The sequence below is a fragment of the Sebastes fasciatus genome, chromosome 2 (assembly GCF_043250625.1).
Source record: "Sebastes fasciatus isolate fSebFas1 chromosome 2, fSebFas1.pri, whole genome shotgun sequence".
Lineage (NCBI taxonomy): Eukaryota > Metazoa > Chordata > Actinopteri > Perciformes > Sebastidae > Sebastes > Sebastes fasciatus.
The window spans coordinates 9,502,145-9,604,328 of record NC_133796.1 but is presented as its reverse complement, the minus strand read 5'-3'; the positions used below and the strand labels follow the sequence as shown (position 1 = coordinate 9,604,328).

General features: G+C 41.2%; 2 protein-coding genes across 7 annotated transcripts; both read right to left on the bottom strand.

The window, feature by feature from the left end:
* Positions 1 to 6,807: 6,807 nt before the first annotated feature.
* On the bottom strand, positions 6,808 to 78,209 carry LOC141783470 (ATP-binding cassette sub-family C member 12-like). 6 transcript variants are annotated; one of them, XM_074660801.1, is made up of 31 exons: positions 78,080 to 78,209; positions 75,535 to 75,628; positions 75,127 to 75,278; positions 74,851 to 74,997; positions 74,558 to 74,705; positions 72,576 to 72,812; positions 70,784 to 70,957; positions 70,336 to 70,483; positions 68,126 to 68,274; positions 40,007 to 40,114; positions 39,021 to 39,254; positions 38,864 to 38,935; positions 38,486 to 38,610; positions 37,986 to 38,058; positions 36,943 to 37,146; positions 36,401 to 36,535; positions 36,026 to 36,122; positions 35,486 to 35,536; positions 35,044 to 35,136; positions 34,833 to 34,936; positions 34,318 to 34,500; positions 33,894 to 34,120; positions 33,642 to 33,779; positions 32,138 to 32,327; positions 31,942 to 32,031; positions 31,558 to 31,747; positions 31,133 to 31,292; positions 30,932 to 31,010; positions 30,341 to 30,454; positions 29,160 to 29,324; positions 28,800 to 29,082 (listed from the first exon to the last, which is right to left on the bottom strand). In XM_074660801.1, the coding sequence occupies exons 2-31, from the start codon at positions 75,583 to 75,585 to the stop codon at positions 28,990 to 28,992; spliced, it is 4,131 nt and encodes a 1,376-aa protein (XP_074516902.1). In that variant the 5' UTR covers positions 75,586 to 75,628; positions 78,080 to 78,209; the 3' UTR covers positions 28,800 to 28,989. The 6 variants fall into 6 exon arrangements, with proteins under 6 accessions (XP_074516933.1, XP_074516902.1, XP_074516917.1 ...); XM_074660816.1 differs by lacking the exons at positions 31,942 to 32,031; positions 32,138 to 32,327; positions 33,642 to 33,779; ... (20 more) ...; positions 75,535 to 75,628; positions 78,080 to 78,209 and adding exons at positions 56,522 to 56,611; positions 56,705 to 56,894; positions 58,616 to 58,753; ... (2 more) ...; positions 63,174 to 63,277; positions 63,399 to 63,654; XM_074660807.1 differs by lacking the exons at positions 28,800 to 29,082; positions 29,160 to 29,324; positions 30,341 to 30,454; ... (26 more) ...; positions 75,535 to 75,628; positions 78,080 to 78,209 and adding exons at positions 52,181 to 53,231; positions 53,309 to 53,473; positions 53,803 to 53,916; ... (8 more) ...; positions 63,174 to 63,277; positions 63,399 to 63,664.
* LOC141761549 (ATP-binding cassette sub-family C member 12-like) lies at positions 14,799 to 24,481 on the bottom strand. Its single transcript, XM_074624950.1, has 16 exons — positions 24,461 to 24,481; positions 24,295 to 24,351; positions 23,668 to 23,819; positions 23,380 to 23,526; positions 23,011 to 23,158; positions 21,649 to 21,885; positions 20,830 to 21,003; positions 20,273 to 20,420; positions 19,490 to 19,638; positions 19,130 to 19,237; positions 18,350 to 18,583; positions 18,193 to 18,264; positions 17,812 to 17,936; positions 16,597 to 16,669; positions 15,459 to 15,662; positions 14,799 to 15,068 (listed from the first exon to the last, which is right to left on the bottom strand). Exons 1-16 carry the CDS (start codon positions 24,479 to 24,481, stop codon positions 14,799 to 14,801), a joined length of 2,319 nt encoding a protein of 772 aa, XP_074481051.1.
* Positions 78,210 to 102,184: the final 23,975 nt, after the last annotated feature.

Genomic DNA, 102,184 nt, shown 5'->3' with positions numbered 1-102,184 from the left:
CGTGGTGCGGAGAAGATCGTAAAAAAAAAAAAAAAAAAACGGCTCTCGGACGGGAGCTTAAAAGAGCCTGCTCTTTGAACCGGCTCGTTCGCGACCTACACATCACTACTGAACGCGCGTGTGTTTGGATGATCCCAGGACAGTTTATATATATATATATATATATATATATATATATATATATATATAGTGGGTATGAGCTGTTGTTTTTACATGCTATACCAGGAAATGTCCTTATACTTCTATAAACCCTAGTACTATTGATCAACCTTTCAATTCAGAAGATTGTGTGGGAAATATTTATATTGGAGGTACTAATATAGTGTAAGAGAAGTACTCTGACAAACATATTAGGAACAATGTTTCTGTGCCTTCATCTAGGGTGGAGTCAGGTAAAATGGGCCACATTTTTGTAAATGATTTATAAGACCCTTTTCAACCTCAATTTCTGTGTAAAATACAATTTGACAATATAATCATACAATTTGTCAAGCTATATATACAGTTGCAGTTTGATTTTGTTTGATTGTAGTTTTTCTTTATTTTCGGCAGTTTTTGTTTGTTTGTTTGTTTGTTTTTCTTCTTTTCTTTTCTTTTCTCTTCTTTTGAGTTTTTATTTTATTTGTTTTATTTTTTAAAATGTGTTATATGTATCGTTATATGTTATGTTTTTGTTGTGTGTGGACCCCAGGAAGAGTAGTAGTAATAAAATAAGAATAAGAATATACAATGTATATATATATATACATATATATATATATACATTGTATATACAGTATATACATAGCTTGACAAATTCTATGATGCAGTTCTGACCTGGGACCACTGGAGGGTATTAAAACTCGTGGGATTTCATGTGATTTCAAATACACAGAAGATGTTAGCAACAGGACATTTTTATTTACCAGTTGTTTAACCTGGGAAAAAAATAAAATAATAAAAAAATTAAATAATAATAAAATAAATAAATAATAATAATAATAATAATAAAAAGAAATATATATATATATATTTTTTTATTTTAAGCATTAACAGTTCCTGAGTCTACCTATATGTTCATGCCAGGAGATGTTGATCTGTGTATTTATAATCACGTGCTTCCCTCTAGTGGTGACAGCGAGGAACTGCTAAATTAGTAAAAGCAGCGTTAATGCAGACATTATAGCATAACCACACTTCCGGTAAATCATTTCAAAATAAAACTTTAAACGTAAACAGTAGTTGCTCGTCATCACCGCGGAAGGGCAGAATATAGTCATCATGGCAATGATTGTCCATAAGCAATGATAACAAAACAAATACACGATATTTACTGTAATAATTTAACATTATACAAAGTATTTTTAGTGATTATTTTGCACACATAAAGGAAGAGAAGCAACAACATCCCAAAAGACCAAAGAGTATTCACTGCCCTCTAGTGGCCACTGTGAAGATCTGCAATATTACATTTGTGACACTTCTGTTCACTTTCTTAGCCTATTACATGATGCAAGGCTTTATATTGTTTTATAACAAAATATACATTAGAAATACTGATACTATTGTCAACATATAAATGTCTTATTGATACCTCTAAAGACTATAATCACTATTGATAACTCCATCCATCCATCTTCAACCGCTTATCCGGGATCGGGTCGCGGGGGCAACAGCTCCAGCAGGGGACCCCAAACTTCCCTTTCCCGGGCCACATTAACCAGCTCTGACTGGGGGATCCCGAGGCGTTCCCAGGCCAGAGTAGAGATATAATCTCTCCACCTAGTCCTGGGTCTTCCCCGTGGTCTCCTCCCAGCTGGTCGTGCCTGGAACACCTCCCAAGGGAGGCGCCCAGGAGGCATCCGTGCTAGATGCCCGAACCACCTCAACTGGCTCCTTTCGACGCAAAGGAGCAAGGACTCTACTCCGAGTCCCTCACGGATGACTGAGCTTCTTACCCTATCTCTAAGGGAGACGCCAGCCACCCTCCTGAGGAAACCCATTTCGGCCGCTTGCACCCGCGACCTCGTTCTTTCGGTCATGACCCAACCCTCATGACCATAGGTGAGAGTAGGAACGAAGATTGAACGGTAGATCGAGAGCTTTGCCTTCCGGCTCAGCTCTCTTTTCGTCACAACGGTGCGGTAAAGCGAATGCAATACCGCCCCTGCTGCTCCGATTCTCCGACCAATCTCACGTTCCATCGTCCCCTCACTCGCGAACAAGACCCCGAGATACTTAAACTCCTTCACTTGGGGTAAGGACTCATTCCCTACCCGGAGTAGGCAAACCACCGGTTTCCTGCTGAGAACCATGGCCTCAGATTTAGAGGTGCTGATTCTCATCCCGACTGCGTCACACTCGGCTGCGAACCGATCCAGTGAGTGCTGGAGGTCGCAGACCGATGATGCCAACAGGACCACATCATCTGCAAAAAGCAGCGATGAGATCCTCAGCACACCGATCTGCAAACCCTCCTCCACCCGACTACGCCTCGATATCCTGTCCATGAATATCACGAACAGGATTGGTGACAAAGCGCAGCCCTGGCGGAGGCCAACCCCCACCGGAAACGAGTCCGACTTATTGCCGAGGATCCGAACACAGCTCTCGCTTTGGGCGTACAGGGATTGGATGGCCCTGAGAAGTGCCCCCCTCACCCCATACTCCCGCAGCACCCCCCACAGTATCTCCCGGGGGACCCGGTCATATGCCTTCTCCAAGTCCACAAAACACATGTAGACTGGATGGGCATACTCCCAGGCCCCCTCCAGGATCCTTGCGAGAGTGAAAAGCTGGTCCGTTGTTCCACGGCCAGGACGGAATCCGCATTGTTCCTCTTCGATCTGAGGTTCGACTATCGGCCGAACCCTCCTTTCCAGCACCTTGGAGTAGACTTTACCAGGGAGGCTGAGCAGTGTGATACCCCTGTAATTGGCACACACTCTCTGGTCCCCCTTTTTGAAAAGGGGAACCACCACCCCGGTCTGCCACTCCTTAGGCACTGTCACCGACTTCCACGCGGTGTTGAAGAGACGTGTCATCCAAGACAGCCCCTCCCCACCCAGAGCCTTCAGCATTTCTGGGCGGATCTCATCAACCCCCGGGGCTTTGCCACTGTGGAGTTGTTTGACTACCTCAGTGACTTCCACCAGGGTAATTGATGATGGTCCCCCATCAGCTTCCAGCTCTGCCTCTACCATAGAGGGCGTATTGGTCGGATTCAGAAGTTCCTCAAAGTGCTCCTTCCACCGCCCGATTACCTCCTCAGTTGAGGTCAACAGTGTCCCATCCTTACTGTACACAGCTTGGATGGTTCCCCGTTTCCCCCTCCTAAGGTGCCGGATGGTTTTCCAGAAGCACTTTGGTGCCGACCGAAAGTCCTTCTCCATGGCTGCTCCGAACTCCTCCCACACCCGCTGCTTTGCCTCCGTCACGGCAGTGGCTGCTGCTCTTCGGGCCCGTCGGTACCCTGCAACTGCCTCCGGAGACCTCCGAGATAACATATCCCGGAAGGCCTCCTTCTTCAGTCGGACGGCTTCCCTGACCACCGGTGTCCACCACGGTGTTCGAGGGTTGCCGCCCCTTGAGGCACCTAAGACCTTAAACCACAGCTCACCGCCGCAGCTTCAGCAATGGAAGCTTTGAACATCGTCCACTCGGGTTCAATGCCCCCAACCTCCACAGGGATGCCAGAAAAGCTCCGCCGGAGGTGTGAGTTGAAGATCTCTCGGACAGGGGCCTCCTCCAGACGTTCCCAGTTCACCCTCACTACGCGTTTGGGCTTACCAGGTCTGTCCAGAGTCTTCCCCCACCCTCTGACCCAACTCACCACCAGATGGTGATCAGTTGACAGCTCCGCCCCTCTCTTCACCCGAGTGTCCAAAACATGCGGCCTCAGATCAGATGATACGATTACAAAATCGATCATCGACCTTCGGCCTAGGGTGCTCTGGTACCACGTACACTTATGAGCATCCTTATGTTCGAACATGGTGTTCGTTATGGACAATCCATGACTAGCACAGAAGTCCAACAACAAACGACCACTCGGGTTTAGATCAGGGAGGCCGTTCCTCCCAATCACGCCACTCCAGGTGTCTCCATCGTTGCCCACGTGCGCGTTGAAGTCTCCCAGGAGAACTATGGAGTCCCCTACTGGAGCCCCATACAGGACTCCATTCAGGGTCTCCAAGAAGGCCGAATACTCCGAACTGCTGTTTGGTGCATACGCACAAACAACAGTCAGAGTTTTCCCCCCCATAACCCGAAGGCGTAGGGAGGCGACCCTCTCGTCCACCGGGGTAAACTCCAACGTAGCGGCACTCAGCCGGGGATTTGTGAGTATCCCCACACCCGCCCGGCGCCTCACACCATGGGCAACTCCAGAGAAGAATAGAGTCCAACCCCTATCCAAGAGTACGGTTCCAGAACCGAGGCTGTGCGTAGAGGTAAGCCCTACCAGATCCAACTGGTAGCGCTCCACCTCCCGCACAAGCTCCGGCTCCTTCCCCCACAGAGAGGTGACGTTCCACGTCCCCAGAGCCAGCCTCTGCCGCCCGGGTCCAGTCCGTCGAGGTCCCTGGCCTTCACTGCCACCCGTGTGGCAGCGCACCCGACCCAAGCGGTTCTTCCCGCAGGTGGTGAGCCCACAGGATGGAGAGGAGGGGGGTGCCACGTTCCTTTTTCGGGGTATCCCCGGCCGGGCTCCGTGGCAAGCCCGGCCACCAGACGCTCGTTGACGGGCCCTCCGTCTGGGCCTGGCTCCAGACGTGGGCCCCGGGCTTCCTCCGGGCCGGGTAACTCCTCCTCTGCCTCGTGTCGTCATTGGGTTTTTTGTGAACCATTCTTAGTCCGGCCCCTCACCTAAGACCAATTTGCCATGGGAGACCCTACCAGGAGCACGAGGCTCCAGACAACACAGCCCTCAGGGTCATAGGGACACACAAACCTCTCCACCACGTTAAGGTGATGGTTCCCGGAGAGGCTATTGATAACTGTATTATTCCAATTAAGGATGGCGCTAGCTTGACAAATGCTATGATGCAGTTCCTATCTGTGACCACTGGAGGGCATTAAAGCTCGTGATTTTAAATACACAGGTAAAGTTAGGCAACATGATGTCTTTATTTATCAGGTGTTTTTTAAGCATTAACAGTTCCTTAGTCTACCTCTATGTTAATACAAGGATATCTGTGTTTTGAAAAGGGGGACCCCAAAATACCCCCACAGCACCTAAAACCCTCTAAAAACCCAGGTGGGAAACCTGAAGGTTAGCGTACATGTACCGTCGTACCGTAGACCTACAACAATGATAAATAAAAATGTAAATGTCAACAAAAAACAGTTATTCATTTCCATTTTTAAAAATCCACAGGGAGTTACTGGAGAGGAGCTAAAGAGACAAATGTGGCTCCGGAGCCGCAGGTTGCTGACCCCTGGCTTAAGTTTACAATAATTCGGCCTGTGTGACTCCCTTGTTGTCACTTACTCTGGACCAATTTGTGACTCTTTCCTAACTAAACAGCTGGGATAAATATTTAAATCCACACTGTTTCATTCCTGTTGAATAATTGGTGATAAACATCGCCCCGTCAGGTTCCCTGTGTTGTAGCTAAGTTCTTGTGTGTTCACATCAACTTCATGCATGCTTTAAATCAACAAACTAAGCAATGAACTACAATATAAAATTATTTTTCACTTTCTTGCTGACTTGGATTTCTATACAACAAGAAACAGGCTTGAGTGTGAAGTGGTCATTAGATTATCTCTTAACATGCTTTTTTTTTTTTTTTTTTTAAAGTGAGGCATCCCTTTATATATCTTCATGTGTAAAGATTATATATCTTAATATGTATATTGTGCATCCCCGTCCTTTTTATCATGAGTGGGAGGTGAGAGGATGGAGAGTGGAGAGATAAAGGAGGGATTGAAAGAGCAGGCTGGGGACGAGACCTCACCACTAAGACACAATAACAACAGATGAAAGGCACGTCATGCCTTAACGGGATTTCACAGCAGAAAAACCCTCTTCCTCATAAGACACTGCTTGGATTTGACGCCCATACGTGTGAAATTCTCTTTTAAAAGAAAATTGTAGTAGCAAAGTTTCTCTATGAACTGATCGTCAAGCAGATTCACCGACTTCCCAAAACTATAGAGCATTAGCCACCGTCACCCCTTCAATCCGCATTTCCTAATGGCTTCACTGAAGAGGACAGTGGGTGGTGCGTCAATTGGTGAAAAAAAAAGACCAATGCAAAATAGGCAGCCATATAGCCCGTAGAAATAAGCATTACTAAGCTCTAATTATTACATACAAAGTTAATAATGTGTTTGAACTAGAGCTGTCGAAGTTAATGCGGTAATAACGCCTTAACACAAATTTGTTTTAACCGAATGCAATTTTTAGGTCGTAGCGGGCTCAGTTTTAAAAGGTAGAGGGAAGATACTGGTATCATATGAAACTAACAACCATTTCATACTAGCTTGTCACGAAGGAGGTTAAATGACACTCCAATTTAACGCTAAATATTGGAGAGGCAAAACAGGCATGGCTATTTTCAAAGGGGTCCCTTGACTTCTGACCTCAAGATATGTGAATGAAAATGGGTTCTATGGGTACCCACGAGTCTCCCCTTTACAGACATGCCCACTTTATGATAATCACATGCAGTTTGGGGGCAAGACATAGTCAAGTCAGCACACTGACACACTAAATATTTTAATTGATTGACAGCCCTAGTTTGAAAGCAAATTATGGGAGATGAGAAGGAAGAAAAATGTGTCATTGATTGCAGCAAACAGCACAGTGTGTAACAGTGTAACTGAAGCTTACACATTTCTATGATTTATTACCATTATGTACCAGCAGCAACATTGTCTATTTGTCTGCAATCAGTTTGTTACATGAGTTACAGCATATATTGTATTTGACAGTGATAATAGCTATTTCAAAATATATTAGTATTGCATACTCACAGAGCAAATCGAAACTTCACATGCAGAAGTTTTGCACAGTTGGCAGTGAATAAAGCCACAGAAAATATGTTTTATACATATTCATATCCACTCCTATAAAAGTCCTATGTCAATTTATTTGCATTTATTCTATGAAATAATATTGTCAATGTATTTGTTTCAGCACACACGGGAGATCAATACATCACTACAGTTATTAGTGTGTAGTGGTGCTGTGGTGCCGCAGGGCCTCTGTGGTTCAGGTGTTCACAGTGTTCACAGTGTTCGCAGCAGCGAGGAGTGAGGCGAACAGAGAGTCTGGTCTTTGCTTCAGCACATCTGGATAATCTAACTCTGCCACCTGTTGGACAGAACACTTACTGTAAGTCTAGATTCAGGATCACACAAACTTTATCTTTGTGTGTTTGTGTTTGTTACCTCTCCGTTCTCCATGACCAGAATACGATCTGCGTTCATCACAGTGTTGATACGATGGGCGATGGTGAGCATGGTGCAGTCCTGGAAAGCTTCTTTGATGGTGTTCTGGATCAAGGCGTCCGTCTCTGCATCGATGGATGCTGTTGCCTCATCCAAAAGAATGATCTGGTGGACAACAAGAAGGAGAGTTAGTCTAGACGAAGAGATTAGCTGTAAAGCAGGGGAGTTGGGACGGCATAGGGTAAAGAGGATTTGGGAAACAATTAGGTGCAACTGCACAGACTGACATATAGAGCAGAACAAGACCATTGAGAATAGTGATGATATGATAAATAAGTAAAAGACTGGCCAAAGATACCGGTCGTGGTGGGTTAATTGATGCAAATGTGAATAATATAAATATCACAAGCAGTTACTTAGTTTGACTGGTGTTACAACACATCGGTATGTGGCATTAGTAAACCAGCGGCTGTTCAGCAGCAGTAAAATTTGAAAGTCTGTTAATAAAAAGAAATCAGAAGTGGCAGATACATGAACAAACCTTGGAGTTGCGGAGTAGTGCTCTAGCCATACATATCAGTTGTCTTTCTCCTACAGAGAAGTTCTCTCCATTCTCCATCACCGGCGCCTGTAGTTTCCCCTCCAGTCTGGAGATCTGAGGAAACAAAACAATACTCATAGCACTACTTTTACAAGGGAAGGGAGCAGGACTTTTACTTGTGACGGAGTATTTTTACAGTATAGTATTGCTACTTTTATTTAAAGTGAATGTTTGTAACTTCTTACACGTATAAATCAATCCGGGTCGGTGTCCCATGCGCGCTCGCGTGTTGCTACGCTGTTCAGACTCAGACTCCAACACAAACTACACAGAAGCACCAAATCCACAAAGTTATATCTAGTGAAGCCCGTCTGTTAAACAGTGTTGGCCGCGGTCGGAGGACGCGGGGGAGACCGTAGCGTTGGTCTCCAGGGCCGGAGTCTCTGCTGTACTCTGCTCCTCTGCCTGCTTGCCTTCACTCACACGCCGCGCTCGTTCTCACTTGCCCTTTCGCTCCACTCTCACGTGCATGCACGCACACTACAAACTGCAGAAGAGTTAGTTTAGCTCTGAGAATATCTAGTGAATGTACAGTAGACGTTTTTGCAGACATAAATGCTGCAGCTCCTCCAGACCAACAGAGGTTTTCCGTGTCTTGTGAAGTGTCGGGGCTCCGCAGCGAGTAACGTTATCGTCTCCGACCAAAACTCCGGTGTCTCCCCTGTTCCCTCCGGCCGCGGTCGGGAGTCTGAGGCAGGAAAAGCCAACACTAGGATCAGCAGTGATTCATGGAGAGAACTCTGTCTGGTCAGCTAACATTACTGCCAAGCAGCTGAAATATAGAGTGATATTGTGGTTTTGGCTGACGTGTGTCGCCTCACTGTTTTGAGCGATGCTCGTTCATGTCTATATAGAGCGAGCACAAGCGCTGGCTTTCGTTGATTTAACGGCCACAAATGTCGCAATTTTTGATTCCTACATAGAGTCCCTTTAAGTAGAGGCTGGGAATAGTGCTATAGTTAATATCATATTTGCAAATAAGGGTTCCATAACACCACTACACCACTAAGACAACTAGTATCTGGTCAGATAACAAAACAATTCAAGACATGCATCACAAACATTTGGCACTGTGTCTCTGAGCATTGTGTTTAAGTGATTGCAAAGTCAGGTGACAAAAGTCTTGGGAAAAGGATGAAGTAGTATGTATGAAAACTAGTAGACCAAGAACAAAGGCTGAGTTGACTGACTTGGTCTGGATAAATGACCACACACTGTAATGAAACTGTTAATGTTATGCAAACATACTGAGTCCTTCATGTAGGTCTTCTCCAGCGCCGCCCAGATCTCCTCATCGTTGTAGTTATTGAAGGGGTCCAGGTTGTACCTGTAGGCAAACACATTCATTATCACAGTTGGCGAGCCAGTGACTAACCCAACACAGTGAGAACAGAGGGTGCCTGCGTGTAAACATTAAGTTCTGTGGAGTTAGGTGTTAGCTTTGGTTACCTGACTGTGCCAATAAATAGCACAGGATCCTGGGGGATGATAGACAATTTGCTGCGCAGATCCTGCAGACCAATGTCCATAATGTTCACACCATCTATCAGGATGGTTCCTGCTGCTGGCTCCACCAGCCTGAACAAAGCCACGCCGAGAGAGGACTTCCCTACAGACATAGAGCAGAGAGTACCTAAGAATAGTAACCCTAATGGTTGACAGTGGTAGTGTTTTGTTTCCCCTCGGCACCCTGCAGTCATGGTTTAACAAAATAACACTCTTATCCCAGTAAATTCTTTCATTTACACATTTAAATCCAAAAATGCTGCTGCAACACAGTGCTATCAACATTTGCATTGTATAAGATACATTACGATCAATATAGACAATAGGTTTGGTGATTACTGCATGTGTTTATGTATGCACTGTATATATATACTGTATATACACAACAAAATCCACCTGTATGAATAACTAAAAAGCTATTGGAGTCAGGGTCTTACCAGAGCCTGTCCTTCCCACAATGCCCAGCTTCTCTCCAGCTCGGATGAAGAAATCGAGTCCGTTTAGGACAATGGGTGTATTCTCTCTGTACCTCATCTTATAGTGCTGGAAGGTGATGGTTCCACTCTTTGGCCAGTCCTCTGGGAGTTGAGCCTCCTTGATGTGTCTTGGGGCCTCAGACGTACAAGTCTGTACACAATGAATAACAACTACTTTTAGGGAGGAGAAAGGAGGTGTGTCAGATGATAATTAACTGCATAGCAGAAGCACAAATAGCTTTAGCAAGTGCTCCTCTTGAATAGTTTAATGTACAGTTTCAAAAAGACCAGGACAGGTGGATGGATTGGTGGTGGTAGCCAGGCAACCTGTGTATAAACAGTCATTATTTTTCTGAGGCAGAGAAGTCTAGAGTCTGACCGTGATGTATTCCTGCAGCCGCTCCACCGAGGTGAAGTTCGCGTCCACCTCCGTCGACTGTTTCACTACATGCTGAAGCATGCCTGTTAGCTGGACAACACATAAACAGAGTCTATAAACACACATGTTGCAGTTGTTTGCAGTGTGTCTTTACAACAATAAAGCAAATGTTCACTAATTTGCTGTCCAAATTTACCTGTATGGTGTAGGACAAAGCCAAGCCTTTCAAAGCCGGACTGACGAGGTCATTACTGCTGAGCACTACCAACAGAGACACCAACAAGGTCATGATCGTAGCCATGAAGTCCGTCCAGAAGGAGAGCCAACGTGTCCCAGAGTGAAACAGTAAATATTGGTTGGAGTTGATGTCAGTCAGTTCCTTGAACCTACAACATGATAAAGGACATGCCAGGGTTTGTGAATATATATAGTGTACCCCCTCTCACCCCAGCGATCAGTATTAAACATTACCTGCTGTTTTTGCATTGCATGCATGTAAAGCAGAGAAGAGTTAAAACAGAGCATACATTCTCAGCGAGCCTGAAAGGTCAGCAAACAAAAAGCAAGAATATAAAGTATTTCAGGGCTGCACGGTGGTGCAGTGGTTAGCACTGTCGTCTCACAGCAGGAGAGTCGCAGGTTCAAACCCGGCATGGGGCCCTTCTGTGTGGAGTTTGCATGTTGTCCCTGTGTTAGCGTGGCTTTTTCTCCAGTTTCCTCCCAAAATCCAAAGACATGCAGATTAATTGTTGTCTCTAAATTGCCCATAGGTGTGAATGTGAGCATGAATGGTTGTCTGTCTCTATGTGTCAGCACTGTGATAGTCTGGCGACCTGTCCAAGAGGTACCCCGCCATCGCCCAATTTCAGCTGGGATCCGCCAATCGGCCCCCGCGACCCTGAATCGGATAAGCGGTTACGGATAATGACTGAATGAAGTATTTCATGTGGAGGAACTCTGGTATCTTACAGTTTTATGTGGCTGTCTCTGATGTTGTAGGCATGGATGGTGCTGAGGCCCTGCACGGTAGAGGTGGTGAGAGAGATGCAGGGAGAGCGACTGACGTTCTCCATCCTCTTCATCTGACGGATACTCCTCAGGACCATACTGCAGAAGAATCACAGCTGATATTCAGTATACCTTAAATTAGTCTTTACTGGTCATTCATGCGGCTGCTTTTAAGACGAGCAACAATTTCAATGAAAATCTTTCAAATACATGAATGTTACTAAATTCACTAAACGTGTAATCAGCAGATACCAGATTATGAATTGCTACGATCCTACTTTCCAGCAGTCCTCGAAGAAATCCATGTCATCATGTCTAGACTCAACTGGTATCAACTCACAAGAGAATGAGGGTGTACAAAGCTCCCATAACAACCACAGCTACCAGCAGGGGAGGGAAGACAGCCAAGATGGTGATAAGGGTGAAGGTGACCAGCAGACTGTACTGCAAGAAAGGGTCGATGTGGAGGGGAAGCAAAGTGTCCACCTCCTCTTGATCTTTGGAGAAGCGGTTGAGAATGCGGCCTGTTGGCGTTGTGTCAAAGAAACTCATGGGACTGTAGAAAATCTGAGAAAGGAAGACAAAAAAATCTTCCTCATCAGCGGCTCGTTGGTAGAGCTTCAGATTTTTGAATTTACTTATTATAAGTAATTTAATTTACTTATGATGAGTAAACATGGTTATCTATGTTTGATGGTATATAGATGGCTCGGGCTCAGTCATTCAACAGTACCTTCTTGAACATGGTATCGTGGAGTTTGCAGGAGGCATTCAAGGTAACCCAGGTGTAGAGGAAGCATTTGATGACGGCAAATAACACCATGAGACCCATCGCCACGCCATAAATCATTTGGTAGAAGTGCAGGCGTGGGTTTTGTGAGACGTCACCATTGTTTGAAGTTGTCTTATTGGATGACTGGGGGAGGGGGAGGGGGACAGAGAAAATATATGTTAGCTGAGAACGGAACCAGAGGAATAATTTCTGAACACAACATATTTTTTATCTGCAAGATTTATTTTGATGCTATTGTGAACATTGTCAATCAATTTGGAACTTGGATTAATAATTAAATTAATAACTAAAACCAAAATCAACATATCAATAGCTAGTAAGTTGAAGGATTTAGGAGTTCTTGTCATAGCAGAGGTTGGCAGTATTCACTCTTGTACAATGAATCGCCACCTTAACGTGGTGGAGGGGTTTGTGGTCCCAGGGGAGGGGACCAAGAGCGATACACACACCCCTATGAATCGGCACCAAAAGAGTTGTGTAATGCGCCCGGAATAGGGAAACCGAGGTCCCCTCCTGGAGCCAGACCTGGGAGGGGGAGGGGAGCTCGCCAGTGAGCGACTGGTGGCCAGGCCTTGGCCCATGGGGCACAGCCCGAAAGAACTACATGAGCCGCCACCCTGTGGGCCCACCACCTGCAGGGATAGGCATTGGGGTCGGGCGCAGTGCGAGCCAGGCGGCAGGCGAAGGCGGGGATATAGTTGTGCTGATCCCCGGCATCGCAGACTGTGTGTGTGTGTGTGTGTGTGTGTGTGTGTGTGTGTGTGTGAGGGAGAGCTATGGTTCTTACCCCATCACCCTCCCCTAGCCAGTGGCTGAGCCACCAGCTGCTGAAGGCTGTGCATCCAATCATCAGGAGGATGTTCAGGATGGTTAGGAAGGTGAGGATGTATCCTGCAGCAGCACAGTCACATCAAACATCATCAACCAGGTTGTCCATGTGTGAATTGTGTATTATTGCATAGAATCATGCATGCATCACCAATGCATGCGTGTGTGTGTGTGTGTGTGTGTGTGTGTGTGTGTGTGTGTGTGTGTGTGTGTGTGTGTGTGCACTGTATCAGACCTCCAGCTGCCTTGCAGTATTGCTGGTAGACTCTCCAGGAAACGGCACCTTCTGTGGTGGACTCCTGACTGACCAGCTGATCACTGAAGGCAGCTTAAGAGGAAGAAAATTATTTTATAGAATCATAGCACGATCAAAGTGACTTCCATTTGCATCAGCCTGTGTCCTGACTGATTGGACACAAAGAATATTTTTTTAAGTGTAAATGTAGACTAGCTTCACTGGATGTCAAATCATCATCATTTGCTACGTTCACTATATTGTAAATGAAATGTGTCTCGAATTCACACAACTACAGAAGTATCTGAATTATTTATATTTATACAGACACTAAGGTGATACAACAAGCCATCCGTCTGTGGATGATTTAAAGCTGTTGAAGTATTTCTTTTCTAAATTCATATACCAAGGATTTAGGATATTAACTTAGAGCTTAGTTATGCTCAAAAAAAGAAATAGTCTGAATGACACGTCAGAAGGAAAAAGTGTTTACAGTAGCTCCTCCGAATGGCCACACTCGAAGGCAGAGTGAAAACCATCGTAGAAAGGGGCGAGATGTGACAATTGTTGAAAAACAGGAATAACGGTGCACATATCCTCTCCTGGAAGGCATTCATAGTGTTGTACTCGCTTGTTGTTAACACGAACGAAGAGAAGTAGTTGTGTAAAAAATTGAAAAAAGAGATCTTGAGAGAGAAGTTGAAACCTTGCTCACCTCCTCACCTCTGCACACCTGGCCAAGGATGTCATATAAGTCTGACATCCTTGCAGAGACTGGATATATTACATCTGAACTGGCTGACCTTACGTCAGAATTATGATTTAATGTGTGTTGTAGACTCACATTTTTGGTCAGCTGTCGTTTCATCATCATATTCGTCCGACATGTCAAATGCTGAAAGGAAGCACAGATGTGGGTGGAAATATAAATATAATGACAGAAGAAATCCCAGTCATCTTTATACTGTAATAAAGACATAAACATGCCCAAATAATGCAATAACAGTATATTACAGTCAGGATTGTAGCTTTGTTGCCCTGTCTGCCATTGTTTTGCAACATTTTACAAAGCTCATTGTCCTTCCTTTTGTCATCCAAGGTCCCTTTGTAACCTTGATGGACTGCTGGCGCTACCTTTTACCTCCTCCTGGTTATATATTGGCTATTTTACAAGCCCACACTTTTAAAATGTCACTTTGCTCCACAGAGAATTGTGCCAAAAGTGGAGCAACCTATCCTCCAAAATAACTATGACTATGTAGAATGTGCTACACTTCTGGTGTGTCTTTGTTCTAAACTATAAAATAGTTCTCTACTGATGAATTGAGCCATCACAAATTAGCCCACATAATTTATTTTAGATCACTACACTAAAACATTTTATTCCTGGTCATACCTGGGTTCACTATTCCGCTGTCTGTGCCATCACTTAGCTCAACGTCCTTCAGCTGGGCAGCGTCTTGGGGTGACACTTCCTCCTCCTCATTCTCACTTTCACCCTAAAGTAGATGATGAACCGTTAACTTGTGCCCTCGTAGACGACATGTTTCTGCCTCCTACAAACCTCTGACATCTTTCAATATTTGTCTTACAGATTACATGTAGCAGTTTATTGTTTCTGAGCTAGTAAAACAATGAAGAACTGGTGAACGGGTTTCACAGCCAGTAAAACAATAAGGAAAGACATAATAGCTACAGTACATCTGAGTTTTGAACTGCAGGTTATTTACTTCAGACTCTTCCATCTGATAGTCGGTGATGAGCTGAGCGTAGCGTCCGTTGGCTTCCATCAGGGCCTGGTGGTTTCCGGCCTCCCGCACCTCGCCATCATCCAGAACCAAAATGTCATCACAGAACTCCAGATACTGAAAGACACAAACGAGGACAACCATGTCAACAAAACCATCCCAGCACTGTGGCAGAGGTCTATCCAACACAGTCTAAACAGCACGTTTACATTTATGGCATTTGGCAGACGCTCTTATCTAGAGTGGTTTATAATACTGCTCGTAATTCATGATAAAGGAAATACTAATTGCAGCTATCACACACCACTTCCTGGGGTGTGATTTACTTTTACTTTGGGGTTTACCACAATATGGTAGATCGTCTAATCTAAAATAATTTCTTTAAATACATTGATGTTAAAACTTATATAGAATGTATAAACAAGTATTATGCAAATTTGATTTAGAAATACTTAATAATAAGCTCTTTAGGATTCACTATCTGCTAAAGAATAAAACTGTGTCTACCTGGAGCTGGTGTGTAATCAGGATGACGGATTTTCCCTGGAGCTCCTTCTTAATGCATTCTTCAAAGATGTGTTTCCCGACATGGGCATCGACGGCAGATAGTGGATCGTCAAGGAGGAAGATGTCTCTATTGGAGTAGACAGCTCTGGCAAGGCTGATCCTCTGCTTCTGCCCCCCCGACAGATTCAGCCCTCGCTCTCCAATCTGCCAACAAAACAGCAGAAAGCTACTAAGAACACTGGCAACAGGATCTGGTACATCACAAAATCCACATTTCACTTTTACTAATTTACAGCAGTGTAGAATACATAGAGAGAGGGCAAATGCAGAAACTGAGAGCAAAATTAGGTGGCTAGATCTATGAAGAACTTGGTGCTCTAGTAAACAATTTAATCATAAAAGTTGTGTGGTTATGAATGCTGATGGCAAAAAGTCACACAGCATAAGCATGGTAAACGAGACGGGATGCCGGCACTGCGATTGTAAAACTTAGGGTCGAGCCTTTCCAAGCAGTCCCAGTGGCCTGAATGATACTGTAAATCTGTATGTCGGTATGTTTTTGCAAACATACATAACCCCAAAAGAAGGGTTGAACATGGGTCAGATAACCCTGGTCTGACTCAGGTCATTGGCGGGAAAGAGGTATTAGTGAACTATTGATTGTTCTAAGTAAAGTTTAAATAGTGAGTATGCACTGCCTTTAGTAGAACAGTAATAGTTGAATGGTTGTAGGCTAATGACCAGCTTGAGGAAAAAAAAGGTCATGCTAAGTGCTGATAACATTTGCTGCGGCTCTCTTGTAGCTCAAATTCAAACAGCACACCATATTTGTTGGGTTAGGGTTCAATTGCCTTGGAGTGCAAAACCACAAAGTGTTTCTACAAGACTACTGCTGTGTGAGTAACTCTGATAGTAATACTGATGTGGTTAGCTTGAACGGTGACTCATTCGGTTAGAGATCTGAGGACCGAATACAACGCCAATGCTTGAAGCTTTAATGGATGTTCTAGACTTGTGACTCAACTTCCGCCATGTAACTTACGACTTCACTATAAAAGTTCCATTACGCCTGTAAGACATCAATGAAAAGCATAAAAATTCAGTTTGGAAAGTTGACAGTACAGCAGAGAGCTCCTACCTCAGTTTGATCACCATATGGGAGTATTTTCAGGTCAGCTCTGAGACTGCAGACATCTATGACTCTCTCGTATCTGTGGAGTAAGACAATTAATTGCCTGAAAGTCAAGAGACAGCCATTTATAGCGTATTCAATAGAGACGTTTTGAAGACATGATTTGATCATTTAATTCAGTTTGTTAATAGTAAAAACAACCTAAATGGGATGTATAATTTTGGAAAAATGTCTAAAATACATCAAGAGATATTTGAAAAACATGATTCTCAGATTCAGCCTTAAGGTGGCGATTAACTGGAGGGGAACCATAGACAATGCACATGAAAGAGAGTAAACAAGAAAATACAAGGCTCAGAAATTCTGTATTTCTTTATGTAGTTTCAGAAACACTGTCAGGGTCTATGTTGACTTTGTGATTACAGTAATGAGGAACGGTGGTAAAACATTAACATCACAAATGGTATCCCCTTAGTTAAAGGGACTGTTTGTAACTTTTTAAGCGTATATTCTACCGGGTCGGGATCCCATGTGCGCGCTCGCATATGCGCGCACTCGCGTGTGGCTGGAGTCCCCGCTCCGCTGCTTGCCTGCCTTCACTAACACACTGCGCTCGTTCTCGCTGTCTCGCTCCACCTCTAGACGTGCATGTGCGCTCACTACACACTGCAGAAGAGTTAGTTTAGCTCTGAGAATATCTAGTGAATGAACAGTGGACGTTTGTGCAGAAATAAATGCTGCTGCTCCTCCAGACCAACAGAGGTTTCCCGTGTCCAGTGAAGTGACGGGGCTCAACAGCGAGAAACGTTATCTTCTCCGACCGGTTGCCAGTGTCTCCCTGCGGGCGCAGTCGGGGGGGGGATAACGTTTCTCTTCCTGCTTCAGGCAGGAAAAGCCAACACTAGGATCAGCATTGATTCATGGAGAGACCTTCGTATGTTTAGCTAACATTACTGCCAAGCAGGTGAAATATAGAGTGATATTGTGGTTTTAGCTGACGTGTGTCGCCTCAATGTTTTGAGCGATGCTCGTTCATGTCTATTTAGAGCGAGCACAAGCAAGAGCCCGACGCTGACTTTCGTTGACTTAACGGCCACAGGTGTCGCTGTTAAAAAGCATTTCTGAAAGTTACAAATAGTCCCTTTAATAATACTTCCTATTGTTTCCATATTCAACAGTCTGCAGTTACTTGAAATGTATGTGTGTTAAGTGGTTATATACTTGGACTGGTCAAAATGTTCCCCCATCAGGATGTTTTCTTTAACTGTTCCATGGAAAATCCAGGCCTGCTGGGAAACGTAGGCAAATGTCCCATCAGCTGTGAGGGAGCCCTGCAGAAGGTGCATCTAAAATGTAAAAATGAGCAGACAACCATGAGAAAAGCTGTTACATAGAATCAGTTAAATCTGGTTTAGAGGTAACACAATGTAAATAAGGAGCATCATTTTTCATAACAGTTGTGTAACAGAGTGGCGGACAATAAAAGTGAAAATTAACAGCTAATAAAAATGTCAAACATAAGTCTACAAGTCTCTTGCTGTCAGAGACTTGTAGAGATTGTAAAAGAAAATAAAGGACAAAAAAGACAAAGGAGGAGCCAACCTGTTCCAAAATGCTGGAAATCAGTGACGTCTTTCCGCTCCCCACGTTCCCACAGACACCAAGCAGGTTGCCCTGCAGGAGATAACACAGAGAATAAAGGTTTACCTTTAACCCAATCTAGTTCACCTCATGTATCCTTATCAGTGGTAAAGAACACCTTAGGCAGTGTGAAGGAGATGTTTCTCAGAGTTGGCAAGGTTTCAGTCTTCCCATTCTGGGACATCTCCTCCACTTTGTGTCCCTTCGTGTCCCCGTTGGCTGAGCTGGGTGGGGGTTCTGGCAGTATGTCTGGTTTGATCCAGGAAAGTGAAGCATTTTTCATCACTATGGCGAAGTCACTGTCTTTTGTCTGGATCAGGTAGGTCTCTGGATTCTGGATCAGCAATATTTTCTGAAACAGCCACACATCACATTTATAAGCTTTTTCATGTTTTTAAACTTGAGATTTTAAATTGCAAATGAGATCTACAATAGCGATAAATATAATGAATGCCCCCCAACACACACACACACACACACACACACACACAGACACACACACACTGAAAGAAGTTATCAGTCGCTTTTGAAGGCAAGTGTAAAACTAAGACGATGACCACAGAAGCATTAAAACAAAGTTTGCACTGCAGGTTGGCATTACATGTTAAAACTCTATGGAAGCTGTTAATCATGTTTAAACTGAATACAGATAAAATAAAAAATTCTATACAACTCCATCATGTTATTTTGTAGATTATCAGCTTTGGTGAGGGAAAGCCATATGCACATATCATTATCTATCACCAGAAGGTAAGATATTACAACCTTGCAGTTTGTATCGCTGGATGACATCACAGCAAAATAACATTATGTAAGATCAGAGTATTAATAAATATTACAACCAGTACTAATAACCATTGCCATAACTGCTGAGCAGGACACAAAGAGAGGAGTTTACCTTCAGTCGTGTCAGTGATACAGCAGCCTCAGCCATGGCCTTCACACACAGGGGCACCATACCCAGGCAGAATCTCATGGAGTTGAAGATGGCGATGGTGGTAAAGGCCTGTTAATAACAAAGAATGATGCCCAATCACAACCTTACATTATACAACACTGACATGGTCATATATACATTTTAAATGGACCACAATGCTCTAGTGGCCAGCACTTGTCTGTAAACTGCTCTGGTTTAGTGCGAGCACAAACAAACAAAAGAAAAAGGTGCGCTCAATACACCAACATGTCACACAGTGGCCATGTTGGCAAAGGGGCAAAGGTTGTTGTACTGTATGTGCTGCACTGCTGTGGTACTCACATCAGGCTTGTTGAGCTTAAAGCTCAATGAAGTGTGTACAAGGAAGGTGAAATTGGTGGCAAGGGTGGGGAGGATGCCCATGATGCTGGTATTGACGTTCTGGACGTAAAGGACCTTCTTCAGTTCTTTCTTCTCACTTTCCCTTAAGCCTATAAGAGAGACACCATCACACACTGGTGATAAGTTACTTGCTCAAAAGTACCTTACTTACACTAGATATTTAGAATACTATTATATGTAATATCACTTAAAAGACAGCTGTGCGGAGTCCATTCCAAGGTAAGAGTGAAGCTAAATTTCAAGAAGCACATTGCTGCACACCCACAGAGCATGGACTTGTGGAGGCAAGGGCACATCAGAATTCACCCCTAGATACCTTTTTGTATCTATATGGGTAAAGTGGCATGAAGGGGGAGAGTATGTGGCAGTTGCAGCCTCATCTCCAGCATCTGGAGCTTCTGGCAGCATGGCTATGTGATTTTCCATCAAAAACAAATACAAATCTAATTACAAAGTAGTGTTTCATTTAAACTACTTTGTTGGCAAATTTCCACCATCGCCAGATTCCTGGAAAGGTGCACATAATTTCCCTTCAACTTTGCTTTTAGACATCCCAACTTTTAGACAATGAAACATGGAAAGTAGCACACACATCTTTCAAGACTGGTTTTGTGTTTACATAAAAAGGGATAGATGATGACCCTAATATTTGGTATACAAAAAAGATACAAAATATGTCTGACCAGAAGACAAAGTTAACATGCAGCATGCCTAACTTCATACCCGCGATCTTCTCTTCAAAGGAATCTTCCCAGGCGTACATCTTGATAAGTTTGATGCTGTTGAGAATCTCATTCATAGTGCGAACACGGCCGTCTGTTAGCAATATGGATGTCCATCTGAATATGTTAATGAGCTTGGCCAAGCCATACTGAAAGCAGAAAAAAACAATGTTAATATTAGTGACAACGGAAAACAAGCCACAAATGTGCAAATATAGTTAATTTAGGGTTAGCCTTGTGGCTGATTTAGTTGAGGAGAATACCTCATTTGCAACATGGAAAGCTTTAAATGATAGTCAACTAGTGACTGATTAAACTGCAGAAAAAGGTGAGATACAGAGGATTGATAACCACAGACTGTGCTATAATGTCCTTATTACTATTATGTCTGAAATTAGACAGTCATTGCCTTTAAATACCACGTACTTTTAATTCAGTATTGGGCAAGACGACAGTGAACAAAGACTAGTTGGAAATTTATTGGGACCTTAATTGTATAACATGTTTTACACTGCTTATGACAATGTGTCTACTTATGAACTAATGTGCAGTACAGACCTGTATGGGGATGAAGATGAGGTAGGTGAAGACTCCAGTCAGTGCGGTTAAGCCCAGAATGTAGCAGGCATAGACAACACACACAATAAAGAGCACTGGGATGCACAGCACAAAGCTCCCATACAATACTCCCTCAAATAATTTGTGGCCATCACTGCTCAAAACAGAAATGATCTGGATGGGAGAGAGCGAGAGAAAGACGGTAACCCACATTTGTCAAGGTTACATTACCAGGGCAAGTTACTTGAACTAATAGCCAGGGTAGGTGAATTCTACAAGATATTTACGCATGACCAAGAAGTTTGGCCTTACAAAAAAGGGTTTAAAGCGAGGTTGAGCAGAAAAACGCAATAATATCAAATAAAATGTTCACCAATTACACTTGTACGTAGGATGCTTTGGTAGCATGATTTCATGACTAATCCACAAATGTAAAGATTTGTAGTCATTTTAATAATAACATTATTTGGTGAAATTATAGCCAATCACATATTAATGTGGTAGGCAATTTTTTTTTCTTTATTTAACGAGACAAGTCATTAAGAACAAATTATCATTTAAGATGGCGGCCTGCTGAGGAAAACAAAGGTTACGATATTGTATCCCTACTTATATAAGCACAGGTAGAGCCCTCTACTGGACTCTATGGGTGATACTCTTCTCCAATAACACAAACACATTTGCCCACTGAATTTTGCTGTGCAAGGCAATGGTAGGGAATTAGGTGTAGATTCTGGTGTATAAGATAATAAGTAAGTATAAGAGAGGTACCATGCATTAAATAAGCATTAACCCTTATGTATGTAACCCAGTCTTTACCTCTCCCGTTGAAATGCCGCTGTGCACCCGCAGAGAGATGACTTTCTGAAAGGCCACTGAAGAGAAGGCACCCTTCAGTCTGACTGCAGTGCGCAGTCCCAACGCCCACAGCAAGGAGAATAGGAAGGCTTTGCATAACTCTGAGGTGAACAAAGCGAAGGCCATGCCAACACCATAGGATACTGTAGACTTCTCTGGGGTCTCAACATAGATTAGGATCGCATGGACCAGAACAGCCTGAGAGGACAGAGAGGTTTGTAAAACACAAAAGAGCATTAAACATTAAACAACCATTAATTTTATCAGTTTTATCAAAACCTTTATAATGTCACATGTCCGTACGGTAATTAGTAGATCTAGCTTGTTTAGGTTTTGACAGTCAACAGGATATAAAGTATATATATATATATATATATTATGAGAAACATAAGCAGTGCTTTTCACACATAGACTTGGGCGGGCCGTCCAGTTATATTAACGGCCTTGGGCTACGCTGCCTCAGCGGGTCTGGGATGGACCCACGGCGGAGCCACAAGACTACGATGCGGCGCCCCCAATGTGCTGCTGCACTCTGCTCACCCGGGACTGGATCCCGGTATGGGGGACAAACTGCTGCACAGGCTGCAAGGCATGGCTCTGCCGCGGCCCTTTCCATGTCGGCCCATCCTTGGACCAGTCTTGCATTTATGGGGAGTCTGGTGGCAGAGAGGGCCGAGATTGGATATCACAGCTTTCTAATCGCTGCATCACAGATGGTGGCTCGCCCTCTCACGCAGTTTTACAAAGAGTGGCGAAATACCTGTGTGTTAACAGAGTGGATGGACAGGACGCTGCGACTGGGATATTTTCTCCAGTTTTGCAGCCGTCCTCCGTTCATGGGGGTCAAGGATATGGATTTATCTTCACAGGAAAAAATAAATTTCCTCTCAGCAGAGATCAATACCTTGTTACAGAAACAGGCTGTGTCTGTTGTCCCCATGCACGACAGATAGAAGGGGTTTTAGTTCAACGTACTTACTGGTTACTTCCACATTAATGCATCAAAATTACAATCTAATATAAAATGTCATATATAATAATACATCAGTCACAGGGACAATTTTTCTGCATAATGAGTTTTTATACTTTACTATAAGTATATTTAGCTGATTGTAATTTTACTAGTAAGATTTTGAATGCACGACTTTTAATTGTAGTGGAGCATTTTTTACAGTGTTATACTGGTACTTTTAAGAAAAAGATCTGAATACTTCTTTCACTACATTTACTATGAATGGGAAATTATGACAAACCACTGGCCACTGGATCCTGCCAATAGAGGAAGCACTGGTACTGCTGATATTCAAATTCAAATAAAATTACCGGGCCCAGAAACACTGCCACCATGGCAAGGACACCAACAACGGCAGACAGTATCAGCCTGGTTCTTTGAAAGCGAAGGATCACTCGAACCACAGAGGCCTTCTCCAGGCCCACCTTTGCCACTTCTTCCTTCCAGAGCTTGTTGAGCCTGAGCACAACGCACACAATCAGCCTTGTTAATTTATTACTTAAGTCAAACAATAACACTCATGAAATTACCTGTTACCTGTTTTTAATCATTCCCTAGTATTCCCATGATTCCTTTGACATTTATGAATTTCAGCAACTAGGCTTGTCATGTTTATAAATATACTGTACTGAAATTGCATCAAATGACCGTAGAGAAATGTGGAGAGAAGAGTGTCAGACCTTTCTCCGCTGGTGTCTGCAACATCAAAAGGAGACAGGTTGAGAGAGCTCATGTCCAGCTTATTCCTGAACAGGGCCCACATCCTGAGGGTCATCCAGGAAAAGGTTGCAAAGGACAGGAAACCTGCATTGTCCACAGGGTGGGACCTAGACATGGAAACATCACCCAGTATACAATGTGGTTAGTACAGTATTTGTCTGTAAACATGTTACCTTCAAATTATTTATCAAATGATATATACAGTAAATGCATCAAAACAGACAAATTATGTCATCAATGGCACTGACTGGGATGAGGACCAGCGGAAGGGTTTGAGGGTCTGAAGGCTCTGGCTGTATTTTCCAAATAGGGTAGGGTAGGATTTTTCTCTGTTGTCCAAATCATTATGTTCTGGACTGGAGACCACAGATCCATTTCTCCGTCGGAAACCACCCTCTGTCTTAAGAGTCACAGAGACAAAGAGACAGAGTGAAATATCAGACAGAAAGACAGAGTTGGACAGAGATGGTAGACAGAGAGAGAGACTTTTGTAAATATTCCAGCTAAAGAGTCTCAAAAAGTGGATCAAACAAATCCGCAACAAAAACACAGGAGAGGAAAAGATCTGTACTACGAAGCGAGTTCAACATACCCAGGGTATCTTCTCATTATCTGGCTTAAATAACCCTAACAAACAGTAGGCGGTGCTTTTATACGAGTTGATCTCTTATCTGGAACACAAACTGCTCCGGAGCAGGTTAGGTGTTCAGCATGGGTTACCATGGCAATCTACCCCGGTAAGAAGTGAACCACCGTCGTATGACAGAAAACCCTGAAGGGTTAACCCTGAAGTTACCTCGCTAACCACAGATCCTGCTTCATAGTACAGGCCTCTGGAGTGTCATGGTGGAAGCTGCTGTTTGTTTTATACTTACATCAGAGACTCCTTGACTATCGTTTTCCGCAAAAGAATAGGCTTTCTTCATGTTGTCCTGTACGGAGGGGAGAAAGCATGGAAAAGTCACAATTTTACTCACAAGCAAGATATTTTAAGTAGAAATATTGCTTTAAGCTGAATTTACCAGATACTTTTAACAGTACCAACATGGAGGCTGTAATCATCTCTCATTCTGCTGTGTAACAGTGTAACGTCGTTATGATTATGTGTTTGAAACTTCAAAACACATTACAACAAAATTGTCAGGACATCATAAGAGTTGATAAGCACAAAAAGATTCTCCCACTACAGAGGTCCAGGTCCGAAACCGCGTCCACATCTTGTGAACTGAACTGCTAAATAGGTTATATTAACTGTCAGTGACTTCACCTATGTGAAGACGTGCATGCTATGTATAGATAGGTTTGCCACTAAGAAGGAGAGAAGAGCAAAATTCCTCTACAAATAAGCTGTCAAAGACATGCAGGCGTTCTCACCACATTGACTTTTCTTGTACATAGTTGTCCTCAGTCTCATTTGCTTAAGTTGGTCATGGAGGCATAACAATTTAATTGAGACCGGTAAATTAGTTGTATTGTTCTTGTTAACTGTATTTTATGTAGTATTAATATCTGTGGATGTGTTGTGGTTGTGCCTTTTGAGTAAGGTGAGAGAGTTTTGAAGCAGAAGTTTTGCTGGAGTTTACCATCTCTACACCTCAGAGCACTCGAGTCCCACGATTATGTACATTCAAGTGTCTGAATAGCTTCAGGACTTAACAGCAGTATAACAGCAGTATTGCTATCTCTACACCTCAGACCACTAGTGTCCTGTGCTTATGTACATTCAGGTGTCTAAATAGCTTCAGGACTTAACAGCAATTTTCCTAAATACACTTCCTGTTTACTTTCCCTAACCTTTACCTAACTATTGGTTTACCAAACAAAGCAAGGTCAATAGGGGCTTCACATTAAGTAAACATTTCTATTACATGTTATATTGTTATATTACATGTTTATTATTGTATTACATGTTTATTATTGTATTATAGTACATGCAGTGGTGGAAGAACTCAGATGTTGTACTTCAGTAAAAGTAGCAACACTACCATGTAGAAATACTCTGTTACAAGTAAGGGTCCTGCATTCAAAATCCTTCTTCTTCTTAATCTATAACAATACATAATTTATTTGTTGATTATATTTTGTATTAATAATCTGAATCTGTAAAGTAACTAAAGTTATTAAATCAATGTAGTGGAGTAAAAAGTACAATATTTCCCTCTGAGATGTATTGGAGTAGGAGTAGAAGTAGAAAGAACATGGAAATACTCAAGTGAGTATAAGTACCTCAAAATTGTAGAGTACAGTACAGTACTTGAGTAAATGTACTTCTTTACTGCTCCTGTTGGAAGAAAATAATTGTTGATTCTTTAACTGCAAAGTAGTAGCATAATGTGTTTTTGATACCTTCACTTTTTCACATTAAATCATACCGGGATGTTTGCTGAAACTGATTGGATGTGGCACAGCCCTACCTAGACACATTTACACCAGCCGCCACTGGTGTGTAAGCCTTTGGCACCAACTCATACGTTCGTCATACACATCTTCTGGCCAATGCAAAGCAGTGGCAATGTGCTCAAAGCTAGTTCAAAGCTGGCAACACCGTATCTGCTAGTGTAACGACTAGTGCTACAGGCAAACCACTTAGTCTAATTGCAACAAAGATTAAGCCTAGCTTTACAACAACAAACCAGATTCTGCGAAACCCAAACTTTACCTACCTATCTTCTGGAGCTTGCCGGGCTCGAGGCGACTTGAAAGGCAAACATCAGCGGCCAAATCCCAGAAACGCCTGACTCCTTCTAGGAACTTTATCCCCTGCCAGGATAACTCTGAAAACAAAAAATAAACAACATAAATAATTAATAAATAAGATCTAAGTATAAGCAAAAATAAGGTAGTTATTAACAGCTGAAATAAGGATGGATAACTTACAACCAAAAAACAACAAAATGTCACAAAATCCCATCCACAGTTATCACTCAGGTCCACGGACACACGCAGCAGCTCTCTCCAGGTCCTTTATCTCCAGGCCAGGATGGGTAACTGAAAGCACCTGAGTAAGGAGGGTAACTGGAAAGATGAGAACGAGAGAGAGAGAGAGAGACACAGCACAACACCACCTCATGTAACAGTTTGTATGTAAATTGACTTGTTTTGCCCTCCAGCTCAGCTCCCACTTCACCACGACAATCCAGTACACGTGCATTACTGCTGAAGCCGCATCAATCCACCTGTGCTGTGAAAGTGAAAAGTGTCCTTGATTCATCATACAGGCCCAATCTCAATGTCCACACTCACAGACTTTGAGGTGCGTTCCCACAAAGTCTGTGATGGTTTAGGGCTGTCCCGATGTCAAATCATCAAGTCCTCGAGGGCTCTCTCGCAGACATTTTGAGACCTTCTTTGAATTTTGCTTAATGAAGTTTGACAAAAACAAGTAAATTGATTTATTGACAGTTACCTCTTTTCTCACAAGGCAAGAGCCTGGAAAACGTTCAAATAGGCAGTAAAATACGTAAAATAAAAAAGGTAACGTGATATGTTGCCGCAAAAATGCTGTCCCATTTGTATTTATACCATTTCAAACCCTTACAGCCTCTCACACTCAACCATTTCCCAGGTGACATCAGTCAAGTCCCTGAGGGTTCAGGGCTTCAGGACTTAGTGGGGACATTGGGATTGGGCCTTATACTTTCCTACTGTAAAGATACATGACATAACCCAAGGTAGATTGCATGTACTGGCCACAGGCCTTTGATTTCATGATGTTTATGTGTAAGCAGAAAATAGTTACATTCCCTGTAACTAGATTGAAGAGTAAGCAAACATTGATTTACCAAAGGTAAAAATGAGGCCGTAATGCCGTAAGTTTCTTGGGAAGGTGACCTTTCGTTGTCCTGGACAGTTTATAAACTGAGGGAAATTCTTTTTTGTGACACTGTGGGGGTCATGCTTTGCAGGAAACTAAGGGCGGTAAATTGAATCCCATTTGTAGGCAATTAAATTAGCATGGTTAATTGTGGAAATTTCATTGGATACTGCATTTGACGGTTGATTGAAGTCATGTTGACGTCATAAGAAACTAACGTTAGAGGGAAGTCTAGCCAGGGAGAGAAAGTATGGTTTCTCTTGCCTAAGGAGGTGCACAAAACAGAGAGAGCGGTAGCTCTTGCCAGAGGGTCCCTCTTGGATGTGGCCCAATACAAACCCACAACATTTGTCAAAGGCAGGGCTCCAGACCTGAAAAACAACTCTGATCTTTTCCTGCCCCCTAGTGAGATTTTCTGACTCACCTAACTGTATAAAGTGAACTGTTGTGACATCTAGGATAATCACAATTTCACGAATCTTAAAAACTACAAACTAGAGACCTAAGGTATTCATAGGATGGATTGGCTTTCCTAGGTAGATTGACAATAACGGGTTTCTGAGCAGTTTCCAGAAAATAAGTGTTCACCATCCAATCGCCGAAAAATACAATTCTTCCAAACATCTCCAAATGTCAAAGGTTTTTCATACCAAATCACAGCATGGCTTTTTCGATGGTGTTCCACAAGATCTTGGTGTCTTAATGTGGTATTCTGGAGGGATTTTTGATTATTTTAACCAATTCTCAAGTGGTAAAAAATTGTTAAATTTAGCATCAAATCTGTGTATCAACCCACACAGTACTCCCAACAATTACAGCCCACTGGTTTCACTACTTCTTTGTAGTGGAAAAACAATTATTCATATACAAACTATCGCATTAAATAACACTTTGTGTCACTTCCACTGTGTCTAAAAGCAGATTTAATTACAAAATGAATTAACAAATTCAGCCCCAAAATATAATCTGATAGTTTAAAAAAAAAGGTAGAAATAATATTATGAGAGAGAGGAAAATAGTCACACACTCAACAAATAAAAGTAATGCCTAGTGATAGGCAATTTCATATAAATTCAATAAGTCAGTCAATAATAAATAAATAAAACAAAATAAATAAATAATAAATAAAACAAAGAATGATAATTTAAAAAAAAACTACTGCCTGCAAACTGTATTTCGGAGAAAAATGTAATTTCAATTGTGTGAATTATCAGTCAAACTTAATAAGAATACATTTCCAACAGATTAGTTTGCTAGAATGATCACGCTGGCATGATTAAACACATCAAAGGGTTAAATCAAACAGTTATTTTAGAGAAAATATGAAAATATCGAGATATACGTATCGTGTATCGCAATATAGCCTAAAAATAGAGATAATAATAATAAGCCATATCGCCCAGCCCTAGTATACTGTATATATTCTATTTTAATATAATGAAATGCAATAGCTATTTAAAAATGTAATGCATATTTAGTGCATATTCACCCAGCAGATTGAAAATTCACATGCATAAATTTTCAAAGTGGCAGCAAAAAGTTACAGAAAATCAATAAATAATATGCAAAATATTGTCTTTTTCTGCATGAATGTGAAACTCCATCTCTGCTGCTCAGTTACACCTGATACAAGCACAACAGTCTAGATTACATTATGAGAGGACTGATTAAGATATGGTTGTATAAATGAATAACTATTATTATGTATCAGTTATTAGTGTGTAGTGGTGCTGTGGTGCCGCAGGGCCTCTGTGGTTCAGGTATTCACAGTGTTCGCAGCAGCGAGGAGTGAGGCGAACAGAGAGTCTGGTCTTTGCTTCAGCACATCTGGATGATCCAACTCTGCCACCTGTTGGACAGAACACTTACTGTAAGTCTAGGTTCAGGATCACACAAACTTTATCTTTGTGTATTTGTGTTTGTTACCTCTCCGTTGTCCATGACCAGAATACGATCTGCGTTCATCACAGTGTTGATACGATGGGCGATGGTGAGCATGGTGCAGTCCTGGAAGGCTTCGTGGATTGTGTTCTGGATCAAGGCGTCTGTCTCTGCATCGATGGATGCCGTTGCCTCATCCAAAAGAATGATCTGGTGGACAACAGGAGGGACAGTTAAGTCTAGACCAGGGGTCAGCAACCTTTACTATCAAAAGAGCCATTTTAGGCAAAAAAATAAATAAATCCGTCTGGAGCCGCAAAACATCTGAGCATTGTGATGAAGGTAACAGAGCTTATAGTCTAAGTATATAGTATATAAGTCTAATGCAGTGAGGGCCAAAGTGCAAATGTACTACGGAGTATTAGGGCCACATTGAGGGAAAAAAAATTGGAGATTTCGAGAATAAAGTCATAATATTACGAGGAAAAAAGTCGTAATATTACAAGAATGAAGTCATAACTTTACCAGAAATAAAGAAAATAACACGTAAAATTACTACTTTATAATATTATGACTTTATTGTCATAATACTATGACTTTTTCTTTTAAACTTATGACTTTATTCTCATAATATTACAACTTCTTTTCTCGTAATATTATGACTTTAGTCTCGAAATCTCAGATTTATTTTTTTTCCTCAATGTGGCCCTAATACTCCGTCGTACCTTCGTACCATAAACCTAAAACAATGATAAAAAAAATGAAAATGTCAACAAGAAACAGTTATTCATTTCCATTTTTTTAAATCCACAGAGAGCCACTGGAGAGGGGCTAAAGAGCCGCATGTGGCCCTGGAGCCGCAAGTGGCAGACCCCTGGTATAGACGAAGAGATTGGCTGGAAAGAAGGGGAGTTACGGTGGTATAGGGTAGAGAGGATTTGGGAAACAATTAGATGCAACTGCACAGACTGACATATAGAACAGAAAAAGAGCATTGAGAATAGTGATGATATGATAAATGAGTAAAAGAGTGGCCAAAGATATTAGTCGTGGTGGGTTAATTGATGCAAATGTGAATAATATAAATATCACAAGCAGTTACTTAGTTTGATTGGTGTTACAACACACAGTATGTGGCAGTAGTAATCCAGTGGATGCTCATCAGCAGTAAACTTTTAAAGTTTGTTAATAAAAATAAATCAGAAGAGGCGAATATATGAACAAACCTTGGAGTTGCGGAGTAGTGCTCTAGCCATACACATCAGTTGTCTTTCTCCTACAGAGAAGTTCTCTCCATTCTCCAGCACCAGTGCCTGTAGTTTCCCCTCCAGTCTGGAGATCTGAGGAAACAAAACAATACTCATAGCACTACTTCTACAACTGCTATTACCATGAGTTCAGTGGTGGAACGTAACTCAGTATGTTTACTTCTACTGTACTCATTACATTACAGCTTTATTTGATGCTACATTATACTTCTCCTCCCCCCAACATATGATGAGCTTTTAAAATATGATGCATTGTTGTAGATTTAACAACCTAACAGTATGTAAAATAGTTAAACTAGCTCCACCACAACCAACTAAAACAGTGAAATGCTACTTATGCAATTATATTATTATTACTGATGCATTAATGTATAACACTCACAGGGTGAGTGCAAAGTCAGATGACAAAAGTATGTATGAAAACTAGTAGACCAAGAAAAAAGGCTGTATTGTACGCTGGCTGAGTTGACTGATTTGGTCTGGATAAATGACCACACACTGTAATGAAACTGTTAATGTACTGTGCTTCATATTGAACGCCGAACATACCGAGTCCTTCATGTAGGTCTTCTCCAGCGCCGTCCAGAGCTCCTCATCATTGTAGTTATTGAAGGGGTCCAGGTTGTACCTGTAGGCAAACACATGCATTATCACAGTTGGCGAGCCAGTGACTAACCCAACACAGTGAGAACAGAGGGTGCCTGTGTGTAAACATTAAGTTCTGTGGAGTTAGGGGTTAGCTTTGGTTACCTGACTGTGCCAATAAATAGCACAGGATCCTGGGGGATGATAGACAATTTGCTGCGCAGATCCTGCAGACCAATGTCCATAATGTTCACACCATCTATCAGGATGGTTCCTGCTTCTGGCTCCACCAGCCTGAACAAAGCCACGCCGAGAGAGGACTTCCCTACAGACACAGAGCAGAGAGTACCTAAGAATAGTAACAATAATGGTTTACAGAGGTACTGTAGTGTTTCCTCTCAGTACCCTGCAGTCATGGTTTAACAAAATAACACTCTAATCCCAGTAAATTCTTTCATTTACACATTTAAATCCAAAGATGCTGCTGCAACACAGCGCTATCAACATTTGCATTGTATAAGGTACATTATGATCAATATAGACAATAGGTTTGGTGATTACTGCATGTGTTTATGTAGTCAGGGTCTTACCAGAGCCTGTCCTTCCCACAATGCCCAGCTTCTCTCCAGCTCGGATGAAGAAATCGAGTCCGTTCAGGACAATGGGTGTATTCTCTCTGTACCTCATCTTATAGTGCTGGAAGGTGATGGTTCCGCTCTTTGGCCAGTCCTCTGGGAGTTGAGCCTCCTTGATGTGTCTTGGGGCCTCAGACGTACAAGTCTGTACACAATGAATAACAACTACTTTTAGGGAGGAGAAAGGAGGTGTGTCATATGATAATTGTGCTTTTCTTGAATAGTTTAATGTACAGTTTCAAGAAGACCAGGACAGGTGGATGGATTGGTGGTGGTAGCCAGGCAACCTGTGTATTAACAGTCATTATTTTTCTGAGGCAGAGAAGTCTAGAGTCTGACCGTGATGTATTCCTGCAGCCGCTCCACCGAGGTGAATCTTGCCTCCACATCCGTCGACTGTTTCACTACGTACTGAAACATGCCTGTCAGCTTGACAACACATAAACAGAGTCTATAAACACACATGTTGCAGTTGTTTGCAGTGTGTCTTTTAAAAAATAAACCAAAGGTTCATTAATTTGCTGTCCATATTAACCTGTATGGTGTAGGACAAGGCCAAGCCTTTCAAAGCCGGACTGATGGAGTCAGGACCGCTGAGCACTACGAACAGAGACACCAACAAGGTCATGATCGAAGACATGAAGTCCGTCCAGAAGGAGAGCCAACGTGTCCCAGAGTTAAACAGTAAATAGTGGTTGGAGTTGATGTCATTCAGTGTCTTGAACCTACAACATAATAAAAGGACATGCCAGGGATTGTTAATGCATCGCATGCAAGCAGATAAGAGTTAAAACAGGTTTGTGTCTAGAATGTAACCCACGAGTTGGGAAACCTTTGTGAGACGGTTAAAGTTAGGCAACCTTGAGGTTAGGATAGGTCGTCGTGCAACGAAATTCGTGAGAGTTTTTGCCTTGCCAAAAATTTTGACTGTAAATTAATCATTTTTAAAATTTTGACGGGTCCAAAATTAATGTTTTTTTTATATCTGTGGAAGATATCGATATCTAACATTTGATTCACAAGGCTTGTGAGACAATAGTATAACAATGTTGGTATCAGGTGGTACCTATATGCTGGTTAAATAATTCTTATAGTTATAGTAAGTAGTCCGCTACAGTGTTCATTTTGGGTCTTTTCATACATGACAACATATGAAACATTTTAAAACTACGGTAGACTAACATTAGTTGAAATTTTGTTTTGTTTTTTTACTTTAATTCCTTGATACTTTGCCTCGCGGACCGTCAGCTCTCCGGCTGGATACCTGTGCTGCGCGCACATTGATATCATGATGGGAAAATAGGAAAGTAATTTTCTCTGAATGAAAAACAAATGTGCACAGGGAAAGCACCTGTGGTTGATGCCACCTTTGTCAAGTGGATTGATAATGCCTGGCCACGTAATGCCCCCAAAGTGAAACTTTGCAGACCAGTGCCCGTCTCCTTCCATGCCGCTACCTGGTGGTTTCCAATGAAGTTCCCTCAAACAATGTATAACGAAGATACACATCAGAGGGGATTTAGAAGTGGGTTTCCGACTGAACCATGGTTGTGATTGGTGGAAACACTTACAAAGACGGTTTTGGTGAGTTTTATTTTGTTTCTGTCTATTTTGACTGAAGTGTGGCTCGAACAGCTGATCCCCCCGAGCTGAAACTACGGCAGTGGGGGAGAGGGAGGAGGTGTGCAGCGCTGCACACACACACACACACACACACACACACACACCTAATGTAGGCGTTTAGCTACATGTTGCAAAATGACTTCAACTCAACCGCGAAAGATTCATCACTTGACATGACTATCTGTCTGACTCATTCCATTCTACCATAAGATATGCAGGTTGTGCAACGACTTGTGCAACCGTTTGTTGTGGAGGGAATGCAGTGGAACAGGGGAGGGAAACTGCGACATCTAGTGGCTGAATGTTATCAATTGTACCTTTAAAACAGAGCATACATTCTCAGAGGGCCTGAAAGGTCAGCAAACAAAAAGTATAAAATATAAAGTATTTCATGTTGAGGAACTCTGGTATCTTACAGTTTTATGTGGCTGTCTCTAATGTTGTAGGCATGGATGGTGCTGAGGCCCTGCAGGGTAGAGATGGTGAGAGAGATGCACGGAGAGCGACTGATGTTCTCCATCCTCTTCATCTGACGGATACTCCTCTGGAAGATACTGCAGAAGAATCACAGTTGATATTCAGTATACCTTAAATTAATCTTTACTGGTCATTCATGCGGCTGTCTAAATCTATGTCATCATGTTTAGACTCAACTGGTATCAACTCACAAGAGAATGAGGGTGAACAAAGCTCCCAAAACACCCACAGCTGCCAGCAGGGGAGGGAAGACAGCCGAGATGATGATAATGATGAAGGTGACCATCAGACTAAACTGCAAGAAAGGGTCGATGTGGAGGGGAAGCACAGTGTCCACCTCCTCTTGATCTTTGGAGAAGCGGTTGAGAATGCAGCCTGTTGAAGTTGTATCAAAGAAACTCATGGGACTGTAGAAAATCTGAGAAAGGAAGACAAAAATCAGCGGCACTTTGGTAGAGCTACTACTAGGTCTGAAAGAAGTTGTCCCTTATAAACACCAAACACATTATTAACAGATTTGAAATGATCATATGTTCAATTTACTTAAGATGAGTAAACCTGGTTATCTATGTTTGACGGTATATAGATGGCTGGGGCTCAGTCATTCAACAGTACCTTCTTGAACATGGTATCGTGGAGTTTGCAGGAGGCATTCAAGGTGACCCAAGTGTAGGAGAAGCATTTGATGATGGCAAGTAACACCATGACAAGCAACATCACACCATAAATCATTTGGTAGAAGTGCAGGCGTGGGTTTTGTGAGATGTCACCATGGTTTGAAGTTGTGTTATTGGATGACTGGGGGGAAAAAAACAGAGAGGAATATTTATCAACATATTTTATATCTACAAGAGATGTGACAAGGACGTATAAATTAATTTGAATTGAGCTGTTTGAGCTGGGAATTACATAAACATAGAATGTAGGTACAGTATAGAAAGAGTTTATATCTGTCCTTGTTGTCGTACAAAACATATTCATGATTTTAGCCACAGACACTTTAGTCCTATCTGTTCTCCAAAAGCCCACCGCCTTCATCGCTGACAACACAGACGAAAGTGGACAGTGAAGTTATGTGAGGAAAAAGAGAGTTATGTAGCTCTACCAACATCTGTGCATTTGGTTCTTACCCCATCACCCTGCCCCAGCCAGAAGCTGACCCACCAGTTGCTGAAGGCTGTGGATCCAATCATCAGGACGATGTTCAGGATGGTGAGAAAGGTGACGATGTATCCTGCAGCAACACAGTCACATCATCACCCATTGTCCATGTGTGAATTTTGTATTATTGCAGAGAATCATGACAATGTGTGTGTGTGTGTGTGTGTGTGTTTTGCAGACCTCCAGCTGCCTTGCAGTATTGCTGGTAGACTCTCCAGGAGATGGCACCTTCTGTGGTGGACTCCTCACTGACCAGCTGATCACCGCCAGCAGCTTAAGAGGAAGAAAAGTATTTTATAGAATCATAGCACGATCAAAGTGACTTCCATTTGCATCAGCCTGTGTCCTCACTGACTGGATACAAAGAATATAAAAAAGTGTAAATGTACACTAGCTTCACTGAAGGTCAAATCATCATGATTTGCAACGTTCACAATATTGTAAATGAAATGTGTCTTGAATTCACATGACAACAGAAGTATCATAATTATTAGTCACATACATACACACTCTCCTGGAAGACATTCATAGTGTTGTACTCGTTTGTTGTAAACACGAAAGGCGACAGAAATAGTTGTGTAAAAGATGATAATAGAGATCTTGAGAGATTTTGGTGACTCACATTTTTGGTCAGCTGTCGTTTCATCATCCTTTTCGTCCGACATGTCAAATGCTGAAAGGAAGCACAGATGTGGGTGGAAATATAAATAAAATGACAGAAGAAATCCCAGTCATCTTTATACTGTAATAAAGACATAAACATGCCCAAATAATGCAATAACAGTATATTACAGTCAGGATTAAATCTTTGTTGCCATTGTTTTGCAAAGTTTTACAGAGCTCATTGTCCTTCCTTTTTGTCATCCAAGGTCCCTTTGTTACCTCGATGGACTGCTGGCGCTACCTTTTACCTCCTCCTGGTTATATATTGGCTCTTTTACAAGCCCACACTTTTTGAATGACACTTTTTTCCACAGAGAATTGTGCCAAAAGTGGAGCAACCTATTCTACTTCTGGTGTGTCTTTACACTAAACTATATAATAACGCCTTATTTTCATTAATTTTAAGATCTCTACTGATGAAATGAGTCATCATAAACTAGCCCATATAATCTATTTTAGTTCACTACACTAACAAACATTTTATTCCTGGTTGTCATACCTGGGTTCACTATCCCGCTGTCTGTGCCATCACTTAGCTCAACGTCCTTAAGCTGGGCAGCGTCTTGGGGTGACACTTCCTCCTCCTCATTCTGAGTCTGTAAACGATAAGCAAAAACGCTGTGATACTGTTGAGTCTGGACAAGTGGTAAATAACTCACTTTCATAAAAAAGTACATAAAAAAACAAAACATTAACTTGTGGCCTTGTAAGAACAAGTTCCTGCCTCCCATAAACCTCTCTCAATATTTGGTTTACAGCTTACATGTAGCAGTTTGTTTGAAAAAAAAAATTCTTTCACAGCTAGTAAAACAATAAGGAAAGACACAATAGCAGAGCTACAGTACATCTGAGTTTTGTACTTCAGGTTATTTACTTCAGACTTTTCCATCTGATAGTCGGTGATGAGCTGAGCGTAGCGGCCGTTGGCTTCCATCAGGGCCTGGTGGTTTCCAGCCTCCCGCACCTCGCCATCATCCAGAACCAAAATGTCATCACAGAACTCCAGATACTGAAAGACACAAACGAGGACAAACGAGGACAACCATGTCAATGACACCATCCCAGCACTGCAGACGTCTACCCAACACAGTCTAAACAGCACGTTTACATTTATGGCATTTGGCAGACGCTCTTATCTAGAGTGGTTTATAATACTGCTCATAATTCATGATAAGGAAAATACTAATGTCAGCTACCACACACCACTTCCTGGTGTGTGATTTACTTTTACTTTGGGGTTTACCACAATATGGTATAGATCCTCTAATCTAAAATAATTTCAAATTTAAATACGTTTATGTTAAAACTTATATAGAATGTTTAAACAAGTATTATGCAAATTTGATTTAGAAATGTCATGCTACATAATAAGCTATTTAGGATTCACTATCTGCTAAAGAATAAATCTGTGTCTACCTGGAGCTGGTGTGTAATTAGGATGACGGATTTTCCCTGGAGCTCTTTCTTAATGCATTCTTCAAAGATGTGTTTCCCTACATGAGCATCGACGGCAGATAGTGGATCGTCAAGGAGGAAGATGTCTTTATTGGAGTAGACAGCTCTGGCCAGGCTGATCCTCTGCTTCTGCCCCCCCGACAGATTCAGCCCTCGCTCTCCAATCTGCCAACAAAACAGCAGAAAGCTACTAAGAACACTGGCAACAGGGTTTAGTACATCACAAAACACAACTTTTCACTTTTACTCCATCTTGGTTTGGGGCAACATTGTAATAGGGGAACTAAGCGTTAGATGAGTGAAAACCAGAATTCTTTTTTTTCTTTCTTAATTTTATATTAGTATTTTTGTCTTTCTTTCAGTCTTTTCTCATTTGTGTCCATCCAAGTGAGGTCATTGTATGTCTTTTACGTATGCATTTGTGCTTAATGTCCCTGTTTTGGACATGTTGGGAGGATGCTGGGGGAGGTGGGGGGTATGGTGGGGAGATGGGGAGAGATGGGGATTACATTGGAAGTATTTCATATGTTGATTTTGTGATTTGTTAACTGCAAAATTCCGATATACAGAAGTTTATGTCGCGTTTGGGTCCCTCCTGTTTTCATAACAGCCCACCATGCCCTCGCCAACATGATCAGGTCCTCAGTGAAGTTGTGGAAACCCACAGAAATTTATCAGGCAGCGTTCACCGGATCGGAACCCAGATTGACCTCATCTTTATCCCAACCATGGTGTGTGTCTGGGGGAGCTACGTGTGCGCTATGCGTGTGTCATTTTTCATGAGTTTACGAGCATCCCAAGCCCCTCAAAATGCGATTGCACTGTTGGGCCCCTGGCACTTTTGTGCTCGGGCCCTAATGATATTCCTGTGTAGGACATGAAGCTTGTTACTCAACCTCATCCATGTAACCTTTGACTTCACAATAAAAGTTCCACTGTGCTTGTAAAAAATCATTAATAAGCATATAAAACATTCAGTAGAGAGTACAGCAGAGAGCTCCTACCTCAGTTTGATCACCATATGGGAGGATTTTCAGGTCAGCTCCGAGGCTGCAGACATCTATGACTTTCTCGTATCTGTGGAGTAAGACAATGAATTGCCTGAAAGTCAAGGGACAGCCACGTATAGTGTATTCAACAGAGACATTTTGTAAACATAATTTAATTATTTGTTTCAGTTTACTTAATAGTAAAAACAACTTCAATAGGATATATCATTTTGGAAAAGTGATGAAAAAAAGAAAAAAACATCAAGAGCTATTTGAAAATCATGATTCTGTCTTCAGAAAATGTAGCATTTTGTATGCAGTGTCTTATGAATCTTAATATATTTAATATGCATATAGAGCAGGGATGTGAGACAGCTCTAAGTATGTCTGTTCACACCTGGCATTAACATGCGTCTCCACATGCGTCTTGAGTGACCACTTGGTCAGACCGGATCTCATTTACCCGCTCTATATGCAAATAAACACGTATTTATATGGGTTAAGTGGTTTTATACTTGGACTGGTCCAAAGGTTCCCCCATCAGGATGTTTTCTTGAACTGTTCCATGGAATATCCAGGCCTGCTGGGAAACGTAGGCAAATGTCCCATCAGCTGTGAGGGAGCCCTGCAGAAGGTGCATCTAAAATGTAAAATGAGCAGACAAGAAAAGGTGAATGTTAAATAGCATCAGTTAAATCTGGTTTAGAGGTAACACAATGTAAACAAAGAGCATCATTTTTCATAACAGTTGTGTAACAGAGTGGCGGACAATAACAGTGAAAATTAACAACAAATAAAAATGTCAAACATGAGTCTACAAGTCTTTTGCTGTCAGAGACTTGTAGAGATTGTAAAAGAGAATAAAGAACAAAAAAGACAAAGGAGGAGCCAACCTGTTCCAAAATGCTGGAAATCAGTGACGTCTTTCCACTCCCCACGTTCCCACAGACACCAAGCAGGTTGCCCTGCAGGAGATAACACAGAGAATAAAGGTTTAACTTTAACCCAATCTAATTGACCTCATTTATGCTTATCAGTGTTAAAGAACACCTTAGGCAGTGTGAAGGAGATGTTTCTTAAGGTTGCCACGGTTTCAGTCTTCCCATTCTGGGACATCTCCTCCACTTTGTGTCCCTTCGTGTCCCCGTTGGCTGAGCTGGGTGGGGAGTCTGGCAGTCTCTCTGGTTTGATCCAGGAAAGTGAAGCATTTTTCATCACTATGGCGACGTCACTGTCTTTTGTCTGGATCAGGTAGGTCTCTGGATTCTGGATCAGCAATATTTTCTGAAACAGCCACACATCACATTTATAAGCTTTTTCATGTTTTTAAAATTGAGATTTTAATTGCAAACTAGATCCACCACAGCAATAAATACAATGAATGCTGGTATTTGAAGTTGTAGTGACAAACACAGACACGGAGAGGGAAGAAAATGCCTTAAAACTTAAAGGCCCTGTTCAGACCTGACAATAACATGCAACCTGAGTGATCCGATCACAAGTGGACAGCTTTAAGTACGTCTGTTCACAACTGGCATTAGAATGCGTCTCCTTTACCATATCGTTATATTTTGTGTGTAGTTAGCATTATGTGTCTTTGTTGTGTCTTTCTCTGTGAGTAGTGCTAGTAAGAAATGTTTTAAATTTAAAGTGTAACAGAATATTGATCCATAACTGATCAGCGCTGCCTGGTTTTCGCGAGTTGACTCGTGGCTCTCATGGATGGAAGCTAGACGGCAGACTCAGCTCAGCTCTGGTTGTTTTCCTCTGGTCTGTGAAATCTTGCAGATGCCTTTAGGAGCACCGGAGGACACCGAGGAATATGATTTTTTTCCAGATTACCTGTTTCATGTACTACTGTCAGGATATAGTGACCGTTTTATAAAAGTAACTGTTTTTAATAATATTTGCTCCAATCTCGCCTACTTCAGCTTTAATAATTCTAGGCTAATAAGTTCCATTTCCCCAAAACAAGCAAATTTTCCCTACAAACCATTGCCATAACTGCTGAGCAAGACACAAAGAGAGGAGTTTACCTTCAGTCGTGTTAGTGATACAGCAGCCTCAGCCAGGGCCTTCACAGATGGTGGCAGTAGAACCAGGCAGAATCTCATGGAGTTGAAGATGGCGATGGTGGTAAAGGCCTGTTGATAACAAAAAATGATGGTCAACACTCTACCCCACACTGAGAAGGTCATATATTAGTTTTAAATGGATCACAGTGCTCTAGTGACTAGCACTTGTCTGTAGCCTGCTCTGGTTCAGTGCGAGCACAAACAAACAAAAAGGTGCGTTCATCATGAATAAGCGGCAACAAAACTAAAAGACAATCATCTAAACACATATTTATTTTATGTCTCAGATCCATACATGCTGTAATTGAACAAAGCGTTTTGTTCAGTCCAACTACGTACAGACTTCTCTCTATGTTCTTTTTTCAATACACCTCTATTAACCACGTAAATCACACAGTGGGTATGTTTGCAAAAGTTGTTGTGCTGTAATACTGTATGTGCTGCACTGTTGTGGTACTCACATCAGACGTGTTGAGCTTAAACCTCAACGAAGTGTGTACAATGAAGGTGATAACGGTGGCAATGATGGGGATGAGGCTGGCAATGCTGACATTAGCACTCTGGACGTAACTGACCTTCTGCAGTTCTTTCTTCTCATTTTTCCTTAAGCCTATAAGAGAGACAGCTTCACATATTTGGAGGATGTTTTTTGTTTTTCTTTACCTTTACTTCTCCTGGTAAATTAGCTGATCTCCCAGTGCAATCATATTTCAGCCCACAGTTGTCCACTGAGCCATTCACTGTAGCAGCTGGTGATAAGTTATTTCCTCAGAAGTACCTAGAAGACTGTATTTACACTGAATATTTAGAATACTATATATAATTCCACTCAAAAGCATTTAAATGTGTGAACAAATGAGCTGTGTGGAGTCCATTACAAAAGATCGGATTTATAAAATTGTGTGCAGACACATACATGCAATTCTTCCTTTATAAATCATGATCAACTGGACAATGTGCACACATGGACGAGCACCATATCCCACCCGCTACAATCCCACAATTGACCATGATTGGTCAAGACAAAATATGTTAGGAATATTGATATAGGTGCTTGATAGCAAGATGGAGGACAAGAAAATGTATATTTAAGTCAAGTATATGTATATTTGTGGCTTTTGCAGCAGTCTCACAAACAAACAAAAGGTAGAGAGGCTGGTGGCTGCAGCAACTTCTAATGCGTTGAGTTCAATAAGACAGTTCCTGAAATGTAAACAAAGTGCACAAAGAAGCACATTGCTGCACATCCACAGCGCATGGACTCGTGGAGGTGAGGCACATAGGAGCTCACTCCTAGATGCCCATTTTGTATCTATACAGGCAGACCATTCGATATGAGTGAGGTGGCGTGAAGGTGGAGAGTATGTGGTAGCTGCAGCCTCATCTCCAGCCTCTGGTGCCTCTAGCAGCATGGCTATGTGATTTTCCATCAAAAAAGAATACAAAAATTTATCAAAATTTACTGTTTCAATTAAACTACTTCACCATCTGTGTTGGCAATTTCCCCCATCTCCAGATTCCTATAAATGGTGCACACAATTTCCTTTCAGCTTTTAGAAATCTCATATTTTGGACAATGAAACATGAAAAGTAGCACACGCATCTTTCAAGATTGGTTTTGTGTTTACACAAAGGGGGGGCACTATAGGTGATGCCCATCACCACACAATAATGTAGTACAACTCCTATGGACGGGCCATGTCATCCGCATGTCCAACACACATCTCACCAAACAGATCCTGTACTCCCTGCTGAAGGAAGGTCAGCAAGCCCCCCGGCAGGCAAAGGAAACTTTTCATGGACAATATCAAAACCAGTCTGAAGAAATTCCACATATCATCAAGCAACTGGGAGCACACTGCACTGGACAGGCGCTCTTGGAAGAAATCGGTGCAGGAAGGAGCTGCATGTCTTGAAACAGAACTACCGCAAGGAGAGAGAGAAAAAAGCTCAAACACCAGCAACCACCACCACTTACCCCTGCCCACACCGCATCAAATTATGTGGATCACGGATTGGCCTCTACAGCCATCTGAAAACCACAAGTAGACGACCCAAAAGGGAGGACAGTCATACTCGCTGCAACTGACTGCCTATGATGTGTTTTCCATGTCCCCAGGGCCCAGTCTACATCTGCCATCAATCAGCTCATCACCTCTCCCAGCTCCCTGCTCTGCACACACCTGTCAACAATCTACTCATCCACTCAAGAGTATTTCAACCCTAGCTTTCCTCCCAGTCCTCGCCAGACTGTTTTCTCAGCTACCGTGGTAGTTCATGCTTCAGGCCTCAGTAGTTTCCGTGTTTTTCTGTGAGTACATTCCCCGTGTTGTTCTTGGAGCCTGCGATTAACTGCTTTTTCCTCCATGTCCCAGGATCCTCTGCCTGCTTGCCTGCCACGCCACTCACCGGTTTGTCTTCCACCATCTGCCTCAGCCAGCCATAACTTTCTCTCCACCCAACCTCATTTCCCTGTGGTTTTACAATAACTCCTCTACAACTTCGCCTACGTCTGGTCAGTGTCCTGCATTTGGGTCCACAGTACTATCTGATCATAACACCTGATATTTGGTATACAGGAAAGATTAAAAACATGTCTGACTGGAAGACAAAGTTAACATGCAGCCAGCCTAACTTCATACCTGTGATCTTCTGCTCAAAGGAATCTTCCCAGGCGTACATCTTGATAAGTTTGATGCTGTTGAGAATCTCATTCATTGTGCGAACACGGCTGTCTGCTATCAATATGCTTTTCCATCTGAATTTGTTAATGAGCTTGGCCAATCCAAACTGAAAGCAGAAAAAAACAATGTTAACATTAGTGACAATGGAAAACAAGCTGCAATATAGGCCCTTTTCAAACCTGGTTTGATGCGTCCTCAGTGATCGGATCAGAAGTGGACAGCTCTAAATACAGGTGTGAACACACTCAAGACGCATTGAGGACGCATTGCTTATAAAAATATGTTTATGAACTATAAGTGCAGTTTCTAATGTACAGACCTGTATGGGGATGAAGATGAGGTAGGTGAAGACTCCAGCCAGTGCGGTGTAGCCCAGAACGTAGCAGGCATAGACCAAAGACACAATATAGAGCGCTGGGATGCACAGCACAAAGCTCCCGTAATATACTGCCTCAAATAATTTGTGGCCATCGCCGGTCAAAACAGTAATCATCTGGACAGGAGAGAGAGGGAGAGAGGGAGAGAAAGACTGTCTTCCACATTGCCAAGATTGCATTAGCAGGGTAAATTACTTGCACTAACAGTCACAGCAGGTGAATTCCACAAGACATTTATGACAAAGAAATTTGGACAGGATTAAAAACAAGGAAAGAAAACAAGAAAAAAAATGCAATAATATAAAATAAAATGTAAAGTGCATTATTCAAGAAGTGCATTATGAAGTTGTCCCCTGTAACACCAATTACATTTCTACGTAGGATGCTTTGGTAGCATGATTTTATGACTTATGTGGAAATGCAGAGGGTTTTTCTGATTATACTGTGAGAGACAAATACCATGTCCCTTGTGATGTTTACTCAGATGAATCTGAATGTTCCAAGAAAGCACAGACTGTCCTAGTGTAGTTACATTTCTTATCTCCCTCGCACCTGCACTCTACTAAAACTAGCTTATCACAAGTAACTCCCTTGCATTAATAGATTATGCTTTCACACACAAGCAGGGGGGAAGCCTAAACCGATGTATTATGAATGCTGTAGTGAGGATGGACCCAAATGCATTTGCTTAATAAATTGTAATTGCTTCTTAACTGAATGACCAGAGACTGTTTATTAAATAATTTCTCCAACAATACCCTCAAACTTTTTTGTACTTATTAAAATAATAACATTATTTGGAGTGAAATTATAGCCAATCAAATATGGTGGTAAGTAATTCTCCCGATGAGACAGTTGTTGCACTGGATCTATGTGTGGGATGTAACTCTGGTTCAATAAATATTACACAAAATATTCTGAATATTATTGAAGTTCTTCAATTAAATAACCAACATGCTGCAGTACATACTCAAATTATCTAACACACTCTAATACAGATACAGAGAGAGAACTACCACATTAAAAAATAATGAAATAAAGGGTCTATCAGAAACACATTTTCTTTCCATTACTTTCTACTGTCCAAATGTAGGCGCCCTGCATTAAATAAGCATTAACTCTTATGTATGTAACGTAGTGTTTACCTCTCCCATTGAAATGCCGCTGTGCACCCGCAGAGAGATGACTTTCTGAAAGGCCACTGAAGAGAATGCACCCTTCAGTCTGACTGCAGTGCGCATGTTCAACGCATACAGCAAGGAGAATAGGAAGGCTTTGAAGAACTCTGTGGTGAACAAAGCGAAGGACAGGCCAACACCATAGGATACTGTGGACTTCTCTGGGTCCTCAGCATAGTTTAGGATCCTATGGACCAGAACAGCCTGAGAGGACAGAGAGGTTTGATGAGGTTTACATTAAACAACCATCATTTTATCAGTTGGCAAAAAGTTTTGTGATTTCACCTGTCTGTGAGGTAATTAGTAGGGCTAGCCTATCTAGGGTTTGACAGTCAACAGGATGTAATATGTGTACCAGGATGCCAGCGCCCCCTGCAGCCTTCGTCTCGCAAGCCACAGCAGCCGATCCACCATCCACCTCACCGGACAGTACATGCAGCGCCAAACTCCATTTCAGGATCAACTTCCACGCTAACTGTAACAGGATCACCTTCTTCTATGATGATCATTTGACATACCCACAATCAATCTGTACACCGATGCTGCACCTCCCACTGGTTTTGGGGGTTTCTACGATAGAAGATGGTTCACAGAAGAATGCCCCCCAGAGCTCGCAAATGGATGCCAAGTCGTTTACTCAGCATTCTTCTAAATCTACTCCATAGTAGCCATAGTAGTGGTCCAGCAAGTCCATTTTCACTTACTCCAACAACCTTGCAGTCGTTGACATAATCAACAAAGAAGACTCCAGTGCCCCATCCATCATGCCGTTCCATCACTCACTAATACATTCACCGTGCAGGTCATGTTCGCTGTCATCGCTGACTCTCTTTCTCGTTTCTCATTCCAGGATTTCAGAAGCTTGGCCCCTCTCGCAGACACCAAACCAACACAGGTTCCCCCTTATTCGACACCAATGTTCATCCTGTGCCCCCCCCTCCGCCGCCCACCTTATACCGCCGGTTGTCGCCTCCCAGAGCTCCATCATCGACAACCTATCACCCTCTACCCTCTTAACTGGACAGCAAATAAATTTGTCAAATCGTACCTTGTTGATGGCGGGGTCCTTGCTAGTGAATCGTTTGCTGCTACGGTGTATTAATGTCTGGATATCTTATCTGTATCCGGATCTGAATACTTCTTCCGCCACATTTACAATGAATGTGATATTAGTACAAACTTCAGAGAAAGCCACTGGATCCTGCCAATACAGGAAGCACTTGTACTGTTGATATTCCAAATTCAAATAAAATTACCGGGCCCAGAAACAATGCCACCATGGTAAGGACACCAACAACGGCAGACAGTATCAGCCTGGTTCTTTGAAAGCGAAAGATCACTCGAACCACAGAGGCCTTCTCCAGGCCAACCTTTGCCACTTCTTCCTTCCAGAGTCTGTAGAGCCTGAGCACAACGCACACAATCAGCCTTGTTATTAAAGTAAAACAGTAACACTTTGTTCGTTCCTTTCCCAGATATGAATTTCAGCAACTAGGCTTGTCATGTGTCATGTCTATAAATATACTGTACTGTAATAACATCAAATGACCGCAGAGAAATGTGGGGGCCCCCATTAATCAGTAAGAACAGTGTCAGACCTTTCTCCGCTGGTGTCGGCTACATCCAAAGGAGACAGGTTGAGAGAGCTCATGTCCAGCTTATTCCTGAACAGGGCCCACATCATGGGGGTCAACCAGGAAAAGGTTGCAAAGGACAGGAAACCTGCATTGTCTACAGGGTTGGACCTAGACATGGAAACATCACCCAATATGCAATGTGAGAGCAGTACAAAATATGTATGTAAACATGTTATCTTAAAATTATTTATCAAATTATATATAAATGCATCAAAACAGACACATTATGTCATCAATGGCACTGACTGGGATGAGGACCAGTGGAAGGGTTTGAGGGTCTGAAGGCTCTGGCTGTATTTTCCAAATAGCGTAGGGCACGCTTTTTTTCTTTTGTCAGAATCATTATGTTCTAGACTGGAGACCACGGATCCAGTTCTCCATCGGAAAGCTTCCTCCGTCTTAAGAGTCATAAATACAAAGACACAGAGTGAAATAATCATATAGAAAGGCAGAGTTGGACAGAGTGAGAGGCAGAGAGAGACTTTTGTCAATATTCCAGCTAAACTGTCTCAAAAAGTGGATCAAACAAATCCGTAACAAAAACACAGGATGCAGGAGAAACAATAGGAGAGGAAAAGATCTCAGGCAGTGAAAGCAACATGTGAAGAGGGCAGGAGTGTTCTGGTGGAAGCTGCTGTTTGTTCTATACTTACAAAAGAGACTCCTCGAGTATCGTTCCTCTCCAAAGAATAGGCTTCCTTCATGTTGTCCTGTGCGGAGGGAAGAAAGCATGGAAAGGTCACACTTTTACTTGCCAACAAGAGATTTTAATTAGAAACATTGCTTGAAGCCTAATTTATCAGATACTTTTAACAGCATCAACATGGAGGCTGTAATCATTTCTCATTCATCATTTCTCATTTTATACATATTCAATGAGCATTATTGGAGGGAGCCTGAGATCTGAGATTTACAACAACTGTTTCTCTGTAATTGTTGTGCATATGACAATAACTACCAGTCTTTCATGCCTCATAAATAACATGTAATAAAAATACATGTGTGAATGAATTACAGGAATCCCCCTCCCATCTGCCTCTCCCCTCCATTCACACTGTGTTAAAGTTCCTACAGCCAAATTACATGCACATTCATGAAGATGAGTCCATGTGACCCTTGTTACTGCACAGTAAAATACACAATACAAATACAAAAAGAGCTGAAAAAGAGATACTTTACAACCTTACATGTAAAATGTATGGAGTATTTCTGATCAGGTGCAACACCTATGTGTTAAAATGTATGCTGAGGATACGTTTAGATATATGGTAGACCAAAAACAACGAACTGTTAAACTAACACGGAACCACTGGCAGTATAACCAACAGGGAACTGCAGGGTGACACAGTTATTTTTGTCCTAATTCCTGGGACAAAAATCGATCACCTTTGAAGCACAAAGGGTCATGTAAACACAGCGGTGAGAAGCAACAATGTAGGACCTTATATTTAAATTTGAGACTACATCTGTTTTAGGGCTGTCACAATATCAGATTTTCACCACACGATTATTGTGGGCAAATTTAAATGTATTTATTTAATATTAAATGTATTTATTTATGTATATATTCATTATTAAATGTATTTATTTATGTATTTATTTGTGCATTATTTTTCCTTTGTAATTTTCTCCCAATTTATTGATGTATTCTTTTATTTATACCTTTCTTTATGCATTTCTGTTTCATTATGCAAATGAGGGGGCAGTCATGGGGTCAACTTTTTGCCTATTGGTTGATCAACATCAGAGTGCTAGCTAGCAAACTAGCTAATGCTGTTTGCTTATCAACTCCAGTCTTCATCCCTGTTTCCCTACAGCGGGTCGTCGGCCTGCTACTTCTCCGGTACAGGTGTGCAGATCAACCAACTGAAGCTGAACTGTTTCGCCGACCCATCTCTGGTCTCCTCCCCGAGGTTGAGCTAGTTCAGGGTGGGAAACTGGAGGTTCCCACCCTGAACAAGCTCAACCTCGAGACCGGCGGGGGTCCGCGAAACAGTTCATTCTTGAGTCGGTAGATGTGCACACCTGTAGCCTACTGGTCGGAGGATGCAAGTCTAAAGATCTGAGAAAGCTGCGGGGGGAGCATCAACTAATTGGCAAAAAGTTGACCCTTGACACACGTTTAATGACAGCCCCCTCATTTGTATAATGAAGCAGAAATGTATTTAAAAATGTTTTTAAAAGAAATGTATAATGCATTTTAATGAATACAAAATAAATGCAAAAATAAATAAATACATTGTTATTAAATACATAAATAAACAAATAAATAAATACATACAATGTATAATAAATTTTTTTTAAATTAATACAAAGGTAAATAAAGAAGCAAATTAAAACAGAAATATAAATTTATGTCACACAGTATCAATTAATAAATGCCTACATTTATTTAAAATATTATTTTTGGTACATTTAATGGCATATTATTTTAATTATCAAGTAATTTATTAATGACTTTATTTATTTTTGATTTTGGGAGGTTCTGTCCGCCATACAATGTTTGTACAAAACAAACCCTTCATACAAAACAACATCTATTTGTAAAGAGGACTTTCTACAACCTAATAGCATTGATAAAACTGAACTAAAATACAAAGACTACAACAAACAATTCAACTAAAACTGATCAAAACTAGTTTAAACTGAAAAGTAGAAAAATGAAACAATACCTCTGTGTGGAGGACGAGGAGGACTCACTGCAGCTTGCTGATACTGACTCTAAAGCTAAGTTACTTTTATAGACGGCAAAGGTTGGCCTGTTTAGGGGTAAATATCACTCATCACTCCTTGGATAACAAGGTCGATAAACTGCCAAAACAAGCTAATGCCAATCAGATAAGGGTTTTTTTAAAACCCAATTTAGATCGCTTCTAATCATCAACCACAGAAGTCCTGTGAATGAGTGGCTCAACACAGGACTTTCACACAGAAAGTCCCTATGTCCCTATGTCCCTATGAAACCAAAAGTCAACCTTGACTTATTTTAATTTACTTAAAGGGGCAGTGTGTAGGATTTGGTGGCATCTTGCGGTGTGGTTGCAATTTTATACCCCTCCACTCACTCCTCCCTTTCCAAGACTACGGTAACGCAAGACATTGAGTACAAATCCGTTCACCTCGCTCAGAGGCCATCCTTACCATAATAAACAATAAGGAGCAACGGAAGACGGTTTTGCACTCTGGGGCTCACGTTACTGCAGTTTCACAAGTGTGTCGGAGAACTACGGTGACCTTCTGGTAACGTAAAAAACCTTTGTCCGTTCTGGGGACTACGTTAAAAGGACCCGCTCCCTATGTAAATATAAACGGCTCATTCTAAGCTAACGAAAACACAACGATTCTTAGTTTCAGGTTAGGGATGCTCATTTTGAAAAAAATTCTTAACCGATAACCGACCCTAATTAACCAATTATTAACCGTTAACCGACAAGATTTGTGCCTCGTACCAGCTGCAGGAGCACAACAGATATTCGTTGACGGGAGTCCCTAGTTCACCCGTTCGGGAGCATTAACTTAGCAGCTACGATGCTGCGTGTAGTGTCGCGAGCCACTTTCCAAGTAAAAGTCTCTACCGCACATTTAGTTTAGTTTAGCAGGTTGTCAGCTGTGTGTCTGCCCAGCATAACTTTAGCGAGTGGCCAACAGTGTGTGTATTTGTGCTACGTTAACAGCTCTAGCATTGCCGGAGGCTTCGTGCTCGCCGCTGCACACGTAGTCTGCGTAACTTTAGCGAGTTTCCAACAGACCGCGTGTGTGTGTTGGCAGTGAGTGTGAGGTTGTTGGTGTCGTTATAGCTGTGAAAGTAGGTGTAGCAGTGTGTGTACAGTTTATTTGTCAGTGAATAAACGCTACAAAATTACAACTCCGCTCCGCTCAAGCGAGCCAGAGACCGGAGCCAACTTCCTGTATCCTGCAACTCCGTATTCACCTCTTAAGGTGGGCTGTTAAGGTGGACCAGCTTTTCTCCTTAAAGAGACGAGTTTTAACCGTTTTAACCGATAGCGTTAACCGGTTAAAATGCTTAATGTCGGTTAACGGTTTAACGATTAATTATTGACATCCCTATTATATTCCATTTCTGCTAATACATCCCCCAAAATTCCACACACTGTACCTTTAAATAACATAACAAATATACAAAAGCCAAACCATGATGTTTTCAAGTAGTGTTGTTGCATTTTTGTTTTGTTTCAATATACAACGTTAACCACATGTTTAAAACTGCGGGCGTAAGCCGGGAGAAATACATTTCCCAACACTACTTCTAGGTAACAGAGGGAAACTGCACTCATGTGTTACAGTAATAAACAGCTGTGCAGGTGGGTGGTTGATCAGGTGGGTATGGCATGACTGAGTTTGGAAAGGGTGGTTGAGGTTTAAAGATGAATTTACAAAGAGCGAGCTTGTCCTTTTAGAGTTTTAGAGTTCAATCAAACATTTGCAAATGGACCTCTGAGCTGGTCAGCCACGACAGGAAATTCAGAAACCAATACTTGCAGGCTACAGGCAGGCGTGTTACTTCAAACGGCCTTATGTCTCACCCTTAGCAGGTGTCTATGAATAAACACACGGTATTTTGTCTGCATATTCGGAGCTTTGTGGTATGTTTACTGTTAATGCTTACTGTAAACCCAGAATAAAAGAATAAAAGAAACTCAGTTTTGATAACATCTTGCTGCACGCCTTACCCTTTCACACAGACTCAAAGACTTGCAGCTGCATTGGCAGGTTTACCAAGTTGTGGGATATATTTATTTTTCCCCCAGGGACAGTGCATTAAACAACATTAATTAGTGTTTCAGTTTCTACCTCAATGTAAATGTTCCAGAGTTAGTTACAGAGCTCATTTTCATCTGTAGTCCCTGAGCAGGTTATTACAAATTAGAAATATTATCAATACACAATACAATTCTTCAGCAAGCAGTACAGTACAACACAGAACAGCACAATACAACACAATACGATACAATAGACTGCAATAAAATACATAAATACATTACAAAAGTAATAGATATGTAAAAACAATGATTGTATGAATTGAGGTTGTCTGATTACTCATGATTGCAGGTTTGGCTTGCTTTAAGCCATCTCTTAAGTTTATGTTTAAAGGTTTGGTAATTAATTAGTGCTCTCTCTTAATTCAATAGGAAGGCTGTTCCAGTAGTGGATGGCTCTGACTGAGATGACAGTTTGCCCAAACTTGCTACTTCTGTATTATACAACATAGTCACCTCAGGTAGTCACCCTAGTTGCTCTGCCGCTATCATTCTTCCACTGGGTTTACAGTCAGCGTTGACAGTAAACATACCACAAAGCTCTAAATGTACAGCCAAAATACTGGCTGTTTATTAAAAGAAATATAGAGTGATATTGTGGTTTTAGCTGACGTGTGTCGCCTCACTTTGTTTAGCGATGCTCGTTCATGTCTATGTAGAGGAGCACAAGCACAAGCCCGATGCTGACTTTCATTGACTTAACGGTCACAGATGTCGCTGTTAACAAGCATTTCTGATTTAGTTTACTTTAACCCTAATCATATTTTATATTTATCCTTTAGCTGATATTATACAATAAGCTTTGGCCTAGTATTGTCTTGTTTTACAACAAGCTATGATAAGGATGCCATCACGCCCATATATGGACTGTCTGGAATCCCGACTGAGGCTGATGCTAGACAGCACGATTTTCCTTTAGTGCACGCGCATATCGCATGCTCGCGCACAACAGGGTTATCTTTATCGAGCGGCAGTTTATAAAACATAATAAATCATTTTTAATATTTTGTCAGGCACAAAGTCATAGAACAGCCCTGAAAGACACAGACAGACCAAGAGATACACTGCCCTGCTAGCTAACGTTAGAGAGAGAGATACACTGAAAGCTAGCACATGAACTTGACCTTACTGTTATTTGCTGACATTGAACTTGGAAAGGAGACAAGTTTACCGGACTGCTGTTCCCGCAATTCAATCTCAGTTCGCGAAGTCTGAACCCCGAGCTATCCCTGATCCAGCCTATTCATGGTTTACACAATATTAATATTCATGAGCTTATGGCACGTGATGTTTCTGCTGCATGTCTTCTTCTTTGTTATCTCCTTCTGGCTCCTTCCTCTCTTTGACCTTGCAAAAGAAGAACAGCACCTGCCTCCTCCCTTTCCTCACAATCACTCTATTCATAACAAATCCAACAGTCAGGTTATTGTAAGCACTTTTGTACATAATAAATCCAACAAGGACCACAAAAGTCACGTAAATAGTAATAAACAATTTAATTGATTAATAACTAATTGTACAATCAAAACAGACATTAATACATTTGTTTACAAATTGATTTATTAATTTATTAATAAATGGACTAAATGAACTGCTACAGGAATGAGTCCTAAAACCAGAAATTAGTTCTTATTTTAGCACTTCCGGTTCCCTTGTCTGGAAGCCAATGGGTTTTTAGTTAGATGCCTAAAATAAGGTCTGTGATTAACACAAGCTTAAAAGATTTTAACGTTTTGTTCTACGAAATAAAATACATCAATTACCCCACTCGTGAATTATGAAGCCTTTCTGTGTTTTAAAAAAGGCGGTTTCTCAAAAGTGACTAAATGAGACTTCTAAACTTCATCACGCCGACTCGACCGCCTTCATAGCCTCATGTATACTCGCGCTCATGCGACAGCAGGAGTTCTGTCTAGAAAGTTAACCCCCAAGTTGCGAAAATGTGCGAAAAACTCTCGCGAGACTCGCTACCCGACAGCCTATTCTAACCTTAACAATTAAAGGTCAATACCCGACCTTAACCATCTCGCAACAGTTTTGCAACTTGGGGGTTACCTTCGAGACACAACCACCCAGCAGATCGAATCTTCACACACACAGACGTTTTGCAAAGTGGAAGCAAACAAAGTCATTGAAAATCTATAAATAATCTTTTAAATATACATTCATATCCACTCCTATAAAAATCCTACGAAATAACATTGTTCATGTATTTGTTTCAGCACACAGAGGAGATAAATACATCACTATTTACACAAAAATGTTTCCCTTTTCTGCATGAATGTGAAACTCCATCTCTGCTGCTCAGTTACAGCTGATACAAGCACACCGGTCTAGATTACATTATGAGAGGACTGATTAAGATATGGTTGTATAAATGAATATTTATTATTATGTTACAGTTATTAGTGTGTAGTGGTGCCGCAGGGCCTCTGTGGTTCAGGTATTCACAGTGTTCGCAGCAGCGAGGAGTGAGGCGAACAGAGAGTCTGGTCTTTGCTTCAGCACATCTGGATGATCCAACTCTGCCACCTGTTGGACAGAACACTTACTGTAAGTCTAGGTTCAGGATCACACAAACTTTATCTTTGTGTGTTTGTGTTTGTTACCTCTCCGTTCTCCATGACCAGAATACGATCTGCGTTCATCACAGTGTTGATACGATGGGCGATGGTGAGCATGGTGCAGTCCTGGAAGGCTTCGTGAACTGTGTTCTGGATCGAGGCGTCTGTCTCTGCATCGATGGATGCTGTTGCCTCATCCAAAAGAATGATCTGGTGGACAACAGGAGGGTCAGTTAGTCTAGACGAAGAGATTAGCTGAAGAGCAGGGGATTTGGGGCGGCATAGGGTAGAGAGGGTTTGGAACAAAATGAGGTGCAACTGTACAGACTGACATATAGAAGAGAACAAGACCATTGAGAATAGTGATGATATGATAAATGAGTAAAAGAGTGGCCAAAGATACCGGTCGTGGTGGGTTAATTGATGCAAATGTCAATAATATAAATATCATGCAGTTACATAGATATGTAGCAGTAGTAATCCAGTGGCTGTTCAGCAGAAGTACAATTTTAAAGTTTGTTAATAAAAATAAATCAAACCTTGGAGTTGCGGAGTAGTGCTCTAGCCATACATATCAGTTGTCTTTCTCCTACAGAGAAGTTCTCTCCATTCTCCATCACCGGCGCCTGTAGTTCCCCCTCCAGTTTGGAGATCTGAGGAAACAAAACAATACTCATTGATTATTAAAGGGATAGTTTGACATTTTGGGAAATACACTTATTCGCTTTCTTGTATCTTTGATACACAAAGTACATAAAGCTGATAATATTTCTGTACTTTTTCTCAAGTAAGATCTTACATGCAGGACTTTTACTGGTGATGGAGTATTTCTCGAGTGTGGTATTGCTACTTTTACTTAAGTAAACAATCTTAATAGTACCTCCACCACTGCTGCAGTTAATATATAATATATACAAGTTAATAATATTTGGAAAAAAAGGGTTCAATAACACCACTACACCACTAAGACAGCTACTATCTGGTCAGATAACATTATAATTCAACATATGCATCACAAACATTACATGTCATTGTGTCTCTAAGCATTGTGTTTAAGTGATTGCAGTCAGGTATGAAGTAGTATGTATGAGTAGACCCAGAAAAAAGGCTGTCGCTGGATGAGTTGACTGATTTGGTCTGGATAAATGACCACACACTGTAATGAAACTGTTAATGTTATGCAAACATACTGAGTCCTTCATGTAGGTCTTCTCCAGCGCCGCCCAGATCTCCTCATCGTTGTAGTTATCGAAGGGGTCCAGGTTGTACCTGTAGGCAAACACATTCATTATCACAGTTGGCGAGCCAATGACTAACCCAACACAGTGAGAACAGAGGGTGCCTGTGTGTAAACATTAAGTTCTGTGGAGTTAGGGGTTAGCTTTGGTTACCTGACTGTGCCAATAAATAGCACAGGATCCTGGGGGATGATAGACAATTTGCTGCGCAGATCCTGCAGACCAATGTCCATAATGTTCACACCATCTATCAGGATGGTTCCTGCTTCTGGCTCCACCAGCCTGAACAAAGCCACGCCGAGAGAGGACTTCCCTACAGACATAGAGCAGAGAGTACCTAAGAATAGTAACCCTAATGGTTTACAGAGGTACTGTAGTGTTTCCCCTCTGCTCCCTGCAGTCATGGTTTAACAAAATAACACTCTTATCCCAGTAAATTCTTTCATTTACACATTTAAATCCAAAAATGCTGCTGCAACACAGCGCTATCAACATTTGCATTGTATAAGGTACATTATGATCAATATGGACTATAGGTTTAGTGATTTACTTTACTGCATTTATGTTTACTATATAATGACATATTCACATACATGCAATTGTGTGTGTATTCAGTACTGTTCAAGATTCAACTCTTATGATAATTAGTTATAGTTTCTTCAATCAATCGATCATTTTAATATGTCTAAATCATCTTGACATTTTCATTGTTTTGCAATTGCATTGCCCATTTACACCAAAAACCAACTGTATGAAAAACAAAGTTATGAGTAAAAACACTTAATTATAACTATAATAACCAAATGGTATATGGTAAATAGACGGTTAATTAAACTTATTTAATAGTTATTTTACTGTTAACAAACAATGAAATGATAACAATGTTTACTAATTATAAGTAATGCTATAATTTCTGTCATTTTATAATTAGTTTTGTGTAATATGAAATAAGTAGTTTATAAATTCTATATTGTATCATAGCTGATAAGAGACGATAACAATTACATTCTGATTACATTAATAAAGTAATTATTAACTGTTTATTGTCGTACACATTATAACATTTTATACACTATATTAAGTATTCATTAATGATTACCAAATGATTTGTAAACTTTTAAGAAATCATTGTAAAACATCTATAAACATGACATAGATAGCTGGACCAGAAACCAGAAAAAGTTATTAACCATTGACAAAGTATTAACTATCAATCTAAATAATGTTCATAGATATTTTGCAAAATATTTCTTAACCATTTAACAATGTATTATAATCATCAGTTGCAACTTTATAAAAGCCATCCAAATAGTGTTTATAGATGGTTTACAAACTAATTATTAACAATTAACAAAGCATTACAAATATCTGGGCAATCTCTCTATATAATGTTTATAGATGTTTTACAAACAATTTTTTAAAGGTTTACAAATAATTTCGTAATCATTAACAAGTACTAAATTTAGTATATAAAGTGTAATAATGTGTGCAACAACAAACTGTTAGAATAACATGAATTATAGCATTACTAATAATTAGTAAACATTATCATTTATAATTTAATGGTTTGTTAAGAGCAAGATAACTATTAACTAATCAATTTACCATTTATAAATTATGGTTATTATAAAGTGTTACCGTAAAAAGCTTTGGAGTCAGGGTCTTACCAGAGCCTGTCCTTCCCACAATGCCCAGCTTCTCTCCAGCTTGGATGAAGAAATCGAGTCCGTTCAGAACAATGGGTGTATTCTCTCTGTACCTCATCTTATAGCCCTTGAAGGTGATGGTTCCACTCTTTGGCCAGTCCTCTGGAAGTTGAGCCTCCTTGATGTGCCTTGGGGCCTCAGACGTACAAGTCTGTACACAATAAATGACAACTACTTTTAGGGAGGAGAAAGGAGGTGTGTCAGATGATAATTAACTGCATACCAGAAGCACAAATAGCTTTAGCAAGTGCTTTTCTTGAATAGTTTAATGTACAGTTTCAAGAAGACCAGGACATGTGGATGAAGAGTCTGACCGTGATATATTCCTGCAGCCGCTCCACCGAGTTGAATCTTGCCTCCACCTCTGTCGACTGTATCACTACGTACTGAAACATGCCTGTCAGCTGGACAACACATAAACAGAGTCTGTAAACACACATGTTGCAGTTGCTTGCAGTGTGTCTTTACAACAATAAACCAAAGGTTCATAAATTTACCTGCATGGTGTAGGACAAGGCCAAGCCTTTCAAAGCTGGACTAATGATATCATTACCGCTGAGCACTACGAACAGAGACACCAATAAGGTCATGACCGTAGCCATGAAGTCCGTCCAGAAGGAGACCCAACGTGTCCCAGAGTGAAACAGTAAATAGTGGATGGAGTTGATGTCATTCAGTTCCTTGAACCTACAACATGATAAAGGACAGTAAAACAGAGCTTACAATGCAGACCAGCAGGACACTTTGACTGAAACATCTCTTGCTCTGGAATAAGATCAAGCACAGCAGTGAATGCCTTCCGACGTGCAGCAGCCTTACGATTCGGCTCTGTATCAGTGACACGGTTGGTAGCTTGGACTGTAGCTTGGGATGTATCTCGCAGATGATTGGCATACTTCAGGTTGAATGACTTGCAACAGGACTAATGGAAATTGGCCTCGCTCGCAAACAGGTCCTCGCCTTGCACCATGCAATGTAGATGGTGTTGCCCAAGGTCTAGGGCTCGAGGCTCAATCTATTTCCATGGTGGCTCCTTCAATGCTCCGTCATTGTCCTTAAAGGGATAGTTTGGGTGATTTGAAATGGGGTTTCATGAGGTACTTATCCATACTAGGTGTATTACGTACAGTAGAGGATCGTGCCCCCAGCATCGAGAAACAGATAGGAGCACTGGCACCGGAGCAAAGCAATACGGTGCCGTGAACGTGGACAGCATTTTATCCCTGTCCCTCTCAGAATGACTGACAACTGCTCCAATCTCACTCTCTCCAGTAGGGGAGGGATGAGATGGAGCGGTGGAAAGGCGTAAAGCAGCTTTCTCGGTCATGACATGTGTGCAAACGCATCCACCCCCAGGGGCAGGTCGTGCCAGGGAGAACCATATAGCGTACAGTGGGTGTTGCATCTTCTGGCAAATACATCCACTTCCGCTCTCCTAAACCAGGACCAAATCGGCTTCACCATCTCCGGGTGAAGCCTCCACTCGGACAGAAGTTCACTTCTTCACATGAGGTTGGCCCCCCCTTTTTCTCCGGTCCTGAAATTGAGCTTTCAGTGCCAACATGTGCACTGAGGCCCACAACCACAGGTTCTCCGCTGTCCCCAACAGAGCAGCTGACCGAACTCCAGCCTGTCTGTTGATGTAAGCCACTATGGTGCTGTTGTCAGTTCTCACCAACACATTCTTCCCCCATACCAGGGGCTCGAAGTGTTGGAGGACCAGGAACACTGCCTGCAGTTCGAGTAGGTTGATGTGTCGGCCCTCCGCCGGAGGCAACACTCCACCAACCGCTCTTCCTAGGCTAGTCCCTCCCCACCCTGTTTGGGACACATTAGTGAACACTGTGACGTAGGAGGCCACTCTTCCCAGCGGTGTTCCCTTCAACAGGTGTTGTGTGGACCCCAGTAGTGAAGATCGTCCTCTACCGAGGGAGGAATGCTATCGAAGCGTTGCTGTGCTTCTTGGCATCCAAGCAAAGGCTGGCAAACCACCTCTGCAGGCGCCGCATGTGCAACAGCCCCATCGTGCTGTATCTCCCTATTCACCCATGCATGGGTAGATGAGGGACGAGAGGCTGTCAGAAAACATGCATGTAAAATACAAGTTACAGGAGGACGCTTCTGCAGTTCTTCTGACCCACCACCATTATCTCTCTTGTGTTTCTTTAGCTTTGGCGTGATTAACTACTACCACTTCTACCTAATTCTACAAAAAGAAAAGAAAATAGAGATTGCATTACTAAGAAGCAAGATACTGTACGCATTTGGATCATCACGCTCCGAATGGCCACAGACGGAATGGGCACTGCACTCGTGAATGTAAAGCAGAGAAGAATTAAAACTGAGACTGAAAGGTCAGCAAAACAAAAAGCAAAAGTATTTCATGTTGAGGAACTCTGGTATCTTACAGTTGTATGTGCCTGTCTCTTATGTTGTAGGCATGGATGGTGCTGAGGCCCTGCAGGGTAGAGGTGGTGAGAGAGATGCAGGGAGAGCGACTGATGTTCTCCATCCTCTTCATCTGACGGACACTCCTCTGGAAGATACTGCAGAAGAATCACAGCTGATATTCAGTATGTAACTATAAAGCCAGGAATCTCTGTCTGTGGGTAAATGGTAAATTTATATAGCACTTTTCTAGTCTTCCAACCACTCAAAGAACTTTACACTACATGTCAGCATTCACCCATTCACACATCCATTCATACACTGATTGCAGAGGCTACCATGCAAGGTGCCAACTTTGACCATCAGGATCTAATCTAAATACTCAATTTGGGATTAAGTGTCTTGCTCAAGGACAGCCGGACAACCGGGGATCGAACCATCATCCTTCCGACCTGCTCTACCCTCTGAGCCACAGTTGCCCCATGGGTATGTGGGTATGTGTGTTCTTCGCATATCTCGAGAACCGTTCATCCGATCGACTTTACACTCGACAGGGCTTCAGGACTCTGCAGACTCTGATGGTCACCATGTGTACCCGCCTGAGTTTCTTCATACCCTCTACCCATGTGGCATGCCTCCCCATCGCATCACTCTAAAAGTAAGAATGGTGACCAATGCTACTTTGAAACTTCGACCAGCACAATGGACAGTGCAGTGGGTCACAGTATATCATCGATCAGAACTGCCTCATCTCTTGGTGGCAATATCTGTGGTTGGTGTCAACACTGGACACACACTCATGCTTTGCCATGACCGTAAATAAATCACAGGGGCAGTCGCTACACCGTGTTGGGTTGGCAAATCAAGCAAGCTTCGCATTTTTGCCCAAGATGAAGAGACAAAGAAGAAGCGCCGCTTCCTCAGCAATGTTGTTTATGGGGAGGTGCTGATGAGATAAAGGTAAATCTAAAGGATTTCCAGTCGGCATAAACAGGACTGACACATTGACAGAATAAACTTGGACTTCAATGATCGTCCCGAAGTTCAGTTGATGCTGGTTATGATTTACAGTCGACATAAATGGGACTAAATCATTGACATAAGAAACCTGTATTCAACTAATTCTCCTGAAGTTCTGTTGCTGCTGGTTATGATTTACAGTCCGCATAAACGGGACTAAATCATTGACAGAAAAACCCTGGAATCAATTAATCCTCCTGAAGTTCTAATATGCCTATTTTTTCACATTTAGTGCTTATATTTTATTGCAAATTTGTCCAAACATTTTGTTAATCTGTGGATTTAAAATATCTTAGAAAGTCTTTTTTACATTTTACTTAATGCTACCTATAGACACCCTGTTACATGGCGCCTTTTAACATAATATGTAAATAGATATCAATGTAGTTAGATACACACTCTTGTGGTGTAATAGTAACACATCCATTCATTGGGTGGATGATTCCAGGTGCAAGTCCTGGCAAGAGTGTGATGTTTTTTTGCCAAATCACAAATATAGTGTAATCAGTTAGTATGAGAACAACAGTAATTGGCCAACTAGGTAACACGATGTTCGGTTTGTCATTTGTATTATGTAGTAGCCAGAGGGTCAAAAGTGCTTTGGTTTTATGGCCACACCTGGAGGACAGGCAACAGCATAACATTTGCGCTTTCCATCCTGGTGATTCTCCGGATATGCCTGTTAGCTCCAGGGAACATCACCACCTCAACTCGCACTATTGAGGTATGTAACATCTGGAGCTTATCCATACACATTGCATGGGGCTTTGCCTCCAATTGAGGCCATACAATGTTGGTGTGATCATTTGCACGCAAATGACTCACAGACTCTAGAACTGCTAGAGGAAAACTATGTCACGGCAGGTGTATTACTCAGGACCCAAGAAAGTGCAGTGTAAAGATAGTATGAGCAGTTCTCGAGAAGGCTGCAAGACGCAAAACCACAGACCAAGCAGTCGATCCGTTCTAAACAGGCATGTTTTGAACGGGCTCTGCACTAGTACCTGTAACAACTCTTTACTGTTCATTCACGCACCTGCTTTTAAGATGAGCGACAATGTCAATGGAAATCTAAATCTTAACTGATATCAACTCACAACATAATGAGGGTGAACAAAGCTCCAATAACAGCCACAGCTACCAGCATGAGGGGGAAGACACCCGAGATGGTGATAATGATGAAGGCGACCAGCAGACTGAAATCCAAGAAAGTGCTCATGTGGAGGGGAAGCACAATGTCCACCTCCTCTTGATCTTTGGAAAACCGGTTGAGAATGCGGCCTGTTGGCGTTGTGTCAAAGAAACTCATGGGACTGTAGAAAATCTGAGAAGGGAAAACAAAAAAATCTTCGTCATCAGCGGCTCATTGGTAGAGCTTTTACCAGGTCTGAAAGAAGTCAAACCATGAAAGAGTAACCATGGTTACATAGATATAGGCTGGGGGTCAGCAGTCGTTCAACAGTACCTTCTTGAACATGGTGTCGTGGAGTTTGCAGGAGGCATTCAAGGTGACCCAAGTGTAGGAGAAGCATTTGATGATGGAAAGTAACACCATGACAAGCAACATCCCGCCATAAATCATTTGGTAGAAGCGCAGGTCTGGGTTTTGTGAGATGTCGCCGTTGTTTGTAGTTGTGTTATTGGAAGACTGGGGGAAAAAAACAGAGAAGTAAGTGAAGACCAGGGCCAGAGGAATAATTTATCAAAAACATTTGTCAATATATTGCCACAATATTGTGCAGATATGTGGAAATAACACATATTTATCAGATTTGCTCATGTGTGATCAGTCAATACACTGGATCACAGTATTACCCAATGTATAATGACTGTGTAGAGAGAGACAAATCAGTTTTTTTTACTCATCGTAATGACTGACATTTATATCTAAAGTTTAAACAGAGATGTGATGACATTTATGTGTGGTTACTGTGGGAGTGAGCACTGGGTAAACTAAACACAATCAAAAAGACTGAGAAAAGTAAAATGTCTGATTTGGATCCATGCAAGTTTAGTGCAAAAGGGAACAATGGCAAGAGGTTCTCTTCAGGTATTCGCTATGAATAAGCCTCGCCATCTCACACTGTTAAGGTCAGATAACAGTATCGTGTGGCCTGCCAGCTGTGTTATTTGGCAGTGGACATTAGTAGCCAAAGTTCATGGGATAGAGATGGGCAAGTCTTACTTCCTATCTCCCTCTGCATGAATCATATTTATGGTGTATGCTTTTGCTCCACATAACAGCCGGAGTCCACTTAAAGGGACTATTTGTAAGATTCAAAAATGCTGCTCAACAGCGACACCTGTGGCCTTGAAATCAACGAAAGTCAGCGTCGAGCTCGCGCTTGCTCGCTCTACATAGACATGAACGAGCATCGCTCAAAACAGTGAGGCGACACACGTCAGCTAAAACCACAATATCACTCAATATTTCAGCTGCTTGGCAGTAATGTTAGCTGACCAGACGAAGGTCTCTCCATGAATCAATGCTGATCCTAGTGTTGGCTTTTCCTGCTCAGCGCAGGCTTCAGCAGCGGGGCTCCTCAATAAGTTACGTTATCGCCTCCCGACCGCAGCCGGAAGCCGAAGACACCGGCACCCGGTCGGTAACGAGACGATAACGTAACTCGTTGAGGAGCCCCGTCACTTCGCAAGACACGGAAAACCTCTGTTGGTCTGGAGGAGCTGCAGCATTTATTTCTGCACAAACGTCCACTCTACATTCACTAGATATTCTCAGAGCTAAACTAACTCTTCTGCAGTGTGTAGTGAGCGCGCGTTCACATCTAGAGGTGGAGCGAGACAGCGAGGACGCGCGCGCTGTCTGAGTGAAGGAGAGTATGCAGCGGAGACGAGGCTCCGGCCACACGCGAACGCGCATGTGTGCCGACCCGCTACATTTATACGCTTAAAAAGTTACAAACAGTCCACTTAATATTGTATATTCTCTTGATCTCACTAACCACCAAATCCACCATTATTTCTTAGTTCTTTAGTTAGCATCAACAGTTTTGATAGGGATTATTTCTTGATAGGGACGTTAATCCCCCACACAAGGATATATAAATAAAGTTGAGTTGAGCTGTTTGAGCTGGTAATTAATTAAACATAGAGTGTAGGTACCGTATAGAAAGAGTTTGTATCTGTCCTTGTTGTCGTACAACACATATTCGTGATTTTAGCCACAGACAGTTTAGTTCTGTCTGTTCTCTAAAAGCACACCACCTTCATCGCTGACAACACAGACAAAGTTATGTGAGGAAAAAGAGAGTTGTGCAGCTCTACCAACGTCTGTGCACACCTGACCAACTATGTGGAAAAAGTGTGTGACTGTTGGATTGTCAGTTTTGGGAAAAGACTGTGTGAAGAGAACTATTCAATACCCTCACTGTCAAAAAACCTGTTGGAGCATAAAATAATCATTTTTGTTTCCAGCTGTTGGAAGTCACACAATCACTGAGAACACATTCACATTTCACATAGGGCTGCATGTGTGTGTGTGTGTGTGTGTGTGTGCGTCATATGTGCATGTGTTTGTGGGAGAGATTTCGTTCTCACCCCATCCCCGTTCTGAATCCAGAAGCTGAGCCACCAGCTGCTGAAGGATGTGGATCCAATCATCAGGACGATGTTCAGGAGAGTGAGGAAGGTGACAATGTATCCTGCAGCAACACAGTTACATCAAACATCATCAACCGGGTTGTCCATTTGTGAATTGTGCATTATTGCATAGAATCATGCCAATGCATGTGTGTGTTTGTGTGTGTGTGTGCTGTATCAGACCTCCAGCTGCCTTGCAGTATTGCTGGTAGATTCTCCAGGAGACGGGATGTTCTGTGATGGACTCCTGACTGACCAGCTGATCCCCGACAACAGCTTAAGAGGAAGAAAAGGCAGAGTGAAAACCATCGTAGAAAGGGGCAAAATGTGAAAATTGTTGAAATACAGGAATAACGGTGCACATATTCTCTCCTGGAAGGCATTCATAGAGTAGTACTCGTTTGCCGTTAACACAAAGGTGACAGAAATAGTTGTGTAAAAAAAGGAAAATAGAGATCTTGAGAGAGAAGTTGAAACCTTGCCTATCTCCTGACCTCCGCACACCGGGCCAATCACTGTAGTAAGTGAATGTCAGATTATCTGTTTTGGAAAATTACAGAAATTGCTGGAGAGGTGTGGGGGAGGAGGGGGTTTCCGAAGCTGTTCAACCATCCAGCCAGCACTTCTGGCCACTTAACTTGCACACCCTTTGTCTTTTAGGTTCCCACATTGATATAGAACCATATAAGTCTGACATCCTTGCAGAGACTGGATATATTACATCTGAATAATTTAGATCACTACACTAAAACATTTTATTCCTGGTTGTCATACCTGGGTTCGCTAGCCCGCTGTCTGTGCCATCACTTAGCTCAACGTCCTTCAGCTGGGCAGCGTCTTGGGGTGACACTTCCTCGTACTCATTCTCACTTTCACCCTAAAGTAGATGATGAACCGTTAACTTGTGCCCTCGTAGACGACATGTTTCTGCCTCATATAAACCTCTGACATCTTTCAATATTTGTCTTACAGATTACATGTAGCAGTTTATTGTTTCTGAGCTAGTAAAACAATGAAGAACTGGTGAACGGGTTTCACAGCCAGTAAAACAATAAGGAAAGACATAATAGCTACAGTACATCTGAGTTTTGAACTGCAGGTTATTTACTTCAGACTCTTCCATCTGATAGTCGGTGATGAGCTGGGCGTAGCGTCCGTTGGCTTCCATCAGGGCCTGGTGGTTTCCGGCCTCCCGCACCTCGCCATCATCCAGAACCAAAATGTCATCACAGAACTCCAGATACTGAAAGACACAAACGAGGACAAACAAGGACAACCATGTCAATGAAACAAAATCCCAGCACTGTGGCAGAGGTCTACCCAACACAGTCTAATCAGCACGTTTACATTTATGGCATTTGGCAGACGCTCTTATCAAGAGTGGTTTATAATACTGCTCATAATTCATGATAAAGGAAATACTAATGGCAGCAATCAGACACCACTTCCTGGGTTGTGATTTTACTTTTACTTAGGGGTTTACCACAATAAGATATAAATCTCAAATTTGTACAATAAGTATAAACAAGTATTATGCAACTTTGATTGAGAAATGCCTAATAATAAGCTATTAAAGATTCACTATCTGCTAAAGAATAAATCTGTGTCTACCTGGAGCTGGTGTGTAATCAGGATGACGGATTTTCCCTGGAGCTCTTTCTTAACACATTCTTCAAAGATGTGTTTCCCTACATGAGCATCGACGGCAGATAGTGGATCGTCAAGGAGGAAGATGTCTTTATTGGAGTAGACAGCTCTCGCCAGGCTGATCCTCTGCTTCTGCCCCCCCGACAGATTCAGCCCTCGCTCTCCAATCTGCCAACAAAACAGCAGAAAGCTATTAAGAACACTGGCAACAGGGTCTGGTACATCACAAAATCAACTTTTCACTCTACAACAATGTAGAATAAATAGAGAGGGGGCAAATGCAGAAACTGACAATGAAGACAGCTTCTCAGCTTCAAATAAACTCATAAACATAGGTCAGACTTGGACTTCTGAAATTTGGTTATACCAACTCAAACTGCCTAAATAATTAGGCCTGGTATTCAATTTGTAATCATTAGTTATGACTCAGACTTAAACAATACGATTCTTTACGTCATGCAATACTTTGAACAGCATTTGGTGGTCTTTCTCTTTATCCATCTTTTGTGAATCCTTATGTCCACTGAGGGGTTTCCTACTACACATCAGAGGATGTTAGTGTTTAAAGTTCCACTATGCTTGTAAGAAATCATTAAAATGCATTAAAAAAAAAACATTCAGTTTGGAGGGTAGAGAGTACAACAGAGAGCTCCTACCTCAGTTTGATCACCATATGGGAGGATTTTCAGGTCAGCTCTGAGGCTACAGACATCTATGACTCTGTCGTATCTGCGGAGTAAGACAATTAATTGCCTGAAAGTCAAGGGACAGCCACGTATTCAGCAGAGCCATTTTTAAGACACGTTATACAACATCACATAACATAGACAGCGGGTGTACACTGCAGTGCCTCACAATTCATCATTATTTTCCTTATCATAGGTTGTGTTTGATCTCTATAGGGGGAACCAAAGTTTCAAAATATACTCAAATAGGGCTGCTGAGTATATGTCTGTATTACGCAGTGCTGAAAAGGATTCTCAAACTTGATCCCAATTAATTTCAGAATTGTATCTAGTATCGCTGATCACATCAGCTATTCGTTCCATACAAATAACATTAAAAAATTCAAGTAACCATGTTTCTATTAAGAAACATTTTTGGCTTACGAAATCATACTTTTTGCAGCCAAAAAGACTAAGCCTATACTATATTCCTGTCTGGTGTTGAAACTCCTAAATCTTGTTCTCTCCTTTTTATAGCCCGTTTTATAGCCTCTATCTAAAATACATCGCAAGATATTTTGTATGCAGTGTCTTAAGAATCTAAGCAATGCTTTTAATTGCTCAGATATACTGTCCCTGAAAGTTTATGAGAATTAATGTAAGAGCAAACTCACTGCCTACTTCTCATTTCACTATTTCTGCAAAACCACAGACAATGCACATGAAAGAGAGTCGATAAGAAAATACAAGGCTCAGAAATTATGCATTTCTGGATGTAGTTTCGGAAAACATTGTCAGGTCTATGTTGACTTCTCCTACCGTATTTCCTTCATATAATGATTACAGCAGAGCTATAGGCCTAACTACAGTCATAAACAGCTGAATGACGTGACTCATTAAAATACTGGCACAGGTGGCTTCTTGCCATCTCTGGCAGCATGGAATGGTTTCCTTTCAGATAACAGAGATTAACTCTACTCTTGTTTGACTACCGAGCCCGATGCAGACTGACAGAGATAAGAGAGGAACTTTCTCCCAGTTAAACAGTTGTCACGTGAGATAACCTCAAAAGAAAGACCTATTCAAGCATGCAATGAGGAACAATGGTAAAACATTCACTTCAAAATGGTATCCCCTTAGTTAATAATAGCTCCTCATGTTCTGTATTCAAAGGTCTGCAGTTACTTATAATTTAGTGGTTATATACTTGGACTGGTCAAAAGGTTCCCCCATCAGGATGTTTTCTTTAACTGTTCCATGGAATATCCAGGCCTGCTGGGAAACGTAGGCAAATGTCCCATCAGCTGAGAGGGAGCCCTGCAGAAGGTGCATCTAAAATGTAAAAATGAGCAGACAACCATGAGAAAAGCTATTAAATAGCATCAGTTAAATCTGGTTTAGAGGTAACACAATGTAAATAAGGAGCATCATTTTTCATAACAGTTGTGTAACAGAGTGGTGGACAATAACAGTGAAAATTAACAGCTAATAAAAATGTCAAACATGATGTCAGAGACTTGTAGAGATTGTAAAAGAAAATAAAGGACAAAAAAGACAAAGAAGGAGCCAACCTGTTCCAACATGCTGGAAATCAGTGACGTTTTTCCACTCCCCACGTTCCCACAGACACCAAGCAGGTTGCCCTTCAGGAGGTAACACAGAGAATAAAGGTTTACCTTTAACCCAATCTAGTTCACCTCATGTATCCTTATCAGTGGTAAAGAACACCTTTGGCAGTGTGAAGGAGATGTTTCTCAGAGTTGGCAAGGTTTCAGTCTTCCCATTCTGGGACATCTCCTCCACTTTGTGTCCCTTTGTGTCCCTGTTGGCTGAGCTGGGTGGGGGTTCTGGCAGTCTGTCTGGTTTGATCCAGGAAAGTGAAGCATTTTTCATCACTATGGCGAAGTCACTGTCTTTTGTCTGGATCAGGTAGGTCTCTGGATTCTGGATCAGCAATATTTTCTGAAACAGCCATACAAGATATTGCAGTTTGTATCGCTGGATGACATCACAGCAAAATAACATTATATAAGATCAGAGTAGTAATGAATACTACTACTAGTGCTAATAACCATTGTTAGTGGTTGGGTTTACCCTCAGTCGTTTTAGTGATACAGCAGCCTCAGCCAGGGCCTTGACAGTCAGAGGCAGGAAAGACAAGCAGAACCTCAAGGAGTTGAAGACGGCGATGGTGGCAAAGGCCTGTTAATAACAAAGAATGATGCTCAAACACAACCTTACACTACAACCCTGACAAGGTCATATATACTGAATGTTTTAAATGGACCACAATGCTCTAGTGACCAGCACTTGTCTGTAGCCTGCTCTGGTTCAGTGCAAGCACAAACAAACAAAGAGGTGAATTCATCATGAATAAGTGGCAACAAAACAATCATCTAAACACATATTTATTTTATGTCTCAGATCCATACACGCTGTAATTGAACAGAGCTTTTTGTTCTGTCCAACTACGTACAGACTTCTCTCTATGTTCTTTTTTCAATACACCTCTATTAACCACGTAAATCACACAGTGGGCATGTTTGCAATGGTTGTTGTGCTGTATTACTATATGTGCTGCACTGCTGTGGTACTCACATCAGACGTGTTGAGCTTCAAGTTGAACGCAGTGTGTACAATGAAGGTGATAACGGTGGCAATGGTGGAGCTCATGCTGATGATGCTGATATTAGCACTCATAACGTAACCGAACTTCCGTATTTCTTTCTTCTCCTTTTTCCTTAAGCCTATAAGAGAGACAACATAATAGTTTTTGTTTTCTTTAACTTTACCTCTCCTGGTAAATGGATCTCCCAGTGCAATTACATTTCAGCCCACAGTTGTCCACTGAGCACCTTCACTGTAGCAACTTGGGATAAGTTATTTGCTCAAAAGTACCTAGAAAATGTTTTTTAACAATTCAGTCACCAGAAAATAAAAAAGGTTGGTATTGTACATTTCTGCAAACCACTGGATACGTTGAATTTTGGTGTTTCTGAACCAAAAATATGTTTTGTGAATAAGTAATATCAGCCTCATCACGCTTGCAGAAATGCGCAATGCCACGTGGTTCATTTTGTGAAACGATCATAAAATGATCGGTTAGGTTTAGGCAATCAAACTACTTGGTTCAGGTTAGAAAAAAGATCATGTGTTAATAACGTAGAAATGGATCAACGTAATAATGTGACAACGTAACAAGGCAAAAGTGAGCATGGCTCACAAGCTCACTGCTTGACCCCTGCTAAAGTAGTGAGGTGTCTGCTGTTAGATGCAGCATATTTACATGTATGGGTTTGTATTAGGAGAGTATATTGGAATGTTAGTTGTTGTTTGGGCCTTCCTGATTTAGAGCTGGTCAAGGTAAATATATGCCAAATGCTAGGTCAGCAGGATCCTGGGGGTCCTGGGTCAGAGTTGAAGAGACATATGGTGGCTTCTAAAAGAGGTGTTTCTATTCTTATTTGTCCCTCTCCTAAAACCATATGTGGAAACTAAGTGTTTAAACAAGCTCGATATTTAAGGAGCTCTCTGTACACGTTTGCCAAAGGTTTTGCAACAAACTTTCCCTTTTGGAAATAATTTAAGAAAAATGTGGGCACCCTGGACTTCTAACCCCGAAAAGGCACAACTAGACCACACTGTCAACCATCTCACCAAATTTGAAGTTCCTAAGTTAAATAGTTTCCGAGTTCTGCTCCGGAAACGAAAGTGTGACACGCTAACGGACAGACACACAGAGCACTAATAACTAGGGCTGTCAATCGATTAAAATATTGAATCAACTCTTATCAACATGGGAGTGGGCAAATATGCTGCTTCATGTAAACGTGTTCCTCCACCAGGGTTGTCCCTTGTTACGATCTCAAGGTGCAGCCGGAGGAAGGAGAGTGTCCGGTTTGGGGACCTAAGAATTGCGTCTCTGCTCTTTGCAGATGATGTGGTTCTGTTGGCTTCATCAGACCGTGATCTTCAGCACGCACTGGGGGCTGTTTGAAGCCAACCTTAACTATTCGAGGTTAATGCTCAACCTTAACCATCTCGCAAAAAGTATAAACAATTTGCACGTTACCTTCTAGCCACGACTCCCTTTTTGGACTTTCTTATGTAACTTTAGGTATCAATTGTAACAATGTTATATAACAATCGTAAAGTCAATGTTTACTGTTGGTTTCCCAAAGGACACGAACAGCCGTCTACTGGGTGGAAGTCCTGTGTTTGTTTGACCCAGTCACCACCCCCTCCCTTCCTCTCTTAGAGGACTATCTCACTTGTTACACGTGTTATTACCACGCAACTTTCAATAAAAGCCGCTCGATGAACTACGTCACAAGTTAGAGAGGCTGATGGCTGCAGCAACTTCTAATGCATTTCAAGAAGCACATTGCTGCACACCCACAGGGCATGGACTGCCGGAGGCAAGGGCGTATCAGATACCTGTTTTGCATCTATATTGGCAAACCATTCTATATGAGCAAAGTGACGTGAAGGTGGAGAGTATGTGGCAGCTGCAGCCTCATATCCAGCCTCTGGTGCCTCTGGCAACATGGCTATGTGATTTTCAATCAAAGACTAATAAAAAAATAATTAAAACATGCTGTTTCAATTAAACTACTTCGCCATCTGTGTTGGCAATTCCCACCATCTCCAGATTCCTGTAAATGGTGCACACAATTTCCCTTCAACCATGAAACATGGAAAGTAGCACACTAGATTGGTTTGTATAAATGATTCCCCTAATATTTGGTATACAATAAAGATTAACAACATGTGTCATGAGTCAACATGCAGCCTGCCTAACTTCATACCCTCGATCTTCTTTTCAAAGGAATCTTCCCAGGCGTACATCTTGATAAGTTTGATGCTGTCGAGAATCTCATTCATAGTGCGAACACGGTTGTCTGTTATCAGAGTGGTTCTCCATCTGAAGACGTGAGTGAGCTTGCCCAAGCAAACCTGAAAGCAAAAAAAAAACAATGGTAAAATTAGTGACAACGGGAGACAAGCTGCAAAGCAGTAAATATTTTAGGGTTGTCCACGTTGGTGGCTGAATTAGTTAGTAATATATCTCATGTAACACAGAAAGCTATAATTATTTGCCAACTAGTAGTTAATTAAACTTGATATTTGTTTATACATTTTGATAATTACAGTGCCACTTTTTAGCTCTGATTGTGATAGTAGTAAAATCGGATTTGATTTATTTCACACTGCTTTTGAAAATATGTCTATATGTGAAGTTTCTAATGTACAGACCTGTATGAGGATGAAGATGAGGTAGGTGAAGACTCCAGCCAGTGCGCTGTAGCCCAGAATGTAGCAGGCATAGACAATACACATAGTAAAGAGCACTGGGAGGCTCATCAGAAGGCTCCCAAACAATATTGCTTCAAATAATTTATGGCCATCGTTGGTCAAAACATTAATCAACTGTACAGGAGAGAGAGGGAGAGAGTGAGAGAAAGACTGTAATCCACATTGCCAAGATTGCATTACCAGGGTATGTTTCTTGAACTAACAGTCACAGTAGGTGAATTCCACAAGACATTTATGACAAAGAAGTTTGGATTTACAAAACAGGATTAAAAACAAGGTTAAGCAGAAAATGAAGAAAAATGCAATAATATCAAATAAAAAGTTTGATAACAAAATGTATTATTCAAGAAATGCATTATGCAAATAAGTCTTCTGCAATGGCGTAGCCACGGGCGTGCCACCCAAAGAGGCAGCTGGCACACCCAACAATCAGATGCAGAATAAATGTTTAGTTATAGCCTTACTCGAAAAAATTAATATTACTAAACAAAACAATTATCCATCTGCAGCTGTTCTATATTTCTACTAGTAGACGTTGCATGAAGCATGCGGCTGGTATTGTGTCGAGTACTGTTATCCGGCGATATATTTTTCCTCCTACCTAAACCTGAACCAAACCTCATACATAACGCTGACTACCGAGGGGGGGGGGGGGGGGTTGTCAATTTAACAGGAGGGAAACACTATTCGACGAGGAACATACCTCAACGTAACACCGGGACCGGGAGAGGCTGCACAGAAAGCTGCTGAGGCCGATAGAAAACGGGGTTGTGGTTAGAAGGTAAGACGCAAATTGCGAAACTTCCGCAAGATAGTTTAGGTTAGGCATTGACCTCGAAGAGTAATGGTAAGGCATTGACCTTGAATTGTTAAGGCTAGGATAGGTCGTCGGGCAACGAGTCTCGCAAGAGCTTTTTGCAAGTATATATACTGTATATATGTTATTTTTTTGTTTTTTAATTAGATTGTCCAAAACTGAGGCGGCAGGTGGGGTGGCTGTATTAGTGTTAAAGCAGCCAAAAAAACTATGGGTGCTCGCACAAAGAGCCTCTCCATTTCAAAGTCCTAGGTTGAATTTCAGACCCAGTCCGCCCCTGGATCATGTGGCACACCCAGTTTTTCTAATGTACACCCACCGTTTTTTTTTTTCTAGCTACACTTGTCCCCTGTAACACCAATTCCATTGGCGCGTAGGATGCTTTGGTCGTATGATTTTATGAGTAATCCGCAAATGCATATAAACTCTTCATGCCCCACATACAGCCATTCACATATTGACTTGGTAAGTCATTCTCCCCATGTGACTGTTGTTGAGTTGGATCAACATATCCAGCACAACATATTATTAATATTATTGAAGTTCTTGTTCCTTGTTGGCAGAAGAACATGAAGTAATAGTAGGTAAAGGGTAAGAAGTTTTGGTCTCTGTGTAAATACCCAACATACTACAGTGCATACTCAACTCATTTAACACACTCTAATACAGATACAGAGAGAACTACCACATAAAAAAATAACCACATTAGCCTGAGAGAGAGAGAGAGAGAGAGAGAGAGAGAGAGAGAGAGAGAGAGAGAGAGAGAGAGAGAGAGAGAGAGAGAGAGAGAGAGAGAGAGAGAGAGAGAGAGAGAGAGAGAGATTGATTCTGATGTATAAGATCACTTTCCTAGAGAAATGTAGACACCCTGCATTAAATAAGCATTAACCCTTATGTATGTAACCCAGTCTTTACCTCTCCCGTTGAAATGCCGCTGTGCACCCGCAGAGAGATGACTTTCTCAAAGGCCACTGAAGAGAAGGCACCCTTCAGTCTGACTGCAGTGCGCAGGTTCAACGCCCACAGCAAGGACAATGTGAAGGCTTTGCAGAACTCTGAGGTGAACAAAGCGAAGGCCAAGCCAACACCATAGGTTACTGTGGACTTCTCTGGGTCCTCAACATAGATTAGGATCGCATGGACCAGAAAAGACTGAGAGGACAGAGAGGTTTGTAAAACACAGAAGAGCATTAAACATTAAACAACCATTCATTTTATCAGTCACAAAACATGTGTGATGTCATCCATAAAGACTTAAAGGGGACATATCCTGCTCATTTTCAAGTCCATACTGGTATTTTGGGTTTCTACCAGAACATGTTTACACTTTATTTTTACTGTCTGTCTGAATATACCTGTATTCACCCTCCATCTGAAGTGCTCCGTTTTAGCTCCTGTCTCTTTAAGCCCCCCTTCCCGAAAATGCCCTGTCTGCTCTGATTGGCTTGTGAGAAAAATACGGTGCACCTTTACATAGGTATAGTTCTCAAGTCATGGGTGGAGATATTCAGATTGGGGGCGGTATATAATGAGCCCACATGTGACATAGGAAAGGGAAACAAATCCGAATGGCTTGTTGAATCACATGTTTCCTGATCTATACAGTGCTAAAAAAACTGAGTGGGTTGTCTTATTTCACAGTTTGTGGGTTGGTAGGGACTCCAGATACCCAAATGTGTGTGCACAAACACTGAAAAAGTGAGTTTTCCATGATATATATGATATGATATCCATGACATTTAGTTGCATTTCTTGGCATGCCCTGCAATTCCCACACATTTTTATCAATTCAAGGTAACACTTTTTACAGGTCTGCAAATCAGTCATGGTAATTAGGTGATAATAAGCATCTAAACTATTTGAAATTTCTTTAGAATTACTGCCAAATTACTATGTAATTATTATATTTACCTCAAAATCTATCTAAAATGATCACGATACACATAAAAATGGCCGCTGCTTTGACCATCCTGCTATGTTGATTCGAATGGGAATGTTCTATTTCTATGGTCTACACGAGTATACCGAGAACAAAACACTGAAGCGATAATCAGGACGCAGCACAGCGGAGATTGCATCATTTGACACCGGATCCTCTCTTTTCCTCCACGGACTTGGAAATGTCACTGGGCCTAGCATAGCACAGCATTAGCACAGTAATGGCACATAGCTAAGGAAGACTATTTAACTTTAACTTCTGTCAATGGTAACCTACATGTATTGATTTGATTTGATGTTATTGAGAGCTTTGTTGTAATGTCTGTTTATGCACCTACATAATTTTGGTGCCTCGTTAGTATTAATATCAATTGATTGAGTTTTATTAATGCTAATATTTTATTGATATTAATAATTATCTTTGATATTTGCTGATAACCACACCTGCTTCTACTCGTTCCCAACATTTTTAAAGAGTAAACCAGTTGTTTCCAATATTTTTGGCTTGTGACACCTTACAAAAAAGCAGTGCCCTGGGGCCCCTTGTCATGTTTAATACAGTATATCTATGAGTTGTTAGCATGTGCACCCTCTAAACGTCTCACATGGTTTCATTTAAACAATTGTTCTAAGCTCAAAGAGGTAAAACTTTCCAATATTTTACAAAAGGTGCAAAATATGACTACAGATTTGTGTAGCAGAATGTTTTTGTTTTTCTTTTGTATCCCATTAATCATCTCACGCCCCCTCACATTTATCTTGTGATCATATTACTTGTAGTGGAGTATTTTTTTTATTATAATGTTATACTGATAATTTCCTTAAGAAAAACATTATAATACTTCCTCCACCACATTAACAATGAATGTGATATTAGGACAAACTTCAGAGAATGCCACTGGATCCTGTCAATAAAGGAAACACTCGTGCTGTTGATATTAAAATTCAAATAAAATTACCGGGCCCAGAAAAATTGTCACCATGGCAAGGTAACCAACGAGGACAGACAGAATCAGCCTGGTTCTTTGAAAGCGAAGGATCACTCGAACCACAGAGGCCTTCTCCAGGCCCACCTTTGCCAATTCTTCCTGCCAGAGTCTGTGGAACCTGAGCACAACGCACACAATCAGCCTTGTTATTAAAGTAAAACAGTAACACTCATGAGATGCACTACACACGTTTTCCAGATATGAATTTCAGCAACTAGGCTTGTCATGTGTCATGTCTATAAATATACTGCAATGTGTCAGACCTTTCTACGCTGGCGTCGGCTACATCCAAAGGAGACAGGTTGAGAGAGCTCATGTCCAACTTATTCCTGAACAGGTCCCACATCATGGGGATCATCCAGGCAAAGGTTGCAAAGGAAAAGAAACCTGCACTGTCCAGAGGGTGGGACCTAGACATGGAAACATCACCCAATATGCAATGGGTAAAAATATGTAGTAAACATGTTACCTTAAAATTATTTATCAAATGATATATAAGTGTCTAAAAACAGAAAAATTATGTCATCAATGGCACTGACTGGGATGAGGACCAGCGGAAGGGTTTGAGGGTCTGAAGGCTCTGGCTGTATTTTCCGAATAGGGTAGGGTAGGCTTTTTCTCTGTTGTCCAAATCATTATGTTCTGGACTGGAGACCACAGGTACAGTTCTCTGTAGGATACCACCTTCTGTCTTAAGAGTCACAGATTCAAAGAGACAGAGTGAAACAATCAGACAGAAAGGCAGAGTTGGACAGAGATGGTAGAGAGAGAGAGACTTTTGTAAATATTCGTGCTAAAGAGTCTCAAAAAGTGGATCAAACAAATCCGCAACAAAAACACAGGATGCAGGAGAAATAATAGGAGAGGAAAAGATCTCAGGCAGTGAAAGCAACATGTGAAGAGGGCAGGAGTGTTCTGGTGGAAGCTGCTGTTTGTTCTATACTTACAAAAGAGACTCCTCGAGTATCGTTCCTCTCCAAAGAATAGGCTTCCTTCATGTTGTCCTGTGCGGAGGGCAGCCAGCATGGAAAAGTCACACTTCTACTCGTCAACAAGAGATTTTAATTAGAAATATTGCTTGAAGCTGAATTTACCAGATAATTTTAACAGCATCAACACGGAGGCTGTAATCATTTCTCATTCTGCTGTGTAACAGTGTAACGTTGTTATGATTATGATGTGTTTGAAGCTTCATAACGCATTACAACACAATCGTCAGTCATCACAAGAGTTGATAATCACTCAGGATGTTTTAGGATGTGTTATGTATCATAACTGTTATGACAAGTCACAAGGTATTACAAGTGGGATCAAAATACTTTACTCGGTCAAATATCAAAAATGTAGCCGTATTGCATGAAAGGTTATGAAGTTTTACTAACAACATGGCAGAATACTGATATCAAACTTTGAGCGAGCATTGGAATCTTTCAAAACAGTGGTGTATGTCAGGGGAAATGAAAACACAGCCTTATTAAAATATAATGTAATTGAGTGTTAATACTGGGTCAGCAGGACGCCTGCTGGACGGCCCCGCAGCATCAGGCTCAGCCCTTTGACACTGTTTACATCGCTGTACACATATATATACAGTATGTATCTTTTTTTCTCCGGTTTCCTCCCACAGTCCAAAGAAAAGGTGGTTAGGTTAGTTGTTAACTCTAAATCACCTGTAAGTGTGAATGTGTATGTGAGCGTGATACTATATACTATACAATACTATACTATACAATTCTATACTTATACTATACTTAACTACATCCCTGTTTACAGTTTATTCATTTTGCACTTACTGTCTATGACATATATATATATATATATATTATTGTATTTATATTTTATATTTTAATCCCTATATTTAGATCATTGTTGGAGGGAGCCTGAGCTCTAAGATTTTCACAACTGCTTCTCTGTCATCGTTGCCTGTGCAAATGTGCATATAACAATAAATAACTTGAATCTTGAATAGCCTACCAGTCTTTCATGCGTCATAATCTGAAAATACATGTGAATGTGTATATGAATTACAGGAATCCCCCTCCCATCTGCCTCTCACCTCTATTCACACTGTGTCAAAGTTAACTAGTTACAGTACAGCCAAACTACATGCACAGTCATTGAAGATGAGTTCATTGACCCTTGTTACTGCACAGTAAAATACACAATATGAATACAAAAAGAGATACTTTACAACCTTACATGCAAAATGTATGATGTATTTCTGATTAGGTGTAACACCTGTATGTGTTATAATGTATACTATATAATACATCTGTAATATAATACATCAGTTTTACAAGTTAGTTAAGCTGATTTTCAAAATGTTCTCTTTGTTATGTCCTGTAACTTTTACACGTCAAAACATTGAATATTCTGACAAAAAATGATGGCGAAAGATTTCAGCACTATACTTGAAACAAATAACAAAATAGTATATCAAGAGCTTTAAAGGGGGTTACATGCTATTATTCTATTATGCCATTAAGTTAAACTAGACCTAACACAATGACATATTTGAGTTAATCATAAAACAATCTTAACTTACACTATCGTCCAAAAGTTTGGAATCACCCGTTATATTGATGATTTTCTTCTTTCTTTTAATAATGGGTATTTTGCAAAAAAACAGTATAACTCAGACACCAAATCTATTTTTAACATTTGAAATAGTTTTCAAAAGAAGAAGAATTAAATCCATTTAGTCAATGTCCCTGCAGTGTTGCATGACAGGGGAGAATATTGTTGGAACCCTTTTTTCCCCGCAAATACAAATACAAATTTGTTTCACTTTCCAGAAAAGCGTAAGTGACCCTCGATCATTATTTAACCACAACAGTGCAACTGGGCTCTAAATATTGTTTGTGTGCCCTCTGCGGTCTACTCAGTGGTTAGATTGAATAAGTTTAAACTGTGATATGTTCAGCTGATATTCCCTGATCCACTTCCAATCATGCTAACCCTAAATTAACCTTCTATTTCTATTGTGAAGTTTGAAGAATAGATTTGATAAAGCAACATGCTTGTTTGTTTATTCCAGCTTGTTATTGGCATTATTGTGCTCTTGACACTGAAACAGGATTCTATTTAAATCTGCACACATTTTGATGTGTGTAAACTTCCAGTTTCTTTTACCAGTGACTGGTGATTTATTGTATTATTTAACTGTTACTCAGAGGTATCTCTGTCTCTTTCTACATTGTGACTTTCAACAACCTAAAAGCATGAAAGACCATTCAAAAATATAGAGTAGTCCTCTCCCTCATCTGACTGGACCCAATCAGGCTTTTGTGGCCGGAGATTCCAAACTTTTGAATGATAGTGTATGTAAATAAAAATCTGATATAATAAATAATCTAAACATCAGGTAGTAGATCCTAAATAACGTGACACAACCAAAACCTGAATTGATAAAACTGAACTAAAATAGAAAGACTACAATAAACCGATCAAAACTAATTTAAACTGAGTTGAAGTAGTAAAATGAAACAATACCTCTGTGTGGAGGAAGAGGAGGACTTGCAGCAGCTTGTTGATGCTGACTCTAAAGCTATCACAGGAGTAAAACGTTTTGTGTTACACAAGTCGCTTTTATAGAGATCACAGGTTGGCCTGTTCAGAGGTACTGCAAATATCCCATGTGTTACTCTGCCAAAACTCGTTAAAGTCAATCAGATGAGATTTCTAAAGATAAAAACTGTGAGGAGGGGGTGACAACATTTTGTTTAATCCCAATATAAACCAACCAATGAATCAAATAAGTGTACAAGAATTCCATTTGATGTCCTTTTTGGGAAGTCCCTTTATCCAGCCCAGTCTTCAGCAGGATGCCTTAAGGAGGGTGACTTATTCACAGCTGAATAATTTTTTTCAGGAAATTCCCTGTAATACCATCAACAGTATCTGCTACAGATAAATCACCTAATGTCATTTTGAGCATACTACTTTACCTGTACCTGTACCTTTTCCATGTCCACCTGTTCTGTACCACGTAACGTTGCCACTGTGACGGTGATAATACCATTATCATATGTGCCCAGAAGATGGCAGCGTTGGCTATGTTCTTTTGGGACACATTCATTGGGTAGACTTGTTGATCTATTATACTAGTTGGCACGGTCTATAAAACCCTGAGACGAATTTAAAAATACAAAATAAATTAAAAATCTTCATAAAATGGCTTTTTGACTACCCAGAATGATGTCAGGTATATTTGGCCACACTGTTAAAACTGAGCTGTGTAATAAAGTGAGCTGTTTTATTATCATTTCTTGCCCCTCTCATGTTTTATATGTTTTACTGCAGTCCTCGTTTCCGAACCAAGTTTTCCTTACAGGACAAAAAAGTGTGAAGTGAACTTGAACACCAGAGAATTGTGCTTACAATGTAGTTAAATACAGTTATGAGTTTGTTACAGAGGATGGTGCAAATTTAAGGTTTTATCTGCAAAGAAAGTCAATTGGACAGATGCTTGTACGTTGACATGTTCAGGACTGTAACTAATGTAGTTATGTACCCGGTCTATCTTATGAGTGAACACACCAATGGTTTATGGCTCCAAGAATCTTAGCAATAGAAATCCAGCCCGTGCTTATGCTTCTCGTCCAAGGAGTTGTTTTGGTGATCTGAGTCTGATTTAAATGTGGACCTTCTCTGGAGCTCAGGGCTTTGATTAGAGGTGCAGATCTGCTGGTTCTCCCTGGTTGCTGCCTGCCACACCATCTCCAACTCTTCCTCTATTTCCCTGGAGGAGCAAAGAGAAGAGAGAAGACAAGGAAGTCAGTCAGTCAAGTGCAAGCTGATCGGGCCACATAAAGGACATTAAATTAAAAATACAAATACTAATAACACGTAGGCTGAAAAACTTAACTGAACCCAAATGATTAGCAAAGAAGGTGAACAGACTGATGTGACGCAAACACACTGAAGGTAAGTGTGTGTGCTGTAGTAGTGAGGAAAGGTGCTTTTAGGTTGAATAACGGGTGACATGCAGCACTACAATGGTCATGCGGCTCATTCATACATCACTGCACTAATGGCTGACTCATTTTCCCTGCATCATGTCCTTTAAAGTGTCAGGGTATCTGCTGATTTTTACTGTTGCGACGGCCACAACCATCATGACTACGGCAGACAAAGATGATACCCTGGGGACAGACTCACTACAGTAGCTCACACAGCTCCATTTCAAACTTCTATTACCTCAGGATTGCCTAGTTCTCACTCCTCCTTATCCAAAAACACTGGGCTCCTGGGAATACAACTGCATGCGTCATCTCCTTTCCCAATTATTTCTGAAGTAGTGCCTGAGGCATTGTATTTTGTAAATGAAAGAGAGAAAGGCCCATAGCAGCAACGGGCACTGGAATGTGATAAGAGCGGAATCGTGTTCAATGGTTTGGTTAAATTACACAGTGGTGGAAATACATGCAGTAAGATTGGAGGAGATCTTAAAACATTGCATCATTGAAACTACCCTCAGAAAAGGTCAGCCAAAAAGTGTACCCTTTGTCATAAATGGAGTGGCCTAAATATTAGAAATACCTCTCATTATATCACAATGCACTTCAAAAGCACCACAATCTACTGCCTCCAATCAACACCTCTGAAAAGCTCAATATTATAACCTTCATGAAGGCAAGATTTATTGTATTAGAACACATTAGGTTTGGCTAGATGCACCTTCTTTTTTTGCACCTAATGCAAAGAAATGCTTTAAAGTCACAACCTCATGATTCGACAACTCATCTTATCTTACTCATTTATCCTGTGATGTCGTAAATTGTTGTAAAAAAGGTTGAAACCTCTACAGTCTACCCAACCAGACTGAATACTATTCTCTCAGTGATATTATGTGTAGGAATAACTGTTAGTAAGTCCTATGTTTTGAAGTTTCGATCTGATTATTAAAAAATGGGTAAACATAGTCCAGTTTATAGAAATACCCGGTGAATACATGTTTGGACAAAGCATGGGCCAAAACAGCCTACACCCCTCGATCTGCAAATTACATTCTTAAGTAGTGGTCATACATTAGTATTTTATAAGCATCAAGTTTATGAGTGTGTGTGTGTGTGTGTGCGTGTGCGTGTGTGCGTGTGTGTGTGTGTGTGTGTGTGTATGTGTGTGTGTGTGTGTGCATGAATAAGTGTATAAACTTAAAGGTCTATTCCAGCAGTCACATCAGCAGGTGTTTAGCATTGGGCTAGTCACAACAGGAAGTAGAGATCAGCTCGGGTACATTAACCTGTTACTGGTCATAAACAGATTGCTTAAGCGCCGTTCAGCAACATTTTGAATATGAACACTAAATCAAATGTCTTCCTGTCGTGTCAAAGATGTTAAAGCCCTGCTAGTACTACCAATCGTACGAACGGGTAGATTTATTTGGCTTGTGCACCTCATTTCTGAAACTTTCTACTCCTTGATTCAAGTGCTGGGAATACGAAAGATTTGCAAGTGTGGTAACACTTCATTTTACTGCTCCGCAAATTTCATGGTAATTAGGTGATAATTAGCAAGTAACCAATTTTAAATTTCTTTGTGATTACTGCCAAATTACCCCAATATTTACCTCAAAATCTATCAAAAATTAATTTATTATAAACATTATTTAATAATTATGTACCGCTATTTCCCAATAGCTGGCAATTTATTTAATACATTTCCAGGAAAAGAATACAAAGTGAATTCATATGCTTTATTCCCATGTCTGCTGGTAAATAGATAATAATTAGCAAAAAACTTATTTGAAATTTCTTTAAAAACTCCCTGAATCATTACATTAGCTACCAGGTTACTTTTGTGTAGACAATAAGTCACAGAATGGTGAGATTTGTGCCTGATCAGAAATGTCTTCTATTAGTTTTGCAGCGCAAAGCTGCTTCTCAAGCCTAAGGGCCCTATTTTAACCATAATATGCTATTTTAGCATATAATTATTAAATAATGTTTATAATAAAGTAATTTTCGATACATTTTGAGGTACAAATTGGGGTAATTTGGCAGTAATTTTAAAGAAATTTCAAATAGGTTACTTGCTAATTATCACCTAATTACAATAACATTTGCGGATCTGTAAAATGAAGTGTTACCACAAGTGTCAGTGTTGCATCTGAAGTGTGAATGTAAAGAAGGTTATAGTGGGAGGAGAAAACTGAAATTAGTCAAATATGAAGATCAGAAGACTGGGATGTGACATTTCTGAAGATGTAACAGATATTGAAAACTTACTAGTGTGTTTCTATGGTACAATAACTAGAGCAGGCACTTTGCAAATGCTTAATGCTGCAGTGACTGAACAGCGGGCTGTCTAGCAGCGTGACATAGGCAGACAATTTACACAACAGCTCCACCAAGAGTTAGGAAGGAGATCTTCTCTTTTCATCTCTACCTGTTTGTCTGTTTATTGTTGTCAGGGATATACATCAACAAATTGCAAACAGATTTAACTGAAATGTGCTGGACAATCAGCATTTGGCTAGACTCTTTATTGATCCCGAAGGAAATTTAGGCATCCAGTAGCTTAAACAACACGTCCCAACACCAGTACACCTTAAAAAGAGATAAAATCAAATAGAATAAAGTAAAATAAAATAAAAATAAGATAACATAAGTACAGCAGTGACGTGACAGTGTGCCAATGGTAGTGCACGAGTGCTGAATATAGTAGTGTATATTATAGTGTATAATACAGTAGTCTGTGGTAGTCTGTACAGTAATCTGGCATTTTCACCCAAAGAATATTACTGTTTCCATCAGTGCCTATGACATGCACTAATAGTAAAGTTGACATGCTAAATCATGTTGGTTGGCAGTGTTCAAACCTGGTAAAACAACAACCACATTTAGGATTGGATTGGACCAAACCTCATACATCTCTCACTAACATAAAAACACATTAAATCGTGGCCTGAACAACACCTAGAGCTTATAAATAAAACATCAAGCTTGTTAGTAAAGGATCTTTTAGCTAAAGCACAACAGCACTTTTTCATCAGCTGAACCGGCGCAATGCAGGAAGAAGTGGAGTGTTTCTAAATAAAGCAGTAATCATTGGGCTCTGCCAGGGTCATAAGGGAATAACTGTCAGAGCGGTATGATTGTTAAAGGCTCTGACTGAGAAGTGTTCACACCTTCAAGCTCAACCGATGCCACAAAACATCAGTTTTCTGGACTTTTCTCTTCCAGATCAGCTTTTTAACACTCAGAAGGGATGAGGTTATTTCAGCATAATCAGCGCAATGAAAGATGTGATGACATTTGAGTCTGGTCGCACCATGGTTATAAAATGAGCATAATGTCTCGAAATGTAGTCTGGCTGTGGTGAGAACAAAGTCTGTGTTCAGTTCCCATTAAATGTGGCTTGAAGCCTTTGTTGAACAAACCCTTGTCAAAATCATTTAACAACCTTAATCTGAAGTTTAAATCGGTGCCATAATTTTGACTCAAGCAAAACACGTTTCTATCCTAAATTTTGGAAGTCAGTAAACTCCAACAAAAGCAAAACTACAATTCCTTTATTGCACCAAAAAAACGAGGCCACGGTGCAGTGGTGCAAAGTAGTTACGACGGGCCGCGGTGCATGCTATTATGACGGGTCCTGGTGTGCACTAGTTACTAGTTATGAAGCACACACACACACACACACACACACACACAATTAGGCGTATATACTGCATATATTTTACCAACAATGTATTTCATTTTACAGTCGAATAAGTTACTATTGTTTTGGGAATAGCTCTCTCTACAGCCCCAACTGTCTATATTAACGCCCCTGCTCTGCTTATACAGTTTATGATTAATTCAAACACCGTTCCATTAATGCTGGCCATGTTCCTCTCATTATATTTATGCTTGTTGGTTTCATGAATCAACAACCTACGAGATAAAAGAAGGAGGGACAGTGATAATAGAAAAGAATAACAGCTCCATGGAGACAGCACATACTGCAATTACTTCTGTGTGCTGTTATTGTCATAATGGCTGATGGATTAAAGCTCTTACGTCATACGCTGTTCACACATCAGCAACTGAAGCAGCCCTGTCTGGACTCAGTTAGCTGCTTATTACTGTGAAGAACACATCAGCATAACTGTACTACACAAATGTTATGTATTTAAAATGAAGTGACAGGCTAAAGACCCCTGTCTTCCAAGAAAGCTACAGACTAATATTTATTATACTATTTGTAGAAATGGATTCCAGTGGTGGCTCCGAAGGATTGTTTCTGACTCGTGTGATCCAAACATTTCCAAAAGCTCCAGAGCCTTTTTAAAATGTATTGAAAAAAGAAAGATGTAATCATTTCCAAAATTCAAAACATTTTATCCAACAAAATATTCTGCTTCAATTCATACTTGTTGCCGTTTAGCCTTTCAAAAACTACTTTTCACTGCGGTCAAAAAACTATTTGCTCTCCAGCTTGCCACACACAAAGGGAGGCATGCAGAACGCACCTAACGGGGCGGTCTAGCAGCAATCTAACGAAACTGACAGGTTAATTTCATTAAAGAAAGTTTATTCAATAAAAAAAAAAGGCTAACTCATTTAATCTGATGAATCACTTTATTGAAATTGAAAATTTTGTAAAAAAAATATGATGACAGACATTGTATGAGTTGAGCGTGAGCGGCCTGGAGTGGCTTTGAGTGGGGCAGTGGAGACCGCTACACACGATACCGGCAAAAACGCAACTACTGTAGGCTACTGCATCACTAGTTAGTCACAAGGTGATAAGACATATAATAAAAACTTTAGAGACCGTGTTCAAGCAGTCATTATACATTCTGGACAAAAATATGTCCATTGTTGTTCTTTAACCTATTCAAGTAGTTTTAGTAGATTAAATTGAACCAAACCATAAAGGTTCAGTAGGCGAGATTGGAGCAAATATGATTAAAAAAAGTTATTTTTATAAAACGGTCGTGACAGTAGTACATGAAACAGGTAACCTGAAAAAAATCATTTGCCTCTGTGTCCTCCGGTGCTCCTAACGACATCTGCAAGATTTCACAGACCGGAGAAAAACAAGCAGGCAGAGTTGACCTGGGATCTGCTGTCCATCTGCTGTCTATGAGAGCCGGCTGTCAATCACTCAAGAACTCTTACCAAACGGTCAAACTAGGCAGCGCTGATCAAATATGAATTAATATTATGGTACGTTAATGCCTATTTCTCCCCTCAAATGTTCTCAGAATCATCTTGTAGTGCACGGTTTAGCTGTAAAATGAGAAGGTTTGTGACCCGGCAGCCATGTTGAGATATCTTGAAGGAACGCCAAGCGCCGGTCACATGACCGGAACACAGCCAATAGGAACGCTCTCTCTCTGAAATGACCTGTGATTGGTCAAAGTTTTCCGTCACGGGCTAGATTTTCTAAAGCCTGTTAACAGAGCCATGAGGAGGTGCAGAAGTCTAGTTTTCTCTCAGAACACTTGAATTACAACATGCTGAAAGGTTATTATGGAATTTTTGCCCAATGATGCCAAAAATATTCTGCCTACTGCCCCTTTAACCACAGAGGTGGCAGATCAAGAAAGACCCATACGAATGGTTTATAATGGTCAAAAAGATCATTTTGGAGACCAGAGAAACCACCCATTTAGCTGTTTAGGTATGAGGACTTGCTTCTTTAAAACACTTTGGCAGGACAAGATTGATTGTTGTTGTTGGGGTTTGAAAGAGTATTTTCAATTAAATTTAAATTCATCAAGCCCCTCTGAGATCACAAATCTATCTTGAGAGCATTGACTCAACGATGTGGGGAAAAAAGGAAAAATGTTCTTATTCTTATTAAAGTGAAGATTAATTAATGATGTTTCTTTAAGTGATTGACTAAAACACGTTGCTCCTTGTCTTCCTTGAGTAAAGACCCTCACAAACTCCACCCTCTGCTAATTACCTCCAACCCAAACAGCATGCACCTTTGCGTTACCCATGGCAACCGCACTCTTCATTGCTTCCTATGCAGCTACTCAGACAAAATACAAAAATGAATCTTGCAGCTATAAGAGATTGGAAAATTCAACAGGAGCGTGTCTGTTTGTGTGTGTATGTGTGTGTGTTTTGGCGGGATAGCTGTGGTGACCACTAGGCCGCACAGCTGCAGTCTGACCTATAGTTAAAGACGCAGCAGCAGCTCCACTACCTCAGTACATCTCCATTACAATTATAGCTTCAGTAAGCTGCAGCCATCTCAGGATTCGGTCTATCACTCTGCAACAGAACAACTCCCCTCTCACCATCCTCGCCCTGTCAGCCCAGACACTAACATTGTTCAATGTCAATCTGAGTCTGGCTGGGAGACAAGGTGACAGGGAACAAGCATTAGACAATCAGTCCTTAATGATCACTTCAAGAAAGCCTTTGTCCTTCTGTTCCATAACCGAAGACGAGGTGTGTCATTTCGCAAACACACATGGATAATTTAGTAGCTCTACATGCCCAAAGCATGCTCTCAACAAGCATGGCAAATTGTATTGTAGCACTATAAGCAATAAACAGGTCCACTGTGGTTTATTTCAGTAGAATTGATAAATGGCATCTTGGTGTTGGTTGCAGCTCTACAAAGGGATTATGGATGTGAGCGGAGTGCTGCTATTAGCAAAGTACTCCTACTGTGCACCAATGCCAGACTTCACCCTCTATGTGCTTTAAACAGAAAAAAAAAAAACTTCCAGAGAGAAGCTGGAGAGCAATGGGTACAAAAACAGCAGCTACTTATGTAAAGGTCGCCATGTAATCACCACCAATCAATCAGTGCCAATGCCATGCTTCTTCTTAGTACTTTTACTTTTTTCTTGAAACTACTGAGCCATTACAAGGAAGTAGGAGTTATAAAAGACTTTGTCGCAACATGACCCTTACAAGGAAATACAGCACATGTGCCTTTCCTCCAACCTCTAATGACAGCTACCAAGGAACAAGTAACAAAAGAGGAAACAGAGAATCAGCCATGATCCTCTCTGGTCCTCTCTGCTGGATGCAGCAGACTCAGAACCACTCCTGAACCTGATGGGGAACCAAGGGATAATTAAATACTAATACCGAAATGTGTTTATCTGTATTCACGGGCTTAAGCATTAATTATGCATGAGGTTCCAAGTGTGTACGCCATTAACATAAAATAATGTCAGCAATTTACACTGCTTGTTTTTTCAGTGTCTGAAAACAGACAGATTAAGACTGCTGCAAACACAACACGCTTGTAAGGAGGAAGACTGAATTTAGATCAAAATTACAATTGCATGAGTGTTTCACCATGCTGAAACAATTTCTGAATAAACACAAGTTTACCCTGCTTTTAAAGCTGAAGTACGCTGAAAGGTTATTATGGAATTTTTGCCCAATGATGCCAAAAAATATACTGCCTACTGCCACTTTAAGCAGGAGATATACGCCTACAAATGATGGTTGCGTTGCGTATCCTGCATCTGTGCATTGTTTGTGTACGTCCTCAGAAATTAATGCTGCACATTATTGCGAAAAGTTTTAAAGACAAGCTAATAGTCTGCAATAACCTGTATCTGTACGATGTGTCATTGCAGCTACCATGACAAATATGCTGGTCAACATAGCTGGCGACAGATCAGTACCATTTTAGAAGTCGACATGCTTGATTTAGGGGCTCTCTCTCTCGGAAATGACTTGTGATTGGCCAAAGTCTTCCGTCATGATAGATGCTAGATTTTTTAAAGCTTGAGAACAGAGCCATGAGGAGGTGCAGAAGTCTAGCTTTCTCTCAGAGCACTTGAATTACTTGAATATGCTTAAAGGTTATTATGGAATCTTTACCAATGATGCCAAAAAATTGTTGCCTACTGAAGCTTTAATTAGTCCAGGTCTGTTCCTTTAGACATTCTAAACCATAACACTATACATACTAATTTCAATGAATTATAAATGGAATCTACAAATATTGTACACAAAAATTATTACAGATATATTCTTAACTCTCTATAAAACCCTTTCTCAAACAGTTCTCATTACATTCTTAATCCTTTCCATCAGTTTCAACCAATTGTAATGTATCCGTCACAAAATACTGAACTCATTCAATCCCACAACAAATTCTAAATGTAGTGCGAATGAATGAATGAATCAGGTGAAAGAAATGATATCAGAACTATTTGTCAAAATGCGGATACACTAGAGACTTCAGCTGCCTTTATCAAGATCATTCTTCTCTGAATCTGAAGGCTCAATCCCCTCCTGAGCGTCTCGGGCAGTGCTGCCTCTCTGGAGGCTACGCAGAACTCAGCAGGCAGGTGACAATCACAACCTATGAGCAAGTCTGCTGCTATAGCACAAGCAGAATACAAAGCAGTGGATCAGAGAGAAAAGAGAGTGAGGCAGAGATAGATTTTTCTTCTGTGTGGAGGTGAGAAGTTTGACTTCAGCCGAGTGGATCGCTACTTGGCTGAACTCCTAATGCTCTAGCTGAGAACAGGGGAAACATGATTTTTTAAAAAACACAAAAGGACAGGAACTCACCACTAATTACACTTATAGTTTCAAATGTTTTGCTGTGGCTGGTAAACTAGTCTACTCCAGCTGCCATTATTTGGAGGTCAGTCAGTCAGGGCTTCACCCACATGCATCCCAATGACTCACAACGTCCGGGATATGGTGCATGTTTGGTAAATCTGGCCAGCAGGGCAGCAGTTTGTGCTGTCGTAAAGTCGTTGCAAGTGCCGTGAGTGATGTGTTTGGTAGTGTGTGTGTGTGATTTGTCATTACGATGCCCTCGGGGCAGAGCAGGACAGGATCTTCTAACAATCTGATTAGCTAGCTTTCATTTGATAGCAGCAGGCAGCAGGCCCAGAGACTGAGCTAAAAACAGACATACCAACGGGGGAATAAAGGGGAAGCGGTAGATTGTTTCAGGGGCAAAGAAGTACCAGTCAAGTTTTTCCAAGGCTGTCACACTGCAGCAGTAAGAATATCGTAAAATAATATCTTCCTAAAAATCGGTCCCAACTCAAATGGTTGGCTACATGACATTTGCATAAAGCAGCATATTTGCCCACTTCCATGTTGATAAGAGTACACAGCAAAATCGACAGTGTTAATCCAACACTTAGAGTCAATTTTAACACTAAGTCAGTGAACATATGGTCCCTATCTACAGAGTGTTAAAATAACACTGGACATAGTGTTGAATTTTCAGAGTCAATTCAACTCTAGAAAGAGTTAATATTTTACACTACACTACACTGAGAAGTGTTACTCAAGTTTTACACTATGACGAAAATAACACTCAGTGTTATTTATAGTTGACACTGAATTTTTAAGTGTTAATCAGAATTAACTCTTATTAATTTACTCTTCATGAGTGTTAAACCAACTTAACACTAAGTGTTGATTAAGAAATTACTCCAAACAGTGTTGATTTTTGAATGACTCCTGCCAGTGTTAAAACATATTTACTCGTGTACTTACTCCCTTTAAGTGTTATTCTTACCCAACACCAAGTATTACTTGTTCTTTCACAATAAGAGTCCTGATTTTACAAAATACTGGCATCTCATCAGCTACCTCAACACATACAATAAGCTCTTTTCTAATAAAATGCATTCTTCAACAGAATTAGTTTTGAGTGTTTTGCATTTTCTACTTTACCATGTCCACCTGATACTTAAAACAGGTAAAACTAAAAATGTTTGCAGGGGGGAAACAATAAACACCATTATATCCATGTCTTAATACAAATTTATTAAAAATAAAGACATTAATCCTCAGGTCAAATGTAGTTTGAGATGTGCTCACACCAACACGAGCTACATAACAATAAAACTTCACTTTCAGTTTAAGAGATGAAAAGAAAAACAGGGTTCTTAGAAGACATGGTATATTTCAAATTGTAAAATCTTAACTATTTTCTCTTAACAATGAAAAATATTGTTTAAAGTGCATTTCAGAGGATACACATAGAGGATAATTCCAGCTATTTTCAACCCAGAACAAACTTCACTATCATCTGGAATCTACCAACCGATTCATACCAAAATATTATCGAATTGGCCACTGAATGAGTTGTGATGTGAGAGTGCACCTGCCTTCATGTGTGTTTGTGTTGATTTTAGTAATTGGCCAAATTCAGAATTTTTTTTCCCCAGTGGTGAGACATATTTGGCTTTAGAAGATTTGACTATATGTTCATACATTATACTGCTGCTGCCAACTCAAGTGCCAAAAAATAAATACATTTTTCATTTGAAACACTATTCAAACATGCTAAAATGGCTTTAAAATATTCCATCTATAACACTATGTGGAGTGCAGTTAGATTTACTATTGGACTTTCAACTTCCCAGAGATTAGTGGGTTTTCTATTCCAGCAGGTGTTCAAATTACATTTTTAAAAGAAGAGATTTGCCGATTTACAACCTTATCTCAATCTATCCGCATATAGTGTGAAAAACGCCAAACGATGTCGCTGTGCCCCAGAGAATGTCTACAACAAATGCGGGCATTTTTCATACTATATGCAGATAGACTGAGATAGGTTAAAAATTAGCAAATCTCTCCTTTAAGAAAAGTGACAGCTCTAATAGCTGAATTGTAAAGATCTTGGTTGGAATCTATCAGTATGGTGGCAGTTGTCTGTAGGTTGAATAACAATAACTCCTTTTCAACCATCACTAAAATACAACAAACCACCCTTAGGGAAATACAAATGACGACAGAAAATTCCATTAGGATATATATGGAAGCAGGATTACCTCAGCCAGACAACCAACAACTTTTGATCTTGCTAAATGGTAATGATCAATAAATTACTTTACTCTGTTATCAAATATTCAAGTTGGGTTTCATAAATTAAATTTCATACAAACAGCCAAATTCCTTAAGGCCATCGCATCCTGCTACCTAGATTACCCCCTAGAGGATACATTGCAAACATCAACATCTTAAATTTTGCCTAAAACGCCACTTAAATGATCCATAAAGGTCCATATGAAAAATCGTCAACTTTGAATTAACACTAAAAACACTGGTCAAGGCAGCATTAGATGGCAATATGGAACTATGAAAAGGGAGGAATCTGTTGTTCCATATGCCATTTGAACATCCACTGGTCTGAAGTAGAGCAACTCTTGAACATCAAACACCTTAAGTGCCTGTAATGGCTTAAACACAATTTTAAATGCATGGTAATGTTCATCAAAACAAATGGTTTCTACACCAGAGCCAGTAAGTATTACTTGTTCATCTTTCACAATAAGAGTCCTAATTTTACAAAATACTGGCATCTCATCAGCTACCTCAACACATACCAGGCTGAAGACATCTGAATTACCCATGAGTTTCAGTCATTTCTGCTGCAAGGATGTTAATCATCTGTCGCCGTGAGGAGTCAGTCAGACCTTTCGTCCGGTTGTATTCCTTGACAATAGAGTCTCCATCAGGTTTCTTGGCCAGCGCAGATTCAACCAACTGTGAAACGACAGAAGACAAGACAATATTCACTAAAAATTAAATAATCTTGGAGAGCTGACAGTAAATACACAGGAAAATAATATCAAAAGTGTGCAATCCTCAAAGGAAGCTATCACAACATACATTTTACACATCAACTTACACGTTTGGCATCTTGATCTTCCTTCTGCCGTTTTCTGGAAGGGCTGTAATCATCATCTAGAATGACTGTATCATCAGAGTCGCAGGATACAAATTTCAGGATGACCGTATCATCAGGGCGGCAGCCTGAAAGATCCAGCACTGAATTGGTTACGACATCAAGCAGTGGACTGGCGGACGAAGTTGTCCCCTCGGAAGAGCCGGACGAACTTGTTCCCTGGGAATCTACGTGTAGTTCAGGAAAGAGAGGGAAGAGAGAAAAATAAACACCTACCATTTGTCAGTTTATCACAACCTTAACGTGTAACTGAGTCTTATTCAATATTCATTGGACTATGCTGAAAGAAATGGGAATTAAGATAGAAGTTTACCGTTGTCAAATGTGATAGTAAATACACCAGCGTTGGGCTGCTGTGCTACTTCTTCAAAGACGTCTGTATCCACCTCAGTTCCCGTCTCATCATATACTCTGATGCCTTTGGTGACGGGTGGGATGGAGAACTTCAGGAAAGCTTAGGGAAAAAACACAAACAGGGAGTCATACCATATGATACCATACCACCAATCTGATCATGCTGTCTGGCAACTTTCATTAATCATCTTAAAAAAAAGTTGTCCCTAGATACCAGTTAGGTGAGAAACAAACTCAACTAAGCCGACCAATACAAGTCAGCCCTTGATTGCTGTGACCTCTGGAAATGCCCAAAAGGTAGCTTGCCAGAAAGTGAGATATGGAAATTATTTTCAACCAACAGAACAATGACGTGCATCATCAAGGGTGTGACTGATGGCTTACCAGCATTCAAGAATTCCTCCAAGCTCGGTTCACTGATCCTGACATATTTCTGTTCGTTATTGATTTTGTTTTTAATCAACATGATGGTATCTGTAAAAGCAAAACTGAATTTGTGTTATGATCTACAACACAAAGTTACTCTGACAGTAGCATCAGCTCCTGTTGGCATAATCGTATTGTTCGATTTGGGCTTTAAAAATCACAATCAGAATTTGTCTAATTTCAAATTCAAAGTAACTGTCTGGACTGAGTGGAGTCTCTGAGACGTGCAAGCAGAAACCATTTTGACATGTGTGTAAACATAGACTAATGTTAATATTAACTTATCTAAAATGATACTTACCATCACTGGACCACAGCACATAACGGGGATATCTGAAAAAACAAGTAGAACAATTTCATGTAACATTAAAAGGAATACAGGGGAAATAAAGTCAGTTAGCTTATATCAGGGAATTACAGAAGACTTGTTGACAATTAAGAACTAGCACAATGCGTTGCCATCAGCCTCACAGCAATCTGCCATTCTACCTCTTCTACAGTTCTGCTGTGAGACATGATGATATAGCAGGGTTTTACAGCATGGAAGATGTTTTAGTGGTGATCAAAGACAAACCAGGAACACCAAAATGTGTAAAAACAGCCATTTCAATTCTTGATAAACAGTCTCTCAATTCTGATCACAAAATATTGCGTTAATATTAATATCATGCTCCTAAGTAGCAATAAGTAAAGTTATTTTTAAATGACATTCTTTGCTTGTGTTCTCTTATATTATGATGAAATCAATCAGCAATCACAACTTTGTGTTTACCCGCCACGTGTTAGCTGTTAGCCCCGGATAGCTTGTTAGCTAGTTAGCTAGTTCAGCCAACTCCCTACACATGCAGTCTTTGTGTTTTACTGTAATCTATGGACATTAATAAGAACACAACTGTCACTGCTCCACATTGCGACTTGCCGACATTACAAGTATAGTTTGACATTAGCTGGTTAGCGTTAATTGGCTTAATGTTGCTGACACATTTTAGCTAGCCTTCCACATGGTCACGTTAGCTCTGTGTAACTCAGTATTTTAAGACACAAAACCAGCTGGAGTGTTGAACAACAATATAAAGTTATCCTTAAATGCTGCTTCTGCTGAAATGCTCAAATTTGGTTTAATAAGTGATTAAGAGAAACTTACCTCAGTCTTTCAACGAGTGCTAAATGGCGCTGAGAACATCTTGGTCCGTTTTGAAATGAGGAGGAGGAGGAGAGGAGCTCTCCAGAGTACAGAGTGCTCTGTACTCTCCAGAGTACAGAGTGCTCTCCAGAGTACAGAGTGTTCTGTACTCTCCAGAGCGCTCTGTACTCTCCAGAGTACACCAGTCTTGTAACTCTGAACACTTTCACCAACACTGGGGTGTATCTTACTCTAGCTGTTGTTGTAATAACTCTGAAAGAGTCCATGGACTTTGACAATGTATATTTTACACCGAACATTTTTAACTCTGAATATTTTCACCTACACTGGAGGGTATGTAGGCCTGTGGGAAGACACCCAAAATTTTGAGATACCCCTACCGGAGGTAGAACAAAGCACAACAATGATTTTCATATTCTCCTAGGTCTCCCATATATGAAATGGATTCTTGTATAAAAATATTTTACTGCAAAAATGGTTAAATTGACAGATATTGTGACATAACCCATAAATAGAAAAAGCGCAAAATGAAGCCAGGCCGAATGGGAGATGGTACACCAAAGCTCATGTAATTTCATAATGCTAGCTCTGATTGATCCCAAATTTGATGTGATAATGGCCAGGGGGTTCCTCTACATGTGTGAAGAAACAGAATGTGAATATATTGATGTGTTGAGGAAATACAGTACTACAAACACATAAGTACAATAAGCGGAAGTATCAAATTTGAAGGTCTATGATGAATGTATTCATTTACTTTTAGTTAGCTTTGGCTGGGATTGTCCTAGAAACACCAATCAGGATTTTCTGGAATGGTATGACTGTGCTGAATCCAGCAATATATGATATGTAGCTGTAGCAGGTATAGTCAATGGTCTACATTAAGTTAGCGAAGTCAGCTGCCATAGTTAATTGCATCCCGGGGGCCAGAGCGGGCGACATTGAATCTGTTTTGAAACTGCTGGCTAAGGATAAACGTAAATACAGTAAGATTGTTATTCACGTCGGCGGTAATGACACCCGGTTACGTCGATCGGAGGTCACTAAAGTTAATGTCCAATCGGTGTGTGCATACGCAAAAACAATGTCGGACTCCGTAGTTTTCTCTGGTCCCCTCCCCAACTTGACCAGTGACGACATGTATAGCCGCATGAAGTCATTCCACAGCTGGCTGTCGTGGTGGTGTCCAGCAAACGATGTGGGCTTCATTGACAATTGGAACCCTTTCTGGGGAATTCCTGGTCTGATTAGGAGAGACGGCATTCATCCTACTTTGGATGGTGCGGCTCTCTTATCCAGAAATCTGACCAAGATTGTTGGTGGAACAAATCCATGACAAACCAGAGGTCATTCCAGGACGCAGAGCTGTAGTCTTACACACTTCTCTGCGCTTCCATTAGAGCAGTTACCCACCCATAGCTTAACCCCAAACCTAACTGAGACTGTGTCTGCCCCACCTAAATTAATTAAATCAAAAGTAAACAGAAGAGGAGTTAAACATAATAATCTAATAAAATCTAACACTAGCACTGCAATAAAGCAACAAAACAGGAGAATTAAATGTGGACTCTTAAATATCAGATCTCTGTCATCTAAAGCTCTACTAGTAAATGATTTAATATCAGATAATCACATTGATTTATTTTGTCTTACTGAAACCTGGCTGTGTCAGGAAGAATATGTCAGCCTAAACGAATCCACTCCCCCGAGTCATATTAATACTCACATTCCTCGAGACACCGGCCGAGGAGGTGGAGTTGCAGCCATCTTCGACTCGAGCCTATTAATAAACCCTAAAACTAAACTAAATTATAACTCATTTGAAAGCCTTGTTCTTAGTCTTTCACACCCAACCTGGAAAGCACTACAGCCAATTTTATTTGTTATAGTGTACCGCGCTCCAGGCCCATATTCTGAATTTCTATCTGAATTCTCAGAGTTTCTATCAAGCTTAGTCCTGAAAACAGATAAAGTCATTATAGTAGGTGATTTTAATATTCATGTGGACGTTGATAATGATAGCCTCAGTACTGCGTTTATCTCTTTATTAGATTCAATTGGTTTCTCGCAGAACGTGCATAAGCCCACTCACCGCTTTAACCACACCCTCGACCTTGTTATGTCATATGGCGTTGAAATTGAACATTTAATTGTTTTTCCACAGAACTCTCTTTTATCAGACCATTATTTAATCACTTTTGAATTCTTATTACTAGACTATACACCATCAGATAAAAGTGTGTACACTAGATGTCTATCCGATAGTGTTGTAGCTAAATTTAAGGAAGCGATTCCATCAGCATTAAATTCAATACCATGTCTCAATATAACAGAGGACTCGTATGTTAATTTTAGCCCTACCCAAATTGATCATCTTGTAGATAGTGCTACAGACTCACTGCGAATCACACTTGATTCTGTTGCCCCTCTAAAAAAGAAGTTAGTAAAACAAAGGAAGTCAGCTCCATGGTATAACCCTCAAACACGCAAATTAAAGCAAGCATCGAGGAAACTGGAAAGGATATGGCGTTCCACCAAACAGGAAGAATCTCATTTAGTCTGGCAAGATAGTCTTAAAACATATAGGAAGGCTCTCTGTGATGCCAGAGCAGCCCATTACTCATCATTAATAGAGAAAAATAAGAACAACCCCAGGTTTCTATTCAGCACTGTAGCCAGGCTGACAGAAAGTCACAGCTCTATTGAGCCATGTATTCCTACAACCCTCAGTAGTAGTGACTTCATGAGTTTCTTTAATGATAAAATCATAACTATTAGAGACAAAATTAATCACCTCCTACCGTCAACTGGTACCAATTTATCCTCAAACTTAGGAACCTTAGAAACAGCTGTACAACCTGATATATATTTAGACTGCTTTTCTCCTATCGATCTCCACAAATTAACCTCACTGATCTCCTCATCTAAATCATCTACCTGTCTCCTAGACCCCATCCCAACTAAACTGCTTAAAGAAGTTTTACCTCTAGTTAGCACCTCTTTACTGGATATGATCAATGTGTCTCTACTAACAGGCTATGTACCACAGTCCTTTAAAGTAGCTGTAATTAAACCTCTTCTTAAAAAACCCACTCTTGATCCAGAGGTCCTAGCCAACTATAGACCTATATCTAACCTTCCCTTTACCTCCAAAATACTCGAGAAAGTAGTTGCCAGTCAGCTGTGTGACTTTCTACAGAACAATCATTTATTCGAAGATTATCAGTCAGGATTTAGAGTGCACCATAGCACAGAGACAGCACTAGTGAAAATTACAAATGACCTTCTAATGGCATCGGACAAAGGACTTGTCTCTGTACTTGTCTTGCTAGATCTCAGTGCTGCTTTCGACACCATTGACCATGACATCCTATTACAAAGACTGGAACATTTAATTGGCATTAAAGGAACTGCACTAAGTTGGTTTAAGTCCTATTTATCAGATCGATCTCAGTTTGTACATGTCAACGATGAGTCCTCCATGTACGCCAAAGTTAGTCACGGAGTTCCACAGGGTTCTGTACTTGGACCAATTCTATTTACCTTATATATGCTTCCCTTAGGCAATGTTATTAGAAAACACTCCATAAACTTTCATTGTTATGCAGATGATACTCAATTATATCTATCAATCAAGCCAGACGAAACAAACCAGTTAACTAAACTTCAAGCATGCCTTAAGGACATAAAAACCTGGATGACCTGCAATTTCCTGATGTTAAACTCAGACAAAACTGAAGTTATTGTACTAGGCCCTGAGCACCTCCGAAACAAATTATCTAATGATATAGTTACTTTAGATGGCATTGCCCTGGCCTCCAGCACCACCGTAAGGAATCTGGGAGTTGTCTTCGACCAGGATATGTCCTTTAACTCTCACATTAAACAAACCTCACGGACTGCCTTCTTTCATCTACGTAACATTGCGAAGATCAGGCACATCCTGTGTCAAAATGATGCAGAAAAATTAGTCCATGCATTTGTTACCTCTAGACTCGATTACTGCAATTCCCTATTATCAGGCTGCTCCAATAAGTCTCTTAAGACTCTCCAGTTGATCCAGAATGCTGCAGCACGTGTTCTGACTAGAACTAGAAAAAGAGATCATATTACGCCTGTATTAGCTTCTCTACACTGACTGCCTGTAAAATCCAGAATAGATTTTAAAATCGTCCTCCTCACCTACAAAGCGCTAAACGGTCAGGCCCCATCATATCTTAAAGAGCTCATAGTACCCTACTACCCCACTAGAGCACTGCGCTCACAGAATGCAGGGTTACTTGAGGTTCCTAGAGTCTCCAAACGTAGAATGGGAGCCAGAGCCTTCAGCTATCAAGCTCCTCTTCTCTGGAACCAGCTCCCAGTTTCAGTCCGGGAGGCAGACACCGTCTCTACATTTAAGAGTAGGCTAAAGACTTTCCTCTTTGATAACGCTTATACTTAAGCTGCTATAGGCATAGACTGCCGGGGGACTTCCTATGACACACTGTCATAAGGAACTTCCTATGACACACTGAGCTCCCCTCTCCTTCTGTATATACTCATGTCCCATGTCCATGTTGTTACTAACTTCATTCCTTCCCGGGAGTCCTTGTGCCTCCTTGTCTCGCAGCTAACCGTGGAGCGGGGTCACACCTGGAGTGAGGTCATACCTGGAGCGGGATCACACCAGGGAGTGAGGTTATACCTGGAGCATGGGTACACTTGGAGCAGGGTTTCACCTGGATCTTGGTGGTCTCCGGTATTGTGGCTGCATCTGCTGCCGCGTCGGTGCCTGCTTGACACCAACTGCTACCATCCCTAATTAACTACGTCTGTACGAGGGACTACCAATGCTAACGAGGGATTTCCAACACCTAATGACAATGTGGCAGCCTGGAGAATAACACTTCTCAATCACTGCCAAAGACATCAAGAGCTCCCAGCAAGCATGCTGATGCTGCAGGAACCAATGCACGGGCATCGATCGCAGGGACGTCCCACACCAATACACATGGACGTACTGAGGAGAGATGCTGGACAGTGCTGGCTTTCCGATAGTTGTATTATCACTCTTTCCATCCACCACTATTGGTTTTGTGTTATCAGCCCTACTTGTATTAGTTATTACAGCTGCTAGACTGCTATTGTGGCTGCTTCTATATCTCTCTCTCTCTATCTCTCTCTCTCTCTCTCACTCTATCTATCTGTCCCCCCAGCCGGTCTCGGCAGATGGCCGCCCGCCCTGCGCCCGGTTCTGCTCCAGGTTTCTTCCCAGTAATCGGGGAGTTTTTCCTGGCCACAGTGCGCTTGGTGGATCCTGTTGGGTCTCAAAACTATGGTGTACAGTCATAGACCTGCTCTACATATAAAGCGTCTTGAGATAACTTCTGTTGTGATTTGACGCTATACAAAAATAAATTGATTTGATTTTGATTTGATTTGATTAAGAAATGTATCACATGTTCCAAGCATAAAATGGGGGTAAATGGCATATCTGCAGTCAAAGGATACTTATTAATACACTTCAATCAGGTAGACACACCAGTTATTAAAAGTTTTGTGTAAACTTAAATTTAAGGAGTAAATAAATGTTCTTGATGCAATTGCAAGTAATAATTTGCACTTAAACCTTTAAGTAAGGGATAATGTACAGCGAGCCGGTCATTGTTGGGGAATAAACCTTGACAAGGTGATGCGGCACCCCGATGCAAAGCATCGCCCTGAAGGGGTTTATTTCACAACAATGACCCACTAGCTGTACATTATCCCGCTTATTACATGGCTAATTACTTCAGAAATCAATAATTTGACACAAAAACGATCCTCCAGAGTCCGAGATCAGAACTGCGCGCATAGCAACGGTCTGTTATACATAGCAACTGTCTGTTATACATAGCAACGGTCTGTTACACATTGCAACGGTCTGTTATAAAGAAATAACAGAGAGTAGAACGCCATGATTGACCGATCAGAATCGAGTATTCAACAAAGTCATGTAATAAGTATGAATATATAACACCCATATGAACATAAAACATTCCCTGGTCTATTTGTTTCTTGCTTTTTCCATCTTTTGAATGCAGCATGTCCATCCACATTATCTTCGGTCACAAAATGTGTCATGTTTGGACCGTCAGGAAAGGTGCACAAGCAAAACTCAGTTCACACTGAGAAATGCATTTGAATTTCATCACTGCAGTATGGGTGTGGGATGTTTCTGAGCTTTTGTGGAGCCGCTGGTTTCTGGAAGAACGTGGCCTCATGGATCCGTCTTCTGACTGTCTATTCTTTTCCAATGGGATTCCAGAGAAGTGCCTTTGGAAGATGGCTATGATGCCACATTGCTGGCTGATAGAGTATGGTCTAGACCTGCTCTATATGAAAAGTGTCTTTAGATAACTTTTGTTATGATTTGATGCTATATTAATACCTTGAATTGAATACATTGCTCTCAGAACATGTTGCTTGAAAGCATCTTCAGTCAGGGGATGTTGTGCCGCTTATTCATTGATTGTGGATGCCAAACTGCATCTCAGCTCATCAAGGCTAGTGCATGGACTCCTGTTCTCTTTTGTCCTCACAGATGGAGTAGTGCTGCACGATTATCAAAATTGCATCGATATGGCCTACTGCAATTTTCGAATCGCAGTATTTGTTAAAATCGCAATATTTGTTTACGGTAACTACTTGTTAAAGGTAACTACACCACCGAGCTCGCGTACCACTGGTGGTACGCAAGCTCGCCTAGTGTGAGAGGCGGCCCCTTGCGTAGTATGAGAGTTGTGTGGAAGAGTTTAAGTACCAGTTCTAGTGCTACCCCTTTGACAAAAGTCAACAATAAGTAATATTCTTATTAGGAATAAATTTGCCTCCTGCGTGAACTGTGCATTGCTAAATAGGGTAGGCCTACGCTACTGTATTTTAACATCGGTCATAATGGTGGTACTTGGAGAGCCAAATATTTTCTGAGGTGGTACTTGGTGAAAAAACTTTGAGAACCACTGTTAATAATAATAATAATAATAATAATACATTTTATTTAGTGGCGCCTTTCTGGACACCCAAGGACACCTTACAAAAATCTGTTAAAACATAGACAGATAAAAAACAATATAAAAACAACAGGACATGACAGAGACATATTTGTACAAACACATAGGATGGGTGATGATGAGTTCTAGAGAGAGTAGGCCAGTTTAAACAGGTGGGTTTTCAGGAGGGATTTGAAAGATGTGATATTGTCAGACTGCCGGATGTGTGGGGGGAGTGAGTTCCATAACCTGGGAGCAGAGCAGCTGAATGCCCTGGCTCCCATGGTGCTGAGGCGTGAGGTGGGGGTGGTCAGAAGTCCGGCTGATGAGGAACGGAGGGAACGGGAGGGAGTGTACTCCTGGAGGAGGTCTGTGAGGTAGGTGGGGGCGAGGTTATGGAGGGCTTTGTAGGTGAGCAGAAGGTTTTTGTAGTCGATCCGGGATTTAACAGGGAGCCAGTGCAGCTGGATGAGGATGGGGGTGATGTGGTCGGAGGATTTGGTGCGGGTGATGATCCGGGCGGCAGAGTTCTGAATGATTTGGAGTCTGTTGAGTAGTTTGATGGGAATGCCAGAGAGGACAGCGTTGCAATAGTCGATCCGGGATGTAACAAAAGCGTGAACCAGGATTTCAGTGCTGGAGTGGGATAGCGATGGACGGAGTCTAGAGATGTTGCGGAGGTGGAAGAAGGCAGTCCGGGTGATGTTTTTTATGTGAGATGAAAAAGAGAGTGTGCTGTCCAGGGTGACCCCAAGACTCTTGACATGGGTGGAGAACGGTACTGGGAAACCATCAATGGTGATGTTTTGAGCAGTGGTGTGTTGAGTTTTGGAGATGTTGTTCTTGGAGCCGATGAGCAGGGCCTCAGTTTTATGGCTGTTGAGTTTTAAAAAGTTCCTGCTCATCCAGCTCCTGATGTGTTGAAGGCAGGTGGTGAGGGAGGCGGGTGGCAGGGCTGCAGTGGGTGCAGTTGAAATATAGACCTGTGTGTCATCGGCATAGCAGTGGAATCGGACATTGTGATGACGGAGGATAGTGCCAAGGGGAAGGAGGTAAATGATAAACAGGAGTGGACCCAATACTGACCCCTGGGGGACACCCAGTGAAACAGCGGAGCACCTTGACCTGTGATTACCCAGTTTCACAAATTGTAGTCTGTCGGTGAGGTATGAGGAGAACCATGTGAGTGCAACACCGGTGATACCAATATCAGTCAGACGTGTGATGAGTAGTGGGTGGGAGATGGTGTCAAAGGCAGCAGTGAGGTCGAGGAGGATGAGGATGGTGAGCAGTCCAGAGTCAGCTGCACGGAGGAGGTCGTTGGTGATTTTGACCAGGGCTGTTTCAGTACTGTGTTTGGGGCGGAAACCAGATTGGAAGGGTTCATGGAGGTTGTTTGAGTTGAGGTGGGACTGAAGTTGGGCGGCGACCACTCTCTCAAGGGTTTTGGAGATGAAGGTGAGGTTGGAGATGGGCCTGTAGTTGTTCAGATCAGCTGGGTCAGCACCGGGTTTTTTGAGGGTTGGTGTAATTGCAGCAGTTTTGAGGGTGGGGGGTACAATACCAGTGGTGAGGGAGGAGTTAATGATTCTTGTGATCATGGGGGAGATGGAGGGCAGACAGGCTTTGACGAGGATGGTGGGGAGGGGATCGAGCTGACAGGTGGTGGGTTTGGCTTTATGAATGAGCTCAGTGATGGTTAATTCCGTTGTGGGTGTGAAGTTAGAGAGGGTGCTGATGAGTGGTTGGCAGGAGGTTGACATCCAGGGTGGGTCACATGGGGAGGTGCAGGATGAGGCCAGCTGTTGGTGGATGGTGTTGATTTTGTTTTCAAAGAATTCCAGAAAGGCAGTGCAGTGATCAGTGGAGGTATTTTGGGGGAGGGTTCTCGGAGGCTGAAGAAGGTGGTTTACTGTTGAGAAGAGGGTTCTGGTGTTACCTTGACCGGTACTGATGAGGTTGGAGTAGTAGGAGGATTTGGCGGTGGAGAGAGCGTTCTTGTAACGGTGGAGGTGTTCT

Bases quoted from the DNA above. Each gene is read 5' to 3' on its own strand.
- LOC141761549 (XM_074624950.1), bottom strand. From the start codon at position 24,481: ATGATTACAGCCTCCATGTTG. The intron at 24,352-24,460 runs GTACTGTTAAAA...CCCTCCGTACAG, and splicing joins TGATTACAGCCTCCATGTTG to GACAACATGAAGAAAGCCTA. The intron at 21,004-21,648 runs GTAAAGACTGGG...TCTCCCATCCAG, and splicing joins GCGGCATTTCAACGGGAGAG to ATCATTTCTGTTTTGAGCAG.
- LOC141783470 (XM_074660801.1), bottom strand. From the start codon at position 75,585: ATGAAGGAAGCCTATTCTTTGGAGAGGAACGATACTCGAGGAGTCTCT. The intron at 74,998-75,126 runs GTCAGTGCCATT...TTCCATGTCTAG, and splicing joins TTCCGCTGGTCCTCATCCCA to GTCCCACCCTCTGGACAGTG. The intron at 35,537-36,025 runs GTATGACAACCA...GCTTCCTTTCAG, and splicing joins CAGCGGGATAGTGAACCCAG to CATTTGACATGTCGGACGAA.